Genomic DNA, 121,909 nt, shown 5'->3' on the forward strand with positions numbered 1-121,909 from the left:
TGCTACAATTGCTACATTAAATCAAAGTTTGATCAGCTTGTAGTGTGTTTTTCACTTTAATTTTGAGTGTTACTCCAAATCCAGACATCTGTTCGTGGATAAATTTGATTTCTGTGAATATTTTTTCTGTGTGATTATGTTGTCAGCGCATTCAACTGTAAAGATCAAACTATTTAATAATAATATTATAATTTAATAATAATCAGATAATAAACATCAGATCCAGGATGTCTTATTTTTGTGTTCACACTACACAGAAGTAGCAGCAAAAAAGCAACAAGACTTGAGTTCTCTGCTGCTAAAACAGACAAATGCATCCATAAAGTGTGAGAACTGTAAAGTCAGTTAGCAGCACAGCAGTGAATTTTTGTCAAGCCGATACAATAGTCACATTCTTGCTAAAAACGACATTTTTCAAGCACTAGGAAGTTGTTAAAGAAGCATTTGTAAAGGCTGCAGGTGCACTGTTCCCTGGTTATAAAATAAAATTGAGATCACTGATGGATATGCATTTACCTTGGAGCACAGATACACAACAATGCGAGAGAATGGCAGATGACATTGAAATATGTGAGTGTTTCTGTAACTTTCTTATAGTCTGACTTATGCACAACAAAGTGAATAAAATTATTGTATTCATGGTTTTAGTCCTTGTGAACCAGAACTGATTACTTCATTGATGGTAACATGCACATTGTAAGTCTGGATTAGGGCGTCTGCCAAATTCCATAAATGTAAATGTTCTCTCCAGTTTTGATTAGTTTGATCTGATGAATGTGGCACAGCTGCACTAGTTGCTGCCTAAAAAACATTTCCTGAAACTTTCCAATATGAATAGGATTTAGCTTTCCTGATACAGTACAGGCCAACAGTCCGGACACACCTTCTCATTCAATGTGTTTTCTTTATTCTCATGACCATTTACATTGGTAGATTCTCACTGAAGGCATTAAAACTATGAATGAACACATGTGGAGTTATGTACTTAACAAAAAGTGGAGACCTGGCCTATACAGTCACCGGACCTGACCCCAATCCAGATGGTTTGGGGTGAGCTGGACCGCAGAGTGAAGGCAAAGGGACCAACAAGTTCTAGACACCGCTGGAAACTCCTTCAAGACTGTTGGAAAACCATTTCAGGTGACGACCTCTTGAAGCTCATCGAGAGAATGCCAAGAGTGTGCAAAGCAGTAATCAGAGCAAAGGGTGGATATTTTGAAAAAAATAGAATATAGAATATATAATATAATTACACTTTTATGTCTTTAAACATTACATTTTTATGTCTTTAAAACATAAAATATGTGTAATAGGTAGGGTGAAGGTGTGGAAATAGGTGGTGTGCAAATAGGTGGAGTCAAAGTCAAAGTAAAAAGTGACAAAGTATAACAGGGTAAACGTGCAAGGATAAAAAGAGTTAAAAAATTAAATTAAAAGTTTGTGCAAGGATTTCTAGGGGAATTGAGTCCAGAAGTGATTGAGAGTGAAAGTGAAAGTGCTGGAGTGTATTAGAGTTCTATGAAGTGTTGTGGTTGTTGAGAGCTTGAATAGCCTGTGGGAAGAAGCTGCTCCTCATTCTCTCTGTGTTGGACTTCAGCGGAAGCGCTTCCCTGATCGCAGCAGAGAGAAGAGTCCATTGCTGGGGTGGCTGAGGTCCTTCACAATCTTCCTGGGCCTGGTCCAGCACCGTTTGTATTGAAGGTCAGGGAGCTTGGTACGGATGATCCGGTCGACTGATCAAACCACCCCCTGTAGGGCGCCTGTCCTGCAAGGTGCTGTTCCCGAACCAGGTTGAGATGTTTCCCGTTAGGATGCTCTCTATGGTGCAGGAGTAGAAGTTCCTGAGCACCTTGGAGGGCAGTCTGAAGTCTCTCAGGCGTCTGAGGTGGTAGAGACACTGCCGGGCCTTTTTCACCACGGTGTTGATGTGACAGGACCATGACAGGTCGTGCGTGATGTGAACACTGAGGTAACGAAAGCTGTCCACTGTGGTGGAAATTCTGCCATAATTTTTTTTTTTTTTTGGATTAATGATCACTACTATAGGCACAAAAATTTATATGATGTGTACATAAGGTGAGGTGTACATAATTACATAATAACACAAAATTCAAAGGATAAAAAATTATTATAAAAATGATTAAAAAGTATGCAGCAAATTGATGCAAAATTACAAAGTAACGTAATATACAACCAGAAACATCAAAGTATACCACTCCATAAAAGGTTTAAGGTAACTCATCACAGGCAGTTGTATTGAAATAAAAATATAAACTCAAAACTAAAGGCGAAAAAATTATTAAAAAACAAACAATTTAAAATGAAAATCAACAACAAGTATATCAATCAAGATATAGTGTTATATGAGGAGGAGCTTGATTCAAAGCATGATTGACCACTATGAACAAGAGTTACATCATTGTTACTAGGGGTCTGGGGTTTGTTGGGGTTCTGTTGGGGGAGTCGCAAATAGAGAAGGAGGGGAACTTTTTGAACATTCACAGTACCAACATGGATATTACCAGGGGAAGGGTTAACAAAACAAGTAAAATTGTTATGAGCTACTTCAGCATCAAAAACAGGGAGAACATCAGTTTTTGGTCCTACAGGAAAAGGGAGATCCCAAGAAGAGCAAACAGAATCAAGGTTATCTTGAGTCATAAGTTGGATAAGACAGGTAAAATTCAGTTCGGGTGGAGTGGGGACAATCTTGGGCAAGGTCCTAAACATACAATGCAATCAGATTTCACAGTGTCACCAGTAGCTTCTGCAAGTAACAACAAGTTATTCCTGTGGCCGTGTGTGTGTGTGTGTGCATATATATATATTTCTGTCACAGGGGGAATTCGATGACGTAGTTGCAGACATACTTTCGGCGTGGGGATAAGCCGTCGTACCGGTAGAGGACGCTGGGCGAGCGGGGCAGGAGGACCGGGGGCGCCTGGCCGGCGAGGAATGAGGAAGTAATGGACGCGCTGCAACGCAGCGGGGAGTCAGTTCGGGATCTTTGGGAAGGACCGGGGCAGAGGAGAACCGGAAGACGGCGGGTTTCAGGATGGTTCGGGATCTTGGACTGGACGGGAGTAGGTCTTGGGCGGCAGGAAGGTAGGGGAGCATGGAATCCCGTCTTAACCGATGGGTCAGGTAGGTTCAAGGTCAGGGGCAGGAAGAGGTTGTAGTCAGGAAGTTCCGGTCGGGGTTCCTTTCGTGGTTTCCAGGGGATCAGGCAATTCTCGAAGTCGTGGGCAGGCGAAGGTCGTATTACGGGAATCTCAATTATCGTAGGTCGTGGGTAAGAGAGCTAGTGTCTCTGGCGAGTAAACTCATACAACTCATTTAACTCATACAAAGAGCGGGCGTGTCTCCTTGGTGTTACCTCCCTTTTATACTTGCCACCGCCCGCTTCCATTTCCTCTTCCGGGTCGTCGTCTCCCAGGCTGGTGAGGTGCCCTCTAGCGGGCTGGAGGCGCGTTGGCCATGACAATTTCAACTCTCAAAACAGACCAAACATCAAATTTTTTTTCCCTTTAAAAACCATTTGGTGTAAAAACTTAAGACCGATTTAGAAAAACATCTGCCATCCTGTTGATGACAGGGGTCTGGTAGGTCCTCTCCTGCTTGGTACTGAAGTCCACTATTAACTCCTTTGTCTTGCTGACGTTCAGGTGGAGATTGTTACTCTGGCACCAGTTCGCCAGGCCCACCATGACGGTTTCGTCAGCAATCTTGATGATGGTGTTGGAGTTTGTAGTGGTTGCACATTCGTATGTGTACAGTACAGCAGGGGGCTCAAAACACAGCCCTGGGGTACTTCAGTGCTGAGGGTGATGGTGGCTGAGACATGTCCACCCATCCTTACTGCCTGTGGTCTCCCAGTTAGGAAGTTGGAGATCCACTGACAGAGAGATGAGCTGAGTCCCAGGTGCTCCAGGTAGGTGGTGAGTGTGGAAGGGATTATTGTGTTAAATGCTGAACTGTAGTCAATGAAAAGCATTTTAACATAATTTCCCTTCCGTGTCCAGGTGGGTGAGTGCTGTGTGCAGGAGATGTGAAATGGCGTCATCTGTGAATCGGTTGGGACGGTACGCAAACTGCAGTGGGTCAAGTGTAGCGAAGAAATTATGAAGTCTCTGACCAGCCATTCAAAGATCTTCATCACTACTGAGGTGAGGGCTACAGGGCGGTAGTCAGCATACAGGCAAATATGGAAACTTCACAGGAGAGAGTACTTCTCAAAGGAACCTGATTATATTTGGCACATTGATTCATATGACAAGTTAAAACCTTTTGGCATGTGTTTTAATGGGTGAATCGATGGCTCATCATCCAGTGGTAGTAGGGTTATGCTGGTTGAAATCCCCACATGGACTTGATCACTAACATTGACTTGACCACTGCCTGTTAGTTATTAATTTAATCTTCAACATTTTTGTGAGGAGTCCAGTGGATTTAATAATATTTTTTTTTATCTTGTACAACATGGAACAACTGAGAAAGGATTTCTGATAGTTCAGAAACTGCTTCTTTGCTAGCACAGAAGCAGTCTCTGAACAATCCAAAATCCTTGAATCTTTGACCCATAATTGCTAGCAAGTTTATCAGTAGAGCAAGTTACATATTAAAATAGTCAGGTATTCTTTTGAAACGATGTTCTTTTGAGAGACTTGTATACAGGAAGCTCTTAACACATCAGTTACATGCTGCAGACACACTGGCTTCCTGTCAAGGTTATCTCAGTCATCCAGTTGCTCATGCTTATGTAAAACAGTTATCAATAAGCACATCATGAAGAAAAGGAATTTATTTATGGTAGAATAATAGATGCTTAAGAAATATTATTTTCCCAACACTGCCTTTTACATACAGATCTATTCCAAATAAAAAATATAAAAAATAATGTTATTGCTTGACCACATTACTGCAAATGGGAATACATATGTTTCTTTTGTTGAAACTTAAGAAGGAAATTGATGTTACTTTCTGTAACATGCATCCAGATACTATTCTTGTCCTGTAAACATATAAATGCATCTGTTGCTTCATTCTTGGCAGCACTTTGCACTTTGGTTAAAGGGTGTATTTTGTTCTGTGTAATCTTATTAGCTACATTTTAAATATACAAATGCAAAGTATTAAACACTATGGCTTTTTTACACTTTAGAAGTAAATGGAATATGTTAGTTAAACTATTTTCGGCAATAAAACCACAACAACAACAACAACATTTATTTCTTATATAAATCACATACAGTATGTCTCAACCTGCAAATGGTGTCAGTGCAGGGCTGGTGATGATTTGTACAATAAACACACTTTGTACAATAAACACGCTTCAAGTTAAAATGATTTATATGATATTACATTGGTATCACACAACTTTGTAGGTTTGTATAAAAAATAATTATAAAAAACACGTCAAGTGGTGAACTGAACATCTTTGTGTATATGTACACTGTTTACTATTTACACTGTTTTTATTTGATGTGCATTATCCACTGAGGTTACATTTTTATCTGAAGGCAGATGCTTCTGAGTTAAATGTGGGTAAATATGGAGTATGCACACAGCAGCTAGTCCATTTTCTTGGCCATCTGAATGTATACAACTTGAAAACAGTTGGTTCAGTCTGATTTATAAAAACTTCTATCCCTCAACTCATATCTCTGAGAGTACCCGCTTCTCATAAAAACATGTTTGAATGTAGTATCCTTAACTGCAAAAATAGATTAACATATGCAAACATATGATAAGCATATTTATAACAAAGTAAGACCTCCTTAATGCCTCTATGACATATATTATATGTAGATTTGTGGAGTGTGTGTGGGTTGTGTGTGTGCATATGCATGGTCATCTGATAACTTATCCTGCTCAAGAAAAGCATGTTGTAAGCAAAGATGATTAAGATGTTCTGTGTTAAGTTCCTCTCTCCTCCCCATGTAAAATACACATGACTAGATGAAGCTAAAACCATTGACAGTTACACAACAAGAAGGACATACAAAAAATTCTGAGACAGTTTTCTACATGGATCCACTAAAGGTAAAGCAAACAGATCCTCACTAGATTTAGATTCATCACTACTGACCAGCTCAAACTACAACTGTTATTTCATTCATTATCATTACTGTGATTTTGATTGGGTTTCTTGAATTTTACACTGTAAAATTGACTCCTATAGTTTACAGGCAATATTTTGCGGTGGACTTCACATTAATATTTTAATTTTAATATTTCTATACACCAAAAAATCCTGAGCCTAGAAGTGTTGGGGGAGCAGATCTATAAAAAGCTTGTGTATAACCTGATCATTATTATTGTCAAGCAGGGTTCATGGGTATGCTCCACAGTGAGATTTTTTTCCCTTAAATTACAAATTGTTCAGAAATAAACAAACAATATTCAGACATCAGCAATATTCAGACTTGAACAAACTCAGTATAAGTCTATATTTACAGTAGCATCTGTGGGAATAGACCGTGAGCCTGTTCAGTAATCCATCCCTGCTTTTAACTAGTCCATTACCTGGCTATTGAAATACTACAGTAGGTGGTCAGAAGAGAGGTCAGTAGGTGGCAATTATAGTAAAACATTGAATTGAGTAACGGACACTAAAACAGTAAAGTTTATTCAAAACAATTTTTTATTAAATAAATGAGGAATAATAAATGAATGAAAATGCAAAATAGAAATTTGAAAAAATATAAATGTGCTTCTCAGACAGACCTTTTTCATGTGATTGGTCAAATTAACATTTCGTAAAAAAAAATTGCATTTAATAAAACTAATTTACAAGATATGAAACACTTTTACCGTGTTTGCTGATCGCTCATTTACCACACAAGCTGGACCCGGCCTGAACCCAGCAAGATTTACAGCTCTATTGTGAGGGGTGTTGCGTTGCTCAGACTGCTTCTTTATGACTGGGGCCTAATCTGTGCCGTGACAAAACTTTTTTCCCTCTAGTTCCATACAGCAGCTTCCTTGCTCAAAAAAATGCAGAAGCCTGCTCCTGGTTACCGGAACCGTTGTCAATGACCAGCTTCAAAGGGCTTTTTGTCATGACGCAGCTCCTCTATCCAAGCCCAGCACCATTTATTTCTTATGCCTTATTCGACATCTTATTGTCTTCCCTGGTTTTATAAATGTGCTGTACATGATGTTACTAGTATGGGAAACACAAAACACACCATTAAAATCACAGTATTTCACCATTAAAATTAAGTTCAGTACCGTAAAAAGGGTACCAGCATGCTTTGTGCAGGCTACGAGCGATAGTCTAAGTAAACAAATGGGAAAATTAGTGGGTTGTAAATAGTTGGGTAAAGTTAATAGTTCATGTTGCATGTTGAGATGTGTTATATGGGAGTTAAACACAGTTTAGTGTAGGTGGGCAGTTGAGCTGACTCAGCCCACCTGGCTCTAAATATAAGGTTTTTGTCCCAACCGTGCACAAACTCTACCATGAAAACTCACCATTTAAGGGCAATAAAGAGTCTTAACTTCACTTCAACTTCAGTTCACTTCAACTGTGAAAGACAGAAATGTAAAAAAAAATCCAGGAAATCACACTGTGTGATTTTATCTGTATAAAAGATGCCTGTCCACACCTACAAATAGTCAGACTCCAACCTCCACCATGGCCAAGACCAAAGCTAAGGCAAAATTCAACACCTGCACAATACTGGGATGAGCCAATCCACAATAGACATTGAAGCAATGAAATATTTAGCAATCATTAGAAAATGGAATAAATACTATATCATTCACAATGTACCTTGTTCCATCCATGCAAGCTCTCACCTCATGGGGTACATGGTCTTGAGAAGTACAAAGGGGGAACAGGAGAGAGCTGGGACCACAGTAACAAAGGTATTAACAAATTAGTAACAATCTACGTTGTCATGAGACCATCTGGATGATCCAGAGGAGGACTGGGAGAATGTCATGTGGTCAGATTAGACCAAAATAGATCTCATGTTTGGAGGAAGAAGATTGCTGAGTTGGATCCCATGAACCCATTGTGTTTAGATAGGATGACACGATTAACCAGCACATAAACCTGGAGGAGTTTGCAGAGTCTGTGAAAGTATTGTGTGTGTGGAGGATGTGACCCTGACCCTCATCACACTTGCCACTAAGAAATCATGGCTTACCAGGGAGGTGTATATGCTTCTGGGAGCACATAATAAAGCCTTCAAATCTGGGTACAGAGACGCTCTCAGATCCACTCAAGCTAACTTGAACCATGGTGTGAGAGCAACAAAACATGCTGATGGGTATAAAATCCAGAGTCACTTCACTGACACAAACCATTCCAAACACATGTGGCACAGCTTCCGTTCTATTACGGACTATAAATCCACCCCACCACCTTCTGATGATAGCACAGACTTCCTCAATCAGCTGTTCCTAGAACAATAACAACACAATAGCCATAAAAGCCAAAGATGTCAAGAGAACCCTGCGAAGGGTCAATCCATGGTAAGCAACATACCAGGGTGTGCACTCAGAGACTGTGCTGACTAACTGAATGTTGTTCTCAAAGACATCTAGATTATCTCCCTGAGACAAGCCATTGCTCCACAGTGTTTCAAAGACACTACCATTAGTCCACTGCCTAATAAATCACCAACATCATCACTGAATGACAATCAGTCTGTAGCACTCCTAGGGATCTGTATAATTTTAGGCCAAAATCAAAACTTCCTTTTACATCCAGGATTTTATAAAAGATTGTGTTTATCCAACTTCAGACTTTTCTAGATGCTTACGCTTACTGAAGAAAATCCAATCTGGGTTTAAACCTTATCATAAAACTGAAACAGCACTTTTAAGGGTTCTTGAGATTAGACTGAATAAGTGGTTAAGACTAAAATCGTGGTGTGAGAAGCTAATAAAAGCCCTCGTACCCTTGGCTGTTTTTTTAGATGATTTTTTACCAACTGAATCAGATTGCAAAAGCTGCATTTTAACTCCCTTCCACAAACCTAGGAAAGTTGATTCACGATTTTGTTATCCCTTGACTGGATTATTGCACCTTCATCGGTAGCAATTTGTCCAGAACGCAGATATGCAACACCAAACAGGTTCAAGAAAATATGACCACATCCAACCGGTCCTGGCAGGTTTGCAATGGCTTCCTAATCTGCTTGATTTTACCATATGGTAAAAAGAACATGATCAATTCTGTTGTTGTAATAGTGCTATATAAATAAACTTGACATTGACAGCGATGCTCAAGGCCAGCCTGATGAAGTGCTTCCACACCACATCCAGACTACCTACTACATTTGAAATGTTATTTATTAAGGTTATTTTTTATATTTTTAATATGTGAGACATGATTATCTTCAGCGTAATAAGTAATCATAATAAGTAATCATCTTTATCTGTGCCACAGTGAAGCAAAGGTTCTGTCACCATCTTGTGAGTAACTTCTTTCAAGTCTTACACAGACTTCACAATCCGACAACTTAATTTAATGTCCTCTCATTGACATGAACCCTCTTTTCTCCCATTTCTTTCCTTATTGCATATTGCATGAAGATGAAATTAGGATTCCACCGAGCACCTAATGCTCGAATGCATGATTCAAAATAAGTTGTAAATTGCATCCTGCACCATGCTCAGAAATTAACGCTGGGCCAAAATAGAGCCCAAACTAATTAGTGAATTATTTCATAGTGTTCCCCTAGATATTAAATAAGTTTTCACTATATATGTTTACACATGATGGATGTCACGACTACGGACTTACGGGGGAAGGAAGCGCAGAGGTCTGACATGCTGGGAAGGGTTTTTTTTATTATTAAATAAACAATAAACACAAATAAAGACGGGCGCGGTGGCCGAAAACGATTTAACTTAAATAAAGAACTGAAACTAACCCGTAGGCGTGTGGCGATTGCCAGAACTCAAAAACACATGAAACTAAACCAGGTCAAGTTCGTGCAGAGAGTTCACGAAAATGCCAGAGACCCAGAAGGGGCGGAAACTTCCGGCATTTATGGGGCGTCAGGATTGGAGTCAGGTGTGGAGCCCAGCTGCAGGCAATCCTGACAATGGAAATGATGGAATTGTCAAGTTGGCTACTTAGTGTATTTAGATTAAACAGGGCTCTTAAGTATATTTAAGAGAAAAGTAATTCTAATCTTAAGCACATCCTAAACATCTAATCGCAACAGTTGTCTAAAAAACGTTGAGCCATACCACACAAGCAATCTTATTGGGGCAGTGGTGGGCTTAGCAAGAAAGGAAATGAACTTGTCATTGGAAGATTGCCGGTTCGAATCTGGAACCACCAGCGTGCCACTGAGGTAACACTGAGCAAAGTACCGTCCCCACACTCTGCTCCCCGGGCGCCTGCCATGGCTGCCCACTGCTCCTTCAGGTAATGGGTTAAATACCGAGGACAGGATTTGATTTATTAAATCACCATTATTTCAAATAATGCAGAGGATGATTTTTGTTGTGTCACCATGTGCTGCATCACAATGACAATCACTTCACTTTCATTGTTATCATTGTTATCACGGTAGTAGCCTAGAGGGTAACACACTCGCCTATGAACCAGAAGACCCAGGTTCAAATCCCACTTACTACCATTGTGTTCCTGAGCAAGACACTTAACCCTAAGTTGCTCCAGGGGGGGACTGTCCCTGTAACTACTGATTGTAAGTCGATCTGGATAAGGGCGTCTGATAAATGCTGTAAATGTAAATGTAAAAGAGTTTTGCTGAGTATCATTTGCTGAGATCATAACATAAAACCACACATACACACGAAAAGGTTTTTGTAGGATTTGTATTGTTGATGCAGGAAATGTCCATCAGTTTCATAACAGCAGACATAGGTCTTGGGATAGGGGTGATGATGAGTAGCCTTAATGGATTAATAATGATGTTGTTCTTTGTGTTTGTAGATCCTGCTATTGATCCCGGTATGTTTGCCTCTGGACATCTACACAAACACCTGTGAGTCAACACACACATTTTCTCACATATTGAAATGCAAATATGAATCAATAAAAAAGCTCTTGCTCAGGTCTAATTAAGATTTATTCAGTATACCTGATCAGGACTAGAACACAGAGAACACACATGTGACGTGACACACTACCACTGCCTGCTGTCTTGCAGATGAAAGGAGCCTGGTCTGTAGAAATGAGGATGAATGGAGTGCTCTGGAAGGAGAGGGCTTCTGCATTGTTCCTGCGTTTGAATTAGACATGTCAGCCAAGTCTTTGTGTGTGTGGACTCACAACAACACAGAAATTGCACAGTCAGTAAGAGCTCAAGTCCATCAGAATGGGTCTATGTTGTGCTTCCTGCCCATCTCACCCAATGACTCAGGAATTTACACATATATATGGTGATTCAGCACACACACACACACACACACACACACACACATGACAATTTAGCATTCTCTGCTTGTCTAGCAACATGACCCTGTAACATTCTGTTGCAATGACATGCAACTGCATTGGCTGGGTCTTTATTGTGTGTGTATGTGTGTGTTTGAGTGCAGTGCTGGTGAGTGTGCCCTTGGGGCAGATGTGAAAGCGTATGAAGCCCATTTTCTCGGCTCTGAAATGCTAATGTTTTCTGAGATTCGCATGCACTCTCAGAACCCACCTATTCCCTGCCCTGAACAAGCCTACCTGATGTGTGAGGAGGGAAATGGACAGCTGACATGGTTTAAGGTACTGTACTATACTTTCCTGTCCCAGAGAGACACCATTATCTACTGTATGGCCTATAGCTTTTTGGGCTTGGAAAAGAGGGGGAACTTAGAGAACAGGAATAAGGAATTGTCTTCCATTTTCAGTTGTGGAAGACAAATGGTTTAGAAGTTAGAAGTTGGTTGAATTCATAATAGAAAAGTGGTAAAAAATGTTTTATGTGAAGACAGAATTAAACTGCTGTGTGCGTGTAACACACGTTAACACTGCAACTGGATTGAATTCTATGAGATAGCCTCTCAGTAAAAAATGACAACTTTCCCCAACACAGGGTAGTTAGACTTGTTTTACAAGGCAAGGGATGAAGCGCTTACGTCACCTGCAATGGTGTAATACACCATTGATGGCAATCAATGATGGCAATGAGTTCAAGGAGACATGGTTTACCCATTAGATTAATGGAATGAAACACATTCCTACTAATGATGATTATACATAATCTTCCAAACACAACTGCACATACCTGTTACAACAGATTTTAAAAATGGATTAATCCTATAAAATATTTGCTGTTTCCCATGGTGGAACAAATCCACCCATAAATGATTGCATGAATTGATGAATGAAATGACCAAACTTGCTTCCAGAACTCTGCTTTGTACCTCTTCTTAGTGCTGTCTGACCTGCAGGGAAATTACTTATTGTGTCTCAGAATTTCCAGCTCATTCCTGGGCAAAATGGGAAAGTTCTTCGTTTGATAAATGCACAGAAGTCAGATGAGGGTTTATATACATGCCTGTGTACTTGGAAACATTTTGGGCAGACCTTCAACATATCTGCATCAAGGAACTTCATGGTCGAAGGTACACATACACATGCTGGCACAAATAAATGTGCAAGTGTTCAAGTTTACTCATTTGTTTTATCCTTTTAATCTCCTCTTGTGTACAGAAGTATCAGTCCTTCATTCACCTGTAATCAGACTCCCTATCAACAGATCTACAGTACCTGCTCAACTGGGTAAAGAGAATTATACACACACCTAAATGGCAACTTAAAACCAAGGCCAAGTTTGATATACTAATCATGATATAAAACATGTCAGATTATTGTGGTCTTCCACTCCCTTCTGTGCTCCATTCTTGCAACACCAAGCCAATTCATTACATTTTAAACATTAAACATTAAAACATTAAACATTAGTGCTGTTGAATCCAGATCTGTATCACAGTATCTGGAGCCCATTTTGGGACACTGGGAGCAAGATGTTAACTTCTTATGTCATCATTCTGCCTCGTGTAGTATAGTGTAGTATATTTAACACTGTTAAAAACTGTTTCTTTCATACTGTCATCTTTTCTCAAGGCTCATCTGTACAACTCGAATGCCGTGTTTTCTGTGGCATTAATGTTATGTCACAATGTTCTATTTTCTGGGAGCGCAACAACAGTAGGATAAATAAAAGCAACGGCTACACAGAGAGGACTACAAGGTGTGTCTGTGAGTGTGTTGGGGGGAGGTTTTTGTAAGAATTAGTAGTGGTAATATGATATTTAATTTTTAGACATCCAACCAGCAGATTTTGTATCCTTAATATTTTCTACACGAATGTAAGGCACAGTAATGTACAGTTTTCAAACTTGGCAGGTAGGTCCAGAGTCTGCTCAGGCACTACTAGCTGCACTATTACACCAATAGGTAGAGCTATTAGAAACACAGTTTGTCTGATTCTTTCAATTTTTTTGATAAGAATTGGCTTAAAATGAATTTAATGAGACCACACCAACTTATTGCCACCATATTGGATTTTTAATCAGTTGCATATTGCGTGAAACATTATTGGAGTCTTGTCTGTGTTTTTTCAACACATCTGCTAACATGTGAACATGATGGTAATTCTTGGTTATTATTCACAAAAAAATGTATCAACGTGTTAACGTGCACTTAGATGGTGAAGTACAAATTGTGTTGAATTTGGACACTTACATTTCGGCCACTGGCCTGTATAGTTCAAACCATGGCAGCATTGTGTCTTGGTGGACTGGGTCTTACAATGCTTGGACCCTGTTAATTGCTGCTTCTTTTGTCATTGTGTAGGAATGACAAGGGCAGTGAAAGTGTGTTCAGTACGGTACTCTACATCAGTTCTGTGACCCAGCAAGATTTGCACACACACTTCAGGTGTATGGCTATGAATGGCATGGAGTGGAACTCAGTCACCATCTACCTCAAAGTGGAGGGTACAGTAGAAATTATGAATGCATGTGTACAGTGAAACTGGGTGAATGCATTATATGAAATTTACATGATAGTTAATGTAAAGTATGAGTAAATTGCCTTTTTACAGATTATTGCACATCATAATAAGGTCAGGTGGAATACAAGATTGCCCATTCTCTATAGTCTAATTTGAGCTCTTTATAGAGCTGTTAGCAAGAGCTATAAAGCAGGACACATCTATTCATGATCTCCCCATGCCTAATGGATGAGGCCAGGAGGCAAAATTATACGTGGGAACTGGGACGGTACTGAAATATTTGGATGTGTATGTGAATTCTTTATTATGTTCAGGCATGTTCGTAAACACCATAAACGCATATTAAACTAAGTACAAGGGTCTTAAGGGGCAATTGTGTAGTACATGTAAGCATGTTACAAATAAAACTAAGGCTTGTTGAAAAATGGTATCTTGATCAAGGGGACCTCAGTGGCACCTTGACAGTTTGGGATTTGAACCCCCAACCGTCTGATTACAGCTACAGCCACTATTTATTTATTTAGTTATTTATTTAAAAATTAGTCTGTGAATCCTATTGAATAGTATGTTGAGTATATTGTTCTATCCTTATTACATTAATAATAATTATAAAGTATGTGTGCATGTGTGAGTGTTGTGTTCCTGTATGTGCATTGCTTTTTTCTTTCTGTTTGATCTACAGAGTGTTTTTTCTTCACCTTGATTTTGCGATGTGCCTATGTGCTGTTGGTTTGCCTGCTTGTCACAATGGCAGCAAAGTACTTTGCCATAGATCTGGCTCTTTTTTTGAGAGGGACTCAACAAGAAGAGGGTGCGTAACTATAATACAATGATATTCTGTTTTAATGTTTAAGGGGAAATTGTTTTCCAGTGACTTTCATTTGCAGATGGAAAACTCTATGATGCATATGTAATATATCAGCCAGACAGTGTGCATGATGAGACTGTCTCTGGGTTCCTCTTCTCTACTTTACCTACTGTATTGGAGAAACAATGTGGTTTCAAACTTTTCATCCACAGCCGAGATTCTTTACCGGGTGAAGGTGGGTGATCGAGTGGGTGTTTAGTCAATGTTTTTATGGTTCTTTATGAATAACAATCATTTTATAATAACCCCAGATCTTGCAAAGCAAGTGGAGGAGCACATTCATCTGAGCCGAAGGCTGATGATCATCCTGACATCTTCGCCATACAGAGTTCAGAAGACCACAACTCAACCTACTGTGGGCTATGATTGGCATATGGTGCTGCATTCTGTTCTAGTGCAAGGGGCTGTTGGTATGGTCTTGGTTCAGGTTGGTCGAATGCGTGACTATGCACATCTGCCTCTGGGTGTGCAGTACCTGCTGAAGCAGACTGAGCTCCTCCGGTGGGAGCCGAGAGAGCGCAGTGCCTCCTCTCCCCACTCGCGCTTCTGGAAGAGAGTGCGCTACATGATGCCCCCACCTCCTCCACGACCCATCACCACCTGCATCTGAACAGCTCATCATGCTTTCTGTTTGATCAGTTCTGTTATTTTGATTTTGTTTAATTGAGTATCACCCTCTCTGGACACAAGGAACAACTCCCTAGAAAAACATTTATATTTTCAGTCTGCTCCAAATGTTTAGCTAAATATCCACAAAAATATCAGTAATAGTATTTACATTTTCAACATACTCTAATATAAATCAAAATATGTGAAAAAAAAAGTGATTTGTATTACAAAAAAGTGGGTAGAAAAAGAAAACTCCCTCACTTTCAATGGACGTTTAGCAGGGCTGCAGATTGCAGAGGCCAAAAAAAAAAAAAAAATACAAGAAGACTTGCAGAGGGTCAATATCTGAGCATAGTTATGACAATAAAAAGTAGGACAGCACCATGTTGTTAAACATTTATTTCCTAGAAATAAGCCTTTAGTGTTATTGTTCAAGAATTATTCTAAAGCATTGAAATGAAAATGAAATATTAGTGAGCAGTGGTAAAAATTGTTCAAGTTCAGAATAAACTACTATTGTTACAATCAAGCTTTAAATTTTAAGCTTTTAAAATTTGAACTTAAAACTGAACTTAAGCTTGATCTTGTTTTTTTCCTAACTTTGTGACAAATATGTGACAATTTCAGTAGACATGTGACTTTTTCATAAATATTCATAGATTGTTAAGGATTTCAAAACCTTCGTTCTGCTACAATCTCAGAAAATATTATTCTTGTAACTGTATGACTTATCTTGTCTGAGATTTTGTCATGTAAGTATATGACAATTTTTTCCCTCTGAATTGGAACCCATCCCCCATTTTTCAGGAAACAAATGGTCAGTCTCTGGCCAACAAACAATTAATTTTTTTAAATAACTAATGTCACTATGGGCTGCACGTTGGTGATGTGGCCTCACAACTCAAAAAGTTGAATCCCGGCTCAGACTGTTCTTGGGAGACCATTTGCCCATGTTGCTGCAGGTTTCCTCCTGCTGTCTAAAAGCATGAGCACTAGGTGGACTGGTTACTCCAAATTGACTGTATGTATGGGTGGACATTCAGGACAGTCCAGTTTTCCTGCCCAAATCTTGACTTGCCAAGTTTCTGGTATTATTATACTCCTAATAATTAGCAGAAGTAAAATCAATTCTGTCATGTAGTGCGAGAAACATCCCATGTGAGTCACATTAAACTTAATCATTAACAACTATCAGCTATTTGAGAAGGTAAAGCTATATGATTCAGTTCACAGTTTCAATGTAACAAAAATCTTACAGCATTTGATCTCACTTAGACTTTGATCTCAACTTAGAACTCAGCATCTCAGACACACAGAGGTGTCTATATATTTTTATATTATGTATGTATTATAATATATTATAATAATAATAATGTGAATGAAAAATGGGTCTGGAGAAATTAAACCTGCCCTTGTCTGAAAGTTGAGTCATGGACACTGGACTTCTTTCTTTACGCTAGAGACGCATCCACAAATTCACCTGGATGACAGAATCTTCACAGACAAAACCTGCCCTTGTCTCCAGCTATAAGTGCTCCCAAGCACTTATACCGGTGTTATTTTTTTGTCCAAATAGGCAGGGAAAAAGCACCCAAGGATCTTTTTCAGCTCAATTTCTATTTAAGCTCCATTTCAATTCACCTGGTAATGCTGACCATCAAACCTCTATGGATCCACAAGGATAGAATTGAAATTCTAAAAATGAAAAAGAAGCAGAAGAAAAACACCCTAACACACCTGAAAGAGATAATACTGACACAGTCGAACAAGGATGATTAAATCAGGGGTGGATCTCAAACTGAAATCTATGCTAGAAACAGAAAGTAGAAGCAGTTCCAGATGCAGCCATGGATAGAAATTCAGCTTGTGTACAAGTTCTGGGGAAGCTGGTAAGATCAGGTTGATGCTCCTGAACAGCCCTCTTCTTGTTCTCCATCCTCCATACTGCCACTGTTGGGTCCTCCCTCATCCAGTTCCTCCACAGTGCTGATAACTTCATATGGCTGATGGTAAGCAGGGCTGGAACTGGTCATGTCCTCCTGTGAGAACTCCTTGGAGAAGAACTGCAAAACAGCAAAGAGAAGGTAAGAGTGGCTGATAGAACAGTTGTTCTAAGGATGTGTTTATGGACACAAACAGTATAGAATGGGTAGATGCTGTGTGTTTTTCATTGTTCCTCAATCTAAGCATAAAAACATACAAATACCGCAACAAAGACATGACAAAATATAAAGGGACAAAGATTTTAGGGTTATGAATGTACTTTACCTGGTAAAAGTGGTCAGGTAGTGCGAAGGAGGGTCTGAGGCAGTGTTTGACCTTCTTGTGATTTTTAATGATGAGGCAAAAGCAGCCAATGCTGAGACTCAACAGGGCAGAGAAGACGGCAACTAGAGGCACAGCAATACGCAGCTCCCGAGCAGCCGCTATGGGAAAACACAGGCAATTGATGAGACTTACTCAACATACACAAACGTATCATATCTCATGGGCACCGAGATTAATTCACCCTTGAAAACATCTAATTTACCAGTAAATATTGTGATCTCAACAATAACAGCACTAATTCCACTGAAAGTAGAAAGAGAAAATTGACCAGCCACTGATGTCATGTCAGTTACAGATTTATATTTACTATTTATATTTACTATTGGCACAGAAAACTAATGTATTAACAGATTCTGGCAACCAATATGAAAAAACTACAGGCAAGACCATTGTGTCCCTGAGCAAGACACTTAAACTTGAGTGTCTCCAGGAAGACTGTCTGCTACTGATTTTAAGGCCCTTCTGGATAAAGGCTCTGATAAATGCTGTAAATCCTAAATCTAAAAATTTTAAAGAGACTGATTTAAAGAGACAAATACTAACTTCAAGCTGTGGTATTTTACATGTAAATTTAAAGCTGTCAGGTTATAGATATAGAGGTTATATACTGCATGTAACCTACAGATTTTATATTGTCCCTGTGCACAGGACATGTACATGGAACATGGTACTGGTGTCAACGTGTGCTTTCTGCTTCTGGTGCTCCACTGTTTGGTGTGTTTGGCGTGAGCTGCTGTAACAGGACTTCCAAGGACTTCCTGAATTACCTCTGAATTAAGAATCACCTAAACTCAACAAAAACGTAAGTAATAGTTCCCTCACTAATCCCCTGTGCAGTGTGTGAAATGTACAGTTTGTTGAACTCTGTCAGTAGTGAGGATTTCACCTGTGGAAAGTGTAGAAGAATAACTGAAATGACGGAGAAAATAGCCGAGCTAGAAGAGTGCATCTCAAATGTATATTAGGGAAACAGAAGTCTTAATCGACTCTTTTCTAGTCCTGGACGCACACCAGCCCAGTCAGCCGGTGAGTGTCTCTACCCCGGCACCGGTACCAGTAGCGCCCTCCGGACAGCAGGGCAGTTGAGTGACGGCTCGGCGTAAATCACGCAAGCGACCCACAAGCTCCCCCACCACCTGGGCACCACTCCCCGGTTTATGTTCAGAACCGCTTCTCCCCCCTCAGCGAGGCATCTGCTAGGTCCTACAAACCACCAGCTCTAGTCACTGGCGACTCCACAATTAGAAACGTGAGGATACCGGCACCAGCAAATAAAATCCCGTGTTTTCCTGGAGCCAGAGCGCCCGACATCCTCGCAAATTTAAAAACGCTGGCAAAAAATAACCATAGATATTCTAGTATAGTGATTCATGTCGGCGTTAACAACGTCCGGCTACGCCAGTCGGAAATAACAAAAGATAATTTTATAGAGATGCTTGAATTGGCTAAAACGATGTCATATAAAGTAATTTGCTCTGGCCCATTACCGCAGTTTCGGCGTAGCGACGAGACCTGTAGCAGGATCCTCGATATAAATCGCTGGTTGTCGGAGTGGTGTCCAAAAAATAAAGTGGGCTTTATTAATAACTGGCCAACATTTTGGGGAAGCCTGGTCTTTTTGGGCGAGATGGCATCCACCCCAAATGGGCGGGCGCCACTCAAGTTATCTAAAAATCGGGCTCATAGTCTTACAACCAAAAAATGAACCTGACTCGCCAGAGCCGAGACCAGGCGGCAGACAGTCTGGCTTAACCGAGTGTCTGCCATTTGCGTAGAGCTGCAACCCAGCTTGTACAGTATTGACACTGTATCGTTACCTCGCTCTATTAAAACAAGAGATCTTACAAGAAACATTAAAGATTAATAATAAAACTCATAAATATGCTGACACTGTGTCTGCTTCCCAGGCTGGGTGGGGTGTCTGTTTCAGCAACTTATTACCCGTTACTATCATTCCCTCTGAACGTACCAACAGCACCTCCGATATAAGAAAGGATTATTAAATGTTAGATCTCTCACACCCAAAACGCTCATTGTTAATTAAATTATTACACATCAGGGGTTTGATGTACTGTGCCTGACCGATACTTGGTTAAAACAAAATGAATTTGTAGCATTAAATGAGTCTAGTCCTCCTGGATACATGTAAACCAAGTGAGATACACTTACGTGTTTCAGGTATCAGCTCACAGACCACTTCACTGCGATTGCTGTAAGGCTTGTGGTACACCAGGTACTGCACCTGTACACAGTACCTCTCACCCATGATTAGACCAGGGATCACAGTCGGAGACCCACATTCACCAGTTTCAGTGCAATGACATTGTTCATGACACACCTGTCAGAAAAACAAAAAATTGGAGCGATAGGAAAACTGCATAAAGGAACATAAAATACACTGAATCTGAAAAAGCAGAAGACAACAGAACTTGTTCCTGGATGAGAGTCAGAGGAAGGCAGGGCAGACAGACACAAAGATAGGTACTCACTTCCATGACCCCGCCCTCTCTGCCATAGTATACTTGGTAGCGCAGAAACCCATTGTACTCCTTCCAAAGGGTGCTGTCCCTGTTTTTTATCTCCACAGTCAGAGAATCAGGACCGGGAGTCAATATCATCTCAGGAACACATGAACCATCTGAGCGAGAGAGAACAAAAATACTCAAAAAAAAAAAAAAAAAAACACTCAAAAATACCATTATCCATCATTCTGAAACAAACAGAAGATCAGGGAGGAGAACATGTTTAAAACCCCATATATGGCCAGTACAGGATAACGTTACAATATGTCAGGAGTACAAATTAAAATGTAAATGGCAGATTTTCATGCTGCTCTTATCTTCTATCCACTTTCTGCCAGGAATTTATTGTTATATGCATCTAATGCATGAAACTAGCTGTTGAACACTTTTTATGGAAAAAGTTTACAACATAATATCACAATATTTTTGCAAGGTGAAACTGTATTGCTACAGAGACAATAAATTTTTTTTAAACAATTTTTTCCCATCGGATTGTGCTGCTAAGCATTTCCTATAGTGAGATCAGCAGAGGCGAATCAGCATGCGACTACAACCTCCAGTTCTGCACGATCTATGGCTGGGTACTTTGAATTACTACTGAGCATTTCTGGCAGGGTGTAATCACAAAAATATGAGAGATCAATTCTATCTATCTATCCATACGTTTTTGTTGTCCACTAAATCAGTTTGTTAAAATGCAAAGACAATTAAGTTACAATTCAGTTCGAAGTTAAAAAGGTCCCATCATGAATTTTTTTTTCAGGAAAAACAGCGACATGACTCCCTGTCTTGACCAGGTGCTGTGTCTAACTCTTGAGTGTTGAGACTCTTCGCAAAGTTAACTCACGAAAGGCTGTTGGACCTGACATCATCCCTGGAAGAGTACTCATAGAATGTGCAGACCAGATGGTTAATGTTCTCACCCACATCTCACTGGGCACTGGAGTTGTACCAACGTGTCTCACAGCCACAAACATCGTGTCCATGCCAAAGAAGTATTCAGTGTCGCGTCTCAATGACAACTGTCCCATTACACTTACACCCATCATGATGAAGTGCTTCGAGAGGCTCGAGATAAAACATACAAAGACCTGCTGGCCTTCACCATGGGCCCACTTCAATTCGCCTATTGTCCAAACCACTCCACAGACTCCATTACCACCAACCTGCATCTGACGTTCACCCACCTAGACAATAAGGACACATACGCAAGAACGCTATTCATATATTTAAGTTCATTCCTCAGGGCTGTGTCCTCAGTCCCATATTGTTCATCTTGCTGACTCACAACTGTGCAACGATGCAAAGCTCTAACCACATAATCAATTTAGCTGATGGCACAAATCGCAAGAATGATGAGTCTGTGTACAGAGAAGAGATGCAACGACTGGTGTAAGGTCAACAATATATCTCTGAATGTGGACAAAACAAAAGAGATGATTCTTGACTTCAGAAGAGAATAGCGGGACCACTCCCCACTGAACGGATCTTGTGTGGAGATAATCAAGAACACAAAGTTCCTTGGTGAACCTCTCCTGGAATCTCAACACCAGCTCAAGAAAACAGCCAAGAAAGCCCAGCATTTCCTGTGAAGGTTGAGGAAAGCCCATCTCCCACCACATTCTATAGAGGGACTATTGAGAGCATTCTGACCAGCTGTATCCCTGTCTGGTTTGGGAACTGCGCCCTATCGGACCGCAAGACCCTACAGGGGATAGTGAGGACAGCTCAGAAGATCATCGGAGTCTCTCTTCCCTTCATAATGGACATTTACAACACACGCTGCATCCGGAAAGCCACCAGCATTGTGACTCCACACACTCCTCACATGCACTCTTCACCCTCCTGCCATCTAAAAAAGGTACTAAAGCATTTAGCTTGCAACAGCTTCATCCCACAGGCAATCAGACACCTGAACACTCAGGGATTTTCCACACACAGAACCTCTGTTTTATTGACTAATATTATCTATCTGTAATATAATCTATTAATGCACCGTTCTATTTTGCACAGCAGTATTTGCACTACTTTACTTTTCCACAATTTTTTGTTAAAAAACATTGTTTTGTATCACTATGTACCATCTAACATGTGTATGTAGCTGAACATTTAACATGTAGATGAAATTACAATAAAGCTCTTTAATGTGATCCACACAGATCATGCACACCATCTTGTATTTAAGCTGTTTTTACATTATCAGTGATCTGTAGAATATCACAATATGTACAGTATCACAATGTATTATATCACAATCATATCATGACACATGTATGGTCATACGTATAGTATCATGAGATCCTTGCCAATATACACCCCTACAGGTAACACTACAAATTTGAGCAGGAACCATCCATGTACAGTACAACAACAACCGAAGCCTACACAACCCCTGACACAACCCTATCTAGATGGTATACAGCAACTTGCACTTCAGCTGTTTTTTTTTTTACTTTCAGTGAACTTTAGAATATTGTAATATTCACAGTATCACAATATATCGTGATAATAATATTGTATGAGGTCCTTGTCAATTCCTACTCCTACAGACTTTCTTGAATATGAGTAAAATATTTGTCAAATTTTCAGTTCTGTCTTGATCTTTACACAGGCAGCAGGTTTTGGCAGCATTTGAGCAATGTGCGGTCCCATTACTCCATAATAACAATGTGAAAAAAGTAAAAAAAAAATAAAAATAAGAAAGCACATGTACATAGGTATTCAAAGATTTTGCTCAATACTTTGGCAGCAATTATAGCCTCAAGTCTTTCTGAATATGATGCCACAAGCTTGGCACACCTTGGGCAGTTTGGCCCATTCCTCTTTGCAGCACCTTTCAAGCTCCATCAGGTTGGATGGGATGTGTTGGTGCACAGCCATTTTAAGATACAGTGGATGCACTGTAGGTATCCAGTAGCTATGCAGAAAACATACACACTACAAAAACACAAAGGAAGGCAATTGTGTAGCATTTAGAGAAAAATGTATAATATATTTAGTATATAAATATAGAATATGATATAGAAGCAGAGTGGGAAAAATGCTTTTTAAAAAAAAAAAAAAAAAAAGTGCCCATGCCAGTCTATTGCACTAGCGATCTTTCTCACACGCACACTTCATTGCTTTGTATTTTTTTGAACTGGTTTGGCTACTTCCACTCAAGTTCAGAGTAGTTTTTAGTTGTTGATGCTACTTCAGTCTTTATCATTATCTACTGAATGTTTCAATCCATGCATTTTGCACATAAATAATATCATATAAAGTTATTGTAAACAAAATATATTGTTTTGACTGCTAAGGTGATATTTAAACATGTTTATGGGATAAATTATTTATATTTCACATAATATATTGTGTAATTAGCAAAAATATTGACTATTTTGACTATAAGAGCTCTATTTGTCTCTCTTTGGCACTGCCTGCATGCTACAGTCTAATGTAATGCCCACAGACATAGGCAGTCCAATCTAAAAAGTATTTAATTTGTCAAAAACATGTTCTCCTATGAGCATTTTTTTATTAATTCTTTTATTTCTGTTAAGTCCTAGTAATATGTACTTTTAAAATCATGTTTATAAGTCATTTTCAAGTTAACTATAAAACAACCTTTGCACTATGTTCTTGCCATAAATCTTGGTTCCATGTTCACCAACACCCCATCTGGCCCTGGGAAGGTGTGAACTTACAGTGAATGCACTGCACCTGCTGGTCAGCCTCTGTCCATAGCGTTGTGTTATTTCCCATCTCTCCCTGCACAAGGACACGCATCCAAGCGCCGTACAGCTCCTCCTGTAATCCACTGAAGTCACATTTACAGTGTGGCAGAAACCCTTCACATGAGATTCGTAAGCCGTCAGAGGGGCTGACACAGCCTGGAACGTTCTTCCAGTGGTCTTTTTTACTGCTGCACAAGACATAGAATGAATGTAGGTGACACTTGGGAGTCCACAATAGTTCTGTACACAATAGTGTCCTAGTTATGAAATGTCCCTGGTCAGTGGGAACCCTGTAATACGGAAGTTACACTTACTCTGCGTACTGGACCACGAAGGATGTGTGCAGGCCTCCGCTGTCGCTGTCACCGTCGCCGTCCTGCCACATTAAGAGCGGCTCTTTGCGGTGCAGCCTCACGTTTGTCGGCTTCGACCGCTGCCACGGAGCAACAACTGTACAAATATAAATCCATAAGAAAAACACATTAAATATTGGTGACTTATGAACAGAAAGCCTATATGTTTGCTATATGTAGCTCCAGATCGCGAATTGTACAAAATAAAGGGTTCATTCAACGTTTCGACATTTAGGCGACCAGACACAGAGCTATATTAACATATCGGACTGAAGCGCCAGGGACAGTAAAGCGTGACCGAAGCTGCGATAAAGAAAGGTCGCCGCCGTCTTACCTTCACACAATACGGCATAACTGAAACAAACCAGGAAAAAACGAAACGTTCCCGTCATTTCTGCGACGATGTGTACTTCTCATGTAATTCCATGTTCGTCTCACTTTAGCTGGAGGTTATACAGCGGGAGACAAAAGTATCCGCAGCACACCCAAAAACGTACAGTAACGATATGCGAGAATATTACGAATATGCGTGAATATTACGAAGTTCCGTGTTTCGGGAAGCCCTGCCTTCCTTTTGGGGGCGTTAAATGGTGAACCCGGAAGTGGACGTGGTTTGTGGTTGGAATGAATCTGGGATTCCCCGGTTTGGCTTATAATTTTCCTGTATTAATCTTATTATTTTGTTTACATTTACATTTACAGAATTTATCAGACGCCCTTATCCAGAGCGACTTACAATCAGTAGTTACAGGGACAGTCCCCCTGGAGCAACTTAGGGTTAAGTGTCTTGCTCAGGGACACAATGGTAGTAAGTGGGATTCGAACCCGGGTCTTCTGGTTCATAGGCGAGTGTGTTACCCACTAGGCTACTACCACCCTATGTTTGCCTAAGTGAGAGGGATTATAATAATATTGTAACGTGTTTGGTGAAGAACTTATATAAGTCGATCTGAATAAGAAAGTCTGCCAAATGCTGTAAATATAACGCACGATTATATTTGGAGAGTTGGTATAAGGGGGGGTGAACCGGAAGTGATCGGGTGTCTTGGTTTGTGTGGTTTCAGTTCTGTGTGCTTTATTATAATGAAGTACAAACTTAACCCGTTGCATTTGGGCTAGCACTAAACTTGTAATATTATGGACATCACATTTTATTTTCATATAGACTTAAAGGCGTCAAAAGAGACGTGATTTCCGCATGTATAAAACGATATATAATACTTCTGATGTCGTGGGGTGCTTTCATTCTTTCATGATCATTTTGCATCTTTTGTGCAAAATGATTATTCACATTTGTCAATTCCTAGGAAATTGCCCATCATAGATCATGTTTTTGCACTCATTGTTGTGTCAACTAGAATCGCAACTCTGCACTTTAAAGAGTTCTGAAATTGTTGTGGTCAGATTAAAGAAATGAAATGTCTGACACGAACCCAATCAGATATGTGGCTCAACATAAAACATAGTCACATAACTTAAAAATTCTGTGTCATAATGCAGTGTCATAATAAAAAAAGGTTTCTGCATGAGTCCATCTCTGCTTGTAAATATGTTTCTGTGATTGGTAAAAGTGTTTCATGTGTTTAATTTGTTATATGAAATGTTGAATTGATTTGGACATTTCAGCTACTGCACCAGTACATTAATAATGATTATATTTTTGAATTTTGCATCAACAGTGGGATGGAAAAACTGAACTACACAGCACATTATTGGCAATTAAAAAAAAATCAAAGACCTCAGTCATCCCAGTCACAAACTCTTGAAACTGATACATCAAACAGATAATAATGCAGCATCAAGTCCCGAACCTGCAGACTATGGGATGCTTTCTTCCCTCAGATCATTGAACGCTGACCACAAAATTGCACCACACTGACTCATATCCACCCAAAAATGGAACACAAAAACAAGACAGCCTAGATCTGAATTAATTAAATATTCGTATTAAATATTTTACCTAGTTGAAAGTGAAGTGATAATCATTTTGAAGCAGAGAATATGGTACACACAACAAAATGTGTTCTCTGCATTTAACAATCACCCTTAGTGAGTAGTGGGTAGCCATGACAGGCGCCCGGGGAGGGGCAGAAGCGCTGTTGGGAGTCTGAACTCAATTGCTTTTTCTCAAGGAGCCGGATTCTGCATCGCATGAAATTGCAGTAGAATTTGAATTAGGAGAAGCAAATTTTCATTACATTTTTAGGGCGTCAAATGCAACTTCCTTGGAATTCAGATGCAATTTAATACTTTCATATTCAGTTTGTACAATTCAATATCAGTTTGTGCAGCTCAGATTTGCTCTAACTGGCAACATTCTGATTACGGGTCTGTTTCCTTACTCGCTAGGCCAACCACAGCCTCACTGGCCCAGTGCACAAATTTAAAAGTGATATCAGTTCAGTTTACTCTCCACATGTCAGATCTCTCAGACCACCTTCACTAAGAAGTCAATCTGTGCATAACCTTATTCTGCATGCACAGTATGCTACACAACATTGGGAGGAAAAATCTGTGAATCCATTGAAAACTGAAACATTTCTGAGCGTTAAGTCTGGAAGGACTTCCTCATCAATTGTATTGTGTTGGTCTGACATTCTTCTTGATCTTCTGGTGTCTTGATGTGGTTATCTTGCACCAGCTGGTGGGATGATGAACTTGAGTTTGCACTGTCGTCTCCCGAGTACATGCCTGAATCCTGAGCCAAAAAATACTTCTCCTTCACTTCCCCATACCGTCCCAGAATCCAGTGCTCCTTTTTCGTCAAATCTCCCACTACAGACATCACTGCAAAGCTCTGCTCTCCCAGCTGTAGCAAGGAGCAGTGGGACAGGGGAGGATTCTGACAATCAAGAGATGACATGATGGACATCAATATAACTCTTCACAAAACTACCTTGTAATCCTTCACTATAATATTGTCTAATTCCAAATTAATACCAGCTAAACATCACACAAAATATTTTTGAGGATATTTGATAAATAAGATTCATAAAACAGAGGGTGGTAGTAGTCTAGTGGGTAACACACACTCACCTATGAACCAGAAGACCCCGGTTCAAAACCCACTTACTACCATTTTGTTCTTGAGCAAGATACTTAACACTGTGTGTCTCCAAGGAGGACTGTCCCTGTAACTGACTAAGTCTGATAAATGCAGAAATGTAAAATGTAAAACAAGGACATAAACACACACACACACACACACCATTAAGATGACTGGGACCACTTCAGTCTGTAGGCACTTTCTGATCCTGTTCTTGACAATAAATCCCAGAACAAACAAGCAGATCACACCTGCAAACACAGACAGTGCTATATGCCAAACTGTCTTAGACCCTGTAAAGACAAAGAGAGACAATCAGACCAACTATGTATCTGCCAAGCTTGCCTAAACCAAGTATTTCCAATCCCAGAAAGTTCTTGATACAACCACTGTTTAATTAGGTTCATTAACAACCTTACGCACAGGTTAAAAGCACAAACGGGTTGACAATTTCTTCCAAAGATCCGCCAGGAAACGGTTAACCCACTCTGTCCGATTAGTACTGACTGAAGGCAGATTCATTTCTACTGTTGAGGTTGCAGAGCCCAACTGTAACAGAGCTGAGGTCTGTTACCAATAATAAGCAATGTTCATATATTCTATCAAATGGCGTGGAATCGGAGGGGGGATTATTGTTATATGGTTTCATATAAACAGAAAATATGTGTATGGCAAACATTTTTTGTATATGTATTATTTGAGAAATGTGAACTGATATGATTATTATGAACAGTTTAAGTGGAGATAATTGTTTATTGTCTGCCAGTGGTAGTAGCCTAGTGGGTAAGACACTCGCCTGTGAACCAGAAGACCCGGGTTCAAATCCCGCTTACTACCATTGTGTCCCTGAGCAAGACACTTAACCTTAAGTTGCTCCAGGGAGACTGTCCCTGTATATACTGATTGTAAGTCGCTCTGGATAAGGGCGTCTGATAAATGCTGTAAATGTAAATGTAAATGTAAATGCCAGATAAATGGTGAAGGTCAGTGCTATAAGATCCTTTTCAGTTGAGGGTTGGAAAGAGGAAATGATTATTCCTGTGAAATTTGGTGTTAATTTATTTATTGGTTTGTCTGGTGTTGGATCGTCCTCCAATAAACTAAGCCTGCCTCCGAATGACATACACTTGCTCAGTGGGTTCTCCATACCCCTATTACATTTACCAGATCGATACCCTTCCCTCCACCCTTCCTTTTTCAAGTATATACAAGAACCTACAGTGGCCATTCGTGTAAGTGAAGTGATTGTCATTGTGATACACTGCACAGCACACGGTGCACAGAGTGAAATGTGTCCTCTGCTTTTAACCAATCACCCTTAGTGAGTAGTGGGCAGCCATGACAGGCGCCCAGGGAGCAGTGTGTGGGGATGGTGCTTTGCTCAGTGACACCTCAGTGGCACCTTTGTGGATCAGGATTCTTACTGGCAAACCTCGGATTTTGGTGACGCTACCTTAACCACTGGGCCATCACTGCCCCTACATTATGAAACGAAGAATTCAAGCTACCACCATGTATGCACAGGTGCTTTACTCAGCCAATGTTTGGTTTGTCCATTGTACATTAAAACATGTTGGCTAAACAGGGACTAAAAAGTGACTTTTACGCAAACATGCTTATAACGTCTACATTTCTAGTTGCTCCTGGATCTGATATACGGAGTCAAATCATCTGACCGAGTGCTCAGTTCCTTACCTTGTGTCCATATACACCTTGTATCTGTATATGTGCTGTTTTTGCCATATTCAAAGCTGAATGCACACACCCTCAGGCAATACTCAACTCCCGCCTTGAGTCGTTGTAGAAGAAAGTGCTGATCTGCTTTTTCCTCTACCTTATGATGACAAAGATCAATACAAAAATTCACACAGACGAGTAAACGATTCAATATACAGATGTCTTTAACATGCACAGATTATCATTACTTTCCAAAAATTTCAAAATCAGACATTATCACAGATAAATGAAGCAAAACCACACATGCTCTTCAAAATGTCTGAAATTCAATGTTTTTAAGACTGCATTTCTGACCAGTGTTATACAAGAATTTCTCAATTGTAAGGAGATTCTGTTCTTTGTTAATATCTTTAAGTCACAAAGAAATCCCCCAGATTCATTAACTGGATTCATTAACTGGATGAGCTTGTGTCTGTTCTGCTGCACTCTACTGGTATACCAACAATAGTATCCTGTAGATAAACTTTTTTGTGTATAGATATTAGTGGTGGTTCATTATCGGCATTAACGTGCTGCGTTAACGTGCTGCGTTAACGTGAGACTCTTATCGGGCGATAAAAAAAATATCACCGTTAATCTATTCACAAAGTTGGGTTGGGAGCTGGGTCAATACTACGCAAGCTATTGTGCCGGAGTTAAATGGTTACACTAGATTTATAAGTATATTTCTTCTTTCTTGTGTCTTTTATTTTCTTATTTCCTAAAGACTTTTATTTTGTTTTTGAGACCCGGTTCAGGTCTCTTGGACACAGGGAGTGAGTTGTGAGAGGTGCATGGGGTTTGTGTGCAAAATGTTATTTCTTTCATTTTAATTTATGTACATATTAGGAATATTTTGCATGTGTGGTTTTTTTTATGTTGTTTTAATACTGTATATTGTAGAGAGAGGTGCAGAAAGACGCGATGTGTGACGCGATGTTCTGACGCGACCTTGCTTTTTGTACAGAATACACTTTGCACAGAAAATCTCTTGGTTGTCAGCTCATCATTTGTGGTTCAAGAAACAAAATCAAAAAGTTACACAACGCAGAAGAAGAACCACTACACTATGATGACTTTCACCTTGATATTTTAGTGCGGATGTATACCTAGCCGAATTGCACTGTAGGGGGTGAGAACGAGTCTTCGAACTGTGAAATTACCACATCAAGCGTGACGTGGTAACATGGATGCAGCTATTTAACTGAATAAACAGTTGGTAAACACAAGTACATCTTATTGAACATAATTTATTTTCATCACAAATTATCATAGTAGAACAGCTTTCTCAAGCAGTTTGTGATGCATTTTGGAAACAGGAGATGAGCCCCTGGTCTAATGCGCCACCTGTCTTGAGAAACTTGTTCTCAAAGACTTACTTTTAGTCATTATTTGGGTAGCACACATATTCTGAATGCCTTCGGCAGAATTCAAATGAGTCATTTTAATATAGATTAATCTAGATTAATTCCAAGATTACAGTGAGATTAATCTAGATTAAGAAAATTAATCTATGGCCACCTCTTATAGATATACATTTTGTCTGATTTATTTGAACGTTTCCTCCTGAGGAACGAAGACATTCCCATCAAACATTAAACAAATGTTTACAAGAAAATGTATTTCACATAAATGAAAGCAATGTATGTAGCAGTTTACAAAGTTACATTACATGCTTTTTTTCTTCATCATTAAGGGCTTAATGTTATTCTGTTATGTTCAATACAGACAATGCCTGGTTTCTGTTTATGTGTTGTTCACTGTATGATAAATCCCACCATGTTGTGCAACTGTGCCTTGTCCCTTCACTCAGCCATGACACTCTGTCTTGATTTATTTATAGATTTATTTAATGTTTTAAAAATGTCATAATATATGTGGGGTTCATAATTTTAGCTATAACAAAGGGGTGCACAAATTTCCAGATTATTCCTATACCACAGTACCATTGTTAAATAGTTGTTTAAGGTTAAATGCACTATTGCAAATCACTAAATTATGAATTTTTGATTACCTGTTCAGCTGAATCTCTCTCCCAGTACTTCACCCTATACTTGATATTGGAGCTCATAATGGAGCTCATTTGTTGACCGGTTTCTGTAAGAGGCCCGTTTAGGGAGACTGTAATCATGGCCATACCACCTGCCACATCTACTAGGGAAGGTGGTCCTAGCAATGCTGTCAGAAAAATGAACTGTTATCTTAAAGAAACCCAAACACAGAAATTATTACTGTCCTGTCAGACTTCATAATGGTGTTGCAGTAAAGAGAGAATGATATCAAAGAAAAGAGGAAAAACTAATGTCACTCACCATCCTCATCAGGCGTGAAACTGATGTTTCTCCAAGCTGAGTTTTCACCTTTGACCCTTGCCTTGACCCTGAGCACATATGAGCCTGAGTAGGCTAATAGTGAGCTGAGGTCACAACACAGAGACCTTTTTTCACAAGCAGTCCGACTCCAAATAGTCTCGTGAGAGCTGCAACAAGTTAAGAAGAAATACTTAATTTCTCAAGATAATTCTCTTAAATTCAACAATAAACTCACAATTCAACTCTAACTAATCTATTTCTCCTACTTTGTAGACATGAACACGTTTTACCCAGGTGTGATGTAATTTGAAGATCTGAGAAGGAAAACACAATGTGGTACTTTACATCACTTGTGTCTGTCTCAGTAATTTTATTTGAATGCAAATATATCTAAATGCACTGCTTGATCAGTGTTAAAAATAAAGAGCCGAAGACCTTCCCTATTAGTTCATTGCACTTTAAATGTAAAAACCCATTTTATATATCAGTATTATTATCACCTGAATGAACCTGAACTGTTATTGGACACACAATATTTTACAATGAAATATGAATGTCTGTGCAGAGCTCACTCAAATACATGTTCATTGAGAAGTATCATTTAAGGTTACATAAAGTAAGCACCCTCTCCTGTAACTCACTATTTATACTGGGTTTCGAAGCTTGCGGTGTTATTGTGAGTTGAAGAGTTCCAGTCCCAACGCAGTATGTATCGTGTGTTTATGGCATCCATCCAGAGGTTGTACGGGCTTGGCACTAACCCGTATGCTGAGAGAGAAGTACATAAGAAATTGACAATGAAAAAGTAATTCCCCAAACATACAGTTTTTTCTAATAAAAGGTTTAAAAAAAACAACATTTCATTGAAAGAAAATGCCATTTACTGAAACGACATTGAGCCACAACGAGTTGGTATAAATGTTTCACTAATTATGTGGAAGCTGGTAAACACAATTCAGAACACTGGTAACTGGTCACTGTTCAAATAAACCAACCAATGAAATTATTTACAATTTCTTTGTTAGTGGGTGAACATAGGGATTCAAACAAATTCTTTTGGATTTTACTTTGAAATGAATGTATGGTTCAACAGAGTCCATTTGAGTTGAATGGGGATTGTATTTTATGTGAAAACAAACTTCTGTCATGAATATCAGGTGGATATTTTACGCTAGAATGGGTGACATTGCAGTCCAGGAAATGTCTGTTTTACTTTCAAAAGCCTATTTTGGGCTTTATGCACTTTTTCATGTTTAACGCATCGAGTTCAGTAATGGCCCTAGTATCCATGGAGGCATATGCATCCGATGGTCTGAGTTACACAACTAAAGAAGTCTTAGTAGTATAAGTAAAAGTAGTTCCTTTAAAAGGTCCTCTGACATTTTTTTTAGCTTTTATATAGGTCTTAGTGCTCCCCTAATACTCTTTTGTGGTGCAGAATTACAGCCACATTGAGCCAGTCCTACAATTTCCCCAGGATGCGTCAATGCGGTGTCTGTACCTTACAACCAGAGGTGGAAAGTAACGAATTACATTTACTCACGTTACTGTAATTAATTAGTTTTTGTAATTTATTTTTTTTAAATAGGTATGCTGTATAATGCTGTAAATAGGTAATTTTGCTTTTAATCAAGTATATTTTACTCAAGTATTTTACTTTGGAAAATGTTAAGAGTAAAAAATTAAATGCAGAAGAAAAAAAAATTACCTGACCTGTAAGGAAATTGTGCAGGTTCATGTGCGGCACATTTCTCAGACTGTGGACAGCAGCTCCTCTCTATGAAACAAGAACTGTGTCCTAGAGCCGGTCAATTACCAGCCATTCAAAATGAGAAAAGGCCTACACCACAGCCAATCAGAAAATAGCAGCATTGTATCTGGGCAAATCAACACAACCAATGAAATGGTATCCGGGAAATCTTAACGTTATTCTGCTACTTGTAATGAAATCTTCCGAGAAGGTTGTTGACCCAAACAATGATGCTCCGAGCAGCACTTCAAGCACAGAGTACAGAGTAATGTTATAACAAATTCACAAATGACAACTTAACTCCTGTTACAGAATGTTGCCCAGATATTTAGCACCAGTTTTCTAATGCTGAGTGTCTATAGCCTAAACTTTTACAGCATGCAGCATGAAAGCATGTGGTCGTAAATAGAATAGCCTATACTGTGCATCCAGAAACTATTTACAGTGCATTCGTTTTTCCACATTTTGTTATGTTACAGTCGTATTCTAAAATGGATTCAATTAATTTATTTCTGTCTCACAATTCTACCCTATAATGACAATGTGAAAAAAGTTTACCTCTTAATTTAAAACTACTTAATTTTGGCAAATTTTTCAAAAATGAGTGAATGAATGATGTATATGTCTGTGTGTGTGTGTGTGTGTGTGTGTGTGTGTGTGTGTGTGTGTGTGTGTGTGTCTATATATATATATATATATATATATATATATATATATATATATACACACACAGCCGAGGAACGAGGACGCTGAAGTTCAGGAAAATTAGATCTTTATTGACTACAGTGAACTACTGCGACAAGTTTCAACACACATAAACTCAAACTACAGGGTGGGCCATTTATATGGATACACCTTAATAAAATGGGAATGGTTTGTGATTTAACGTTTGTGGCACATTAGTATATGTGAGGGGGCAAACTTTTCAAGATGGGTGGTGACCATAGTGGCCATTTTGAAGTTGGAGTCATGTGGGAAGTCATCTGGGATCCAACATTTGTTTTTTCAATAGTAAGAGGGTCATGTAACACATCAAATCTATTGGTAATTTCACAAGAAAAACAACTTGGTTTTAACGTAACTTTATTCTTTCATGGGTTATTTACAAGTTTCTGACCACTTATAAAATGTGTTCAATGTCACCAACCATTCCCATTTTATTATGGTGTATCCATATAAATGACCCCACCTGTAGTATCTGCAACCACTGTCACAGCATTCCATGTCTTTTCCCTCTCTCTCAGTCTATGGGCCACTCAAGGACATTCACATTGATGTTCTTGATATCTTGGCTGTGTGCTAGTCGTTGTCCTGCTGAAAGTTGAAACTTCACCCCAGTCTGAGTTCAAATATGCACTGAGCAGGTTTTTATCCAGGATTTCTCTGTGGATTCCTCACAGAGATTCCTCCAAATGTGATACCTGGCACTCATACCAAAGACCAGAGAGTTTGGTTTCTCATGGTCTGAGAGTCCTTCATGTGACTTTTGGAAAACTCCATGTGCCATGGGCCATGGGCCTTTTACTAAGGAGAGGTTGTCATCTGGCCATTCTACCATACAAGCCTGATTGGTGGATTTCTGCAGACATGGTTGTCCTTTTAGAAGTTTCTCCATAGTCCACTATAGAGCTCTGACAAAGAGACCATTGGGCTCTTGGTCACCTCCCTTACTAAGGCCCCAGTTTAAGTGGTGGGCCAGCTGTAGGTAGAGTCCAGGTGACTTTGAACTGAAATTTCCTTTGACTTTCTACTTAGTTTGTGCTCTGACATGAACAGTCAACTGTGGGACCTTATATAGAAAACTGTGTGCCTATCCAAATAATGTAAAATCAAGTGTTTTTCTACAGGTGAACTCCAACTAAGCTGCAGAAACTTCTCAAGGATGATCAGGGGAAACGGAGCTCAATTTTGAGTTACATGGTAAAGGCTGCAAATATTTAAGTGCTCGGTTTTTTCTCGGTTTTTATTTTTTTTATAAATTAGCAAAAAACTAACTTTTTTCACTTTGACATTATGGGGTGTTGTGTGTAGAAATTAGGAAAACATTTAATTTAATACATTTCAGCATAAGGTTGGAACATAAAATGTGAGAAAAGTGATGTGCTGTAAATACTTTCCGGATGCACTGTATATGTTTTTTTGTCTGTGTATTCCATACATTACAAACATTGCTCAAACTGAACAAGAGTACATTCTAATCCTGTAGTATTATTTAGGGCTGGACTATTTATTTCATTTCTTACATCTGAAATCAGTGTGCTCATTTGTCAGTAAATTATACAACTGTTTGCTATAGAAAGAACAAGAAGCACACTTTGATTAAGGCTTTACTTGTACATTTATTGTAATAATTGAGTTGGAGAATACAACTCAAAATTTTGTACTTTTGTGGCCAAGAGTGCTTAGAAATGTTTTATGGGGTAGTTCACACATTAGACTGCCTAAATGTTCAATAAAAATGACTAGAGCTGTTGAAAGTAACTAAGTAACTTTTATTCAAAGTAAATTTTACTCAAGTAGAATTTAAGTTAAGGTACTTTTACTTTTCATTTTTCCACCTCTGCTTAAAATGTTATTGAGGAGGAAGAGAGCAGCAAAATGAGGAGGAGAGCAGCCTATAGAACACCATTCACATATCACAATGATTGAAGGAGACAGAAAGTCATATCTGAGTTGTATCCCTTTGTGACGACAAATGGACAAATTCCACATCCAGCCCAAATCTTTATTAAACATCCCTGATGGCAGCAAAAACTGCAAGGAACTGGTTAAATATGTCTCAGAGTCAGAAACTGTTCTAGACAGGCATATATGAAGGGGCAGACAGAAATGTGAAGTTGGCGCATAGTGGTGACAGAGGTGGGAAATAGGTAGAGTGGAGTGCTCTGGATAACTGTTTTTATGTCATGCAACTAGATAGCACTTTGTCACGCCTCTACCCTAAGACCTGTCCAACTTGGGTGTCCCAACTGAACGCTGAGCTTCTGCTAAATTTGCTCTTAGGTGACACGCAAACCCCTTGACCACAATAAGATAGCAATTGAAAATAAAAATTGAAAAATAAACCAGCATAAATGATTAATGGCAAATATATTCAAACCCAACAATGACACTTCTCACTATTGCAAATATTAATAAAACTAAAAAGGGTAGGCCAAGTAATATAAAAAATGTCAATAAGCTTTACTAAAATCGCTGTGATTACATCAATATAAGAAAGGAGAAACCTATTGAGTGCAGCGTTGAAAGCGGGGCGGCGCTTTGTGTCTTGGTCTTCCAGTCGGCTCTTTGCAGCAAACAGGCTGACAGTGTTGCTTGTGGGGTCAACAAAAAACACTTCTCTTCCAGACTGAAACTGGGAGAAGAACAATGGAGTTGTCCCTCACTGACTGTACAAATGAAAGTGAATGTGAAGTGATTTTCATTGTGATACACAGCAGAGAAAACAATGAAATGTATCCACTGCTTTTAACCCATCAACCTTGGTGAGCAGTGTGCAGCCATGACAGGCGCCCGGGGTGCAGTATGTGGGGACACACCTTAACCGCTAGACCACCACTGCCCCGAAATATAAATATATATATATTTTAGTTGTTGTTAATTATCTCATGAGTCACTATGATTTTGACAACAGAGTTTCCTTCTGCAGCTGCCTACTAAATCTGTAGTTGGGGCTGAAAAGTAAGGCCCTGCCCAGCCCGAACCAAACAGAATCTGAGCCCAAGGCAGGTACTAACCAGAAGTTTGTTTTTGCTGAAATTTACCATGTGAGCACGACCCAACACAAGCCCGACTAAATTAATAGAAATTGAGCCCTAATCTGACTGATGACAATGGATCCTGCTGAAATAAACTATTCTTTCTATTCTATCTTATATTCGTCAAAATCCCCCACCAGTGATACTACAATGGATCATTTCTTCATTTATCATCAGATTTTAAAGATTTGTATCTCCCAAAGATCTGGGATTGAACTACCGCTGACCCCGGCAGAAACTGTTTCTGCAGTAACATCAATGCAGAGAGGCAAAACACCTGGCCCGGATGGCTACCCTAGATTTTTAAAAATAGTCAAAAAAATATCTAGTAGGTACAAGTAGTGACCTTCACTATAAATCACTAAACCCTGCACCCTACTCAACTTTCTCAACTTTGAGAAAAAAAAAAAGGTTTAGGTCAGAAAAAAGGTTTAGGTCAGATTTTTTTTTGTTCAGTCATGCAGACACTGAAGAACCAGTGGCTTTGTGGTTGGTGAATGGTGTTGATGACGTAATTTCTGCGAATGCCCCCTCAGCTTCTATAGGTCTCTCTCCTCCTCATTAGCATTTAAAGCTCATTGTGTGACTGGCTAAAAGTGGCTGTAATTCTGGACCAAGACTGATTTTCGAAAAGAGACTTCAGATACAGTATTAGGGGACACTAAGATGATATAAAATCAAAAGAAATCTTTAAAAAAACTTGCAGATTCCCACAGACAGATTGCAAACAGCAAACAGACAGATTGCATGTGCAGATTGTGTATAAAAAATAAAGAAGTCACCTAGGGGTTATATGTTAATGCTGCATATCTTATTCTTATTTAAGTATGCTATAACTTATAATTAAAAAGGAACAGATTTCACATAATGTAGTGGAAAAGTAAGCTACTTATATGCCACAAAATGAGATCAGCATACCATACAAGTGTGCATTCTCTGTTCACCCTCGGTAAGTCCATTTTGATAGAAAGATTAGTGTAGAAAGATAAAAAATAATGCAAAGCAGAGAGAGAGGGGCTAAAATAGATGATGGAGGCAGGGGGCAGTGTAGTGTATGGTTAACTTTAACAACGATTTAATAATCCGCTTTAAACAACAGTGACTGAAGTGAAAGTAGGAGCACTGGGATGAAGACACCACGTGGAAAGAACAACTACGGTACTACGGTATCATTGACATATATGTAATTTTGAGTGAAATAAATAATAAGAAATGATAATAATTAGAAAAAAAAACAGTTCCTTTCACTTTCATTTGATCTTACCAGAAGCGGAGCGGGCAGCCGTCGCCATGGACAGCAGATGGACCAGCGACATCATCTGTCGTGCGTGGCTGGGACAGGTCGCCACGCAGGTCGTGGTGTGAGGTGGTGTGGGGGACAGACGCTCATCCGCACCTTCCGCCGGAGCCACCCGCCGCCTTCTGGTCTTCACGATCACGCCTCTGCAGGCGATAACGACGCAGGCACAGAGGGCGACATTTCCCCTCTGACAATGCAGTCTTTTATTTCGTAAATCAGAATTGAAAAAAAAAAAATAAAAAAAGAGGAAGGTGGTGAAGATTTTTTTATTAGACCATAAGTGCTTACATTTGCATTAAATGTTCCAACAGGGTGCAGTTACAAGAATATAGAATATGGAAAGTAACAGTTAATAATAATACATAACACAAAAAAATATGTGCAGGCTGTACTTGTAGTAATTCTTGTAAATGGCATTGGCAGTAAGTTACATAAGTGCAAGTTAAATAGCTGCATTTTTTATGTTGGACTGTGGTGGTTGAGGACAGATGAAAGGTGAGGTGAAGAAAACATTATTTGTTCTTGAACATGATCAGAACAATACACTGTTGGTTCACAATGAGAAAATGTCAGCCAGACTGCATCCCAAAAGAATCAGCTAATGGACTAAATGAAGACAGTTCCTGCATCTGTGAAATTGGTAGTAGTCTAGTGGGTAACAATCTCTTCTGTGAATCAGAAGAACCAGGTTCAACTACCTACAACCATTTGGCCTTGCAAAAATCAGAGGGTCAGAGGTAAATGTAAATGTAAACACAGGTTGAAATTGGCCTTGTCTACATTGTGCTGAAGAATGCAAAAAAAAAAAAATAAAAAGTTAAAATACAAGGAATAAAAGCAAATTATTTTGTTTATATATATATATATATATATATATATATATATATATATTTTGTAATATACATAATATGGACTCTGACTACACACAGTGCAAAAGAACTGGTAAAAAAAAATTGTAATGTCAAAAATATTGGATGCCTGGCATAATCACTCAGGGGTTCAAAATACGACCTCTACAACTAATACAAAATGCAGCAGCACGACTGATCTTCAACCATCCCAAATTCTCCCACACCCCTCTGCTACGTTCCCTCCACTGTCCTCCCAGAAGCTGCATGAATCAGATTTAAAACACTGATGCTGGCCTACAAAGCCAAACATGGAATAGCACCATCCTACCTCACAACCCTTATTATACCTCGCACTGCACCTCATATTCTCCGAGCCTCTGATAGTTGGGGGTCCTAGTGAACCAGAATTAATCACTTCATTGATTTTAACATGGAAGCACGTTGTAAGTCGCTCTGGATAAGGGTGTCTGACAAATGCCTCAAATGTAAATGAAAATGCTGCCACAAGAATTCTAACTGAAACAAGAAGCAGCTCCCCTGCTCTGGAACAGCCTTCCTACTAATGTTTGGAACTCAAAGATTGACTATAGCTGGGTCCAGGCTAATCCCATACCTGTTAAAACACAGATATACTATAACAATCATTTCTAATTTGGCTGTCCTAGATAGACACCAGGGCCATTGTTGCATTCCACATGAATGCAAACATCTACCATAACCAAACCACCCGAGTCTAATCGGTCTCTCTCTGAGCAACTCTAGTTCCAGGCACTGAGTAGCTGATAAAACGTGCCAGCTTGAAATGTACCAGAGGGACAACCCTACATTGGCACTTACTGCACCCTTGCTTTGGTGATCCATCTCTGACTCATTCCTTTCCATGGTGAGTATTTCCTTGTGTGCAGAAGCCTAGAGGGTGGAAGTAGCCTATGAACCAGAAGACCCAGGTTCAAATCCCAATTACTAACATTGTGTCCCTGAGCAAGACACTTAAACCTAAGTTGGTCCTGGGGGGACTGTCCCTGTAACTACTGATTGTAAGTAGTTCTGTATAAGGTCGCCTGGTAAATGAAGTATAAACCGGCATAAAACCTCTATCACAGCCTTGCTGGGCACGGTGTAATGTGAGCATCAGCATGTAACCAAGAAGCATGTACAGAATGCTAATACAGAAAATTCACAGGTCAACAAAGTAAAATAAAGGTAAATGTTTGGTAAATGCATTTTGGACAGAGTATTGAGGTTACATTGGTCATTTTACAGTGCAGTCATATGCACAGATGCATGCTGATTCTTCATCCTCTTCTTCCTTTTTCTTCAGTATAGAGTCTACCTCAGTCAGCATGAGCTGCTCAGTGGAACTCATAGCATGGTTGAGAAAAGAGTCAGAGGAATCAATGATCGCTGGAGGTGTGGCTCTCGGAACCAGTCCTGAGCCCTCCTCTGTTGAATACACCCCTGAATCCCCACTGCCATGATGACTGATCCTGCCAGGATCCCAGAGCTGGACACACACTGAAGATTCCGGTAACGAATGTGTCTCTACAACAACATCTGCCGCGACAATAGACAACCTATCCGTGAAGATCTCGGTCTCAGAGTCTGGGATGAGGAGGTGGGGCATGTCTGAGGAGGAGGAACTCTGGAGATACTGCAAAGGTTAGAGAAACATTATAAGGATGCCATAAAATATAATTATCAGTTAAATCAGTCTCAATTAAGTGATTCTGGAGACCACAGAGGTTGATATAATAGACCCTGTCTACAAAATTATCTCCTGAAAACTGCCGCACATTTTCACAGACAGCAAAATATCCTGGTTCTTCAATATATGATTCTGCATGATCTTGTATTATTCACATCAAGAAAATGCTGAATTATTTATTGAAAAAATGTCTATACCCATTAAGAAAAAAAGTACATTTTGTAAAAAGGCACTGATCCCTCTCCTCCTTGAACAGTCACCTTATCGTGGTGGAGGAGTTTGAGAGCACTAATGGTCCATTGTTGTCTGGAGCTATGTTGTCTGGGGCACTTGGTGCCCATGGTAGGGTCTCCCATGACAAATTGGTCTTAGGTAAAGGGTGAGACAAAGAACGGAGTCAGAGTACCTGGCCTGAAGGCTTACTGGGGTCCCACCCTGGAGCCAGGCCTAGGGTTGGGGCCCATGAGCTAGCGCCTGGTGGCCGGGCTTTCGTCCATGGGCTACATGGGGATACATGGGCTCAACTAACTGTGGACCCACCACCCGCAGGAGGAACAATGTGGATAAGGTGGCACACTGAGGCAGGAGCTTTGGTGGTCCGATCCCCAGACAAGGAAACTGGCTATTGGGACATGAAACGTCACCTCTCTGTCGGGGAAGGAGCTGAAGCTTGTGGAAGAGGTTGAGCGGTACCGGCTAGATATAGTCGGACTCACCTTCACACATAGCATTGGCTCTGGAACCAAAGTCCTTGAGAGAGGTTGGACACTCTCCTTTGCTGGAGTTGCTCCGGGTGAGAGGCAGGGGGCTGGGGTTGGGTTTTTGTTAGCCCCAAGACTCTCAGCCTGTTTTTGTTGGGGTTTACCCCAGGGGAGGAGAGGGTAGCTTCCCTGTGCCTTCGGGTCGCAGAATGGGTCCTGACAGTTGTTTGGCTTATGCGCCAGATAGCAGCTCGGAGTACTCACCGTTTTTGGAGTCCCTAGGATGAGTGCTAGATAGTGCTCTGACCAGGGACTCCATTGTCCGGGGAGTTCAATGCTCACATCGGCAATTACAGCATGACCTGGAGGGGCGTGATTGGGAGGAACTACCTGCCGAATCTGAACTTGAGTAATGTTTAATTATTGGACTTCTGTGCAAGCCACAGTTTGGCCATTATGAACATCATGTTTGAACATAAGGATGCCCATCGGTACACTTGGTACCACGGCAGCCTAGGTATCAGGTCGATGATAGACTTTGTAGTCATTAGTTGGATCAGATAACAGGGGAAGATGCCACATATACCTGGCATACCCAAAAGTATAGTGAGGGTCTGCTGGGAACACCTGGCAGAAGAACCTGTCAAGTTGGTCTTCAATCCCCACCTCCGGCAGAGCTGTGACCATGGGGGGACAGAGCAGTGGGGGGTCCAAATGGGGGCTGGGGATATAGTGGAAGACTTTGAGGAGCTCCTCAATCCAAGGAGGAACCAGGGCTGGGATACCTGGGTATGGACTGTCCAATATCAGGGGCAAAAGTTGCTGAGGTTGTCCAACAGCTACACAGTAGCGGAGTCCTGGGTGTGGATGAGATCAGTCCTGGGTATCACATGGCTATGTGGACAGAATTTCTATGGACAGAATTTCTAGGCGCAGCTGTGGTGTGGAGGGTGTCGAGTTTGGTGGCAGGAGAATCTTGTCTCTGCTTTTTGCGCTTGATGTTGTCCTCCTAGCTTCATCGGGCTCTGACCTTCAGCTCTTGCTGGGTAGGTTCGCAGCAGAGTGTGAAGTGGTTGGGATGTGGATCAGCACCTCCAAATCTGAGACCATGGTTCTTGACCGGAAAAGGGTGGCTTGCCAACTCCAGGTCGGGAGAGACGTCCTGCCTCAAGTGGGGAGTTTACGTATCTCAGGGTCTTGTTCACGAGTGAGGGAAGTAGGGAGCAGGAGATCGACAGGCGGATTTGGGCAGTGCCTGCAGTGATGTGGATGCTGAATCGATCTGTTGTGGTGAAGAGGGAGCTGAGCCAGAAAGCAAGGCTCTCAATTTGGGTAATGACCAAAAGAACGAGATCGCAGATACAAGTGGCCGAAATTAGTTTCCTCCGTAGGGGGGCTGAGCGCAGACTTAGAGATAGGGTGAGGAGCTCAGACATTTGGGAGGGACTCCGTTGAGGTGGATCAGGCATCTGGTCTAGTCTCTGTTTGTCACATTGACACCAAATGGCACTAGTATTGGGAACTATTCATTTTATAAGGGTTGATACCTGGGTTAGTGCGGACCAGTGTAAATGAGCTAAATAAATCTTGCTGATCAGGTTTTAATGATGTTTTTAATTTCAAGGTCAAAAGAAATGTGAGCTATTAAATTATTCAGAAATTCAGCTCAGTTTATGTTTATTATTTGTACAACTCACATTCACTGTTTTATTTTATTCTATTTTGGGACTATTTATTTGCATACTTGTATATTACTATACAGTTCACAGTATCTGTGCTATTGTTTTTTGCTGCTCTTATACTGTCCACTTCCTGCCATGACAATGTAAATTTCCCACTAGTAAGAGTAATAAAGGATCATCTCATTTTATCTGATCTTAGCTCCTTTAAATTATTACTAGACATTAAATGGCTCAACAAAACTCTTATTGGATACTACAGTGAGTAACAGTACTCTGTATACTCAGTCTCTGAGGGGACAAAAAGACGCATGGAAATGTTTGAGCACCTCTGTAGCAACAAGGTTCCTTTAAATAAAAAAAATTATTAAAAAAAGCACACACAAAAGTTGCATAATCTGATTGAAATGTTCTTACTTTTATCCCGTAGATAATTTATTAAAAACCAATACAAAATTATAATGTTGTGTATCAATTTTTTTATAACCCTATTAGTAAGACACCTCCTCCTCACCTCCTGTATGTGGGCTGGAAGATGTATGCTAGGGAAAAGTGTGGACTTCAAGGTCTTGGCACCGTGCAGAAGACTCCAGGAAAACAGGAACACCAGTAGAAAACACAACACCAGAGACAGGGTGAAGTACAGAATGATCTGAAAGTATGACGTACGACCTAGACACACAAAGAGAAAATATTTAAATGCTCAGACCACATGTAGAGATCAGTGGCACACAGTGGGGGAAAAAAAAAAAAAAAAACACACACACACACACACACGCTCGGGGAGAAGTGTGTGGGGTTGGTACCTTGATCAAAGGTTCCTCGGCAGTAGGGCTGTGCAATATGGCATAAGATTCGTATTGCAATATAAATGTAACCATAGACAACAGACTGTATATATTTGATAAGTATATTTAAGTGAACTATTTTTAAAAGAGTAAAATGAGTCCATAGCAAAGGCATTGAAGCAGGAAGTATAATAAACTTTTTAAAAATACATTAACATATAGCATAACACATAAGAGAAAAACAATATCTGGGCAATTCTACTGAAAGAATTTGTCTCACCCATAAGGCCAGTGAAATACTAGGTATTTACAGTGGGGCAAAAAAGTATTGAGTCAGCCACCAATTGTGCTCTCACTTAAAAAGATGAGAGAGGCCTGTAATTTTCATAATAGGTATACCAAGTGGTGGTAGTAGCCTAGTGGGTAACATGAGGGGCCTGGAGATGGACGTGCACACACACACACACACTCACCTGTATCTGTGTGAGTGTTTCATTTGTGTGTGTGTGTGTGTGTGTGTGTGTGTGTGTGTACGTCCATTTCACCTGTATCTGTGTGAGTGTTTCATATGTGTGTGTGCGCGAGTTTTCAGTAGTATAAATGCATGCTTTTATATGAGAATGTGTGTGTGTTTCACATGTGTTTGTGTAACAAAAGTCTGAAATATTTCCTAAACGGCCCCTCATAGGCCGCCACAGTCACTACCAGCACTACTTTATGCCACCGCCAGAAAATCACCAAGCAAAGTCATTATGATATGTTCTGCACTGCATCAATTCCAAATTGTCCACATATGCATCGCTAATAAATAAGCGATGCATATGTGGTCACCTCTAATAAATAATTTCTGTAAGTAACTATAAGAGTACAGAGTGGCCTTACCTTCCACCCTCTGGCATTGGGTGGGACTGTAGGGACTGGCCTTGTTGTAGTAGTCATATCGGGATTGCACTTTAACACAGTACCACACCCACCAGTCCAAATTAGACAGAGTCACAAAGTTGCGACTGCTGTTGATGGAGGCCTGTGAGAACAGAAACACGTATTTAATTGTATAAGTGAAATTTTCCGAAATGATGCTTCCTGTATTTTCTAAACTCCTGATAAGATTATAATGTCCTGTTGTAGATCTCTGGACACACAGAGAAAGATCAGCATTTCCACTTCATGTGTGTGTTTTGAAGTGGCAGAAAAAAACCTTGCCTGCTTGGATGTTCGGTTCATGAACAGAACCAACAAACTGGTTTTATTAGTGGTGCAACAGAACTGAGTAAAATACATAACCGTTCTGTATAAATGCCCATATAGACACAGAATTTTGTTTTTGCATTTTATTTCGAAATTGGTCCAGATATTGTCTGGTGATTGGACATTAACTTGCGGGGAGGGCTTTCGGCCTTTGGCGCTTACAGTTTAACAGGTTCTGTTGCTTTGGAGATCATGTCATCTTCTGCTGTCCAGGAACATTGGACATCACTGTAGCACCAGAACCTGTTAAGCATTAACCGCCTGGGGCTCAGCATGAAGAAGAGGTGGAAAACCATGAAGACAATCATGCTGAACCTGGGTTCACATCTGTTACAAACCACAGCAAAACGATAATGATTTTGAAAAGACCTACTGTGGGTCTTCAGATAAACACAAGAAAATAAGCTGTGCATTGTTGTCTTCACACACAAAACATGGAAAAACTAACTGAAACAGAGGCCCAAAAACCATGGTGTGAACCATTCCATAGAATGCCTGTACTGTCACAACCCTAGTGTGCATCACACCACTGCAGTATTCATGATGACAAGGCTAAACCAAAAAATCTAAACATTTATGTGCATGGCTATGTGTGTTTGGTATCTCACCAGTGCATGTGAATCCTGATTCCAGTACACAATGCGATAGTACATATTTTGGATGTTTTCCTTCATGGAGAGGTTGGTGTGGGACAGGGGGTCAAAGATCATGATATCCAGCATGCCCTGGCCATGCAAAGACAACTCAACACGAGATGGTGGGCCCAAAGATGCTGACAAGAGAGACAGGTAATCTTTCAGTTCAATTACTGTAATCAACAACAATAGGAAAACAGTCTTAAACATCTTGGACTAGCATCTGTGCTGAGCTCCCTGAGGGGTGCATTTGCTTTTGTCTGAATAAAAACCCTTTTAGATGGACATCTTTGAGCCCTGATATACAGTGCCAGGAATACACTATGTTATGAAAAAATACACTCCACTATGCTTGATTCTTTTTGTGTAAAATTTTGTATATGTTTAAGACATAAAATAATGTATTTGTAATTAACTTTACAAACATATACAGTATATATAAACAGTATGTACACACACCAAGTTTGTAAAAAAAAATTTTCCCACCTTTAATATCACCTAACCTGAACATTTCGATTGGGGATTATATAATAAACTAAAAAAGTAAAATAAAGGTTGTTGCACTTAGACTAATACTCCGCATGTAAGGCATGCATCATAATTTTGACATAATATTTCTGGTAAGATACTGTGTTACCATCTTTGTCAGGGCAGAAGTCAAGGCTGACCCAGGAAGAATGCAGTGTTCCTCTAGGCCTGTGAATGTTCGCACGAACGCGCAGCACATGGATGCCAAGGTAGTGCAGGTTTCCAGCAGTGAAATCACACTGGTGCTTGTGCACTTCCACACACATCAAGTTCCACTTCTTCTGCTTCCCCCTAAGAACCCGAAATTTGCTGCCGACCAAACATCAAGAGAGAGGATCAATTCAGCACAACAAAGTTACAGCCAGATTTAATCATTTGTTGAAATGTATTTGGCATTTTAGGATGTTTTATATATTGTTCATCCTTACAACTCATAAATACAACAACAGTGTATTTATTCTTCTTGATTCTTACCCCAGGTGTTCTGCAGTAAATGTGACATTCTCAGTCTGGTTGCCATTCCAGTCCCACCTGAGCAGGTAGTTTGTGTTGAGTGTCTGGAGACTCACATTTTGAGGAGACAGTACTTCACACCACACTGAAAGGGAAAAAAATGACTGCTTTCAGTGACTAGTTCACAGTAGCACTCAGACATGCAAATTGACATACAGTATTAGATGGAAAATTCCAGGTACATGACTTTAAAGTTTCCCTTTTAAGGAAAATAATCTCACGAAGTTAACATTAATACAAGTTCCCCTGGCCTGTCTATAGTCCTGTAGTAGCTAGAAATGCAAATAGGTATAAAGCGTGTTTTGGCCATTCTGCTTCGCCGTTCAGAATGTGACAACTCAGACAGTTTGATCTGGAGTGTCTCCACTTATGTAATCATAAGGGTAAATGTTACTTCCCGTTTCTCTTGCTTTTTATGGCGAGAGAATTTCCCACCCCATGATCTCCAACTATAGTAGCTTGTAAATGTGCGAAGCATTGTGAATGCTTGGTGATTAGATGTGAAAATGAGCACAAATGGGTTTTTAGGTCAATCATGCGAGACTGAAGAACCAGGGGGAAAAAATTTTTCTATGGAAAAATGGCAACATAACTTCCTGGTTGAGCCAAACATAACAGGGGACCATTAATGAGACACCCCAATTTATCTCCAAGCTGTGGCCTTCCACTCACAAATAAGAAGTATCATACGGTGGCAAAAGGTCAACAAATGACCTGAAGTGCTATGACAAGAAAGTCTTGTGGGGGTGGAAGACTACTGTATTCCTGTTTCAGGAGATCTACTTGGACAAGGTAGAAACATCAAAGGACAAAGAGGTTCTCTTCCCCCCCCCAGATGCTGTGTACATTTACATTTACATTTAAGGCATTTGGCAGATGCCCTTATCCAGAGCAACTTACAAAGTGCTTCCATGTTACAATCAATGAAGTGCTGTTATTTCAATTATTCAGTTTCAGTTATTCATAAAGGTTACTTGACGAAGATATTTAGTCATAAATTTTATTGAGGAAAACACTAAATGGGACAATTGTTTGTGATAAGGAAAATGTATTGCTTTATTGCAGAGAGCAATGCTACATGCTCTGAACCTCCCAAACATACAGTATACAGACCTTATATACAGTTTTGCACTGTCAAGCAAGATTTGGTTTTTGCCATTGTGTTACTTAAATTAGTAAAGGTACATATTTATCATGTACAGTCATGGGAAAAAAATTTGAGAATGACAGAGTGTTTTTTAGATCGTTTTGTCAGTTGTTTCTGTGGTGTATTGAAGTATAATTACAAATAATAATTTAACATTTATTGACGACTACATCAAGTTTATGCAAAGAGTCAATATTTTCCCAAGACCTCTGCAATTCGCCATTGGTATGCTGTCATTCAACTTTTGGGCCAAATCCAGACTGATGGCAACCCATTCTTTCATTATCAGTGCTTGGAGTTTGACTGTGGGTTTTTGTCCACCTACCTCTTTAGGATTGACCACAAGCTTTTCAGGTCATGGACATAAAATTTCTACTTTTTGTTCCCCAAGCCACTTAGTTATTACTTTGAGCACCGTGCCATAAGGCCAATCACACTGGAATAGGCATTGTTCTTCACAAAACTGTTCTTGGACGGTAGGGAGAAGTCGCTGTCTGAGGATGTTTTGGTACCATTCTTTATTCGTATCGAGAGAGCCAGTGTATAAAATCATATGAAAACATACATGCAAAACTACATGGATGACAGTTTTTCCACATTTTGCAGTCTTTTTCTGAAACATATTAAGCCATACAATTAACTGTGCTTGATCTGCAGTATGCCAGAGGTGTAACCATAAAATCAGTACCATTTCATTACAGAAAGGAAAAACATGACTAATAAAAGAAAAGGCAGCACTAAAACGTAGAGAAATTTAAATGTTACTAAGTGATAATAATTACAGTCAATTTAACATGTCTTTTCTGATTAAATCAGCAATTGAAAATTGATCAGACCAGTCTGTGATTGTGTAAGGTGGGTAATGGGTCCAGTGTGTGCCTAAGGGATCGCTTCTCAAATAGTGGGCCAATATGTGTGATTCTGGGGAATATCCTTTTTTGACCCGAGTAAAGCTGTTCGCCGAAAGATCATCGATGGATTTTCTCTTACTCATTAAAGAAAAACCTAGAAATCTCCACTTTCACATAGTCTTATGTCTGTGAACACACACACACACACACACACACACACACACACACATTAGTTTTTCCAATTGCTGCAGCTGATAAATTGTGGAAAAGCAAAACAATTCAGCCACTGTGCTTTTGACATAATGCAACATTTCAAGATAAAAGTTCCTAATGGAAGTTTAAGGTTTTATTTTGAAACGTTGCATACAGTCAAAAGCGCAGCAAATTCTTCCCATGGGAGGTCATAACAGAAAACAATTCAGAAGCACTGGACTAATGAAAAATAAGTGATGAAAGGTTCAGAAATACTCAGTTGACATGATGAGAATGAAAAGCACTCCCACACCGCTTAGAGAGCACAGGGCAAAACTCAGAGCAAATTTTTAGAATTATTATTATTTTTATTATTGAATGACCTCCCAAAAATGAACTGATCAATCAGCTTCAAATCACCAGTGTTCTGTTTCACTCTCACACTTCTTCACACAGTCCCAGCAAACATAACACAGATTAACATGGAGAATAAACTTAAAATGGAATTCTTATAGACATTTTTACATTTAAATCTATAACAATTTCAGGCACTTGCTTTTTAAATAAACCTCACCTGACCTTGGCAAATGACATGAACTTACAAAAGCCACAGGAAGTTGAAGACTGCTCTTGTTCTATAAATGAGCAGATTCAGTTCTTCTAAAAAGCAGCCAGCTGAAGCTCCATCAGTGATTGAGTACAGTAACCTGCACATTCCAATTTACTTTCCTGTTTTTATCATTACACTCCGTTGATCTATTCCATTCATCCCACATCCTTATCCAGAGCTAAAGGCCACCTGGAGATACTATGGGTTAAATATCTTGCTTGTTTGAACCTCTGGTTCATAAGTGTGTTAAGTTGGGCATACATTGTGTGACTTTTCCCAATTGTTTCTAGATTTACTTCTAAATCGCATCAGGTAAAAAGGCAAAGCTCATGATTTATGTCTGTCCTGACTGCTCACAATACACGAGTAGACTCTTGAGTGTGGAAATATAAATCACTGAATAAAAAGCAGAAAAACCTGCAATAGCAGCAATGCTCACCAAAGCAAATGTGCGGCTTTGGCCATTTCTGTAATTTTGTGTGCAGAAAAAAAAGAGAGGTGACAGTGTATATAACTACACTTTTATTTTGGGCCATTGTGACAGGATTTTTCACTTATGCAATCACTTGATTGTGCATCGCGTAGTGTACATGATATACAGAGCAACATTTCTCCCCCCTGATTCTGTGAGTAACTCAAACCTGTTTGAAATTGGGTCGCCTGTTGTGATGGTTGTCCTCTGTGTGAACACAGAACTGTAAAGTACAAGCCTGGCAGCACAGCATGTTGTATATGAACACAGGCTTGGGTTGTTTTGCTGTGCCAGAACCACACACACAAGCCTTTTTAACGTGGCCTTGCCCACTTATCATGACCAGATTACCCACTAGGCTACATCATGCAACTAACCTACATTAATCTGAAATGAACCACTGTCCCAGGTTGCCCCTGGGGTGTTAAAATTAATCGTATAATCAATGCATCACGATACAGGCGTAGATGATTCTGCATCGATGCAGTGTAGAACTTAATCAGTTATATCATAATGATGTGGCTTGGTGATTTTGTGGTGAGGGCATAAAAATAAAAATAGTGACTGTGTCCAGAGATCTACAACACAATGCCTTACCAGGAGTTTAGAAAAGCACACATATTTTTTTGTGCTAAGACCAGCGGTGAATGTGGAGCATTCAATCTGAAAGAGTCTTAAGATTTTCTCCAATGAGCAGAAAAACGTAATCCTCTAAAAGGTCTGGGTTCAGTCCGCACTCACCTAACACCATAGACGTCTGAACCAGGGGTTCGTGACAGAGGCATTGATAATCGAATCGAATCGTGAGACCAGTGAAGGTTCACACCTCTAGTAACAGGTGAATTTAACACTACCACACTGCAACACTGCCAAAGAAAGAACATGTGAAATGTGTTAATGAGCAGAGCATGAAAGTTTGGATGTGAGAAAACACATAATGTGAAACAAAATGGATTTTTTATGCTTTTAGCTAATAGATGTGATTTGAAAATTTGTTTGGGGTATGTAGGTTTAACTGTATTCCAAATCACAGTGCGTACTTTTGAAATGTCATGGGAAACACATAAGGAACATGTTCACAGCATACAGACCAAATTTCATGTTAATCTGATCATGCAAGACTGAATATTTCTGAAAAGATTACTGAATGTTTAGTGCCATTTTTTCTTCCTAAAAAAAATACATGTAAATTTGTCAGCTTGCCATTTCATATAAAAAATTGGGTGTGATTGTGTCATAAGATTTTTCTTAATGAGATGCACATGCATATTAAATTTGGTGGTGATAGGTGAAACTGTGTGTGCACCAGAAAGGGTGTTAGGTTGCGTGACTTGTGATGTGTGACTACGTGATTTGTGTTATGCGAATACCAGGCTGTATTCTGAGACCTCAAGGAATCACTGTCACAGTCAGCAACATCTTAGCTGAGCTCCCTTGCCCTCCTTCATATTTCTGTTCTACGTGATCTTTGCATGATGTGATGAATAATCACGACCAATAGACACCACGAGGATTGCAGTATACAAGAGAATGACCGTGAATGTTGCTTTCTCTTGGCAGTTTCTAGAAAACAGAGATGTGAACTTAATTGGGCGTTTGCCTGTTCAAATTCCGAACCTAAGGTGCCACTGAGGTCCCCTTGAACAAGGTACCGTCCTCACACACACCGCGCCCCACTGCTCACTAAGGGTGATTATTAAATGAAGAGGACAAGTTTCGTTTGTGTCACCGTATGCTGTGCTTCACTGATTCACAATGACGATCACTTGATTTTCACTAGTAGCCTAGTGGGAAACACACCTGCCCATGAACCAAAAAGCCCCAAATTTACCATAAAATTCCTCATGTTATTTAGTGCTCTTGAAAATTGAATATTTAATTTAGGAGTTGTCAATTTTATAAAGATTTTACTACTTTATAAGTCTATGATCTTACATTCTTACAGTAAAATGAGGCCTGATGTCTGACCTTGTGGTGGCTTTAATTACAGGGAGTGCAGAATTATTAGGCAAATGAGTATATTGTTCACATCATCCTCTTCATGCATGTTGTCTTACTCCAAGCTGTATAGGCTCGAAAGCCTACTACCAATTAAGCATATTAGGTGATGTGCATCTCTGTAATGACAAGGGGTGTGGTCTAATGACATCAACACCCTATATCAGGTGTGCATAATTATTAGGCAACTTCCTTTCCTTTGGCAAAATGGGTCAAAAGAAGGACTTGACAGGCTCAGAAAGGTCAAAAATAGTGAGATATCTTGCAGAGGGATGCAGCACTCTTAAAATTGCAAAGCTTCTGAAGCGTGATCATCGAACAATCAAGCGTTTCATTCAAAATAGTCAACAGGGTCGCAAGAAGCGTGTGGAAAAACCAAGGCGCAAAATAGCTGCCTATGAACTGAGAAAAGTCAAGCGTGCAGCTGCCAAGATGCCACTTACCACCAGTTTGGCCATATTTCAGAGCTGCAACATCACTGGAGTGCCCAAAAGCACAAGGTGTGCAATACTCAGAGACATGGCCATGGTAAGAAAGGCTGAAAGACGACCACCACTTAACAAGACACACAAGCTGAAAAGTCAAGACTGGACCAAGAAATATCTCAAGACTGATTTTAAGGTTTTATGGACTGTTGAAATATGAGTGAGTCTTGATGGGCCAGATGGATGGGCCCGTGGCTGGATTGGTAAAGGGCAGAGAGCTCCAGTCCAACTGGAGTACTGGTTTGGGCTGGTATCATCAAAGATGAACTTGTGGGGCCTTTTCGGGTTGAGGATTGAGTCAAGCTCAACTGGAAGACACCTTCAAGCAGTGGTACAGGAAGAAGTCTGCATCCTTCAAGAAAAACATGATTTTCATGCAGGACAATGCTCCATCACACGCATCCAAGTACTCCATAGTAGCATAGCTGGCAAGAAAGGGTATAAAAGAAGAAAAACTAATGACATGGCCTCCTTGTTCACCTGATCTGAACCCCATTGAGAACCTGTGGTCCATCATCAAATGTGAGATTTACAAGGAGGGAAAACAGTACACCTCTCTGAACAGTGTCTGGGAGGCTGTGGTTGCTGCTGCATGCAATGTTGATGGTGAACAGATCAAAACACTGACAGAATCCATGGATGGCAGGCTTTTGAGTGTCCTTGCAAAGAAAGGTCGCTGATTTGTTTTTGTTTTGTTTTTGAATGTCAGAAATGTATATTTTGTGAATGTGGAGATGTTATTTTGGTTTCACTGGTAAAAATAAATAATTGAAATGGGTATATATTTGTTTTTTTGTTAAGTTGCCTAATAATTATGCACAGTAATAGTCACCTGCAGACACAGATATCCCCCTAAAATAGCTAAAAATAAAAACAAACTAAAAACTACTTCCAAAAACATTCAGCTTTGATATTAAGGAGTTTTTTGGGTTCATTGAGAACATGGTTGTTCAATAATAAAATTATTCCTCAAAAATACAACTTGCCTAATAATTCTGCACTCCCTGTATATCATCAGTTATAATGTTTCAAAATTCATGTATTGAAAAAGAGTTAAATGTTTAGTACTGTTATAAGGTAAACACTGCCAGGTTACAAAAATCCTAAAAGTTTAACAGTTACGAATATTCATTACAGAAGCAAAAAGTAGTCAAATATAATTAGTTACATACTTTTATACAGTAATTGAATTAGATAATATTGCATAAGTGTAACTTGTAATTGTGCAGAACTATGCAGAACCCAAACATGTCGTGAGGTCCCCTTGATCAAGGTACTGTCCCCCACACACTGCCCCGGGTGCCTTTATTTCTGGAGCTTTATCATGAGACAGGTCTTAAGCCATTAACCTTTTTTGTTTTGTTTTAATCAGTCGGTCTCAGCCTTGGTCAACAGGCAGATATAGGCTTATTGCAAGGTAAGGGGGTAAAAAGGGGTGTTTAAATGAACATATTTAACTTGCCCTTTAGAAAAAGTCATTTTTCTTTAATAAAAATGGGGTGGGGAAGAGCACAGGTAGCAACACCACTATTAATCTGATCTACTCCAGAATTGCATGTGCCTTGGTCCATGTTCTAGATGGGTTTGGTGGGCTACTTATAATTTTATTGTTGTTCATGGATTCCCTAGGGTTTCTTGTGCATATTCTTTTACAGTAACAAGTAGAGTAAGGTCAAAACAGAATAAAAAATTCAACAAGTAATACAATCAATACAGCATTACAATGTGGTACACACATGGAAAATCCGGGCAGTACCATCTAAGATGATCAACAATGATGGAGAATGTGACAGGGATGAATATAAGTCTAAGATGCAAAAACACTGTCATTCTTCCAGGCAGTCAAATGTTCAAGAACATCATACTGATATGCGCTGCACACCACTAGCATGTTATCCATTCCGTCTGTATGATCCATTCTGCTCATGTGCAAGTCTGCACAATCCTAAATCAGGGTTCCCCCTAAAATTCCCTCATTTTCCATGTCTTTCTCTGAACAAAAAGCAACATCTCATAACTCCCGTATAAAGAAATGTCCAATATAACATTTGGGTGCTAAGCAGAATGGAACATTTAAAGGGGTTACTGAAATTATTCAATTATTACTCAATATTATTCAAATGGCAGCTCAAGACCTTCCTCTTTAAAGAATATTTAGATGAACTTTCTTATTGTCTAACTTATGTACAGAATCTACAACAAGAGTGAATAAAAAGATTTTATTCATAGTTGGGGGTGCTAATGAACCAGAACTGATCACTTCATCGATGGTAACTTGAAAAGTTGCTCTGGATAAGGGCGTCTACATTCACATTTAAGGCATTTGGCAGACGTACTGAAATTCTCTGACCCGTGGGATCCCTGCTAAATTTATTTTTTGCTTGTCTTTTTTTTTTTGTACACTTAGATTTAGTTAAGAGTGCAACAGTCAACTCTGTTGACAAATTAAAATAATCCAGACAAATGTAATTGTCGATAATTGTCACCACACGGGTTGTAGCTGTGAGAAGGTGAAAGTGAAGTGGTTGTCATTGTGAAACACAGCACAGCACACTGCACACAATGAAATGTGTCCTCTGCTTTTAACCCATCACCTAAGTGGGCTGCCAAGAATGGTGCCTGGGGAGCAGTGTGTGGGGGCGGTCCTTTTTCTCAATGGTGGTCACACCTTGGCGGTTCAGGAATTTGAACCGGCAACCTTCTGATTACGGGTCCGCACCTAGAAGTGATGGCATTGTGAAACACGGTGAACACAAAAAAAATGTGCCCTCTGCTCCAGTGTGTGGGGGACGGTGCTTTGATCAGGGGCACCTCAGTGGCACCTTCTGATTATGAGTCCGTTTCCTTACCCCGCTAGGAGAGGAGAGCGGACAGGTTTATTTAAACCTTTTGAAAGATTTTGCTTTTAACATACTTAGATGATTCTTGTATTCAGACACCATTAGACCAGTGTTGACATGTGACTGAATGAAACGTTTTATGATTCCTGATTCATGTCCATTCAGGTCAGATTAGTTGGGGTTGACGAATCTGCTGAAATTGATATCTGCAGGAAAACACACGCAGTTACGGTAACCGGTCGATCCATAACACCGGCAGCACGTTTACGGGGTTTGAGATGTGACCAGGATGATTGGAATACATAGAATGAATCAGCAAGGAGTAAAAAATATGTGGTGTTGAAGTGCGGTGTACAGAGGACATGAACGCTGGAACGATATAGATCAGAGTTCCCCCATGATATTCCGTCACTCCCGAGGCAGTCTGGGACACATTAGAGACTCGCTTGTCTCGAAAAGTCGGTATAAACCTGACCCTTTAAAGACAGGAAATCGGGTGAAGGTTCAGCACACGTTTGGGTCTTCAATTTTTTTTAAGTAAATATGCACGATTAGTCATAATTACGATTTCTAAAGAAGGAAATGGCGAAACGAACTTGAATTTGTTAAGTCCAGCTGACAGATTAGCATCTAAAATAGAGAAGAAACCATTAAAAACATGTCACTCAACTCACCGCCAGGAATGAAGTAGCTCAGAAACAATATAACAGGAAAGTCCATCCGAGGCGCCGCTTCCATTTCACTGCGTAAAGAAATGATTGAGGGGAAAACAACGCGCCAATAAACAACTTCACTGCGGATGTACAGGCTCAGCTGTCTCAGGTCAGCTGCCATGCAGGGAGGGTCACGTGTGCCGGGTGGGCAGGACTATGTGGGTTTCAGTCACGTGGCTGTGATGACGCGCAATTTCTAATGGAGACCAGAAGGTAAAAACAGAGCGATACTGTCTCTACACATAGATATAGTCATTAGATGTCGCGTTGAATGGGGCGTCTATGGGAGCGAATGTGTCATAAAGTCCATAAAGACCGGCAATTTTAAGAAGCGATTTTTATTCACTTGATTTGTTTCAAATGTCAGACATGTATTTGTGTCTTTCATTTCATTTGATGTTTTTTCATGTTTTTCTTCATTTGAAATAAAGTTAAACTCGTACAAAATGCAGAACAAATCTCTACAAATCTCTACAAATGTCTGTTGTCTGTTGCCTAAGTGTAAACATAAATGTATGAGTGGTAACGGTACAGGGCTTATCATTTTATTTATTAAATCTCCTACAAATGCAGAACAATGCAAATACAAACACCACAAAAAAGGCCAGTAATGTTATCTGAAAGACCCTGGCATGATTTTCATATATATCTTGCCAGGGTCTTTCAGAAGACATTTCTGGCCTCTTTTGTGGTGTTTGTAATTTATGTTTACACTTTTATCCAACGCAACAGACATTTGTACAGATTTGTAGAGAACTGCAGACAATGAACTGTACACAATACATTTTCTAGACAAGGAAAATACCTGAAAATGAAAGATGAACATTCATTTACTTGCTTATTTGGGGGGAAAAAACTATAGACAGAGCAGGTTCATACACAGAGGTATTTTGTATAGATTAGCTAAGAATTAAAAACAATAACCTGTCAATATATACAGAAACTGTTTGTAAATTTTACCAGGAATTGTAGGTGATTTGACGGCAGCGCATGAGTCGGGTGGGTGTGCATAGGTTCAGTAACACTTACATGCCGCACTATTATATAGAGTGAACAAAAAGTTAAGTCCCTGGTGAATTAATTATTCTGTCGTTACCTTAGAATCATGTGTATTGTATGCGTTGGAACGTGGTAAGAATGTGCTTGTGTTTGATTGTTTTGTGTGAGGCACAAACGTTCAAGACAGCTTAAACGGCGGCGATTTTAATTTGATTTGATTGAGTTTCAATAAAGATGGTGACTTTTAATTTAATGGGGTTTAGCATTTAAAGACCACCACGGGACGGTAGGAATAGCCATTTTTTTGTGTTTTCTTTTTCTCTTATTAGAGGGTTACTGGGTTGCTTTTGGAGCAACTGGGTTTCTGATTAGCTCTTTGTGGTACAGAATTTAACTTTGATGTGAGTATTGCATATGTACATATTATTTACATGTATGTATTTTCGTTGTTTTTTTTTTGGTTTTGTTTTTTGTGAATTTTACTTTGAATTATTTGCTGTGCATGGTGTTTTCTTTTTGCCGTTTCAATACCAAAAGGGATAGTAGCACCTTTTGCTTTCTGGCTGCATTGCGATTATATTTACAGAGTTGTGCCTGGGGTTTTGTAACCAATGGACCATTACATTAATAAGTTGTTTTTTAATTGTGCTGAATTTACAAAGAACACCTCACATTTTCATTTTATTATACAGCCCTACCATTTCTGACTGCCTTTTTATTGGGTGTGTACTGATACACCAACACTGCTGGCAAGGTCACACAAGCATAAAGTCAAAGGATTGTCTCAAGGAACAAATTTGGGGAAACATTTCTGCTGCTTTTACCTCCATCATCATAGTGGCCGCCATCATCCATGAGTGGAAGAAGTCCAAAACTACCAAGACTCTTCCTAGAGCTGGCCGGCCACCTAAGTTGAGTGATCGTGGGAGAAGGACAGAGAGTGGACCAAGACCACGAGAAACTAAATTGTCTCTGACGCTTCACATCCATCCTGATGGAGCTTGAGAGGTTCTGCAAAAAGGAATGGGTGAAACTGTCCAAGGATTGGTGTGCCAAGCTTGTGGCATCATATTCAAAAAGGTGCCAAAGGTGCATTGACAAATTATTGATAAAAGGCTGTGAATACTATTTCTATGTGATTTCTATGTGTTTTATTTTTTATAAATTTGCCAAAAAAGTAAACTTTTTTCACATTGTCATTATAGGGTGTTGTGTAGGAAAAAACATTCAATTTCAATCAATCAATAAGGCTGTAACATACTGTAACAATGTTGAAAAATCGATGCATGGTGAATACTTTTTTTGACGCACTGTATCTTGCATGTGCATATTAACATAAAATAGATTGGAGTGTGGTGGTTTCTCAGCTCTTCTTAATGAATTTGATGCTGATTTGGTATTTGATCATCACATTCAAGCCATTTCCACAGCTGTGCACTTCCACCTGAGAAATATTTTATTCATAGTTGGGGGTTAGGCAGTTTCTCTTCACCTTTGATGCAGAGGAATTGGTACATGCATTTATAACATCTAGACTGGACTACCATAATATATTACTCCTGCTTCCAGTTAAGTGACAGTGAAGTGATTGTCATTGTGAAACACTAGAACACTGCAGCACAGCACATGGTGACACAACAAAATGTGTCCTCTGCTTTTAACCCATCAGCAGTGGGCAGCTATGACAGGCACTCGGGGAGCAGTGTGTGGGGACAGTGCTTTGCTCAGTGGCACTATGGCGGTTCTGGATTTGAACCCACTTCCTTGGTACTGCAAGATGAACTGCAAAATGTGCAGATTCCTGCTCATTGGATAAGATGCATAGTGGTGGTCTGTATATGTACATCAAGAACAGCTGATGCAGGAATTTTGCGATTAGCAAGCTAGTGGTGCACTTGGTGACCTAAACAAGAAGAAGTTGTGGGAGACTTCAACAATGCAAAACTCAAATCAGTACTGCCAAAATTTCATCAAAAAATTGACTTTGCAAAAAGAGGGGACAACATGCACAAACTACACAAACATCCAGCATGCATACAAGGTTACTCCTTTTGGACAATCGGACCACATCTCCATACTTCTCACCCAAGCTTACTGTTATGAGCCAGTCTAGGGATACGACCCATAACAAAAGAAAAGACAGAAACCTAATAAGACATAACGGAGAAATATAACAAGTATTTTATTTACAAATAAAAAAGAAGAAATACATACAAAGCAAATGAGAATGAATTACGACAAACAAAACGGGGAAAAAAAGAAAAACAAACACAGACAAGCAGGCAGACACAAGTTGTGTTGCCTCCTAGGGGAAGCGTAGGAGAAACCGGAAGTGATGCAATCAGGAAATGCCAGAGCGGGGCTGAGGCCCCTTTTATTCTGGATGTCCACAGCAGGAATAGGTGGACTCAATTTGCAATCACCAGGCATCCTGCAAACACAACACAAACACAGAACCAAAACACCAGGACATAACACTTATAGACTCAACAAGCAGTTCAGACCAGCCACCAGAAAGATGAGAACACGGCCTGCCGATGGACTACCTTTCAGTCCAAAGACAAAAGGGCTTATTCTACACCCAGAGCCAACCTGTTACAGGCTATTGAGGAGGTAAAGCGAGCTTATGCAGAGAAAATCTTCAGTCATTTTATGTCTTCACACATGGCATGTATGGCAGGGGATTCAGACCTTCACGTCAACACCCCTACCTGCCAGATGAGCTAAATGACTTCTTTGCATGGTTTGAGGCTGAGATCAGGAAGCCACTGAGGAACACGATCCCTTCTCTCAACGATCAGGTACTCTGTCTTTCTATCGGAGACATCAAGATGACCCTATGCAGAGAAAAGACGCAGAAGGCAGCAGGAACAGACAAAATACCTCTGCTGGTGCTATGGGAGTATGCTTGCAGACATCTTCAGAGATATCTTCAACACAATTCAGCTGTGGTATGCCTGAAAACCACCAAGATCATCCCAGTACAAAAGAAGTCAACTGTGTCCTGCCTCAATGATTACCAGCCCACAGCACTCACACCCATCATTATGAAGTGCTTTGAGATGCTGGTAGTGAGGAACATGTATACCCAACTCCCACAGAATCTGAACCCACTTGTTTGCTTATTGGCCAAACTGCTCCACAGACAATGCCATTTCATCTGCCCTTCATGCAACCCTCTCCCACATAGACAAAAAAAGACACCAGAATGCTGTTTATTCATTTCAGCTCAGCGTTCAACACTGCCATACCTCAGAAGCTAGTAAGGACGTCAGAACTGCTGGGAAGAAGCTCTCCATTCTGCAGCTGGGTCTTGGACTTCCTAACATACAGGCCACAGTCTGTGTCTATAGGAAACAACACCTTCAAGGTCCTCAGACTGAGCACAGGTTCCCCACAGGGGTGCATGCTCAGCCGCTGCTGTTCACTCTGCTGACAGACGACTGTGCTGTGCAGTACAGTTCAAACCACACCAACAAGTCATCCGACCTCAACAACTCATACAAAATGCAGCAGCACGACTGATCTTCAACCTTCCGAAATTCTCCCACACCACCCCTCTGCTACGTTCCCTCCACTGGCTCCCAGTAGCATCAGGTTCAAAATACTGATGCTGGCCTACAAAGCCAAACATGGAGTAGCACCATCCTGCGAGCCGTTATTATACCTGCACCTTGTATACTCCGAGCCTCCAGTACTGCTCGCCTGGTCCATCCATCTCTGAAGGTAAAAGGAAGACGCTCTCCGTCTTGGCCCATCGGTGGTGGAATGAACTTCCTCTGGAGGTCAGAACAGCTCAGTCACTGAGCACTTTCAAATGGCAGCTCAAGACCCTCCTCTTACAGAATATTTAGATTAACTTGTAACTTTCTTATTGTCGAACTTGTGTACAGAATCTACAACAGAGTGAATAAAAAGATTGTATTCATAGTTGGGGGTCCTTATGAACCAGAACTGATCACTTCATCGATGGTAACTTGAAAGCACATTGTAAGTCGCTCTGGATAAGGGCCTTAAATGTAAATGTAAGTCTGCATACAGTGAGGAGATAAAACATCTGGTCGATTGGTGCTAGAGCAACAATCTGACAAGACCAAAGATATGGTGTTCAACTTCAGGAAGAAACTGCATATTGATGACCTTAGATAGATAGAGCAGCTTGATGTGACTGAAGACCGCTCCTGGAACCTCAACACCACCAAGAAAGCCCAGGAACATCTACACTTCCTCTGAAAGCTGAAGAAGGACAACCTCCCTCTTCCCATACTAAAATCATTCTATCAGGGGACCACTGAGAGTGTTCTCTGCTGCATCACTGTCTGGTATGGGTACTGCACTACGAGTACTGCTGAGACCATGCAGCGGATAGTGAAGACAGCAGAGTGCATCATCGGGCTTCCACTTCCACCCATCTTTCACCTCTATAAAGCAATCCTCATCAGTCAAAAACTCGCAACATTGTGAAGGACTCTCTCCACCCCTCACATGCCCTCTTCTCCCTCCTGCAGTCTGGCAGACGGTTTCACAGCATGACATTTACATTTACATTTACAGTATCCAGAGTGACTTACAATCAGTAGTTACAGGGACAGTCCCCCCTGGAGCAACATAGGGTTAAGTGTCTTGCTCAGGGACACAATGGTAGTAAGCTGGATTTGAACCTGGGTCTTTTGTTTCATAGGTGAGTGTGTTACCCACTAGGCTACTCTGGGGTGAGAACTGTAATTGACAAATACTGCAATAGCTTCTTCCCCCCCAAGACTGTGCAATACACAAGAAAAAAAATTAATGTTTGAGGCTCTCAAAAGCATTGAGCATCTGTTGTGATGGCAGCATTTAACAGATTTTATGTTACATTCTCAAATCTATTATAAAATTGAATATAAATTTCTTTCACAAAAGCTACACGAAAATCCATAAAAGAGTGTATTTTGAGACATTTTATTAAAAAACACATTTAAACACAATAGATACAAAAGAGTGTATTCACATTCATAACTGAGCCCAGGTGCCCCAGTCCACATTGAGGGTGACATAATAGCAGCCAAATATAGATATTCTTCATGACGATGACACAAATCACACAGCAAAAGTAACAATGCTTCAAGAGCAGTCTGTAAATGCCCTCTGAGCAGCCCAGCCAGACATTAAACTTGAGTCCAATAGAACATCTCTGGAAAGACCTAAAAATGGTTGTCAACTGGCACCAGTTTAAGATAATCTACAGGACAAAAAGGGGAGAAAAATCCACAAAACCAGGTGTGCCAAACTTGCACAGGTAATCCCACACAAACCTGAGGCTGTGATTGCAGCCAAAAAGTGCTTTAACAAAATATTAAGGCATGAATGTAAATACTTATGAAGGTTTTATTGACTGAGCATTATGGGGTCCTGTGTGTAGACCACAGGAGAACAACTATATATATTATATTTACTGCTGTTTAATAGAGAGCTAGTTATATACCACCAGCTAATTATATACCACCATAAGACCAAAAATCCCTGCATTTAAAACCAGTACACTCAGGAGAATAGATTTGTTTTGTAATGGAGAAGGTATGTATTTGAAACTTTAGAATGAAGTTGTAATGTAATTTGGAGAAAGTGAATGGGTGTGAATACTTTTTGGAAGCGCTAAAATAATTATTTTTAAAATTGTACTTTCTTGCTTTGTAAAGTTAAACATAGCTTAAATACATTCTATAAATTTATTCTTGGAAAACAATAAGAACAAGTAGGAAATGTTTAACAAAGAATCTGTGAGGTCCATATTGATCAGAATCAATTTCATGGCGATGTGTAAATTAGGGATAATAATAAAAAGAGAAATAAAAATGATAACTAATGAACACAAAATGGTAATACATTAATGAAAAAATAAAAACACCATCAATAATAATATTACATGCGAATAATTTTTCTTTTTGTAGTTCACCCTGTAAAATCCTGAACTGTAAACATCTACATGTCACAAAAATGTACTTCAATTAAATTGAGCTGTGTCTTCAAGGATATGGTCATTGGGCTGCAGATTGGGGCTGAGGCTCCTCCTCAATGACGTAGAGAGGGTGATAAAGCTCCACTGGTTGCATGCCGCCTTGCACGACCATGAAAGAATGCAACCGAGGTGGTTCTGTCAGATACTAAAAGAGAAGGAAATACGCATATTTAACAAAAATGATGGTTATGTGGCCCATGATTGTCATGAAAAGTAAATATAATTGTGTTACCACAATCTACTAAGTAGTAAATTATTATTATATTTTATACTTTTTCATGTTGTTGATGTTGTCTCCCTGATTCCGTACATCTGTGATCATGTGTATAAATGTACAGTCCATGACAAAAGTCTTGTCACTTGTGTAAAAATTGACCTCAAGTGCCGCTGAAATATATTTCTAATCAAGATTTTATTTATTTATTATTTTTTCACAAGAAATGGCAAATTTTTATTCCCAACATCTTTTGTAATAATGTTTCAGTGAAAAACAAAACTGTCAAAAAGTATTCTAATATTCAAAGCTTGGCAAAGCCCATTGAGTCCATTTTTGCAAAGACGTAAGAGAGGACCGTTTGTTGGCTCGAAAATCCAAGGCCAGCACATTTTCCACTGGAGCAGAGCTCCACGAGACCTGGTCACCTGAAGTCCCTGTGTCAACCAGAACAGTTTGTCTGATTCTGTCTTAAAATGGCCTCCATGGTTGAATCAGTGCCCAGAAGCCAGCACTAAACAAAAGACAATTGAAAACTGTGTGGCATTTGCCATGGCCCACAGCCTGCTAAAAGTATGAATGCTGGAAAAGTGTCAGAAGGTGGATTTTTCAGATTAATCTTCTTTTGCAGGAGACCTACTGAAGCCCTGACAGTTCAATTTCTGTACAGGTGACAAAACTTTTGTCTTGCCTAAATTTGACCTTTCTGTCTTGATTAAATGATAAATCTTTTTTCAGTGAAACTAAATCATTTCAATACATTAAACATCATTTGGTAGGGTTTTAGCTTTTCATATGAGCTATTTCTAACACCAATTGATTAATTAAAAGTCAGGTTAATAGCAGGTGTTTCTACAAAATAGATAATTGACAAGGGATTTCATGTCTGCCATGTCATGTCCTCATTTGGTCGTTGGTCACTTTCCCTGTCTCTATACACTCACTTGTGTCTTTTTTTAGGTAATTTATGACAACGTACATTCTAAAAAGCGTTGAATAAATACAAATTCTGTAAATGGACACACACACACTTACTTGTTTGAAGTGTTCAGGCAGTTTGGCTTTAGGATGCAGGTAACGTATGCATTTGAAGAACTGCCAGCCAGCCAGGAATATAAGAACAACTGATGTGCCAACCACACCAAAACTGGCCAGCAGTGCCCAAAATATAGCCCAGTTCGTCAGCCTGTCTAGAGCACATATAAAAGAAAAAGAGAATGAGGGAAGTAATATCATGTTCGTTGTAACCTAGCTCGACTGAGAGAAATATCTGAGAGTTAGACCCTGACTATATGATATAATAATTTATTTCATTCAAAATTATAGCATTGTTTACAGTCACAAGGTAACCGTTAACCATAAAACAAACCATGGAAGTCAATTTTCCAGGCCTTGAAAAGTTTTGGTATCCGAAATAGACTTATGAAAACGTCATTGAAATATTATTGACACATGAATGTATAACGAAGTACATAGTTCCCGTAAGACTGCAGAAATATCAAATTATTCTCAAGTAATCTAAAGTCATTTCTATTTGATATGAAAAAAAGTATTGCAGTAAATGAAAGCCTTACCTTATTTTATTTATAGAATATGACAGCATTACCAATGTCATAGATTTCAGAGTATGAATTAAAAACTTAAGTGTTATCCAGAGCCCTGAATTAATGTTTACATTACAGAATATAATATAATATTAATAACTGGGGATCACCAGAATGTCAAAATGAAGGTGACTCACTGTCTTTTGCCATGGTAACACAGGAGATGTTGCTGGGAAATGTGGTCTTGTTCAGAAAGATAAAAAAGCTAGAGACTTCAACGCAGTACCTGCCTCCATCCATCACATACTCCATAGGCAGCGTCAGCAATCTCTGGGTGCTTCTTATCTCCTGGAGAGGACAGAGAGAGCAGTTCATTTTTACATTTACTTTTTTTGGCATTAATCAGATGCCTTTATCCAAAGCGACTTTCAATCGGTAGTTACAGTGACAGTTCCCCTGGAGAGGGACCCGCTCAGGGACACAATGGTAGCAAGTAGGGTTTAAACACTGGTAAGGAAGCGGCCACGTAATCAGAAGGTTGCTGGTTCGAATCCCGATCTGCCAAGGTGCCACTGTGGTGCCACTTAGGGCTGCATGATTTGGGGAAAAAGACATATTGCAATTATTGAGATCAATATTGCGATATGCGATTGCGATATGATAAAGGGCACTTGCCCTTTGAAAAGTTGCATACAAATGACTAATAGTGAAATGTTTAATTTCAAAGTGAAACATACAAACTACTTATAACTTAAAATGCTCAGTGCTTTCAAAATACAATATTCTACAAAATTAAATAATCACAAAAACCTCTTTACTTTACTGTCGAACGACAAACCCTGGTAAGGCTAAACAACTGTTTTGATTATATTTGGCCATTATAAAATCCCATATTGTAGTTCTTACGTTTAACCAAAACGTTGTTTGGAGGCTGACTTGAACACAGGAATGCATAGCTTCGCTAGCTTAGCTATGGTTAAGACTTATAAAACGTGATTTTATAATGGCCAAATATATTCAAAACAATTGTCCAGCCTTACCTATGAAATGTAATCTTGTAAAAATGTAAAATTGAACCGAATCGAAAGTCATGTGACCAAACACGTCACATTTAAATCACAGCTTTTTGTGTTCATGTAATCGCACAGACTGACATCGCGATTACGATTGCGATTAGATTAATCGTGCAGCACTAGTGCCACTGAACAAAGCACTGTCCCCACACACTGCTCCCCGGATGCCTGTCATGGCTGCCCACTGCTCACTCAGGGTGATGGGTTAAATGCAGAGGACAAATTTCAGTGTGTGCACGGTGTGCTGTGCTGCTGTGTATCACAAGTGACAATCACTTCACTTCACTTCGAAACCTGAGACTCACCTGCCGTGGCTGCCCCTCCTTCCAGAAACTGATGAGGTATTCCACAGGCGAGTAAACATCCTGCAGTGTGCTCACGCGCATCTCAGGGTTTGTAATCTGCACGTTCACTTCACCATTGCGGGATGACACATGTAATCCAGGCGCACTAATGTTGGCTGAAATGGAACACCCGTTCACATCACCTACTACTTCATCCACACATAATACCATCTCACTCACTCCAAAACCATCCCGACAAGAAATATACAATCATCTAGCTAAAACCAGCTTTCAAAAAGATTTTCATTACTGCTGAGAAAACTTGATATGTGACCAGTGAAAGTATAGTTTTATTAACAAGTAAATCAATAGAGAAAGTTAAAATGATAATATAAAGAGAGACAGTTTTTTTGTGACATACAAGAAGCTATGAACAAATCAGTTCATGTGGCATCACATCAAGGCTACCTTTAAGGAATATACTTATGGTATGTGTATGTGTTTTCTATAAAACTGTGAAGTTTCTCTCCAATCTGGACTTTCGTCCACACTGAGATGGCATTTCAGGGGATGCAGAACGGTTATTTTCTAAAATGGATTCCAGAGGGAATCTCTCTATTTCTCTTATCCTCGTATCCGTGGGGACAATGGCAGATAACACGTTCATGGTTGTGCTAAAGCAGCTGCAGAATCATAAATTAACTAAAAGATCTCTACGGTGCTCATTTCTAATAAAAAGATGGTGTGTACGGAATGAGCGATCAATTTGTGTTGAGGTATGTTCAGCCATTTTTCTTTTCCACGCAGTTGCTGGCTGTACTGCAGTGCTTAAAAAAAGGTGTTTATTCTTCTAACGCATCCCAGGAATCAGGCCACTGATGGTAGCATGTGCCATGTGGCTAAATCCAATGTTCGAGTAAAGCATAGTGCCATGTTTGATGTTGCCTGCATGTCCCATTTCTCCACTGCCCCTTTGCAGATCGATACAACAACAAAAGAGTGACTTAAAAAAAATCTGTAAAAAAAAAAAAAAGTCCTTGAGTGGGTCAGCCAGAACCCGGACTCCAGTCAAACATCTCTGGAAAGACTCCTACTTTTGGGTTCATTTTCTTCTGGTTACAGACTGACTACCTTTTAACTTTATTCATTAAACCCAAAAAAAAAAGATTCACTAATAGAAAATGATGTCAGTAAAATGTACATTAAACACTTTATTCACTTTGCCAATAGTTGCTTTTCTGTCAAAGAGAAAATTATTGAAAGACACTTACTCATTAAATCCAGTTGGAATCCCTTGATTTCCACCCAGTCAGAGACCTCTCTGTCTCGCTCCGCCCTCACTCGTAAGCTGTACACACCAAATGGGGTGATGGAACCAGTGATGTCACACTTGAGATGCATTTGGTTGGCACACGCTGAGGTGTAGTTCATCATTTCGCCCCTGAGAGGACAGAGAACCTGATATGAAAACACATCCCGAGATGGAGCACGTCAAGGGGTTGTAATATGTAATATGCGTGTTTTACCGGTATTCTGTAGTATAGGTGAGAAGGCCACTGGCATTTGCAGGTGCGTTCCACTCCAGCTGGAGTCCCAGGTTAACAGACGCAATCCTCACATTTTCAGGAGGACGAACTTCAGCCAAAACTATGACAGACATTCAAAAATCACATTTTTTTTTATAGAGCCAAAAATGTTTCAAATAGCTCTGACCTATAACAGTAGAATGACTGTAGAAATGCAGGGCTCGATGGGGAACTGAACACTGTACCAGATCATATCTAGTCTGTGCAGGAAATTTACATGCAATGGTTCAAAAAACCCAAACCATTATCCTTCCTCCATCAAACTTCACAGCCAGGCAGGCAGCATCCACCACACCTATACTAGCCATTTGGACAGCCGAACAAAAGGCGTGATTTGTCCCTCCATAGAACAGTCTAGTGGCAGTGTGCTTTACACCATTCCATCTGACGTGCTGGTGTTAGGCCTGTGTGCCGCTCCTCGGCTGGGAAAACACATTCCATGAAGTCCCGAAACTCCTGAATTCAATAATTAAGAAGGGTGTCCCGATACTTTTGTTCATATTTTGTACATGTAAGTCCATTTTTCTCTCATCACTGTTGTCATCAAGTTGTTTAAGTCTATTTACACAATCTATTTGCACAACTCCTTACAATACATACAAAAAAAATCATATCAATTCTATTGTTTATTTGGGGTATAGTTTCTTTAATAACGACCATCGTCTTAGCCTTTTCCTTTCGCATTCATTTAATTTTGTTGCAGTTTCATGGCTGATTCATGTTTAATTCAGTCAGAAATTGTTCTTCTGCTTTGTTCTTCCAGTCAGGAGGTACAATAACTCGTTTTTTATGCCGGTTATGTTAACAGGACGCAGACAGCGCAGACGCGCGTTTCCAGTAAGCGGGGCTCCGGATCCCGGAAGCGGCGCCCGGCCGGCGGCGCACTAACAACCGAAAAGATCACGAAGGTGTCGATCCACTCGCTCACCTGTAGCCCGGAACACTGTCGCCCAGAGCCAGGCACCCACGAACACGCCCGGAGACATGACTTTACACGTCCGAACTTCGCGTCACTGCGTCACGGTGAACGCGAGCATTTCCTTGTTGTGATGCGGGTTCGAGGGGCGGGACAACAGCAACACGGGAAACGTGTCATCGTGTGGGTTTTACCTGGCAGTGGCGGGCCCAGAATTTACTCTGGGGGTGGCCAAGATTTATCTGTGATCACTTCAGGGTGGCATAAATATCTAAAAAATAACGGGGTATTTAAGCACCTAAACCACACACCTCTACAATATTGAAGTGAAGTGATTGTCACTTGTGATACTCTGTATTTAACCCATCACCCTGAATGAGCAGTGGGCAGCCATCACAGTGTGTGGGGACGGTACTTTGCTCAGTGGCACCTTGGCAGATCGGGATTTGAACCGGCAACCTTCTGATTATGAGGCCGCTTCCTTAACCAGTTGTTTAACAGTTGTTTAGGCCACCACCGCACCACTACCACTGTACTACTGTGTGGTAGTAGCCTAGAGGGTAACACACTCGCCTATGAACCAGAAGACCCGGGTTCGAATCCCACTTACTACCATCGTGTCCCTGAGCAAGACACTTAACCCTAAGTTGCTCCAGGGAGACTGTCCCTGTAACTACTGATTGTAAGTCGCTCTGGATAAGGGCGTCTGATAAATGCTGTAAATGTAAATGTGTAGTACTATTGTGCTGAGAGAAAATGTCCAGCATCATTATGAGCTCATTATATGTAACATCAGGTATACACAGAGGTGAAAAAAGTACTGATTTATTTTATTAAAAGTGTCTTTTCTTTGCTTAAGTTCTCTTCAAGTAAAAGTACCCATACAAAAATCTACTTAAGTACAAGTAAAAAAAAATAATTATAAGTGACTGAGTAAAAGTTACTTAGTTGCTTTCAATTACTTGATGTAAAAAGGACTAGTCATTAATCCAGTACAATTTTTAGGCAGTATAATGTACAAACTATGTTAAGACTACCCCAAAAAACATTTTTAAGCACACTTGGCCACAAAGGAAGGAAAGGAAAAGTATTGTATGGTAAAGAAGTGGACCCATAATCAGGAGGTTGCAGGTTCAAATCCTGATCTACCAAGGTGCCACTGAGCAAAGCACGGCCCCCACACACTGCTCCCTGGGTGTCTGTCATGGCTGCCCACTGATCTCCCAGGGTGATGAGTTAAAAATAGAGGACACATTTCGTTGTGTGCGTGTGTGCTGTGCTGCAGTGTATCACAATAACAATCACTTCACTTTCACTTACAGTCCATCCAGAAAGTATTTACAGTGCATCCCTTTTTACACATGTTGTTATGTTACAGCTTTATTCCAAAAACGGAATAAATATTCCCCCTCAGAGTAGTATACACCTCATAAGGACAATGTAAAAAATGATTACTTGAGGTTCTGGCAATTTTATTTAAAAAAAAACAAAACAAAAAAAAAATTGAGCTTGGGTGACTCCTGTTTCCCCTGATCATACTTCAGATGTATCTGCAGCTTAACTGGCAGCTTAACTGATTGACCATGATTTGGAAAGACACACACATATTGACAGTTGGTATGTCAGAGCACATACCAAGCATGAAGTCAAAGGAATTTTCTGTTAACCTCGGACAGTATTGTCAGTATTGTCACAAATCTGGTTAAGGTTACAAAAAAAAAAAATTATTAAAATTAAAATCCCAATGAGCACAATGAATATCCCAATAAACTCCATCATCCAAGAACCAAGAGGTGACCAAAAACCACATGGTCACTCTATCAGAGCTCCAGATGTCCTCTGTGGACAGAAGAGAACCTTCTAGAAGGACAACCATCTCTGCAGCAATCCACCAATCAGGCATGTATGTTGGATTGGCCAGACAGAAGCCACTCTGTGACATAAAGAAGCCAGAAAAAAATGTGTGCCGTCTATATGGATGACATTGTTATTGTCTTGTCATCCCTAGAAGAACATCTGACATCGACTTCCCTCGTCCTCTGTCCTGGTTTTCACCCGATTTCAACAAACCATTCTCCTTCCTGAGAAGGAATACTTTGACCCTATGTTGAGGGGTCTCATGTGACAATCTTTACTAATCACAACAGCCTTCAGTGGTTGATGTCTCACCCTGACCCCATTGGCTGTTTAGACAGAATAGTTTATTAGCATGGCAGAGAAAATAGTAATAATACTCCAAACAGAAGTTCTGGTCACTATAGAAATAATGAACTCAGGTCATGCTCCCGACAGCGAAGCCCAGTCAAAGTTCCACATCCTGGATGGCCTTTTACACTTTTGGGATGTTGTAACGGAAAATTTATATTCAAGACATTGAGCCGAGTTGATGTGAATAATCAGCACATCCCGCAAAGAGACTGGAGGCTCCTGACACACATACGCACATACACACTGCGGTGTAATATCATAATGTAAAGTCATTTTATGTCCTGTACTTCAAGACATGCTTTTGAGGTTTTGGTACTTGCCAAAACTTAAAACGCATTTCACTGCATATTATACCGTGTATGACTGTGTATGTGACAAATAAAATTTGAATGTGTTTGCGCGAGATTAGGCAGGCATGTTTGTCATTGGAAAATTTCTGATTCATTCCTGAAATTTTTTTTTTTATCTTGATTGTTCACACCCCCTGAGCTGTACAAAAACATGCTGCACTCCACTCTTTTGTTCTATTGTCATGACCACCCAATTGCTTTACAACTGCTTATCACTCCCAGACTAGAAAGAACACTGAAAACAGCAATTCGAGATTTTGTCAGTGACTTACACAGATCCTTGGAAAAATTCATTCCCCATCTCTCCTTTGTATTTTGCACTGCTCCTCATTCAAGCACAGAAGAAACCCCAGCTTTCCTACTCTGTGGTAGAGATCTACACAGAGGATTGTGCACTAACGGGTTAACATGCAAGACTACCGAGAAGGACTTCAAAATGTCAAATTTGAGTGCTGCATATGACCATGTACAGAACTGCCTGGCAGAGAGTCACACCTATCAGAAGAAGCATTATGATAAAGACAGACAGCATGTCACATTCAGGGTCAATGACCTGGTCGAGGTACGAAATCATCCACGCTCTGATGGAGCGGCCGGTTTTGCAGCAAAACTGTAGAGCCTGTAGGTCAACCTTTGGCAAAGAGGTTGTCATTGTTAAATCTGGACCTCTTACCCGACTGGTTACGCGCATGTGTGCACACACGCAATGTTTAGGCTTGGCTAAATTAATTGTATTTTTTCCCTCAGAATTCTACGAACAACACCCAATAATGACAACATGAAAAAAGGTTACTTGAGGTTTTGGCAAATTTGTTATAATTAAAAAAACATTACGAATCACACGTACATATGTATTCACAGTCTTTGCTCAATACTTTGTCAATGCACCTTTGGCAGCAATTCCTAGTCTTTTTGAATATGATGGCACACCTATCCTTGGCCAGTTTGGTCCATTCCTTTTGGCAGCACATCTCAAGCTCCATCTGGTTGGATGGGAAGCATTGGCGCACAGCCATTTTAAGGTCTCTCCAGAGATGTTCAATTGGATTCAAGCCTGGGCTCTGACTGGGCCACTCAAGGACATTAACAGAGGTCTCCTTAATCCACTCCTTTGATATCTTGGCTTGTTATGATGAACGATAAACCGTTGCCTCAGTCTGAGTCATTCTGCTTCGCAATTCAGAGATTCGCAATTGCCTCAGACTGAGGCAACGGTTTATCTTTCATCAGAACAAGCCAAGATATCAAAGGAGTGGATTAAGGTTACCTCCCGTTTCTTATGCGATGTCCACCAAGAGAATTTCCCACCCTTCACTCTCCAATTGTGCAAAGCATTTCAATTTTATTTTCTGGAAAAAATGGCAACACTACTTCTTGGTTGTGACAAAAAGGAAGTGTTGATTACAAAATTTCCATGGCAAAGGCTGGGAATACTTATGTTATATGTGCTTTCTGTTTTATTTTTAAGAAATTTGTCAAAACCTCAAGTAAACTTTTTTGTCGTTATTATGGGGTGTTGAATGTAGAATTCTGAGGGAAAATTTGTATTTAATACATTTGGAATAAGGCCACACCCCATGTCTTGGGGTCGGAGGCAGTGACAAAACTGTGACAAATGGTGTTCAAACTGCACTAGTTCGAGCCTGCTAACTTGGACAGACGCCACGTAGAGAAGTTTAGCGCTCATTATGGTTTCATTCCGTGAATAACAACTTTGTGAACAGAAATTAAACGTAAAAAGGAACTACAGGGCAGCACGAAACATAACAACAGGACGATACCGGCAGTTGTTTTCCCCTTCTGTCTCTCCGCTGGTACGCTGGCTTCTCCTTTGAACGTTCGCACTGATCACGCAGCCAGCCATGTCCATGGGCGGACCACAATACCGGAAGGAGAACTTAACAGTCCTGCAGACAAACAGAAGACAGACAAAAAGACGTGGGACGTAACACTGCAACATAACAAAATGTGGAAAAAGTGATGTTCTCGCCACTCCATACTTCCAGTGTCCTTTAAAACTGGAGGTGGGTGGAAGTACTGTTGTGTGTGTGTGTGTGTCCATTCCTTGCTTTTCATATCTTTGCCTCTTTGCCTTTGGGGGGTGTTACCCCTGTGTGTGTGTCTGTCTGTTTCTCTATTGTTTGTTTGTAATAAGATGTTACCCGTATATGCCTTTGGGTCCTTTTGGAGCCTTTGCTCCCTTTTTCCTTTTGCTGACCCTGGACCAGGGCCGCAACACTCTCCTTAGTAAAAGTCACCTGACTGCCCACCTGGAGTTTGCCAATAGGCACCTGAAGAACTCTCAGACCACGAGAAACAGAACACTCTGGCCTGATGAGATAAAGATTGAACTCATGTGGCACCATATTCAAAACGACTTGAGGTTTTAAGTATTGAGGAAATGCTGTAAATACTTATGTACATGTGATTTTATTTATTTTTAATACATTTGCTAAAACCTGGCAAATTAAAAAAAAATGAAGTACTGTATGTAAAAAAGAGAAGTACTGTGAATACTTTCTGTCTGCACTGCATACTCGTACTACAACAGAATTTTAACAATACTTTTTGAGGAGGAAAGTTTGTAACCTCAAACCTGTAGTTCCAACCTTCTAATAGAAGAGGGCTAGAATCCTGGTAGTGAATTCATCCAACTTTGTCATGAACTTTAAATTAAAGTGAGTTATTGTGCTCCTGTGAAACTCATCTTGAAGCTGAAAGAATAAATGATAGTAGCAACTTGAAACCAAAACTCCAGAAGAAATTTTGAAGGGTCTTTCTGGTTCTTTCATCAGGAGCAGGTGGTCTTAATAAAGTGACCGGTTTGTGATTGTGTTGTAAGACAGTGTTGGTAAGATGGTTCCCAGGATTGCCAACACAGTAGTAAATGGTCTGATTTAACAAGCCCAAACCAGGAAACTGTTTAATCAACTTGAGTAGTTGCTAGATGATCTCCCAGTTGAATCTTTTTAAACGTTCTTGTTTTTCAGCCGTCAGATTCCCCTGTATGAGGTATGGGACCTGTACTAAGCATCAAATTTGAAATTTTGTGGATACTTTTATGCCTGTAGCTGTGAGGTGGTGTTTTTTTCTTCTTCTTTTTCTCTCAGCACATCCCACAAATACTGAAATCTGTGAAATCTCAAACTTTTTCTGAACTTTTTTTTTTTGCAGAGTTGCAGGACGCCTCACTGCACATACAGTTTTACCAGCTTTACCAAGGCCTATAAAGTATTTTTTTTTAATTACACTTGTCAGCGTCGAGTTGGTCACTTGCCTGGAGCTGAGACCGAACTACAGTCACCATACCAACGTACAAACATCGCAGCGACGCGGGACACGGCGCGTTTCAGTTGTTATGGTAACAACCCAAACTTCCTCCTGTCGCGCGCTAAAGGAGAAGGGAGACATTCCACTTGGTCACAAATCGTACAGAACGTGCGGGAGACATACTTTGGGACAACGGAAAATAATGAGGATGACCGGTTAACACGAGAATTTGCGCATTAAATTGACGGATCTGGTCGAAACTTGTGTTTTCTGTGCAGGATCTGGGTCTGTCTGCAAAGATGACGGAGAATAATTACGCTGCATCGTCCGCCATGGCCTCCCCGACCTCCACCGCGGCGGTGAGTTCCACAAATCAGAACAATCTGCAGGGACAAGCAGGGATTTTTACTTTCATTCCGGACAACTGCAGAGGATATGCGTGCTCAGGATTCCCCCATCCTCAAAACCCACCTTAAACTGTAATGCGTGCTAAAGCTTGCGTGATCCAAAGTCCAGGAGCTGGAGCCAGGATGTGAAGTCTGGATTGCTGAAGTAATGTTAAATATTCTGTGCACAGACAAATATTAAAATACTTAAACTTTCTTGACGTGACACTTTGATGGGAAATTCTGTATAATAACTCACTGTCCATAACCACTTAGTCCTGCTCAGGGTTGGACTGACACCAAAACCTCAGAAACTCATAACCTTTATCTGTTTTAAAAGGTTGTGGAGATGCTACACCATGGTACACATGTCACTGTCCCAACTATTTTGAGACCTGGAGCAAGCATGAAATTTAAAATTAACAAATTTTGTGGATACTTTAAGGACTGTAAGATGTGAGGTGGTGGTGTCCCAGTGGATCAAACTGTTTTTTTTTTCTTTCCCAGCACATCCCACAAATGCTTGATTGTATTGAAATCTGTGATATTAGGTGTGAACACATCAAGTTAACGACTCGAACTGCTCTTGAAACTTTTTTTTTTACAGCGTGGCAGGATGTACTATCTTGCTGACAGAGGGCACTGTATTCAGAGAACACCATTTTCATAAAAGGCTGTACTTGGCCAGCAACAACATTTAGGCTGTTTGTCCTTGTCCCATGGTCCAACTCTGATGGTTATGTGCCCACTGGAGGCAGTAGACACGATCCAAATGGACACCCTAAGCTCTGACATCAATGTGTTGGAACCTTCATTTTGAGAGACGGCACAGGCCCAGGCCAGCCTGTGATTCCCAGTGAGGGCTGGTCCTTCTTCACTATTCAGAAGTCACTAATTATTCAGCTAGTGAATTCATCCATTCAGCATTGTGGTGAGATCAGTATGTTGCTGTATATACAGTATATATGTCCATATGATATAGACTGTCTCTAGGGGAGAGAAGATTGTGTCAATTGAGAAGTTCTGTGTTTAAGACTCACCTTTAAATTAAAATGTTTTTTATTGTAACCGTTGAGTTGGTCATTTGACTGGAGGTGGGACCGAACTACAGTCACCATATCAACGCACAAACAGTATAGCAGTGTGGGACCGGGCGCATTTAAATTGTTATGGTAACAATCCAAACTTACTCCAGTCTTATGCTATAGGAGACGGGTGACATCTGAATCTATTAATAATTCCACTTTCTGTCACATACCATACAAAACATGCACGAGACAAACATGAAGATGACAGATTGGATTAACGGATCTGGTTGGAACTTGTGTTTTCTGTACAGGACCTGGGACTGTCTGTAGAGATGACGGAGAATAATTATGCTGCATCGTCTGCCATGGCCTCCCCGACCTCAACAGCAGCGGTGAGTTGACGTCCCATGGGTCCACAAATCAAGCTGCAGGGACAAACAAGGATTTTAATTTATTTACATGTTTACGTACTTTCATTCCGGACTACTGCAGATGATATGCGGGCCCAGGATTCCCCCATCCTCAAAACAATGCCACGAAATGAAACGTAGGTTAAACTGTAATGCGTGGTAGATAAAATTGAATTAAAACATGCATCATGGTGCAACCCGTGTCATAATCGAAAATCTGCCAAAAATGTCACCTTTCATTAGGCAATTTTCACGTTTATTCCTCCTTTGTCCAGATGTGGCCCCAGTCAAGCAAGCAGAATTTTTTTGTAATGACTGTATTTCTAACAGCCAGTCTTAACACCCTTGAACATCTCTTGTAGCACAGCACAAGTTAAATAAACACAAACACAGGTAAATACATTTCTTTTGTTTTTTGGGGGCGCAGGGTGCGGACTTCTTTGAAAACTGGCACAAATCAGCAGTAATAACCCACGAACCACAGAAATGTCCTCACTTTGTGGACAGTAGCGGGACGTGTCCACTCCCATACAGCTTCTGTCCTTTCTGGGTCAGTGGTACTAAAAAGTGAAAGTGAGGTGATTGTCCCATGAAAGTGATTGTCCCAGTGTGTGGGGACGGTACTTCGCTCAGTGGCACCTCAGTGGCACCATGGCTGTTCAGGGATTCGACAATCACTTCCCTTTTGTCAGTAGTCCCTGAGCAAGACACTTAACCCAAAGGGTCTCCAGGGGGACTGTCCCTGTAACTACTGATTGTAAGTGGATACCTCTGGATAAGGGCATCTGATAAATGCTGTAAATGTAAATGTAAATGTACCTTCTCCATACAACCACCAAATTTTCTCTGGCATGTCCCGCTAATCCTCCTGCAGAAGTTCTACCTCTTGTTTAGCTTCACCCTCTAAAGCACTAATCACAAAATCCACCTGTTGAACAACAGTAAGGGCCTGGGGCCATGATTCCTGTTTCTTTTGTCCATTTCCATTCCCCAAAATTCACCTTATCAGAGCCATTGAACAGAGCCGCCCAGGTCCTTCCCAAAAACCATGGCCACCCCCCTGGCTGTACCTGTGCTGGTGGTGATGCCCCAACTGAAAAAGGTCCAGTCGACTATGCCAAATTTCCACTGGGTGTGGTGACCCAGGGTGCAAGGCCCCAAACAAGCAAGCACATTATTTTTGTACTGACTTTCGATTCCTAACAGCCCGTCTTAACACCATTGAAGATCTCTTGTACACAGCACTAGATATGAACACAGGTAAGGTAATTTCTTTAGGTTCCTTTTGATTCCCAATTCGGCCCTTCCGGCCCAAATAACAAAATACCTCATGCGCTCAACCAGCCAATAGACCTCCCTTGAGGGGCGAATTGAGAGCGTTTGGTGCCTCGCTTTCTTCTCCACCCGTCGTTTTTTTTGCTCCTCATCGCCGTTCTCTGAACTGAAGCTCCACTTCTTCTCCCAGCAACCTTGGCTCCTCACAACGCACACATATAATCCACCCAGTGAGGGGAAAAAAAAAAAAGCATTCCGGCAATATAATCCGCTCAGCGAGGGAAAGAATGCGTTCTGTCATTCCCCTGTGCTTAAAAGCAAAAAGTCTCCCCTCACACAATTCAGTGTGCAAAAACATACACACCATTCACTCACACTTGCACTTACAGACAATTCAGAGTCACCAGTTCACCTAGAGTTCATGCCTTTGAGCTGGGACCTGGGATTCAAACTCAAATGTGAGGCCATGTCACTAACCACCGTGAATATCAAAAATGCCCATGAATATCAAAAATGCCCATGTTTAATTTTCATATTCATATATGCCCCTGTATTTCTGTAGCAAACTATGTATAGCAGAATACATCAGCAGCACTATATCAGTGCACCAACTGGAGCTTTTGTCAATTTCTCTGATATGATACCTCCCATTCATTGTGTTTTTCTGTTGATTGATGTCACTGATTAAATAATTGCATTTTCAGAATATCTTCCCGTTCTCTCTCTTTATTCCTGCTTATTGCAGGTGTCTGGTAAACGGTCTGTGCTGCTATCCAATGAGGCCAGGAAGGAAATGGCCAAACTGGCAAAAGCCAAGAAGGATGAACGACGGGCGGGTCTTGACAGCAGACACAAGTATCTAATATTCCACATTGCTTATGGCACAAATTTGAAGGAGGCCGAGGTGGAGGAAGCTCTCATTTCTGATGACAGGGTGTGTAGTTGCACAAGCACAACATTGTTCATTTGATGTCAAATGTTAACCCTTTCTCTTACTCTTCTTCACAGTTCATCATGGTAGACGAATTCTTTGCTGCCCATGGTTCAAAGAGGCTCTTATTCTTCTATCAAACACTACAGCCGGTAAAATTATTGAAATACTAAGAACATGTTGGGAAAGATGTAGAAAATGCTAACAGATTTCATATTACATTACAAACAAATTATACAAATGTATATTTGTATAATGTTTCAAACATATGGCATCTTGCATAAATTCTCATTATTGAAACTAATGGAACACTTGCATATGATCTGTTTCTTCCTCCTAGCCTCATTCTCAGAGAGATGCTGCCTGTCCAGCTTCTGGTCCGAAGAAACTTTTCATCACCAACGGGACTACAGAGGTGTGGCAGCCTGGGTTGACCTAGCTGCTGATTTAATGCAGTATATACTGAGAAACAGATATGCATTAAACTCATGCAGATTTACCTCAGTAGTAGAGCAGATGCTTTGTATTCATTAGGTCTTGGGTGTAATCCCTAGCATTTCTAAGGGTGGTAGTAGCCTAGTGGGCAGCTCACTCTCCTATTAAGACTACAAATTCCCTGGTTCAAACTCCACTTACTACCATTGTGTCCCTAAGCAAAACACTCACCCTTGATTTGCTCCATGGGGACTGTCCCTGTAACTACTGATTGTAAGTCACTCTGGATAAGGTTGTGAATGTAAATCTTAGCCAAGAGATGGCACCCTCTGCAAAAAAACCCTTCAGCGGTTTTGGTTATGACATTAGCTTACATGATATGTATAGTTGATGTGAAGAAACAATATCCATAACCTGGTATATATTTTGACTCTTTGTAGGAGCTGTTTGGATTGTGTTTGCTTTTCATGCGAACCACAGATAAGGCCATAACAACTGCAAATGTATTCCAAGTTGGTAACACTCATTCATTTACTATTACCTGCATTTCATTACTGACACTTCAAATGCTTAATGGTCTCTGAATTGCAGGAACTGAATTTTAGAGTGGTGAACTACTCCGATGGCCACATTTTGCAGAGTTTTAAGGATTCCATTGGCATGCAGCAAATGCTCTTATCACAGCAGGTATTCTCTTCAGGTTTGCACTTTCACATGCTGGACTGATATATGAACTGGGATTGCACTGGTGGTTGGTAATTAAACATGTACAAATGGCATCCTAAGGACTGGGGGACCATAAAAGAAGGTCTGACCAGTCCCTCTGTTCTGGACTTCCTGAGCTCAGTGGAGCGGTTCTGCTGTGGCCTATCCACAGCCCAGCGCAACATGGAGGGCAAGGTCAAGCTTCATGAGCTAGATTCTGCACCAGACCTGAATTTCCTACAAGCCCCAGCAGACTATACTTCAGCAGGTACATGAATATGGACAGAACAGACAATAAAATTCACCTAATCACTTGTACTGGACAAGACTTTTTTGCTTTCAACTGACAATGTTCTACTGCAATTCCATGAGCACTTTCGCAATATTAATATTAATATTAATATTAATAAGCCAAACGTAAGTTGTTGCATGTGTTCCCTTGATTTCGGTGACAAATTTCATACATATCTATTGAAGGGCAGTGGTTTAAATGCAGAGGACACATTTTGTTTTGTGCACTGTGTGCTGTGCCTGCTTTGTATCACAATGAGAAAAACAAACACTTTTACTTTCAGACAACTCAATATTTTTCTGACTGAGTATTTTCCTCTCTGTGGCCCAGCTGCTAACTCAGAGCTGGTGGAGAGGCTGGAGGGGGTGCTGCTGCACTGGATGCAGCAGATTGTACAGGTCCTGACTGAGAGCGAGCAAATAAGGAAGGAGGCAGATGACATTGGGCCCTCTGCGGAGCTTGAGCACTGGAAGAGACGCATGACTACTTTCAACAGGTGAAGATGCACTTTGCATAAATATTGCAATGCCATCCATCTGGAAATTGCCTTTTAAATCGAGCTCCACTGAAAGGGTTGTAATCATGAAACATAATATTGAATATTTTGGTCTGTTCCCTTGAAAACGTCTCCAGTGGTAACATAACACTGATATGCTTACAGCTTATTGGATGAAATGAAGAGGCTCTATGTAAAGAGGGTGATTGGCATTCTACAGTTCGCCAGGTCTAAGGTTCTAAAGCGCTGGAAGGAACTGGTAAAAAAAAACTGCCATATTAATATATATTTTTTTGATTTTCACAATTCTTTCTATAAAAGCACTTACTCCCCCACACATACACTTGACTTGACCCCCCCACTTCACTTGACCCCCAAAGGATTTGGACATTACAAAAGCAGCCAACGAGGCAAAAGACAACGTGAAGTATCTATACACTCTAGAGAAGTTTTTCAAGCCTCTTGGAACATGCACTCCAGTAAGAAGAAATATTACATTTCCATCTCCATTCTCTCTTTGAAGTGCTTGCTGACACTGTGCTTATTTTCATTTGGTCTGTTCTCCTATAGACTGCCATGCTAGAGCACATTCCCAGCCTGATGAGCAGAATCCATATGATCCACAGCTTCTCGATGTATTACAACACCTCAGAACACATGACCTCACTGTTTGTCAAAGTCACCAACCAATTGGTCACCACGAGCAAGGCCTACCTCTGCTGTGGAGTGGCCTCAATTTGGGACCTTGACCGGTAGCCATTTCTATTTTTCAAAACAACATACACTTTATACACTCTTATTGAGCTAATATAATTTATGACCTAAAAAACATAAGAAAAACTGATTGGTTTCTTACTTTCAGACAAGAGCTGCTGAAGAGAATCCAAGAGTGCTTCCACCTGAACCAGGAATACCAGCTCTGCTTTCAAAGAGTACGGGAGAAGCTACAAGAAGATCCCAACAAAAGACAGTTTGAATTCAGGTAAACAAGACATACCGGCTTTGCATATTACATTTTTTTTACAGAACCTGTATGTGTTTAATCAAATCTATTTCACAATGGTCTGACAGCGAAAATTACATCTTTGGGAAGTTTGACACGTTCTGCAAACGTCTGGAGAAGATAGCAGATATGGCTGAGACTCTGAATGACCTGTCTACCCTGCAACATGTAACAGTTGAAGGCACAGACAAGATATTTGCTCGATATCAGAACATTATTACCGGTATCAAGTCGAAGCCATACAATGTCCTTGACCATCGCAAATTAGAGGTAATTACCTCAGTAGACCATTCATGCACATGGATCACTCTGCATTTTGCACAACCTGAGTTTTAGAGAGATCTGTTACTGTAGATATAAGAAAACACACCCAAATGCTAAAGATTATTTATTTATTTATTTGTCTTTGCATTGCCAACTCCATCAAGCATTATTCTCTCTTCTCAGTTTGAAAGCGACTACACAGAGTTCAAACATCAGATAGATGGTCTGCTTCAGTCCCTCCAGTCAATGCTAGATTCCTGTATCAAGCAGTCCATGACAGTGAGTCTCCGCCGAATAAAAATCTTCTGTTTCTCCTTTTCTGAAATGTATTTTGATGGATTTTTTTTCTTCTGAAGACTGAACAAATCCTTACAATTCTGGGTAAGTTTGAGAAGATAACTGGGAAGCACCTGGACCTCGATGCGAAGTACATTTCTGTAATGCAGCTCTATGCTGGGGATCTGGAACATATGAAGAAGCTCTATGAAAAGCAGAAGAGAAATCCACCAATCTCCCGCAATATGCCCCCTGTACGTCCACATGTTATTTTTATTTGAAAATCAGCAAATTAATACAACAGAAATTATTTTTGTTCTACATGCTGGAAGAAATTATTACCGAGGTGTTCAGGTAAAATTTGGTGCATCTGTGAATCATCTCCTGCAGGTTGCAGGAAAGATACTGTGGTCCAGGAAGCTGTTCAGAAGAATTGAATCACCAATGATTCTGTTAAAAGACAAGCTCAGCATTTTAAAGGTATTGTCATTGTCCTTGCCTTAATAGTGTTGTCACCATTTATTGCCATAAAAAACATTTTGCTGTTTTATACTTAAAAACAGTCTAACAGTAGTCTTTTTATCCTAATTGAAACACTGTGGAGCATATCACTAAAACTTTAAATAATGTACTGTATGCTTGAAATGCAGGGCCCTGAGATGAAGAAAATCATTCGGGATTATAACAAAACTGCTGCACTTCCCCTGGAATACGAGTTTTTTTGCCACCGGCATTGGGTCCATGCTGTAGAAATGAGACAGTACAACATGGATTTCACTCTTCTGGTCAAAGACCCTCATACCAAGGTGCCTTGTCTGCTTTAGTCTGTAAAAATGATGATGATGATGCATGTGTATGCAAACACAATTTATTTTGTTTTTCCTTCTTCTCAGGAGATTCACGTGAACTTTGACCCACATCTCCTAGAGGTTCTTTGTGAGGCACAGTATATGAGCAAACTAGGCCTTGATGTCCCAAAAAGTATTGAGAACATGCATGTTAATTACACTAAGGTCCAAAAGAGCAAGTAAGTTCACCCATCAGACCCATGAGTTTGGGTAACCTACTTTAACATTCATCCTCAGTGCTGCAAATGATGGGCTATGATGAATATACAGATTTTTAGCAAAATGTAGAATGTCAGCAGTTGCAATGAACTGTGGGCTTGCTCTGACTGTCAGAATATATTATAATGTATCTGTAATGCCATAAAAGTAGCACTACTGAAAGGTGATGGGATCGGGAATATCATTGATTATATGGGGCACCTGGCAGTGGGTGGGATATATTAGCAAGTGAACAATTTGTCCTTCAGTTTGAGTTGGAAGCAGAAAAAATGGAAAAGAAAGCAGAAAGACATGGAAAAAATTCTGATTCCTGGACAGCTGGGTCACACCATCTCTGAAACTTCAGCTCTGCCATGGATACAACAGTTATTTTGAGGTGTGATTGGCCTCCACATTCTCCAAATCGCAATGCAATTGAGCATCTGTGGGATTTGCTGCAAAGATAAATTGGATCCACCACTTTTCAACATCTGCTGATGGCATTGGTGCTCCAGCATATCTTTGAGTTTATAGTGGACAGGGCTGGTTTGGTGGCAAAATGGTTTAAATACTAAATGAGCTCTTTCATCAGCTTGCAGGAAATGCTTCAAGACTTCAAGACAACAGTAACCCAGATTCCTGCTCTTGTTCAACCACTGATGCAGCCGTTTATAACCCGTGTAGAGGCCGCTCTCTCTCCAGGACTCACCATACTCTCTTGGAGTTCTCTCAGCATTGATAAATGTAAGACACTATAGCCCCCCGAAATTCAAATTTGAGGTTCAGAAAAAGTTGTTAACTTTCCTGTTCATTCTTCAGTTATGGAGAGTGTATATGGCGTCCTGAAGGATCTGAAACGGGTGGCAAAGGTCACCTCAGACACTCTAGAATGTCGAATAGAGAGGACCTTGCAGGCTATGTCTTCCACTGCTCTGCTAGAGCTGCCTAAAGAGGAGCCTGTTCCTGTCGACTCCTTTTATAGCGAGTCAAAGAGCTCAGTGAAATCTGCACAGCAGAAACTGGCAATGTATGGCCCTAAACCTTAACTACTCTTATTGTGTATCTTACGAAATATTCAGAAACGTATTAATGCTTTTTACTATTTTTATTCAGTTACAGTCAGCAGGTGGAATTGTCCATCCTTGAGATGATCTCAGATCTCAAATCGATGATTACAACATCAGAAAGTGTGAACTTGGAGGTATGATCATATAAAACGGGCAGAATCAGCATTAAACATGAAGTGTTATTGTAGACTGTCTACCTTTACCTCTTATCTAGGGACCCTTTCAGTGTCTGCATCCAGACTCGAAGAAGAAGACACGCTGTCTTACCTGTCTGCCCTGCCGCTTCTACACCATGATGAACCAACTCTGTCAGAAAAACACAGAGGCAATGGTCAAAGGTTGGATCTTAATAAATTAAATGTGTGTTTATTTGCAAAGAAAACTTTGAAAACACTGCTTAAAATTCTTTCATTACTTTTCTGGAAGCTGCCAAACGTTCACTGGATGACCTGAGGCATCGACTTCATGTTGTTAGTAAGTACCAGCCCATTCTGCCAGACAACTCCCATGTCCGGATCCCTCTCTTAAGGGCTTCTATTCAGCTGGCCATCCCCAATATCATTCTTAGTCCTAGCCTGGATGAAGTTCAGGTTTGTGCAAAATATCGTATTAAAACCACAAATCTATTTACATTCCCCCATGCAATAGTAATATGTGTGTTTTGTTTTAGAGCTTGGTAAACAAAGTGGGGAACACTGTGCTGTCAGTAGCTAAGGACATACCACTATGGGAATATTCCCATCTCCATCACAAGCAGTTGCTGGTATTTCCTCCTCCTTTTATTAATTACAGAAGTTACTGATATAAAGAATCAACGTGACCTAATGATGAAACTTTCTAATCTCTAGGTTGAGCAACAGGCTGCCAAGGATTTGGGAGATGATGGTCTGGTCACTAAACAGATCCCCCTGAAGTCTCTTGAGAAGCAGCTGTCAGAGCACAAGGACATCACCAGCGCCATGATGCAACTGAGCTCCATTGTCTCCTCACTCAAGGAGGAAGCTCGAGACATCCTTGGTAGACTGGCTCATTTCTCCACTCTATGGAACCAGGTGTTGTAAAAATTGCTTCTCAAATTAACTTAAAGTTAACGTTCCGAACTGGGTAAATATCGCTTTCCTTTCATATATAGAACCCGGAGGAGCAGGTGGCACTGTTTTTAGAAACCAATCCTTCCTTCACAGAATTCAGTGCTCAGATTGCTTCTTACTCAGTAAGTAATTTGCCCTTTCCAAGGTTTTAATTAATTCCAATATGGCTCAGGATCTCTCATCACTTACTGTTCCCCCACAAAGACACTGGAAGCCCAAATCAATGAGCTCCCACCAAGCTGCATTGTTGGTTCCATCCAGTATGATACAGACCAGCTCAAGCTATCCCTGATCCAGGAGTGCAAGACGTGGAAGAAAGCATTCGGGGCTGCACTGAAGCATCAGGCCTCTGAGAACATGGCTGAGATCTATACTTTCATGGAGGGCCTGACCAAACAGCTCCAGAGGCCTATCAACAACTTGGATGATGTAAGGGGAGCCATGGCTGCCCTGCGGGACATGAGTGAGAAAGAGGTCCACATTGACTCCCTCATTGGCCCGGTGGAGGAGTCATATGCTCTGCTCAACCGCCATGACCTACACTTTAGTGACAGCAGTGCAGAGCGTGTGGACAGCCTGACCTATGCCTGGAAGAGTTTGAATGCATTGGTAAGGAATATAAAAAATACAGACTGCATAAGCTTTATTATGTTTTCTCTCAACTCACTCTTTTCACTAAAAAGGTGAAGCAAACACATGACACCCTTTTGGAGATAGAGCCTAAAATGAAGCTAGAGCTGCTAGAGGGTGTGAAGAGGTTTCAGGGTTCTGTGCAGGACTTCTATGTCGATTATGACAACAGGTATTGACTGGCACCCACCAGTAAATGTCACCCTTTTTTCAAATGCCCATCGTAGCTTCAGATGTAGTTGTATGTATCTGCCTTCCAGAATTACTTAACCTTTATGATTATTGATTCATTTAAATGATTATTGAATGATTATCATTTAATAATTAATTACTATTTTATATTTTTTATTATTATAAAAAAATGTGATTGCATTCTTTGTTTTTTTCTGTTTTTTTGCTGGCACTTGGGACTAGTGACATGGTTTCTTCTATTGAATTGCAGTGGTCCTGGAGTGGCAGGTCTACACCCTCGTGAAGCAAGTGACAGACTACAGGCCTTCCAGGCTCGGTTTGATGAACTGTGGAGGAAGTACACAACCTTCTCAGTGGGAGAAGAGCTGTTTGGACTCATAGTAAAAGGTGACCTCTATTTTAAGGTTTTGGCGAACTGGAGAACCTTTCAATCAACCAGTAACAGAAGCTCTTCCCATGACTCAAGACACCTTTGTTATTAGCTCAGTGAGAGGTCATCCCAAAAATCCACTATGCTTAAACATTGTTTTCAAACATAACATATGCAAAACATTACAATTCATACACTGAATGGCTAAATAAAATGTTTATGCTGTTTTTTTTTTTTTAACCCTTCTAAACAGAGTATCCGAACCTTAACCGAATCAAAGGGGAGCTTAGCCTTTTATCCAAGCTCTACAGCCTGTATAACGCAGTCATTGACAATGTCACTGGTTACTATGACATTCATTGGAGTGACCTCAGTGTTGAAAAAATCAACAGTGAGCTGCTGGACTTTCAGAATCGGTACAACTTCTTTTCACTTATCGCACATAATGTTGATAGTACAGTATACTCTGCAAAGAATACAGTGAATTGAAATGTGTTCTTGTATGCAAAATAATTTTTCTAGAAATGTCTTTAGAAACATGTAGTGCTGTCTTTTACCAAACAGCCATACAGACTATTTATGCTTTCCAAGATCAAGGTACACAGAATAATTATAAGAAAATGTATACTCATTTTTATTTCATTTTCATCATAGCATTCGGAAGCTTCCTAAGGCCTTGAAGGACTGGCAGGCTTTTAGAGATCTGAAGAAGACAATTGATGACTTCAATGAAACTTGCCCACTTCTGTACATGATGGCAAACAAGGTAAGATGCTGTAAGGCATGAATATGTCTAATATGGTTTGACAATGCCTGAGAACAACCTCACTGTAATTTTTGTAATGTTTGAAATGTAGAAATTATTCTGTTAAATTTCATACTACCCTTGTTTTACCTTTAGTTCCATAAATTTATTGATTTCCCTACTAGGGGTAAATTAAACCAAATGTACATTTTAGCAGATCTGCACAAATCAAATTTGCAGTGATAAAGAGAAAAAAAAAAGTACTTTTATTTTATCTTTAACACTGCAAATAATTTATCCTTTCTTTTTTTTTACTTTTTCCTTTTGCTTTTTTGTGTATTCATTTTCTGTTGTTCAATAGGCTATGATGGCCAGGCACTGGCAGCGCCTGAGTGACATCACAGGCCACCAATTTGATGTTGAGTCAGGAAGTTGCACACTCAAAAACATAATGGAGGCTCCTCTGCTCAAACACAAGGAAGACGTTGAGGTGCGTCAGAATCACACACAGAAGAAAAATCAGCATTCGATATTGCATGAATGATAATATGTTTCTGAAGATTTGTGCATGAATGAAAACACAACTTCTATAATTGTATTATTTTTTTAATATAGGATGTTTGTATCAGTGCTGTGAAGGAGAAGGATATCGAAGCCAAGCTCAAAGATGTGGTAGTAGAATGGAGCAGTCACACATTCATGTTTGCCACCTTCAAGAGTCGCGGGGAGTTTCTGCTTAAAGGCTCTGATATGGCAGAGAAAGTGTCCCTAATGGAGGACAGTCTCATGGTCCTGAGTTCTCTTATGAGCAACAGGTATCTGTCTGGGGGGACTCATTGGCTTCATGCATGTTAATGCTGTAATTTGTGTTTAAGCTAATTCGAATGACAAAATTGTGTCTCCAAAGGTACAATGCACCATTTAAACCTACCATACAGCAGTGGGTGCATAAATTGTCAAATACCACAGAGGTCATTGAGAATTGGCTCACAGTGCAGAACCTCTGGATCTACCTGGAAGCTGTGTTTGTTGGAGGGGACATTGCCAAGCGGCTTCCAAAGGTAAGAGAGAACTGAAAGTCTCTGTACACATCTTGCTATACCTCCCTGTACACATCTTACAGGATTTATTTGCAGAGTAAATCTTTGAATCATGAATGTTTTTACTGTATCCCAACAGGAAGCAAAGCGATTTCAAAACATTGATAAGGCTTGGCAGAAGATCATGCAGCGGGCCCATGAGATCCCTGGAGTGGTGCAGTGTTGTGTAGGAGATGAAACCCTGAGTCAACTGCTGCCCCACCTGCTGGAGCAGCTGGAGGTGTGTCAGAAGTCCCTGAGTGGATACCTGGAACAGAAGAGGTTGGTCTTTCCTCGATTTTTCTTCGTCTCTGACCCTGTGCTCCTGGAGATCCTTGGTCAGGCTTCCGATTCCCACACCATCCAGGTATGTCAGCTAAATTCTACTACAATTGTTTATTTTAATTCTATATTTTCATATGTTGCATTCCTTTGTTCTGCAGAATCATTTGTTGAGCCTCTTTGACAATGTCAACAGAGTTGTTTTTCATGAGAAAAATTATGACCAGATTCTGAGCTTTCAGTCTCAGGAAGGAGAGACTGTGTCTTTATGTGAGCCTGTGAACGCTCAGGTATTTAGAAGTCTAACCTGTTATCCTGTTTATTTGTTACTTGCCTGTTTCAGAATTGTCCATTTGCAATTATTTACAGTAAAAAGCTGTTAGACATGTTAAATCAACCAGTTACTTTGGTGCTCAGGGCAGTGTCGAAGCGTGGCTTGGTTTACTGTTGGCCGGGGTGAGGAAAACTATCCATAGCATAATCAGGAATGCCAACATGGCAATCAGTGACCCTGGCACGAAACTTTTAGACATCCAGTCAGCATTCCCAGCTCAAGTCGGCCTTCTGGGCATTCAGCTCATTTGGACCAGAGATGCAGAAGAAGCTCTCAAACTGAGCAAATCTGACAAAAAGGTACAGTAGACTAAATACCTTGATAATTACCATTTTATTAAATGCACAATTGATTGTTTTTTAACAGCAATCAACTGATTATATTCATTTATTTTACATCAAACAGATTTGTGTGATTCTTCTATTTAATTGTACAGGTTATAGGTCACGTTAAAGGTGGGGCGAGTTTTGAAACAATTAATTGTTGACATGACAAAAAAAATAGCATTTAAAAAGGGGTGTGTACATTTTTCTATGTCTACTGCAAATGTCACACATACACATTTTGGCCACACTATGCATATTATATCCAACAGATCATGCAGATGACTAATCAGAAATTCCTGGACATCTTAAATGAGCTGATTGACATGACCACTCAAGACTTGACCAAGATGGAGAGAACAAAGTATGAAACACTCATCACCATTCATGTCCACCAGAAGGACATTTTTGATGATTTGGTGAGAAACCCTCTCAGATTTGCAATTTAAATAGTCATACATTTATATGTGGATGTGTTTCAATTTTGCCTTTTATATTTTTAGTTTAAAAAATCTTATAAAACTGGATTTATAGTTAATAAATTCTTGACTGTACATATTTAAAATACCTTTGTGTTATATTGGCATACATAAACAAATCTAATCTTTATATATTGGTGAGGGGTGAAGACACAAGCACTCGACATGAAGAGCACAACGTGGGTTTTAATAATTAAAACGGAAAAATGGCTCGATGGCCTGAAAATTACATAAACAAAGGAAACCGATGCAGCATAACTTACAGGCAAAGCTTGACCGGGAAAGTGTGGGCATTTGCATTTAAAGAAAAAGTAACATTCTCATTTTAAAAATGGCAGTTGGTAAACTGGATTATACTGGTGTGTTAAACAAGTCTCTTCACTACCTATCTTAATGACTCAGGTGCGCCTGAATATCAGGTCTACAGCTGACTTTGAGTGGCAAAAGCAGTCGCGTTTCTACTTCCTGGAGGATGCGGACAGGTGTATGATCGAGATCACAGATGTGACCTTTGACTACTGTAATGAGTACCTGGGCTGCACAGACAGGCTGGTCATCACTCCCCTGACAGACAGGTAGGGAAGAGTAAACACTCCACGGAAAGAAAAAAAGGATTATTAACACTGGCAAGAATCAAATTTTTAAAAATTTATTTGTGTTTTATGTATGTATCAATAATTAATACAAACTCTAATCCATTATAAGTTAGTACCCATTTAGTACTAAGTGATTAGATAATGCAAATCCATCCCAGTTGGGTATGAATGACTATAACTGAGAATGTTTCTCAATATGGTGCCAGATGCTACATCACTTTGGCTCAAGCTTTAGGAATGAGTATGGGTGGTGCCCCGGCTGGACCAGCAGGTACCGGAAAGACAGAAACCACAAAAGACATGGGCCGATGTCTTGGCAAATATGTGGTGGTGTTCAACTGCTCTGATCAAATGGACTACCGGGGACTGGGCCGCATTTACAAAGGTACTGGATTCATTAGCATAATCCATCCATCCAACTCCTCACATGAAATCAGTAGTTCATGTTTTTTAACCTGTGTTCTGTCTGAAGTTGAAAAGCAAAATCTTAGATGTCCAATGTGCAGAAGTGAAAATTCTGAATTTTGAGCAGGTCTGGCTCAGTCTGGTGCATGGGGTTGCTTTGATGAGTTTAACCGGATCGAGCTGCCTGTGCTGTCAGTGGCTGCCCAGCAGATTTACATTGTCCTTCAGTGCAAAAAGAACAAGAATCCTCAGTTCATCTTCACCGATGGTGATGTTGTGGAAATGGATCCAGAGTTTGGAATCTTCCTGACCATGGTATGGAGCTACATTAGCCTGTTGATTAATTATTCATATCCATTTGTCCATGTTATTAATTATCATAATGAGCTTATAACATACTTATTCTACATATTTTACATCATGTAAATACATGCAACTCCTTGAAAAAGTCTGTTTTTTTGTGATAAAACAAACATATCTAAAAGAGTTTGGTCATTACCAGAGAAGTACTTCTTTTGTTATGAAAGAACCCAGGCTATGCTGGTCGTCAGGAGCTCCCTGAGAACCTAAAGATCCAGTTCCGTACTGTTGCCATGATGGTACCAGACAGAGCCATCATCATGAGGGTGAAGCTGGCCAGTGCTGGTTTCCGTGACAACCAAGTCCTCAGTCGCAAGTTTTACACTCTCTACAAGCTGTGTGAGGAACAGCTCTCCAAACAGGTCCATTTTAGTACAATTGGTACTCCTTGAAGTAAAAACTGTGTGCACCGTGTGCTGTGCTGCTGTGTATCACATGTGACAATCACTTCACTTTAAAAGGAATGACTGTACTGTAATCTTCTCATTCAGTCTAGTATCATTGAATTAATTTATTATTTTTTTTCACTTGAAGGTTCACTATGACTTCGGCCTTAGGAACATTTTATCAGTGCTGAGGACCTTAGGTGCGGTCAAAAGATCCAACCCTACTGAACCAGAGAAGACAGTGGTCATGAGGGTGTTGCGGGACATGAATCTCTCCAAACTGGTACTTCAAATCTTAGTTTTAAACATAATTTAGATTTTTTTCATTACAGAAACAAATGAGTGTGTCTTTCTTTTCTACAGGTAGATGAGGACGAACCCCTCTTCATGAGTCTGATAAATGATCTTTTCCCTGGAATCACTCTAGAGAAGGCTGGCTACCCTGACCTGGAGGCCGCTATCTGTAAACAGGCATCAGAGGCCGGGCTCATCTTCCATGAACCCTGGGTTTTGAAGCTGGTGCAGCTCTATGAGACTCAACGTGTTAGACATGGTTATTAATATTAAAATGTATTATGGTTACTATTACAGCTGGATTAGTATTATAATCTGTAACTTTTGGTAGGAATGATGACCCTGGGTCCCAGTGGAACAGGAAAAACCACCTGCATTCACACACTCATGAAAGCCATGACAGACTCTGGTATACCTCACAAGGAAATGAGGATGAATCCAAAGGCCATCACAGCTTCTCAGATGTTTGGCACTCTGGATGTCGCCACCAATGATTGGACTGATGGTGTGTTTTCTACACTTTGGAGAAAAACTTTGAAAGCTAAGAAGGTGAGCTACATCATGGGTAGGATGACAGTCATCCTGAGGTCAGACATGTTCCTCTAATGAAAGGCTAGATGCATGATAGTGTTTGGAGTAGTAATAATATTTTTTGGATTCTAAGGGGGAACATTTATGGATTGTTCTGGATGGCCCCGTAGATGCCATTTGGATAGAGAACTTGAACTCTGTTTTGGACGACAACAAGACCTTGACACTGGCCAACGGTGACCGTATCCCTATGGCACCCAACTGCAAGATTGTTTTTGAACCGCACAACATTGACAATGCGTCTCCAGCCACTGTGTCACGTAATGGCATGGTGTTCATGAGCTCATCTGTTCTGAACTGGCAGCCCATCCTCCAGGCTTGGTTGCAGAAAATTCCAGCAACTCAGGCAGAAATACTGAAGAACTGCTTCAACAGTATCTTCCAGGTCAGATCACTTGTTGTATTGTTGTATTGATTTCTTTGTGTGAAGAAGATGTCCATAGAACAAAAAGTTGCAGCTTTTAAGCTAATCATTTCTTTACAGGATCTCATGAACTTTGTCAGCACCGCGGTCTTTCCCAAAATGCAAATCTTGGAATGCATGTACATCAAGCAGGCCATTGATCTCTTGCAGGTAAATAACAGGGCCATACTGCTGATTAGACCACAAACAAAAGTACACAGAAAAACTGGATCCTTACCCCTTGCTTTACATTTTGCAGGGTTTGCTGCCTGCAGCTGAGGAGAAGAATGTGAATCAGGGTCATGTTAGACGGCTGTTTGTGTTTGCTCTGATGTGGTCAGTGGGTGCCTTGCTTGAGTTGGATGACCGGGCTAAGATGGAGGCCTTCGTCAAATGCCACTCTACTAAGCTGGATCTGCCCATGACTAAAGAAGATGAAACCATCTTTGAATTTGTGGTCAGCGAGGCTGGCGATTGGGCTCACTGGTCAACAAAGGTACTTTGTTAGGATCAAATTACTGTTTTAGCATTACATTTACAAAATATATCAGACGCCATTATCAAGAGCGACTTACAATCAGTAGTTACAGTTGTTCCCCTGGAGCAACTTAGGGTTAAGTGTCTTGCTCAGGGACACAATGGTAGTAAGTGGGATTTGAACTTGGGTCTCCTGGTTCATACGCACTAGGCTACTACCACCCTTTAGCACATAGACATTTTATTCTGTCCATTGTTGTTTGTAGTTAGTAAGTTATTTTGTTTCATTTTTTTGATCCTTAGGTTCCAGAGTATAGATATCCCACTGATGTTGTACCTCACTATGCCTCCATCCTTGTACCAAATGTGGACAATGTCAGGACTGACTTCCTGATGCAGACTATCATGAAGCAGGGCAAAGCTGTGCTCCTCATTGGGGAACAGGGCACTGCTAAGACAGTCATGATCAAGGTACCCCTTAATGCCTTAAGAGGTTAAATTTACATGTATGGCATTTGGCTGACACATGTTACATTTATTAATTAACAAATTTTTAGAGCATCCTTCACAAAATGCTGTTATTACATGCAATGAATTTAGTACATGTCTGTTCTTATATTATATTACAGTACTATAACAGTGTTCTAATCAAATTGTAGTAGTATTAATACTATATTGTTAAGTATTAAATCTATGTTGTTTATATGCATCTATATTTTTAATACTGAAATATTAACAGTTAACACTTTCATCATGGTCATTCACTGCATTTATTGTCATATTTCCATAATTATTCCTTAGGGCTACACCAGTAAATATGATCCCGAGAGACATTTGAGCAAGAGTCTGAACTTCTCGTCAGCCACCTTGCCTGGCATGTTCCAGCAAACCATAGAAAGTTACATTGACAAGCGGATGGGGACAACATATGGCCCGCCTGCTGGAAAGAAAATGACTGTCTTTGTTGATGACATCAATATGCCAATCATTAATGAATGGGGAGACCAGGTGAGCAAATTGATTTGATTTGAGTACTTGGATCATCTGGTTTCATAAAAAAAAAAACATTTTCTTGAGGACCTGTTCTCTCTTCAATAGAATCAAAGTGGGTGAGGGATCTTTCTGCCACATTAAAACTAGAGCTGCAACAACGAATCGATTAAATTGTTAAAATTGATTACTAAAAGAGTTGGCAAGGAATTTCATAATCAATGTGAAAAAGTGAAAATAGAGGAAAGATACAAGGCCATATGGGCCTTATGGGTTAAGTAAATGCCTGGTCTATGCACGTACTCAAAACAACCACGTTTTTTTGTACGCGCTAAAACTGACCACACGTGACTGCTGGTCCACTGACCAGTGACTGCTGACCAGGCATCACACATGGTCCAAAACGCCTCGGCCGATCCCATTTTTCCTCCCATGATAAAACAGCAAGCTTGTCAGTCCATGTGACAACAGAACGGCGAGCTGGAGAGGACAGGTGAGGTGCCTGTAGTTCGTATTTCACAACTGTCTCAAAATTATTTGACAGTGCATAAAGTGTGGCTATTTGAAAGCGGACTTTTACGTGATTCATTTTCATGTTTACAGTCCAGTTAAAGCTGTGACATTCTTGAATAATTTTTAGCACCCTCACTGATGTCCACAGCCAAGTGAGGAACGAAGTCCTCAAATACTTTGGAGAAAAGAGCCTTGCCCAGGAAGAAACCCCATTACTGTGGTGGAGGGCTAACAATGAAAGATATCCCACTCATGGCTGCCCACTGCTCACTAAGGGTGATTGGTTCTGACACCATGTCCTACAGTGTTTCACAATGACAATCACTTCACTTCTTACCTCTACATCCCTGCCATATCAACACCATCTGAATGGCTGTTTTCTGCAGCAAGCAACATAGCCTCAAAGAAAAGAGTAAGCTTAAGCTCACACGCTCACAAGTGTCTGAACAAAAGCAGTGAGAGAGAGTAAGTGTGTAAGTGCGTCTGCAGTGTAGTGTAGAGATAGTTAAATCAATAGTAAAAAGGAAATTAAAGTCTAGTTAAAACAAATTGCAGATGCAAATACCCCCAAGTCCTTAATCTAAAAACTCTCATATTACTGTCTAGAATATCCAGGACTTTGGAAAGTGAAAGTGAAGTTGTCATTGTGATACATAAAAGGGTTCAGTGCTGGGCCTGTGATCCTGGCCAGGATGGGGCTCTGGCAAATCTTGTAGGGGGTGTGGGTTGTACTGGTGGTTGCTCCATACCCCTCCCTTGTTTTAAAACAAAGGTTTTGGTAGACACTCTCCTGGGTCTGGGGTAGACTTGACACCCCCCTCTGGGGGTGGTGGTTCCCTGGATCTGGGAGATTAGAGCATGCATGGGGAGTGTGAATATGTATTTTTGTCCGTCTGTATCCCCCCCCACCCCCATCACTCACTGCTGGTCGATGATGCCCCCGACCGCAGGTGCATTGGTGGTTCTCAGTGTCTGAGAACGGCTGCCCAGTGATAGACTGGCTCACTCCTGGGGACTGCTTGATGGGTCCTGGCCTTCATGGCTCTGTTGGGTCCCTGGCAGGGGGTGGGTGTCCTTGGATCTCTGGGTCTCTGGGCCAATTACCTGGTCTGTGGCTTCCCACAAACACTGACAGGCCGGGAAAAAACTATTTTAATGTTGTGACTTCTTTCAGATCACAAATGAAATAGTTCGTCAGCTGATGGAGCAGGGAGGCTTCTACAGTTTGGAGAGGCCTGGAGAGTTTAACAGCGTAGTGGACTTGCAGCTGGTGGCTGCCATGATCCACCCAGGCGGGGGTCGCAATGACATCCCACAGCGACTCAAGAGGCAGTTCAGCATTTTCAACTGCACTTTGCCCTCAAATTCATCCATTGACAAGATATTCCACACCCTGGCTCATGGATACTTCTGCCCAGAGCGAGGTTTCTCTGACGATGTGTGTGCATTAGCTGGCGCACTAGTTCCCACCACCAGAAGAGTGTGGCAGGCTGTCAAAGCAAAGGTAATCCTCTCTGACCTTCTTGAGTCTTAATGCTAAGATGATCAGATGTGGAGATGTGTTTTGTGTTAACATAAAGAGACGGGTTTCAGTAACAGTAGTGTCTCCTTTCATTAGATGCTGCCATCGCCTGCTAAATTTCATTACATCTTCAACTTGCGTGACCTCAGTAGGATCTGGCAAGGCATTCTCACAGTTGGTGCTGACGTGTGCAGTAGGCCACAGGTCCTCACGTCACTCTTCCGGCATGAGTGCTGCCGTGTTATTGCCGACCGTTTCATTGATCACAAAGACAGGGATATCTTTGATGGTATTCTGGAGAGAGTAAGTAATAGCACAGGTTGTGGATAATTATTAGGACTGCTCATGTTCTGCTTTGTAACTCACTGTCCTCCACTATTTAGGTTACTACTGAGGACCATGGAACAGCCTTGTTGGAACAAGCCAGGACAGAGGCTTACTTTGTGGACTTCCTGAGGGATGCACCTGAGCCCACAGGGGAGGAATTTGACGATGCTGAACCAGAGAACCCCAAAGTTTATGAGCCCATACCCTCTTTTCAAGCCTTGTCAGATCGTTTGTCTCTGTACCTTCAGCAGTACAATGAAGCAATTCGAGGCAGCACCATGGACTTGGTTTTTTTCAGGGTAAGAGGAGCACCTTTATGCGATGTAAAGTGATTTTCCGTCTGAGAAACTGACTTTTTTTTTATTAGGATGCCATGATCCACTTGGTAAAGATCTCCCGCATTATCCGCACACCTCAGGGTAATGCCCTACTGGTGGGGGTAGGAGGCTCAGGAAAGCAGAGTCTCACCAGACTAGCTTCTTTCATTGCAGGGTACCAAAGTTTTCAGATAACCCTGACAAGGTAAGTCATTAAGAAGAAGAATGTAGCACAATCTAGAGCTTTTTCCCAACTGCGGGGAAATAGAGAATTATTAGATACCTGATTATAATTAGAACAAGAACAATTGATGGAATTTTTTAAACTGACAACCCTTCACAGAACCTACAACGTAAATAACCTCATGGAGGACCTGAAGACACTTTACCGCATTGCTGGACAAGAGGGTAAAGGGGTAACCTTTATCTTCACTGATAATGACATCAAGGATGAGGCCTTTCTGGAGTATATGAACAATGTTCTGGCATCGGGTGAGGTGTCCAACCTGTTTGCACGTGATGAAATGGATGAAATTACACAGGACCTGATCCCCACCATGAAGAAAGAGCATCCACGTCGCCCACCCACTGTTGAAAACCTCTATGACTACTTCCTGTCGAGGGTGCGCACCAACCTCCATGTGGCACTATGCTTCTCTCCTGTAGGGGAGAAGCTGCGCTCGCGAGCCCTCAAGTTCCCTGGTCTTATATCTGGTTGCACGGTGGACTGGTTCCAGCGTTGGCCTCAAGATGCCCTGGTAGCTGTGGCCCAGCATTTCCTGGCTAACTATGACTTTCACTGTTCAGAGGAAGTGAAGCAATGCGTCGTGGAAACCATGGGAACCTTCCAGGACCTTGTGGCAGAGACTTGCACTGAGTATTTCCAGCGTTTTCGCCGGCAGACCTTTGTGACCCCGAAATCTTATCTGTCCTTTATTAAAGGATATCAGACTATTTACACTGACAAAATAGCCTACGTTGGGATGCTGGCTGACCGCATGAAAACTGGTATGATAACATTTAATGCTCTTAGCAAAATGCTAGTGCTATATACGGTTGGCCTTTCAGCCTAGTACTCTAGTTTAAGGTTCTTATGGGGTTGTCTTATATTGGGACCAATAGGGTAATTATTTTTAAGCATAACTCATGAAAAAAGTTGAAGTCACTTACTCTGTCCCCAGGTCTAAACAAATTAATGGAGGCAGAGCAGTCTGTCAATCAGCTGTCCAAAGAACTTGCTGTCAAAGAACGTGAGTTGGAGGTGGCATCTCAAAAGGCTGATGGTGTCCTCCAGGAGGTAACAGTCAAGACCCACGCTGCAGAGAAGGTCAAGGCTCAGGTGGAGAAGGTCAAGGACAAGGCTCAGGCCATTGTAGATGAGATTGAGGGCGACAAGAAAGTGGCTGAGTCTAAACTGGAGGCAGCCAAACCCGCTATGGCTGCTGCTGAGGCTGCACTGAAGGTAAGGGATGAGTCTTTATTCTGTACTTGTCTGCATTTCCAAATCTCCGATGGAATGTGCACAATTAAACATTTTAATGCAAATCCACTCCCAGAACAGATCAATAGCCACACAGTCCTAGCAAAACCTGGATTAACCTGGTTTACATTACTTGACAATTTAGTATCCAGTGCTGACCAGGGTTGGATGGGTTCTCTCAGTTGCTCGAGGAGTTTATGACTCGCCACTGTCACCTTTTGGCTTTCTCTCTATGTGCTTTATTCCACTATCCAAATGTTAAAAGCACTGTACAAATAAAGATTGATTGAATGAATGTCAATCAGGGCTGAAGAAAAATGTCCATTTTGATGGTATATGGTTAAGGGGTGCATTTGCAGTGAAATGCATGTACACACATACGTTTACCAAACTAATTACAGTAACAAGAATAAAATCATAATTAATATTGGATATGGGTACACAGTCAGTAAAATTCTGGCAAATATTGACCCAACATCATGACATCCACATTTCCCTTCATCTGTTCTGTTTTTTTTGTCAGACTATAAAGCCTGCAGACATAGCTACAGTGAGGAAACTGGGGAAACCACCGCACCTGATCATGCGCATCATGGATGCCGTGTTGCTGCTGTTCCAGCGCAGGGTCGACCCTGTTACCACTGACCCAGAGAGACACTGCGTGCGGCCGTCGTGGACCGAGGCTCTTAAACTCATGAACAACTCTGGGTTCCTCAGCATGCTTCTCAATTTTAACAAGGTAGCCACTATGAATAGGCACTCTTGTAGTCAATAAATAGGCTGTAAGATGAACATTAAATATCAGTATTTAGTGCTGTGGCATAAATCATTTGAGCATCAAATATAATGTATACAATATGAAGATATATTAACTTTTTCCTGTATCACGCCTCCTGAATCTCATTCTTCTGTTTGAAACATGTTCCAAATGTTCCAAACCTGTTCCAACTCTGTTCCGATGTTCCAACTGCTGACCAATCGCTGTGCCGTGTTTGTTCCGAGTTCTCCTGAGGCGGGATAACTGTCTGTCCAATTGCTGCGCGTGACTTGTTCCGATTCCCTCAAACGCGGTTTAGTTAGCCATTTGCTGTGCCGAATATGTTCCGATTTCGTGTCAGACAGTCTGTGAGCCGGATTTGTTCCATCCCACCTGACAACGCCACGGACTGAAGACGGCATAAAGCACAACTTTCCTGTGGATTTGGTGAGTAAAACTAATTTCGTAACTCGTGTATTAATGGAAACATTTCAGTTTCGGTCTATGACAGACGTTTGTCGCAGACGTGTAACTGCAGCGTGGGCCCAGAGTAACGTGGCAGTCGACGGAGCCGCCGTTTTACGTGTTTTACAATGCTTCAAAATACTTTTGCTCATTGAAATTCATCATGCATAGTGTTTGTCGTATTTGAGTGAACTGTTTAAACAGTTTTCACATTCTCACGAGGTGCACCACGATGGGGAGGCTTCATTTCCCATAAGGCATTGCGTGCTGTACTGTACAGAAGCTCACATAACAGGTGTGCAAAAAGTCAGAAATAAAAGCATTGTAAAATCCGTGTTTATTATAAATAAAGTATTTGAAAATATTACAAATCAATATACTGTAAGGACATGCATGTTCAAATAAGCAGCTAATTTAATTTAATGGGCTATATGCTATATGATATATTATGTTATGTTATGCAACCATGTTTAAAATAAATGTACAGTTACATTATTTGCAGTTGAGGCCAGTATCAGTGGACACATTCAGTAAATGTGTTTTACAGTACAGACAGTCACACAGATCCATGTCTGCATCAATGTTTACTACTATGTTCTTCAATTATTCAGATGTTCTCAAACAGTCTGTTAAGTTTTCAACTCTCGTGTATTCTCAGGAAATACAAAGATTACAGAAATAATATCACAAGTGTACATAAAGTGCAGCTGCAATGTATGTGACAATCCAGCAGTTTAGGAGGGTGACAGCGAGAGGAAATAAACTGTTCCTGTGTCGGTTGACCCTAGTCTGCAGGCTTCTACCTCCACCTGCAGGTCAAAAAGTCTGTGTCCAGGGTGTGAGGGATCTGTGATTATTTATCCATTTGCATAGTAACTGCTGCAGTAAACACCAGTAAGAATCATGTAGAATCATGTCTCTAAACCTGCATTTCCAGAGATGTTTGTCTGAAATACATTTGGACTTAATTCTTTTATATTATAGTTATGTGTACTGTGTCTCTATTTGTGTATTTTCAGCCTCCTCCAGACCAGACCAGACCAGACTCCTACACTACCCAGCCGCCTCCTCTTCCTGCACAAGAGCACTCCCAGGACCACAACAGACAGGAATAGGAACACAAGCGAAGCTGCAGCAGCTGCAGCAGGACTGGACCTGCTGCCTGGGAAAACCGCAGCAGGTGCAGACAACCAAAGAGGATGGACACCGGTCAAACTTGCATCACATGTGTCGCCACACTGTGAAAAATTACAGAGTACTAAAGGTGCCACAAAAGGACCTGCTTAGACTATTTTAGTGATTCTCTTGATAACACAAGTGAGAGCGTTGACGAGCACAGGGCTGGAGATCATTCTGTCATGCTGAAATCATTGTTGTTCCTCTGTCGACCATGGTGCTGCTGCTAAGATTGCACCTAAACCAGCCATTAATCAGATAGTCCGTCGCCAGGAACGTCCCCTAAAGATGATTCAACTGTGGGATCGGGGTGCCACCAGTGCAGAGGTTGCTCAGGAATGGCAGCAGACTACTGCAGCATCTGCACACACAGTGAGGTGAAGACTTTTGGAGGATGGCCTGGTGTCAAGAAGGGCAGCAAAGAAGCCACTTCTCTCCAAGAAAAACATCAAGGACAGATTTTCTGCCAAAAATACAGGGATTGGACTGTCTCATGCCAACAGTAAAGCATCCTGAGGCCATTTTTGTGTGGGCTCACTCACAGCCATGAATAAAGAATGATACCAAAACATCTTCAGACAGCAACTTATCCCAACCATCCAAGAACAGTTTGGTGAAGAAAAATGCCTTTTCAGGCATGATTGAGCACTGTGCCATAAGGCCAAAGTGACTCCATCTAAGTGGCTCAGGAAACAAAACATGGCCATGAAACTTCATTAAACTTAATCCAATTGAGAATTGTGGTCAATCCTCAAAAGGCGGGTGGACAAATATAAACCTACAAAATCTGCAAACCCCAAGCACTGATTATAACGGAATGGGGTGCCATCAGTCAGGATTTGGCCCAGAAGTTGATTGACCGCATGCCAGGGAAAATGGCAGAAGTTTTGGAACAAGAGGACCAACACTGCAAATATTGACTATTTGCATGAACTTGTAATTGTCAATAAAATGTAATTGTCAATAAAAGCCTTTAAAACTTATAAAATGCTTGTAATTATACTTCAATACTTACCTGGGGAGATACTGTGATCAAGAAGGCGAGGCGAGGCCATTGCACTCCGGCTGTGCTGACCCCAAATGTGGGAATCTCAACTGAATATTTTCTGGTGGTTGGGGGACTGCGTTCATGCTCCCCTGATATATTTTTTGGGGGGGGGGCAGTGGTGGCCTAGAGGTTAAGGAAGGGGTCCTGTAATCAGAAGTTTGCCGGTTCGAATCCTGCCTAATAAGGGTGATGTGTTAAACTCCCTGGAAAGGGCCCGCTTCCCCCTCCTCCCTCCACAGAGAAGAATAGGCAGCATCCTTCGTGCTACACTTTGATTATTCTTCTCTGGAATATTCATTGTAATCCTTGTATGACACACTTTATGTATTTGGTTAATAAAATATGTTTTTTTTTTCCATATTATATGATATCTTTCCTTAAAGGACACCATCACAGAGGAGGTTGTAGAGCTTCTTGAGCCGTATCTCTGCATGGAAGATTACAACCTGGAATCAGCTAAGAGGATCTGTGGCAACGTCGCAGGACTTTGCTCCTGGACAGAAGCTATGGTGGATTTCTTTGGCATTAATAAGGAAGTATTACCATTAAAGGTAACATCACCTGTTCACTTTTCCACTATTGGCCTGGAAAATGTTTTTTTCAGTGGCGCACAAAGTCATGTTTATCTCCAAGATTCATATGAATTCAAGATTTTATATGAATGCAAATAAAAATGTCAAATGTGAAGCATAGAATAACAAATAAAATGTCCTTGGATGAGCCACAAGCTCTTCAGAAATGAGAATGATACTTGACACTATTGCACTCGTTCCTGGCCCCATTCTGTTGCCAAGGCTGTGGGAGGTTGCAATCATATCAGTGAGTGACATCCATGGAGTGCAATGTCATTCTGGAAAACGGCCCTTCATAAAAAGTCCTTCATTTTCTACACTTGTGCTTCTGCAGTTATACTTGTTAATAGGGCTTAGATTAAGTTTTCCTGTGATGTGGCACAATGAGTGAACTATAGTGCATACCTTTAAATACTTAAATAATCTACTATCATAGATTAAAGTTAAGATACTTTGTTTAATCTCCCAAACATCTTCCATGCACAAGTATATGCTTAACAGAGTTTGACATTTTTATATCCTTCATATGAGTTTAATCTATGTGCATATGAGAAGGGTGCTATTTATAGATTTTAGAAACAAAAGCAATCAGAACATAACTGAAATGAAAACACCACTGTCATACAGATTAACTGCCTACAGATTATTAGATAAATGTATTGTTTTATCTGTCATTGGATTTTGCTTCCAAAATTAACTGATTAACTTGCCTCTATAGCCACAGGAGCTTTTGTACTACAGTTTCACAGCTTTAAAGGATTTATATTTTATTAAAATGTTTTTTTATTCAACCACTGCTCGTAATAATGAACTACTGAACCTATAGTTGGTTGACATTATTACATTTTCTTTTTACATTTTCCCTGGTTTTATTGCAGGCCAACCTGGCCCTTCAGGAAGCCCGCTTGGCAGTAGCGCAGGAGGAGCTTGGCCGTGCACAGGAGCAATTGGACGACAAGCAGAAAGAGCTGGACGCAGCCCAGGCCCTTTACATCGCCGCCATGCGGGAGAAGCAGTCGCTGCTGGATGATGCTGAAGCCTGTCGCCGGAAGATGTCCAATGCCATGGCTCTTATTAATGGGCTGGGAGAGGAGAAGGTGAGCCCAGTCCAGACCATATTTTTTTCACCCGCAGCGTGATCAGACTTGTTGCGTCTTGATATATGACAGCACAAGAACACATTAATAAAGCCAATCTCGTTCAATGCTTATCCCTCCATGCTCTGACAGATACGTTGGACACAGAGCAGCGCCCAATTCCAAAGCCAGATCAAGCACCTTGTGGGGGATGTTTTACTGGCCACAGGTTTCCTGTCTTATGCAGGACCTTTCAACCAGGAGTACCGCAACTTACTTCTGCAGCAATGGAGGAAAGAAATGAGTGTCAACCGGATTCCTTACAGTGATGTATGAGGCTCCAAATTTTTAAAGCTAATTTCAAACCAGAAAACATGACCCTCATCTGTTGTTAAGTGACATTTTTTTCTGTGATTATGTATTTATATATCCTCTACTATCCTCTACATGCATTCATTGATTTATCGGTGCACAGAACTTAAACGTGATCAGCATGTTGGTGGACAACACCACCATTGGCGAGTGGAACCTGCAGGGCCTGCCTAATGATGACCTCTCCATCCAGAATGGCATCATTGTCACTAAAGCATCCCGATACCCCCTCCTGATTGATCCACAGGGCCAGGGAAAGATATGGATCAAGAACCGTGAAAAGGAAAATGATCTACAGGTGGGAGGATGTTCACAATTGTTGTGGAAATCATGCAATGTTTAGTTCCCAATCATTCATGGTGAGTCAGTTATATTCCTTTTCTAGGTAACATCCTTGAATCATAAATATTTCCGCAACCACCTTGAAGACTGCTTGTCTCTTGGGAGGCCTTTGCTGATTGAAGATGTCGGAGAAGAGTTGGACCCTGCTCTGGACAACATCTTGGAAAAAAACTTCATCAAATCGGGCTCAAGCTATAAAGTAAAGTTTGATGTCTCCTCTATAGAACACAGTTAGAACACTGAGCTTTTTGCGATCTAATATTGATTTTGCCAAACGTGCCTCTCCCACCAGGTGAAAGTAGGAGATAAAGAAGTGGACGTGATGAAGGGCTTCATACTGTACATTACCACTAAACTGGCAAACCCTGCTTACACACCGGAAATCAGTGCAAAGACAGCTGTGGTGGATTTCACTGTCACCATGAAAGGTTTGGAAGACCAGCTGCTGGGACGTGTCATACTTATTGAGAAGAAGGTACATTTTTAGACTTGTCTAGGTGATTAAACATTCATCACGTCATCCACTTCTACATGTATATTTGTGCTCGTAATAAAATGGCAAAGTGCCCTAATTTTACATGCCAAAAGAATTTGCAGCTCCAAGTGATTTCTCTTATGTGGAAACTGGGTCCAGATGGCTCTTTGAGTGTTAAAGGTTGCTGGCATTCCCTCAAGACACATAAATCCATTTATTTGATATAATCATTTTTATTACCAGGAACTTGAGTCAGACCGCGTGAAACTCTTAACTGAAGTAACATCTAACAAAAGGAAGATGCAGGATCTGGAAGACAGTCTTCTTTACCGGTTGACTAGTACCCAAGGTTCATTGGTTGAGGATGAATCACTAATTGAGGTTCTCAGAGTAACTAAAATTACATCAGAAGAGGTGAGAGAAGGTTGTCAACCAGACGTTTGGATGTTATATAATGTGCATTATTACAGATGTGCTATGTTATATGCTGTTCACTGTTGTTTTCAGGTCAATGAAAAGCTAACAGTTGCTGCAGAGACAGAAGGCAGGATTAATTTTGCAAGGGAAGAATATCGACCCGTTGCCACACGTGGGAGCATACTGTACTTTCTGATCGTTGAGATGAGCTTGGTCAATGTCATGTACCAAACCTCACTACGCCAGTTTCTGGGCATTTTTGACACGTCTATGGAAAGATCCACGAAATCTCAGATCACCTCAAAGAGACTCATCAATATTATGGAGCATCTCACCTACAAAGTCTTTCACTACACAGCCAGAGGCCTCTATGAAGCTCATAAGTTCCTCTTTACATTGCTCCTGGCCCTGAAGCTTGATCTTCAGGCTAAGAACATCTCCCACAATGAGTTCCAAACATTTATCAAAGGTTTGATCCTCTACACCTTGTGCTACATTTCTTAAAACACCAAATATAACCCAATAATTTGCATACATTTTATTTCCATAATTTATTTCTATTTTATTTCAGATCATTTCCTAGTCACTCCCCAACTGAGTCTCTTTTTTACACTTGTCTCTGTTATTGCGTTAAAAATTCAATAGACATATATCCGGTATAGCAAGCTTTAGGCTCCCCAGTAATTGGGACATGTGCAATTAATTAGTTAAATTTCTTAATCAATTGATAGTATGAATATTTATTCATTGTAAAATGGTTAATTGGATAATGAATTCATTAGCACTGCAGCACAGTTAATGCATTTACTTATTCATGCAGTTGCAGTACTTTTGTTACTTGAGCAGTTTCTTCCAAGTCTGTTGTCTTGAGCTAATGTAGCTGCATGATGCCACTGCAGACACCAGTGACAATTCTCCTGGGATATGCAACATGGAAATACATGATCTAACATAGTTTTTCTGTCTTTCAGGCGGAATGACCTTTATTCATCTATATTGCATGCGAGTTAGCTGTTGCAGCTGTTTGCTGTTAAAAATAAGCGTGCTCTTTAATCACATCCTCCACGTATTCTCATCTGTGTTAATGTAAAAACGGAGCAGGCTTTTATCTGCTGCTTTAATATGTCAACATTGCCAGTCACAGTGTAGTTCTAGATGCAGCATAACCCTCTCTGCATTTTTTTTTTTTGGTTGAAGTAAATATGGTCATTTTTTTTTGTTCATCTGATAATGAATGGAACTTCTGATAATGCAAAAAAAAAGCTAAATAAATCCCATATGCCATTAAAAACAAGATACAATAATAATCCATGATTATCTGTTTTGTGTCATGAATTTAAAAAAAATCAATATTTTTCATTTACATTTTTCAGGTGGTGCTTCTCTGGACCTGAACTCTGTGGATCCAAAGCCTCGACGCTGGATCTTAGACATGACATGGCTGAACCTGGTTCAGCTGTCATCTATGCATCCCTTTACTGGCCTGCTGGCTCAGGTGGCCCACAGTGACCGTGCCTGGAAGGTCTGGTTTGATGAAGCAGCCCCAGAAGAGGCCCCACTGCCTGATGGGTATGACAGCCTACTGGACTCCTTCCGCAAGCTGCTCCTCATCCGGAGCTGGTGTCCTGACCGCACCATTGCTCAGGTTAGCCATCATTAAATATTGAGATAGAACTGAAGTGAAAGTGAACTGATTTTGATACACAGCACACGGTGCACACAACGAAATGTGTCCTCTGATTTGTGGGACTTGTGGGACTATAAATAAAGTGGGCAGCCATGACAGGCGCCCAGGGAGCAGTGTGTGGGGATGGTGCATTGCTTAGTGGCACCTTGGAGGATTGGGATTTGAAACGGCAATCTTCTGATTATGGGGCTGCTTCCTTAAACACTAGGCCAACCACTGCCCGAAAATATGGCACGCTTCACAAGTTTAGCAACAAAGAACACATATTTTCAGTGGTTCATTATTTTCTCCTCGGGGCAATCCATACACTCAGAAAACCCAATCACTAGGGGGTCTCACTCTCAGAAGTCACTGCTTCTAATTAAATTTTCAGCTGATATAGCTTGACAAATGTTTGGAAAATACTACTATCAGCACTCACACTAAATGCCTTGCTGTTTTTAGGGCTTTGCTGAAGTACAGTGCAGTGTGCTCTCTATGTGTATTCTGCATTGCTGGAATGGATCATTGCTAAACATTTATTTCAAATGGGCCTGTTTGGATTATTTCTCTGCTCCTTCTGTGTGAAGTTAAACGTTAATTCTAGCTGCAAGTAGAAATCCCCCAGTGAAAGCTTTAAAAATGCTGGCATGTGTAATACACATTAGATAAAATCTCAGAAATATGTAATTCAGTGGTAATTAGAAACAAGATTTTGCAAAAAGCATGTGCATTCATTTTCATGTATCAATGTGTTCCAGGCAAGACATTATATCAGTGATTCACTGGGAAACAAGTATTCTGAAGGTGTCATTCTGGACATGGAGGCACTGTGTACAGAGAGCAATAAAAAGACCCCTCTGATCTGCTTGCTTTCCATGGGGTCGGATCCCACTGAGAACATTCAGAGGCTATCCAAAACCAAGGTATGATCAGGAATTACATTTAAATACACTGAGCTCCTTTTATGTTGTTCAACAGTGAAATAAAAATGTCAATGAAGTAGCATATGAACCAGAAGACCATGATGTCACAGGTTCAAACCCCACTTACCATGTGTCCCAGAGCAAGACACTTGACTGAGTTGCTACAGGGGACTGTCCCTGTAACTACTGCTTCTAAATCGCTCTGAATTATGTCTGCTAAACGTTGTAAATATATTGTGTTCAGAATGTTCCCTGCAGACCAATCTCTATGGGACAGGGCCAGGAGGTCCATGCCCGCACACTCCTGGCCGAGAGCATGAGTGATGGAGGCTGGCTGCTGTTGCAGAACTGTCACCTTGGCCTGGACTTCCTGGATGAGCTTTTGGACACTGTCACCAAGACAGAGAATGTTCATGAGAGCTTCAGAGTCTGGATCACCACAGAAGTCCACCCGAAGTTTCCTATTAACCTGCTGCAGTCATCCATCAAGTTCACCAATGAACCTCCCCAAGGTGAAACCACTCATCCATCAAGAGATGTTACAGATTAAGAGATGTTACTCCAAGAAAATCAGATTACATTTTTTTAAACTGTGTTGTGGCTTGTGCAGGTATGAAGGCTGGCCTGAAGAGGACATACTGCACCTTAACGCAGCAACAGCTTGAAATCACAGACATGCCTCAGTGGAGACCACTGCTGTATTCTGTGGCTTTCCTTCACACCACAGTGCAGGTCAGTCCATGCTTCAGATACAAAAAAAGTACAAATGTGAAAAGGTTGTTGTAGCTCTACCTGTAGTCCCTTAAAACATTAATGAACTCATGTGTATTTATGTTTTAAAGGAGAGACGCAAGTTTGGACCTCTGGGCTGGAACATTCCGTATGAATTCAACCAGGCTGACTTTACCTCCAGCATGCAATTTGTCCAGAAACATCTGGACAACATAGATATGAAACGAGGGGTGAACTGGAACTGCTTGCGCTACATGCTTGGGGAGGTTCAGTATGGAGGCCGAGTGACTGATGACCTTGACAAACGGCTTCTAAACACCTTTGCCCGCATCTGGTTTACAGAAAGCATGTTTGGGGAAAGGTTCTGCTTCTACAAGGGTTACACCATCCCAACAGTAAAGACTATACCGGACTACCTTTTGCACATTGACACATTGCCATTGGTCGATACACCTGAGGTAATGAGGTTATGAAAGGCTGCCATTTTGCCCAATGGGCTTGTGAGTGCTACTTACTTAAGTGCTACTTACTTAAGTCTTTTTTTACAACAGGTTTATTTTATTTACTACAGGTATTTGGCCTTCATCCCAATGCTGACATCACCTACCAAACCAACCTTGCCAATGACACGTTGATCACGATCATCAGCATCCAGCCCAAGGACAGCAGCAGTGGGGGAGGGGAAACTAGGGAGAGCACAGTGATGAGGCTTGCTAATGAGATGCTGGAAAAACTACCTGCTGACTATGTGCCACACGAGGTAAGGTCAAAACTTCATCAACATACATCATTTTGTAGTAAATAGTAAATTTTTTTTTATTATTAATATTTATATCTTTAATGCTAAGGTGAGAGCACATCTCCAGAAAATGGGACTCTTCCAGCCAATGACTATCTTCCTGAGACAAGAGATTGATCGCATGCAGCACATCATTAGACGAGTGCGAAGTACTCTTACTGACCTCAAACTGGCTATAGATGGTGTGTAATATCACCTCACTTATACAAACTCTAAAAGACTGTTTTAGAGAAAATGGTATTTATTTTAAACATTAAATGTGCCTAAATTTAAAACACAGGAACAATTATCATGTCAGAGGATCTGAGGGATGCCCTGGACAGCATGTACGATGCCCGTGTTCCTAAACTGTGGCAACGGATTTCCTGGGAATCTGCAACCCTGGGCTTCTGGTTCACGGAACTTCTAGAGCGAAACCAGCAATTTCATACATGGACGTTCTCTGGAAGACCTAACCAATTCTGGCTCACTGGATTCTTTAATCCTCAGGTTGGCTGTTACAATATGCTATGGCTTCCATTATTGCTATGGTTATGGTTCTTATCCTATACACTGTATAAAATACATTTCCTTCATGAGCTGATCTGGGTTTCATTAAATGGCATTTAAACGTTTAGCTTCATTCTTATTTTATCATGGAAAGTTCTTCTGCTCTAAAGGGTAAAATGTGCTCTGGTGCTCTGATTTGTTCCAGGGATTTTTGACAGCTATGCGTCAGGAAACCACACGAATGAACCTTTCCAAAGGCTGGGCCCTGGACACCGTGATCCTTCATAATGATGTGACGCGAATGATGAAAGAGGACGTCACTAACCCTCCACCATCAGACATAGGTGGTGTCTACATCTATGGACTGTTTCTGGATGGGGCTGGGTGGGACAAGAGGAACATCAAACTCGTAGAGTCTCCTCCGAAGGTAAAATGTCCTCTCAGTGATGAGCTCTTCTATTATCTTCTACTATTGGCTTGTACTATATGCCTTGACTTTGATTTACAGATGCTTAAAAGTTTTCAGTAACATGAACATCTGCTCCTCCAGGTCCTATTCACTCCATTGCCAGTGGTGCACATCTATGCCATCAGCAGCGCTTCTCCTGCAGATCAAAAAAAATTGGCCTTGCTCAATCTTTACCCCTGTCCTGTATACAAGAAGCCCAGACGCACAGACCTCACTTACATATTTTCACTCCTGTTGAGAACAAGTCAGCCTACAGAACACTGGATCATGAGAGGTGTGGCACTGCTCTGTGACTGCAAATGAGTGTGTACGTTCAGTTAATTCTATTGTCAATGTTCACAGTATTTGTTCACAGTTTATTATTTTTTTATAAGCATATAATATGAAAAAATTAAATGGCACCACTCTGTGATTGCAAATGATTGTGTATGTTTAGTTAATTATATTTCCATAATAATAAGTTAAGGTCAAAGTTATTTGTTCACAGTTCACAGAAAAAAATAAATGTATCACAAAATGTTGATTTACTCGTGATTTTCTGTTTAGCTCAGTAGAAAATACCTAATCACTGAGCTCTGATTTGAATCTCAATTATTGTAATTAGGAGCAACCATTTAAACATATCTCTTTAAATGAACAGAGAGCTGTCAAAGGACTGGGCCCACCATTATTCTGGGACAAGAGGGGGCAATGCCCCTTAAACAAACATCCTGCCACGTTAAATCAAACTTTTAAATGTTGAGAGAGAAAATAATAGATTACCCACAATGTGCATTGTGCAGGGTGCATGATGTAAAAATCACAATTCACCCCTCCCGACCAGGCCACAACCCACAATCATCTGTTCAAATTCAAATTCTATTTGTCACACACAGTCATACACTGTATGATATGCAATGAAATATTGCAAGTATTCAAGTGAACCAATATGCAAATGTTGCAAACATAACCAAATATTACAGTTTTATGTTTTTTAAAGTAGGGTTTTAAGGTAGGGTGCAGGTGTGAAAATGTGTAAAGTGAAAATTTGTGCAGTATTCTGGGGGGGATTGAGTCCAGAAGTGAATGAAAGTGCTGGAGTGTATTAAAGTTCTGTTCTATGTACTAGTGTTGTGGTTGAGAGCTCGTATGGCCTGTGGGAATAAGCTCCTCCTCATTCTCTCTGTGATGGACTTCAGGGAGTAGAAGTGCTTCACTGATTGCAGCAGAGAGAACAGTCCATTGTTGGGGTGGCTGAGGTCCTTCACTGTAGATTGATTGAAGGTCAGGAAGCTTGCTACAGATAATGCATTCAGCTGATCGAACCACCCTCTGTAGGGCTCGCCTGTCCTACATGGTGCTCTTCCCAAACCAGGTTCAAATGTTTCCTGTCAAAGTGAAGTGATTGTCACATGTGATACACAGCAGCACAGCACACGGTGTACACAGTGAAATTTGTCCTCTGCATTTAACCCATCACCCTGAGTGAGCAGTGGGCAGCCAAGACCAGCGCCCGGGGAGCAGTGTGTTCTGATTACGGGGTTGCTTCCTTAACCGCTAGGCCACCACTGCCCCACTGTCAGGATGCTCTCTATGGTGCAGGAGTGGAAGTTGTAAGAATATCAAGAATTGAAAGTCTTGCCTACTTCTCATGACTGGAACAACAAGGAGAACATTTATTTATGGTGGTAAATCAAATTAATTTGCCTATCCGTTGAAATGTGTCTGGGTCCTCCAGTCAGCTCTAAGTAAAGTCATGCATATCGCATATATTCCTCACGCATCTACATACATAGCTCACACATACACACCATATATTCTTAAAAAATGTCAAACTATGTGAATGCGTGTGCGGCAGAAGTAGTATGTGCAAGGAAAAAGTGGTATATGTAGATATGTGAGGAATATATAAGTAAAGGGGCGTCTGATAAATTCTGTAAATGTAAATGTAATATATGGTGTGTATGCGTGAGGTTTGTATGTAGATGCTTGAGTAGTACATGGTGTGTGTGAAGTTACCATGTAGATGCGCGAGGAATTGCAGTGTATTTGCAAGCTAATATTATAATGAGGACCGTGCAGGGAGCATTGCCATTGGCCGGGTGCCCAGCTGGTCCCCCCCACTGGATCACGGCTCTGGACATTCATAGAGAACAGCGACAGTGGATTTTACCATCCTGGGAAAATGGCAGAAAGCACTGAGTCAAGCCATTAATTTAATAGCATAATGACATAAAGATCTATTATATTTCATCAAATTAAATTCAAAGACGTTTATTTAAAAGGTACAGAGGAGCAGTGCACACATATATCAGTTGAAAATTAGACACAGATAATACACTCTATGAAGGAGTAATAGAAAGTCAGTAAAATGTGTTTTGCTTCCAAAGAGGTATTGCTTTCTAAGGAGGTATTGACACTGATGACACTTCCTGACAATCTCCTCTGTGTTGAAGGAGAAACAGTTGGCCAAAAATGATAAGCATAGGAGACAGCACATAGCCTTGTTGTTAACCAGCACTCTCTGTTATCTATTGGTCAGATATCCACAGGATTAACTGGTTGTCCAGATGAAATTTTGAGGAAAGTTAATAGCCAGGATGTGGGGTTGCAAAGTGTTGAAAGCTGAGGATAAGTCAGCAAACAAGACTGAAGAGTTGGGGTACTCCAGATGCTTGTACATGGTGTCTATTCTTTTTTAAAAAGTAAGATTTTGACATTGAAATGTACAACAGTAAAAGTAAAAATTATCCACAAATTTACTTTAGTAATTTTACGTAAAGTACAGACACACAAATTACTTAAGTACAGTAGTGAATTACATTTACTTTGCTACTGTCCACCACTGCAATTAGTAACATACTATGTCATCATGGATTAAAATCTTGGAGCGCTTCAAAGGTCCTCCTGCTTCAGCCAGCACATGTCCAGGCCTGTCTAAAGTTTGCCAGAGACCATCTGGATGATCCACAGGAGGATTGGGGGAATGTCATGTGGTCATATGAAACCAAAATAGAACTCGTGTTTGGAGGGGGAAGAATTCTGAATTGCATCCCAAGAACACCTTACCCACTGTTACGTCCCCTGCATTGTTATATCCCCTGGTCATGCGATGTGTGGTCTGTGTTCTCTCTGTCCTGTTTGTGTTTTCCTTTTTGTAGAGGAGCCTGTAATTACAAAACTCCTCCCATTCCTGATGCCAATTCACACTCTTCTGCCCTCAAAAATTACCAAAATTACATTACCAAAGAATTGAGGTGAGCTTTTGCTATTGACCAAATACTTATTTTCTGCACCATTACACAAATAAATCATACAATGTGATTTCTTGGATTTTACATTCTATTTCTGACAGTTGAAGTGTGCCTTCAATTACGCACATCTCTCATCTTGCACAATTGGTGGATGTCAAATACTTTTTTGCTCCAGTGAACCTTTGAATCAGGGTCTTCCAATAAAGAATTTGACAAAGACATGCACTGCTCCCCAGGCACCCTACTGCTCACTAAGGCTGATGGTAAAAAGCAGATGACACATTTCGTTGTGTGCACCATGTGCTGTGCTGCAGTGTTTTACAATGACAATCCCTTCACTTTCACCAAAATGACTGACTTCCTGTTGGGTTGAGGACACACCTCCAAGAGGCTTTTTTGCTGATTTATGAACAGATTGAGAATCTGTGGCAGGTGCTCAAAGTGAATGTGGAAAATCATGCAATTTGGACCAGCTAGAACAATTTGAAATAGAAGAATGGGCCAAAACTCTTCAGGAGACCTGGGTCAACCTAGTTAAAACTACTCTAAGAGATTGGTGTCAGTTGTGACTCAGAATGGGAACGTTATTGACTATTGCTTTGGCTCCTGAAAGAAATGTTCCACCACAAGACCAAAGATCATAACTTCTTTCATCAGCAGATGGAATGCAATATATTTTTTATTTACATTGTCCACAACAGCGTATAACAAGCAGGACGACAGTTTAAAACCGTCAAAACTAGGAATGACTGGAGGCTCACACCAGAGTGTGCTCACTCTCAGATTTCTGAGAGTGTTCAATTAGAGGCAGATGAGTATAAAAAAGGCAAGCAAGCACTGTATTAAAATCACTTCTCTGATGTTACCTGGCACAATAGAGGTAACAAGAATGAACGGTTTCTAATTTATTAACACCAGTAGATTACTATTGCAGTTACATGAAAATGTTGTATGTAAAAATGGTACCAATTTTACAGAAAAACATAAAAACGGAGAGAGAAAGAGGGAGAGAAAGGCCCAGAAAGTAGAGCCCCCAATGGAGGAGGAAAAAGAAACAGCCCACAGCTCACAAGTGAAAAATATTTTATACTCTGCATTTGAGTCCCAAAAGAGAATTCACAGACCAATCAAGATTGTCCTTTTCATGTCTCTGCCTTATTCAAAAACAAACAGGAAGACGGTGGTCATCTTCCCCCGACAAGGACATTCTCGTCATGACACCTCAAGCCATTTGCTGGCTTTTGACACCTTTTGCTTGTGGGACACCGCAGCTTGATAGAGATACAGGAATTTCCATCTGACATGAGCCTAGACTGTAACATAATCAAAGAACATTTCATATAGAATACATGTCAAAAATAAGTCTATGTTCATGGCACACATAGGAAAGACATTTTACAGAATACTCTGCCTCAGATTCCAGGTAGCTGAAAGTGAAGTCCTCAGAGGAAACAAACTGGCTGAAGTGGTCAAACAAAAATAATTTGTTTTTGCATATGTTGGTAAAGTATGTGCAATGGACAGCACCCCATTTAAACAAAATACAATCCCATTGGTGTATTCATCTTTGCAAATGACTCAACAAGAGTCAGATAAAATGAAACAGGCAGCTGCTTAAGTATGATTTATAACGGTTCTTATTCTCCTCGACCTCTCTGCAGCAATTGACACCATTAACCACAAGACTCTCTTGTCAATCCTGAAGAGGCTTGGAATTCGGGGCTCAGCATGGCAGTGGTTTGCTTCCTACCTTGATCTTACCAAGTGACTTGGAAAGGATCCACCTCTACCTCACGTAGACTCTCCACTGGTGTCCCTCAAGGCTCGGTGCTAGGTTCTCTCCTTTTTTCCCTCTACACGAGATCACTTGGTGAGGTCATTTCCTCACATGGATTATCCTACCACTGCTATGCTATAACTCCTCTTCTCCTTTCCTCCCTCTGACCTACATGCTGCTTCCTAAATTTCTGCATGTCTAACCGACATCTCGTCTTGGATGGCAGCCCATCACCTCCAACTCAATCCCATTCAAGCATTCATCTAGACTCTTCTCCGTCTTGGCCCCTCGGTGGTGGAATGAACTTCCCCTCGAGGTCAGAACAGCTCAGTCACTGAGCACCTTCAAACAACAGCTCAAGACCTTCCTCTTTAAAGAATATTTAGATTAAATTGTAACTTTCTTGTTGTCGAACTTGTGTACAGAATCTACAACAGAGTGAATAAAAAGATGTATTCATAGTTGGGGTCCTAGTGAACCGGAATTGATCTCTTCATCGATGGTAACTTGAAAGCACGTTGTAAGTTGCTCTGGATAAGGGCGTCTGCCAAATGCCGTAAATGTAAATGTAAATGTAAAATGTAAAGGTGTGGCCTGGCCCAGATTTTTGGGGACTTAAATTATACAGATGAATAATTAATATAGCAATCACTGATATTAAGTAAATCTCTGACTGGCTATAGTATTGCACCACATTTGACTTAAGGCCAGGCCAAATAAAAATAGCACAGATTTCACTGGTTAAGTTTTCTAATGCCATAGTGTCCAGCCAGGTATTGATCATGCACCAAAAACAGAACATTTTGGCAGTTAGGTCTTTTTGTTGCTAAACTTGAGCCTCTGGGAGAGAGAAGATTTTTGGGCCTGCCAAATCATTGGAGAACAAGAATGACAACTCCTCCATGGGCATATGGAATCACAGCCACTTTAAAAGAAATAGAGATTAAAGTGTGCCAACTCGAAGCCTTGAACTAAAACATTAGATCCAAAGTTCAGGGTAGCTTAGATGCTAAGATTCTCTGAACCAAGCCAGTATATTGCAACATTTTAACAGGTTCAAAATCGAACTCACGTCCAGTAAGTCAAACTGTGTCTTCCAATGTACTGTAAAACTGTGCCCTAACTGTGTTCCAACTTTGCTTTTTCCAATTCAAAAATATGTACCAACCAACGAACTTCATTATCAAGTTCCTGGTCTTTATGTACTTAAGCTTCATGTTCGCCACGTAACTTAGCCGCTTCCAAATGCAGTTTCTGTTCTTTGAAAGAAAACTCCAACTCCCAGTCCTAGACAGGATTAGTGACCAAGAAAGCTAAGTCAGACGGAGAAGCCAAACTGTCCGTCTTAGCTGACAAAATTTGCTTCGGGATCAGTCCTGCACTCATGACTAATAAAGACTCCTTTAACTTTCTGTTGAAAAATTACCACCACCACAAGTGGATCTAATTCAATGAAACAAATCTGCATACCAGAGACATTTCATCAAACAAAAAATATTTGCTCTATTGCTTCTTCTCAAGGACCTGGAACTAATATTTGGAGAATTGAATTTGTGTTTCATTTTTAGAGATTAAAAATGCAGATTCGGTTTCATTGGAATTCACATTATAACAATCATCCTCAGTTTCATCAATTCAAATTCAGTTTCTACTGGCACAAATCTCAGCCCGTTCTATTCCTTTACAGTCCAATTAGATTTCTCCTTTGTAGAACTATTTTCTACTTGTATGTTTCATACATTTTCAGTTAATCTAGTTAATCTAGTAATACAAGAACTAGAAACCAATTACAAGTTTGTGGCTGATGTAGTTAATAGCTGCATTTTAATGTGTGAAAATAGAATATGTGTACATTTCCTATAACATGATATTTGTTTCCTTGAACACGCTTGGTCTTGCAGCTCTTTTTTCTTGTAAGACCAATTCAGATTCTGAGAATGCTCAGATCACATAGCCTCTGTATCTGCACAGAGGACTCCTAGTGGTCTATATACAAGTCTGTGAGTATTTACAATGGGTTTTGTGTTTGTGCATGTTTGTAGTGGTGTGTGTGATGGTCACACCTGTGCTCCCTCTTTGTTGCGTGTCACCTACACTTTTAAAAGTCTGTAGAGTAGGCGAAACAGAGCAGCATCAGACAATTTCCACATCCAGACACAGACTCAACAGGTGGATCCAGCTGTGCTGCACCACCAGGAGAGGGAGAGTCACCATCTAAAGATAAGGCCATGGCAAAAGAAAACATAACTGTAGGATTGGGGCTGGATGGCTGGAGCTGAGAACCACTATGTCGATATGGACTTGATACAATCGTGTGTGCACATACAGCCTCAACAACCAGGTAGGCAAACAAGGCAATTGTCTAGGACACCAAGCAAAGTTAGAAATAGATACTGCTGAAATATTTATGCAAGTTACATTACATTTACATGACATTTACAGCATTTATCAGACGCCCTTATCCAGAGCGACTTACAATCAGTAGTTACAGGGACAGTCTCCCTGGAGCAACTTAGGGTTAAGTGTCTTGCTCAGGTACACAATGGTAGTAAGTGGGATTTGAACCCGGGTCTTCTGGTTCATAGGCGAGTGTGTTATCCACTAGGCTACTACCACCCACTAAGTTATTTTCTGCAAGCAATCTAATGACTAACAATCTAATTTTCATGATAATGTCATCCCAAGTATCACATACCTAGGTTAAAATCTCTTACATATTATGAGTTTTTAGAAATATTGATTTTACACACATTTACTGTTGTTCAGAAAGTGCAGACCAAAGTGTGTGATCTGTGAACAACTTGCTGTTGAATATGGGCAAGAAGAAGTGTGCGTGTGTTATTAAATATTAACAGCTGTGTGAGTTGTAATTGGTGTGTGTAATTGGGATGTGGTGAGGGTGTTATGTTTTGCTATGTGTACAAAACATAATTTCGGATTTTTGTGCATTCAATACAGTTGTCTGTGGCTCTGAACTCTAAATTGTATGTGTCGTGGCATGTTACTGCCCTGCCTCCAGGTGAGCTGGTGCTCCAGATTTATGTTCATGACAGGATGGAGATGTTCACTGGTGATGGGAGGGGGTTGCAAACTACAGATCTTCACCTCTTTACATCCCCTACCACAAGAATAGCTTTCCCAGAAATTGAATCTGTACACCTTGAACTTCCAGTATTCAATAAAGAAGGCTCCACGCCTTTGGCCTCTGCAACACAGCATTTATTACCACTCCCCATCTTCCATTCATCGTTGGTCATCATAAAATGATGAAATGTTTGCAATCTACTGAATAGTGCAACAGAATCAGAAATACTTGTTTGTGCATGACTGCCACATCACACAGACACAGAGACACACAAGACAGTAGAATAACATAAGAATAGAGAATAAGATTTACATTTACATTTACGGCATTTGGCAGACGCCCTTATCCAGAGCGACTTACAACGTGCTTTCAAGTTACCATCGATGAAGAGACCAATTCCGGTTCACTAGGACCCCAACTATGAATACATCTATTTTATTCACTCTGTTGTAGATTCTGTACACAAAGTTCGACAACAAGAAAATTACAATTTCATCTAAATATTCTTTAAAGAGGAAGGTCTTGAGCTGTCGTTTGAAGGTGCTCAGTGACTGAGCTGTTCTGACCTCGAGGGGAAGTTCATTCCACCACCGAGGGGCCAAGACGGAGAAGAGTCTAGATGAAAGAGTCTAGATGAAAAATAATTACAATAGTAAAAAAATAAACTGTCATGAACCGACTCTGGAGTGGGCACTCCAGCTCCATGATTGGAGCCAGAGCTTCGTTGTGTTTTGTTCATTGTTAACCTGATTGTGTGCAGTTTAATATGTAAGTCTTGTTCTGATGCGTGTACCTGCTTAATGTAATAAACCCCCTGTTTGTGAAGCCATGCAAATGTGTCCATCCCTGCACCATGAAACCGTGACTTAAATGAATCTGAATAGAGTATGATCCGGTCCGGCAGGGGTTACTCCGGGTCTGGAATTCGGACCGGAGTTTCATGTTAGTCCCATGTAATGTTCCCTGATCGTGTTCACCTGTTGTGTAATTCTATAATTGTATAAAATTATCCTGTTCGTGTTTTCGTAAAAATAACTATTATATGAATATAGTAATAATATTGCGGCATAGGACATATAAGATATTGCACAGACACAGAATTATTTCATTACTTTGATTATTTTGTCGGTGAGCTCCGAAGGCAGAATTTGAAGTCTTACAGCAGATGGCAGGAAGGATTTTCTGTGGCGGTTAGTGGTGCACCTTAAGGTGGTCATTCTGTGGCTAAATGTACTTCTCAGATTGTTTACCACCCCGTGGAGTTGGCTGTGTACACTGTCCATGATAGACTGACGTCTGGACAATGGTCTTCTTTCAGCCACAGTTTCCTTGCTATCCAGTTCCTCACCAATTATTGAGCAAACTTTCCTGATCAGTTTGTTTAATCTCTGTCATCTCCATGGGCTGACGTGGAAGGAAGCGCAGTGATGGCACATCTGGGCAAAGTGGATTTATTGATGCACACACCACAACCCAAAACCAGTGTGCTCACATTGTTTACTGAGAGGAAGAACTGTTGGTAGTTTTAAATTATTCCCCGGGGCTGGGGAAGGGGCGGAGCAAAAAGTTTATCAAATGCCATTGAATAGGTGAATTTCATAGGTGGATTGGAGGAATTTGTGACTACAAATTTCAACTTTTGACCTATAATGCTCTTAACGTCCTTCAGTACCTAAGTGAACTTTTAGTTATTTACAATCCGCCATGCCCCCTGCATTTCAAGGGTGCACCACTGGTACCCAAAGTACAGAAGGTCACATCTGGGAGTCTCAGTTTTCTCTGACCTTCTGTTAAAATCCCAGACACAGTGTCAAATATTAAGTCCACTTTATTACACAGTCACCTAGTCAAGCATAGACAGTGTTCAATTCACCTTAGTTAGGTTGTCCTAGTTAGGGTACCGAACCACTGTATACCACTATAACCACATATTTCAGTATCAGTCGTACAATGTCCCCATCTGCCACTGCTTCTGTTTTTCTCTCCAGATTTGGGCAATTGACATTGTTGGCACTTGGCAAGTATCACAGCATGAAAGATTTTTTGTTTTGTTAAGAGCCCTTTACATAGACACCCAAACTCACATAAAACCAATAACAAAATAACAAAAATCAATCATTAAAGCATATAAAACATTTGACCATGGCATTTTGTAAACCTCCAATAAGGGTCATGTTTACACCCTATGCCACATTTGAAATCTGTTCTATGAAATTGTAACACACTTACAGAAAGAGCTCAATTATTTAAATCACAAACACTGCTTCTCAGTGCTCTTAAAGTAACAAGGCAATGAAAATGACTGTTTTCAACCTCCCAGCACCTCTCACATTTACAGGAAAGCAGCACATACTCTTTTATCCACAATTTATGTTCATGAAAGAAAGGTACAGAACATACAGAAAATGAAGCCCTGAAGCTGATGTCGGAAAAATTAACTGAAAACTTTAAGACTGAACATTGTCCATCATTTGATGTACATAAAACCTGCATAATAGCACAGTGAACAGGGTACAATCATGCAAGTTATCAGTGTTTGGTATACCATGCTAGATATATCAGGGTAGTTGGGCTACCTGAAAATAAAACTTCTTACTGTGAGCACTGAGATGTCTCTGTTATGAAACATCAGACTTTAATACTGTAAATACTGTACTTGTAAAACGATATATGGTAACATTTACAAAAAATATGTATGTATATGATAGCTGTGGAACATGTTGGTGTAGCAAGCATGAAATTCCTGCAAATATTAAACCTGCATATGTATAATTGAGAGCACACATACAGCCTATAGTGCATGCGTGATTCCACAAATCTACTCAATGCTACCGATCCAGGACTCTCAGGACTTAAATCTTTCAAATCAAAATTTGAAAAAAAAAAAAACAGCTTTTGGTATACCAAATCATGTTTTTTTTATAAATTAAAATATACATCATATTAATAAATTTGAAAGTAAAATTCATGTTGCACATGGCTGTTTCCAATGAAAGCCCACATGTATTTAAATGAGAAACACCTCAAAACACAACAACACAAGGATTGAGAGTAAAAAGCCTGGTAACAAGGAATCTGGTTGAATCTATGAATTGTAGGCTTGATGCAGTTATTGCAAGTGTGGCTGGGGTTTTATGGAAAAAATGATTGTATGTATGTTATGTGAACTCCCAACAAAAAAAATTTACTGTTGTTATTTGAAGCTACGGGGTTCCTGTGTTTTCTGTGTAATTGTGGGTGGGAACGAAAATTTTGGTTCCGTATTGTTTGTGTGGTCAGGGTTGTATTAATGGCACATCATTTACGTGCAGTTGCCTCAGTGTGCTGTGGGAGCAGAGAGGGGTTCTCCATATTATCTGTTGTATATAGGTATATTAAAGTTATAGATGGTTGTAATTATTGTTGTTATGCTCTGTAATACTCTGCTCTGTAATTTCACGAGTTGTATTGTTCGGCCTCAGTGTGCTGCAGGAGCAGAGAGGGCATGAGAGGAGGGTTGCGTGAACCTTAGCCACTGACTGTACCCTGCTGTGGTCCCACCTGCCTTTTGGACACCAACTGGTGTGCATGGGTGATTGAATGCTGGTGTGCATCTGTTACACAAGCAAGGACAA

General features: G+C 40.5%; 6 protein-coding genes and 1 pseudogene across 10 annotated transcripts; 3 read left to right on the forward strand and 4 right to left on the reverse strand.

Moving 5' to 3' along the window:
- The first annotated feature begins 3,098 nt into the window (after positions 1–3,098).
- il1rl1 (interleukin 1 receptor-like 1) lies at positions 3,099–16,842 on the forward strand. Of its 3 annotated transcripts, XM_028995300.1 has the most exons (12): positions 3,895–3,931; positions 4,023–4,166; positions 10,925–10,976; positions 11,142–11,373; positions 11,533–11,707; positions 12,399–12,549; positions 12,638–12,706; positions 13,052–13,178; positions 13,784–13,926; positions 14,626–14,754; positions 14,831–14,986; positions 15,063–16,842. In XM_028995300.1, exons 2-12 carry the CDS (start codon positions 4,122–4,124, stop codon positions 15,419–15,421), a joined length of 1,638 nt encoding a protein of 545 aa, XP_028851133.1. In that variant the 5' UTR covers positions 3,895–3,931; positions 4,023–4,121; the 3' UTR covers positions 15,422–16,842. The 3 variants fall into 3 exon arrangements, with proteins under 3 accessions (XP_028851134.1, XP_028851133.1, XP_028851132.1); XM_028995301.1 differs by lacking the exons at positions 3,895–3,931; positions 4,023–4,166 and adding an exon at positions 3,099–3,144; XM_028995299.1 differs by lacking the exons at positions 3,895–3,931; positions 4,023–4,166 and adding an exon at positions 5,942–6,042.
- On the reverse strand, positions 15,805–24,923 carry ifngr2 (interferon gamma receptor 2). Its single transcript, XM_028995302.1, has 7 exons — positions 24,674–24,923; positions 24,301–24,436; positions 23,957–24,174; positions 20,238–20,386; positions 19,918–20,086; positions 17,689–17,846; positions 15,805–17,483 (listed from the first exon to the last, which is right to left on the reverse strand). The coding sequence occupies exons 1-7, from the start codon at positions 24,729–24,731 to the stop codon at positions 17,316–17,318; spliced, it is 1,056 nt and encodes a 351-aa protein (XP_028851135.1). The 5' UTR covers positions 24,732–24,923; the 3' UTR covers positions 15,805–17,315.
- A 1,641-nt stretch (positions 24,924–26,564) lies between these two features.
- Positions 26,565–39,954, reverse strand: LOC114799591 (interferon alpha/beta receptor 1a-like). Its single transcript, XM_028996370.1, has 8 exons — positions 39,910–39,954; positions 38,186–38,408; positions 32,055–32,181; positions 31,414–31,580; positions 31,116–31,279; positions 29,081–29,219; positions 27,548–27,678; positions 26,565–27,181 (listed from the first exon to the last, which is right to left on the reverse strand). Exons 1-8 carry the CDS (start codon positions 39,952–39,954, stop codon positions 26,888–26,890), a joined length of 1,290 nt encoding a protein of 429 aa, XP_028852203.1. The 3' UTR covers positions 26,565–26,887.
- Positions 38,472–56,313, reverse strand: LOC114799978 (interferon alpha/beta receptor 1a-like). The gene is made up of 7 exons (XM_028997007.1): positions 56,139–56,313; positions 46,831–46,954; positions 46,466–46,665; positions 45,802–45,965; positions 44,828–44,969; positions 43,672–43,829; positions 38,472–40,723 (listed from the first exon to the last, which is right to left on the reverse strand). The coding sequence occupies exons 1-7, from the start codon at positions 56,296–56,298 to the stop codon at positions 40,325–40,327; spliced, it is 1,347 nt and encodes a 448-aa protein (XP_028852840.1). The 5' UTR covers positions 56,299–56,313; the 3' UTR covers positions 38,472–40,324.
- Positions 56,314–62,095: 5,782 nt separating this feature from the next.
- LOC114799983 (interleukin-10 receptor subunit beta-like) lies at positions 62,096–75,290 on the reverse strand. 3 transcript variants are annotated; one of them, XM_028997014.1, is made up of 9 exons: positions 75,091–75,290; positions 74,937–75,002; positions 73,131–73,256; positions 67,816–67,936; positions 67,561–67,730; positions 66,311–66,465; positions 65,130–65,280; positions 64,424–64,578; positions 62,096–63,319 (listed from the first exon to the last, which is right to left on the reverse strand). In XM_028997014.1, exons 5-9 carry the CDS (start codon positions 67,721–67,723, stop codon positions 63,194–63,196), a joined length of 750 nt encoding a protein of 249 aa, XP_028852847.1. In that variant the 5' UTR covers positions 67,724–67,730; positions 67,816–67,936; positions 73,131–73,256; positions 74,937–75,002; positions 75,091–75,290; the 3' UTR covers positions 62,096–63,193. The 3 variants fall into 3 exon arrangements, with proteins under 3 accessions (XP_028852847.1, XP_028852848.1, XP_028852846.1); XM_028997015.1 differs by lacking the exons at positions 74,937–75,002; positions 75,091–75,290 and having other exon boundaries at positions 73,131–73,988; XM_028997013.1 differs by lacking the exons at positions 73,131–73,256; positions 74,937–75,002; positions 75,091–75,290 and adding an exon at positions 68,804–68,959.
- dnah5l (dynein, axonemal, heavy chain 5 like) lies at positions 74,721–110,717 on the forward strand. Its single transcript, XM_028997012.1, has 76 exons — positions 74,721–74,978; positions 76,345–76,425; positions 78,464–78,652; positions 78,727–78,801; positions 78,990–79,064; positions 79,525–79,596; positions 79,676–79,771; positions 79,871–80,057; positions 80,412–80,577; positions 80,743–80,836; positions 80,958–81,056; positions 81,148–81,329; positions 81,440–81,559; positions 81,649–81,850; positions 82,028–82,123; positions 82,201–82,374; positions 82,511–82,600; positions 82,771–82,926; positions 83,014–83,147; positions 83,759–83,910; positions 83,986–84,193; positions 84,280–84,367; positions 84,448–84,571; positions 84,660–84,823; positions 84,904–84,996; positions 85,082–85,285; positions 85,366–85,446; positions 85,529–85,933; positions 86,008–86,126; positions 86,397–86,533; positions 86,770–86,932; positions 87,171–87,282; positions 87,623–87,751; positions 87,877–88,076; positions 88,169–88,322; positions 88,441–88,707; positions 88,784–88,912; positions 89,040–89,255; positions 89,552–89,698; positions 90,161–90,333; positions 90,561–90,739; positions 90,887–91,074; positions 91,287–91,481; positions 91,654–91,788; positions 91,869–92,058; positions 92,131–92,348; positions 92,464–92,775; positions 92,875–92,964; positions 93,053–93,289; positions 93,574–93,741; positions 94,072–94,278; positions 95,948–96,277; positions 96,392–96,598; positions 96,679–96,921; positions 96,990–97,144; positions 97,283–97,947; positions 98,121–98,401; positions 98,943–99,158; positions 102,249–102,416; positions 103,316–103,534; positions 103,667–103,843; positions 103,989–104,183; positions 104,271–104,426; positions 104,520–104,702; positions 104,946–105,116; positions 105,210–105,588; positions 106,493–106,764; positions 107,547–107,711; positions 107,956–108,223; positions 108,322–108,443; positions 108,554–108,901; positions 109,015–109,203; positions 109,292–109,424; positions 109,523–109,731; positions 109,937–110,158; positions 110,282–110,717. The coding sequence occupies exons 1-76, from the start codon at positions 74,919–74,921 to the stop codon at positions 110,501–110,503; spliced, it is 13,827 nt and encodes a 4,608-aa protein (XP_028852845.1). The 5' UTR covers positions 74,721–74,918; the 3' UTR covers positions 110,504–110,717.
- Positions 101,825–101,959, forward strand: LOC114800199 (uncharacterized; annotated as a pseudogene).
- Positions 110,718–121,909: the final 11,192 nt, after the last annotated feature.

This window comes from Denticeps clupeoides, chromosome 11, assembly GCF_900700375.1.
Source record: "Denticeps clupeoides chromosome 11, fDenClu1.1, whole genome shotgun sequence".
NCBI lineage: Eukaryota > Metazoa > Chordata > Actinopteri > Clupeiformes > Denticipitidae > Denticeps > Denticeps clupeoides.

Coding starts and splice junctions, on each gene's coding strand:
- ifngr2 (XM_028995302.1), bottom strand. CDS start 24,731: ATGACGGGAACGTTTCGTTTTTTCCTGGTTTGTTTCAGTTATGCCGTA. Junction 24,437..24,673: donor TTATGCCGTATTGTGTGAAG/GTAAGACGGCGG, acceptor ATATTTGTACAG/TTGTTGCTCCGTGGCAGCGG. Junction 20,087..20,237: donor GAGAGGGCGGGGTCATGGAA/GTGAGTACCTAT, acceptor TTTTTCTGACAG/GTGTGTCATGAACAATGTCA.
- LOC114799978 (XM_028997007.1), bottom strand. CDS start 56,298: ATGGCAGCTGACCTGAGACAGCTGAGCCTGTACATCCGCAGTGAAGTT. Junction 46,666..46,830: donor TTTACTGCAGAACACCTGGG/GTAAGAATCAAG, acceptor TTTGGTCGGCAG/CAAATTTCGGGTTCTTAGGG. Junction 43,830..44,827: donor CCAATGCCAGAGGGTGGAAG/GTAAGGCCACTC, acceptor TTGTGTGTCTAG/GTCGTACGTCATACTTTCAG.
- il1rl1 (XM_028995299.1), top strand. CDS start 5,959: ATGAAGCTAAAACCATTGACAGTTACACAACAAGAAGGACATACAAAA. Junction 12,707..13,051: donor TACAGTACCTGCTCAACTGG/GTAAAGAGAATT, acceptor TCTTTTCTCAAG/GCTCATCTGTACAACTCGAA. Junction 14,987..15,062: donor AGATTCTTTACCGGGTGAAG/GTGGGTGATCGA, acceptor TAATAACCCCAG/ATCTTGCAAAGCAAGTGGAG.
- LOC114799591 (XM_028996370.1), bottom strand. CDS start 39,954: ATGGAAAGGAATGAGTCAGAGATGGATCACCAAAGCAAGGGTGCA. Junction 32,182..38,185: donor GGCTGCCCGCTCCGCTTCTG/GTAAGATCAAAT, acceptor CTTCTCTCTCAG/CATACGGGTTAGTGCCAAGC. Junction 31,280..31,413: donor TTTCACGCCTGATGAGGATG/GTGAGTGACATT, acceptor TTTTTCTGACAG/CATTGCTAGGACCACCTTCC.
- LOC114799983 (XM_028997013.1), bottom strand. CDS start 68,861: ATGTCTCCGGGCGTGTTCGTGGGTGCCTGGCTCTGGGCGACAGTGTTC. Junction 67,937..68,803: donor GACAGTGTTCCGGGCTACAG/GTGAGCGAGTGG, acceptor TGTCTGTCATAG/TTTTGGCTGAAGTTCGTCCT. Junction 63,320..64,423: donor TGCCTGAACACTTCAAACAA/GTAAGTGTGTGT, acceptor CTTCTCTTTTAG/TATCTGACAGAACCACCTCG.
- dnah5l (XM_028997012.1), top strand. CDS start 74,919: ATGACGGAGAATAATTACGCTGCATCGTCCGCCATGGCCTCCCCGACC. Junction 81,851..82,027: donor TTGACCATCGCAAATTAGAG/GTAATTACCTCA, acceptor CTCTCTTCTCAG/TTTGAAAGCGACTACACAGA. Junction 109,204..109,291: donor CTGACTATGTGCCACACGAG/GTAAGGTCAAAA, acceptor TTTAATGCTAAG/GTGAGAGCACATCTCCAGAA.